The following is a 137,755-nucleotide window of genomic DNA, read 5'->3' on the forward strand; positions in this document are numbered from 1 at the left end:
GGCTGGGCGGGAGCAGACAGCTGTGGCCACAGCTGCAGCGGCACAAACATCCGCTGCCGAGGGGGCGGGGCGGGCCGCAGCTCCAGGACTGTCCGGTGAGCAGCGGGCCTGTGGGTCGCGACCCCTGGGAGGAGTGGCTTCAGAACCCGGTGACCAAAGATGGAAATTCTGGAATGAGTTGGGTTTGAGGGATGCAGCCCAGGTGCCTGGCAGTGGTACCCCAGCCTCGAGCAGTGCGGGGGGGCCCCGGGCGGCAGGCCCACCAGCCAACCGCTGCCCCGGCTCTGTGTGTGTACACGGTGTCCCGCCTACCGTCACTTCTCACCCCACCCTGCAGGCGGCGGGACGCGCCTCCCGCGTGGCCCCGAGGGCTGCCCTGCTCCCCACCCCGCCAGGCACCAGGCCTTTGCGGATCCACAGCTGCTCTTACGCCCTCTCTGCCCCCCTGTTCAGCCCCACCTCGTGCAAGATGCTCTCTCCACCTGGACCCCCGAGGCCCCCTCTGCGCCGGCTTCATTCCCACTGACCGCGTTCTCTGCGGCGGGGCTGAAAACACGGCCCCAAAGGTGTCCCCATCACGACCCCTGGACCCTAGGACGGTCACCACACACCACCAAAGGGCCCCTGCAGCTGTGATCAGGCAAAGGGTCCTGAGAGAGCAGGTTCCCCTGGGTGCTCCACGTGGCCCCGAGGAAGCCCCGGGTCCTGGTCCGAGGGAGGCAGGACCGCAGAGAATCTGTGACCACGGGAGTAACGGGTCGGGTGTAGGAGGGACGGCCGGAGAATCTGGAAGCTGAGAAAGGCTGTCCCCTCCTGAGGCGTGTTAGGTACTCACATTTAGGCTCGCCGTCCGGCTGGAACCGACGTCTGCCTGGGGCGTGAGAGAGCGGTCAGGTTTCGTTTTCTCATCCGGACACGTGGGCATCGGCTTGTCCCCTAAACCACTATTTAAAAGGTAGTTCTTGCCTCCTCCGTCACACACCGAGCTCCCATGCACGCGTGTGTATGTCCGTGTCTGGGCCACTGTGGTCCTAGCCTCCCTCCCCGTCTCTGCCCAATGCCCTCCAGCCTTCATGCCTTAGCTCTACGATCTCTGCTGTCATTTAGTGCAACGACAGCACCCACATCCCGCCCTTCCTGCAAGGGCGCCTCGCGGGTCTGAATTCTGCTTCCTGCATCTACTTTGGAATATGTTTATCATGCTCCACCTTGTGCAAATTTTGTCAGAATGGCATTGATCTATAGGTCATTTTTGAGAGTGGTGACATGTTTATGATATTCTGGGTTCCAACACATGAACGTGGGTATTCCCCCACTTACCTCAATTTTCATTCATTTCTCCAATAATGTTCTATAGCTTTTTTGTGTAGCTAGCTTATATTTGATATGATAAACAGTATCTTTTAACTATTTTTTATTTTCTAACTATTGCTGATACTATTTCTTCTTAATTTTTAATGACTTTTTTATACTAGCCTTATACCTGGCAACCTTCCAAAGTCCCTTGTTAGTTCTAATATTGTATCTACAGATTCTTTAGGATTTTCTACATAATCGGTCACATCATCTATGAGTAATGAGTTCTGTTTCTTCCTTTCCAATCTTAATACCTTTTACTTTTTCTTGCCTTATTGCACTGGCTAAAGCCTCTTGTGCAATGGCATGCAAAATTAGCAATAACAGACGTCTTAGTCTTGTTTCTGATCTCAAAAGGAACGTTTTCAACATCGCATTATTGAATAAAACATTTCACGTAGGGTTTTCATCATTACTCTTTATTGGCTTAAGGAAGTTTCCTTTTATCCGAGCTTGCTAAGCATTTTTATTATGCATGAATATCAAATTTTAACAGAAACCTTTCCTGCTTTTACCACAATGATTAATGATTTCCTCCTATGGTAAAACCCCTTGATATTGAAATATTCTAACTGCCTTGCATGACTGGATAAAACCTAATTTTACTCTGATATGTTATCCTTTTAAAATATTTTTGTAAGTATTTTGCTTGAGGTTTTGGTGTTCAGAAATGTGATAGGTCTATAATTTTCCTTTTTCCTAGTGCTTGCATTGGAGTTTGCTCCAGGACTCTCCTGACCTCATTGCTACAACGTGGGCAGTGTTTGTGCTATTTCGGTTCTCTGGGAGCGTTTGTGCAGGAAGGGAACGACTCCCCTCATAAACGGCAGGGGGGACAGTACATGCCCACCGCCAGCAGGCCCGGCTCCGTGCTGGGCCAAGAGGAGCCGCCTTAAATGAGAGTAAGTGCCCCGTGCGTCTGTGTGCATTTTATTCTGTATTTGGGTGACGCATCAGCGCGTTGCGTCATCCGAGGGCCGGGCCATGATCTGGCCTCCACCCGCAGGAAGTCGCCACCTCCGCCCGTGGTCCGTGTCACCCAGGACCAGAGGCGTTCTCTATGTTGGTGACTTGGAGCGGGCCTGCTCATGGATGGGACCCAAGTTGGCCATTATCTTGCCACTGTTTGCATTTAGAGCTGAACTGGGTCTGAAAATAGTTCTGGGAGCGGTGTTTGCTGAGGCTGGTATTGCGTGCGGCCAGCAGGGGGTCTGGGGCTCAGGACGGGCCCAGCTGAGGCAGAGGGGGCACGTTCGAGGCCCTGCTGGCTGGACTCCGTGGCCTACCATGGGACACACTGCCCCAGCTCCCCAGGGACAGGGCTGCCTGCTCGGGGAGGCTCCCACACCTCCTGGCCGGGGGGCTTCCTTGCCCTGCCCACTGTCAGACTGCCTGGGACTGTGAGCCCCTGAGGACAGGGCTGGTCTGGTCTGAGTCACCTTCACCTCCCTAGCTGTTGGCCTCTGTGCTTAGTGGCACTTTGAGTCTGAGCGACCTGCCACCTCATCTTAGGCAACCCCTGTGAAAGGGTTGTTTGACCCCCAAAGGGGTCGTGACCCACAGCTTGAGAACCGCTGACCTCGAGGCTTACCCAAGAGGCAGAGCAGCTGGCGCTGAAGTAGAAATAAGTCCATTAAAAACACACAGCTGAAACGCCAGAGCGACTGATAACTGTAGGGGGAAAGAGAAGGCAGGAGAAGTGGCCACAGGGTATGACGCGGCCCTGCTCTGAGCTGCCTTTCTGTGAACCCGCTCTCTCTGCATCTGGACGGGGTGTGGGAAGGGGGGGATGAGGAAGCAGAACCCCCCTCTGCCTCCGTGAGGGATGTCAGTAGATACTGACCACGCTGCAGAGCAAGCAGCAACAACACAAAAACTCGACTTCAGAACGCTGACGTCAGCGCCGAAAGGCTTGGTTTAACAAGTTAAACGGGAGCGGTTGTCGCTGCGGAGGGACAGCTGGGTGGAGGGGCGGGGGCTGCTGGTGCTCACAACCTGCGGGCGGAAGGGTGATTTAAACAGAGACGTAAAGCAAGTTTTTGTGTGAGCCGTGGGTAGGGAAGAGCTCAGAGTGTGGCCGGAGGGGCCCTGCCTGGCCTGAGAGGGGGAGGGCGCGGGAGGGGTGAGCGAGGGGACCTCGGAGCCCAGGTAGGTGAGGGGCTCCCCGCTCCACAGGGTGGCCCGCCTTCCCGCCTTCCCGCCTTCCCCTCTGGCTGAGTGCCCTGAGATGGGGGATGGGGGCTCAGAGCCACAGAGGCCACGCAGGGTGGGCCCAGGGACAGGGACATCTCGCCACCCTGGCCCACCTCCCCTAGGTCCTAACTGGGGAGCCCTGGCGCTCAGTGCTGAGAGCCCACCTGGCCACCCCCACCCCCACCCCCGCCTGCCGACCCCCCGCAGCGCTGGGCCCCCCGTCCTGCCTCTGCCAGCACATGTGGAGCTAACACGGATCTCTCCCCATTTGAAATACAGGGGAGTGAGGGCCAAGACTCATTTGTATCCTGAGAAAAAAGTACAGCGTTCTGGCCCCTCTGCCCCGTGTGGGAACAGACACACACCCCCGCCGCCCCGGGTGGGGGCCGGACGACACTCACAGGCCCGTCTGTCCCTCGGGCTTTGGGCTGGGTTCCTTCCCGTTACTGGCAGATCCTGCAGGTCTGACAACAGCTGGGAGAACTTTGCTTCCTCCCACGCGCCACGGCCAACACACAGGGCTCAGTTTGCCAGCGGCTGGGTCTGCCCAGGCAGCGACGTGGGGGCGGAGGGGTCTTGCGGGGGCTCCACGCAGGTCTCGTGCTGGGCATGTCACAGGCTCAGGCTCAGGCCTGCCTCCGCCACCCTCACAGTCAAACCCCTGCTGCCTGCGGGGTCTCCGCCCGACACACGGCAGTCCCACCTGAGCACAACACGCAGCTGCCACGACCTTTTCCCGAGTACCACGTGCAATCCACCAGTCAGTCCTGAAGGTGCTGCCTTCCACACCGCCCCAGCAGATCGAGAACCGTCTTACCCCCTGGGATGTCCAGCACCCCCGTCAGCGGCTGGGGCCCCGCGGGAGCTGCCGCCTGTCGCCCTGCCTCGCTGGCCGCCCTGGGCCCTGCCCATAGCACGTGTCTTTGTTCCCACTCCCCATTTCTCACGTGTGCATCTTCGCCTCCCATCGGGATGTCAGCACCATGGAGCAACCCCATCCCAGGACGGCACCCTGAGCAGAGCCGGAGCTTAATACACACAGGCAGGTGGAGGGACCGCACGCTCGGATTCATATACTGAACAGCTGCTGCTGGAAAAGGAGCAGAGCGGGCAGACGCAGGGCCGGGGACCAGCCTGAGGGGGTGCTCAAGATGGCTCCCTGGGGGTGTGGCTTGGTTAAGTTGGCCTGCCCGAGCCTATTCAGGGATGTGCAGGTCAAGGACATCCACAGGGGCTCGATAAGAGCACCTCATATTCCTGCTGATTGGGGCACAGATTTAAAGGAGCATTAGCAGGGGCCACTACGCCCCAGGGACCCAGTCCTTTGAGGCCCCCATCCAACAACTACTAACTGGACACCTGTCGCGCATGTGGGAGACCAGAGACCCAGAGAACCACAGAGCTGTGAGCCAGCCACGTCCTCCAACAACCAAGTCCATGGGACAGAATCAGAGTCTGGAGACGGGTGGGAGACGGAGAGTGAGGGCTGGCCTGGGGACTGCCCCCGGAATAGGAGCCGCTGGGAGGCCAGTGCGGGGAACAGTGTTGGAGGAGAGGGAACGGCCCGTGCGAGGGCTCTGCGCAGGAGTCCCGTGGCGCCTGTGTCCTCGGAGGGCCCGGGAGGATGGCGTCTGGCCCTTCGCACCGCTTAGTCAGGCCAGGCAGGGCCAGGGCTCTTTATTTATGGTGAAATTTTCCAGCACAGCGGCTCGTGTCCATGTCTCCGACAGCGGCCTGGCAGGCGTGCAGCTGAAATCCGCTTCATGTTTGGGTTTTGGTTTGTGTTTTTCTTTTTAAGGAGAAACAGCTGCAGGGCCAAGAGAGAATGGATGTTTTCAAGAAACTGCTGATACTACAGGTCCGTTTTCAAACTCAGGGCCAGGTCCCCAAACAGGGCCCTCCCACGGGCCTGGCCGCAGCGATCCCACGCACGGGGGGCTGAACTGCCCGCCAAGGGCCAGCAGCAGCTCTGCCCCCTCAGCCTCGGACCCGGGCCAGCATGACCGGTGCCACCCCTCGTGTCTCCAGGACATCACTCCCACCCCTCGAGGGCCTCAGACCAGTCTGCTCAGTGAGTGTGTCTCCCACTCACGCTCGGGAGCCCAGCCCCCCGGGCCGGTCTGAGTGTCCCCTGCGTGTGGGGCCTTTCCTCTGTGCCCCCAGAGGCTCAGGCTGCCGCATCCTCCTCACTGGGACCCCTTGCCATGGTGACAGCACCAGCAGCAGCAGGTGGCCCTCACTGCACACCTGACATGAGCTGGGCCCAGAGCCCCTGGAATGGGTGATGCGGCCCCATTTCACAGATGAGGAAACTGAGGCACCACATGCACATCACTGGCCTGAGCCCTGGAGTGGGGGCCAGCATGCGAGTTCCTTCCCTTCCCAGGTGTCGGGGTCCAGCTGGAAGCGGGAGCCAGTGGGGTTTGGGGAAGGGTGCCAGCCTGGAAGCTCGAGGAAGAAACAGCAGCCCCCGCCTTCCCCACCCCCGCCCCCACACGGGATTCAGGGCTGCTGGTGCCTCGAAGGTAACGCAGTGCGAGCAGGGGCCGCGTTGGGTCTCGGGGACAGAGACGGCTGGGCCTCCGCAGGGTCCAGTCTGAGGCGGCCGAGGGTGCGGCCGGGCTGGCTGGGCCCAGGCAGGGCCAGGGGCCACAGAGGAGGTCCACAGAGATGGGCACGTGAAGGGCCCCCAGGGCTGGTCTGAGGAGGGAGGGGAGCACAGTGGGGCCGCACCCGTGGGCAGGTGTGATGGACACTGGCTCAGAGGGGTGGGGAGGGAGGGGCTCCCGAGAGAGGAGCGCCGGGTGCCCCGGCAGGACAGGGTTCCAGGGCAAGGGTGACTCCTGGGGGTCTGGCTGGGGTCCCAAGGACCCGCCCGTCCCTGGGGAGGCGGGAGGGGAAGGGGCCAAGGCTTCCCGGCACCCGACCACAGCTACCGGTGGTGGGGAGGGGACACCGGCGGCTGGAACTGGGAGAACTGCCCCCATCCCTGGAATCCCCACGGTCTCTGGACACGTGTTGTCCCCTCAGGCAGGCGTGGGGAGGGGAGCCGGCGAAGGGGCTTTGAGGGACCCCATCGCTTTCTTAAAGCCTCCCCAGAAACCCTGTCCCCAATCATCTGCTCACACCTCACGGCCCAGAGAGGGCAGAGGGTATTTGTTGGCTGGGGTGGCCACGAGGGACCAGGCCACAGTGTCCCCCCTCCCGGTCCTGGGGGCAGGGGCTCCGACACACAGGCATGGGCCAGTGGCTCCTCCTGGGGCCTCCGTGCTCCGCGTGTAGGCGGCTGCCCTCTCCGTGTCCTCGCATGGCTGTCCCTGTGTCTGTCCTAGTCTCTGCTGATAAAGACCCCAGTCAGACTGGCGTGGGGCCCACCCATATGACCTCATTTTACCTCAGTCACCTCTTTAGAGACCAGATCACGCAGCTGCCTTCTGAGGTCCTGGGTGGGAGGACTTCAGCACAGGAGTCTAGAGGGACAGAGTTCAGCCCGCCACACACGGCCGTCCCAGCTGCAAGGGACGCTGGGGCACCAGGTGTCTCAGCGCCCGGCCCCAGCGCAGGGGAGAGGCGGGTAGGCGTGCTAAGATGCGCGTGCTGGGGGCAGGGGAGCCCTGGGCTGGGCGAGCCCCCGCCGGGGTCGGCAGAGCCCCCGCCGTGACTTGGGTTTGTGCTGAGACCCGGCCCGTCCGCGTGGCCGCGGGGCTGGAACTCTGTCTGTTGTTCCCATCTTTCTGAGAGCAGGCGCAGGCCCTCAGGCACAAAACATCCCTAGAAACATGGAGGTTTACTTAAAGCCACGGGAAGCACCCGGCCAGACCCGACTGCGGCAGGCGGATTGCTCCCCAGTTAAGACGAGTGGTGCCGTGGCAGCCACGGGCTGGGCCGGCCGTGAGGGGTGCGGGGCCGCAGGCCGGCCCGGGAGCCCAGCCCACGCTGCCGCTTCCCAGCCGCCGGCCCACGGCCGCCACTTAGCCTTTCGGGGTCAGATTCTCGGGTGTCAAACGGACGGCAGTTCGCTCCCCTCACACGGCTGCCCGCGGGCCCAACGAGATGGAAGGGGCAGTTCCAGCACGAACGACGTGCCCATTAAAAGGGGCCCCTCAGAGGCTCCCTGCAGCTCGGGGGTGAGGCGCATGCCCCCTTTTCTAGGCATGAAGACGGAGCCTCGAGAAGCCAAACCACCCCCAGCCCCCAATTTCTGGACCTGGAAATGGGGTCCTGTCCACACCCCTCCGGTGCTCAGAGGCTCTCTGGGCTACCTGGAAAAATAAGAGCCTGTCCGGATCGGCTGTGCATCCTGGGCAGCCTGGGTCACATCTGCCCGCGAGGCTCCAAGGTGACAGAGGTCGGGAGAGCGCTGGGGCTGCAGATGACTATAGCCCATGCCCTCCTGCGCAGATGCGAGGGCAAGGAGCATAACCCAAGGGCCAAAGGGAAACGCAGACCTGCCGGGAGCGAGAACCCGCCACCTGACCTTGAAAACCTGAGGGAAGGGCAGGCGCTCACCGGCTCCTCAGCCGGCCTCGCTGGTCGGCACGGCATGACCCGGGCAGACCCAGGCTGCGCTCGGGGACGGGCGCACTCGGAGGCCTTGCTGAGCAAACGCACCGCTTGGCTGAGCAGCCCCGGGATCGACCGACTGCGGGAACCACCAATTCAAGTAACACGCACACACCCTGGAGGCCAGGACGTTAAACTGACCCGACATTCAAATTATTATAAATTTTTTTCTTTGGAAACATTCGCTTGATGGAAACTCGCAGTTCCATCCAAGACAGTAATAAACCTGATTTTCTTGTCCTTAAGAATCTGAAACAATGCCACTCAAATGGTCTATGGCGCAAAGGGAGGAAGTCAGAATAGAACTGACCGCGTCACACAGGTAAAGAGCAGACCAGCGGCGGCCGCACGGGGCGGGCAGAGCACGGACAGCCGCCGGTGGCCCGAAGCAGCTGCTGACCAGAAAGCCCCGAGCTCCATCCCGTGCACAAAAACATGTGCAGAGTTCTGGTGACCCGCAGTCGAGGCTCCCGCGGGAAGACGCAGCCGTACAGGTTTTCTGCTCTTACAGGGGTTTGCCGGTCCTAGGAGACGTGGAGGGGCCCAGCCAGGACGGGCCAGGCCCGCTCCGGGCCCCGGCCACCGGCCAGTTAAGTGACGCGCAGAGGTGCATTTGTGACAAGAAATCCAGCAGTCGCCGGGGTCCTCGGAACCAGAATGTGAGGTCCGCGTCTTTGCCGATTCTCCGGGCCGGGTGGAACGTGGCCGGTCGGCTACAGCTTCGCCCGCAAACTCCCCACGGCGGGCTTGTGCACGGAGAACTCCGGCCACCAGGACGGCCGCTCCAGCACGTTGCTCCCCTGCAGGACGGCGGCCCAGAGGTTCTTGTAGAGCTGCAGAGAGTGAACACACATGCCGGTCACAGCGGGGCTCCCCCGGCAGCCGGGCAGCGCCCCCGCAAGCGCGTGTTAAACACGGGACGTTCTCGCCCGTCACTTTCTATGAGAACGTTAAGGTGACTGACATTTAATTTACGTAAATCTTTTTTTCCAGGAGAGAGCAAGCGGGGAAATGCACATATAAACAGCCCACCCGTCCTTCTCTGAGGAGACGCTGCCACCAAGCCATCGGGGGGCCTTGCCAGGTGGCCCCTGGGTGCCCTGAGCCTGCAGGCCTGGCGCACACTGTCCCCCTCTGCCTGCCCAGCCGACAGCTCAGAGGGCAGTCGTGAGGGTCACAGGCGGCTGACAGCTGGGTCCTCATCAGCTCCCAGCACAGCGAGGGCCCGGGTCATGAGCCCGGGGGAGGGGGGAGGTGAGCCCCCTACTGTCCAGGGGACAGGACAGGGGCCTGTTTAGTACCTGGCTGGTGTGGGCCCATCTCAGTTTAAGAAGCCAGTGTCCCTGCACCTGCAAAACGCACTCAGCGGTTTGGGCTCCGACACGCTGCCCTTCTCGGCCCCCAGAGACCCAGAGTCAGGCTTTTTCTCCAGGGTCTGGAACCTGAGGTTAGTTTTCCATGGTGAGCACATGTCTCATCTGGTGCTTTAGTGCTGGTCTCAAATCACCACCCACAGCCCCTGATTCAAACGTCAGTCCTTAGAGCTGGGAGAACAGGACACGGTATGAACTGCGCTGAGGGTGCGGCCCCACCATGGGGACGGCCCTCTGTCACCCACTGGCCCCTACTTGGTGGCCACAGGCCCCCTGCCTCCAGGACAGACACTCCCGTGTGCTCAGAGGTCCTCAGAAAACACCACTCCCAGGCCCCCGGACAGGCCACTGCTGCCTCTTCCTCAGATGCCCACCAACCTGGGGCCTGCTAAGCCCCCCTAACTCCCACTCCACTGCGGACTTATCACAGCCTCCTCTGTGGCCCCAGCCACACCAGGGGACCAAGGGTCACTCTTGGGCCTCCTCTCTGGACAGATGTCCACCCACACCCTGGCCCTGCCACTTCTTGGCAGGGCTGGTCTTGGGCTTCCCCCCAGCACACAGCATGAAACATGGGGAACCTTCTGTCCTTCCCACCTGGCAGCCACACCCAGATCTCAACTCTGAGTGTAGCCTGGAGAAGGCTGCCCCTCCCCGGATAAGGCTGTTACAATCGTGTAAAGTGATTGGATAAAGTATGGATCTCAGGGTCCCCTGAGGACAGGTAGAGGGCTCCTGTCCCCTCCCCATCACTGTCTCAGCAGACAGGACGTGGCCTCGGGGGTCGGGGTGGAGGCAGGACTCAATCCTGTTCCACTGCTGATGGCTGTGAGACTGCAGGCATGTCTCTGTGGTGACACAGGGACACCACATGTAGGCAGTGACAAGCTAGGAGGCACTGAGCAGACCCATGAGCATCACCCAGCACTGGCACCTCTGGGGGCAGAGAAAGTCAGTAGGGATATGTAGGCTCAGCAACGAGCTCTTTGGGGGTCACAGAGCAGGACAGAGCGGGGGCAGGAGCCTGGGGCATGTCACCGGAGAAGAGCGCCCTGAGAGGCAGCATCTGTCTGGAACCAAGTGAACTGAAGTGCTGGGGGCAGCGGGGGCAGCAGGTGCAAAGGCCCTGGGGTGAGGCCGGAGGCAGGAGGAGCGCTGCACAGTGACCTTGGAGAGCCAGCGTGCAGACTGGGCCATTTCAGTTCAGGGGACGCTGGTGGAGGGCTCAGTGAGAGAAGTGGCCTGATGACACCTGCTTTTTAAGAAGTCATTCTGGGGGATGGGCAAGAGCAGGGACCAAGGAGCCAAATGGGGCCACCAGGGCGTGCAGGTTCAAGGGCTGAGTGGCCCAGCGGACAGAGGGGCAGCGGAAAGACCGGCTGAAAGGGGCTGTGGGTGAGTGTGCAGGCGGCGGTGCCCCGGGGCCCGGCGCCATGTGTCACACCCCGGGAGGCCCGTGTCACCTACCCCACCCCACCCCGGCTTCTCAGAGGAAGGCTCAGGGGGATGAGACCACTCCAGCGTCCCCTGCCGCTTCCTCTACTGCTGCTGAGTGGGACGACTTCCGGCAGGTCATCCCTCTGGCTACCTGATCAGCCCCCCAAGTGGCCCCTTGAACCCGCAGCAGCCCAACAGCCCAGGGGGCAACGGGGCGGGGCCTTTACCTCGCCGTCAGCTCTGCCGATCGGGGAGTCCAGGATGAAGTCAGGGGGGGCAAGCACGTCCACCAGGGCCACTGCGTCATCTTTCAGCTGTCGGAAAACAAAGTCCACGCACTTAGCAACACCCGCATCTCCACGGCAACCAGGGAGGAACAGGGCCCTGGAGCTCGCTGCGCGGCCCACTTGCGCCGGAAACCCTGGCCCGCGGCTCTGGGCCCGGCTCCTGGCGTCCCAGCTGCCTCTGCGTAGCTGCACCATGTTGCCACCCAGACTCCCAACACTCTGAGTTTGTCAACACGGCAGGGCTGCTCGTAAGAGGGGTGTCACCGGCCCGGGCCTGAGCCTGGCCTGGGAGGGCAGCGGCCGTTCCGGGCAGGACAGCGGGCCCAGAGTGTCGCGGGACGGCGTTTCTGAGCACCTGGAAAAGCCCTCATGCGGCGCTCTCAGGCTCACAGCGGTTTTATGACCCTCCCGGTCTGCTGTACAAATTAATCTTCGGTATGGAATTTATGAAGACTCCCAAGAATTTTCTCGAAATGCAAAAACAGAGCTTTTTTCTCACAACACTTGTGAAATACCACAGCCCTGCTGAGCAGAGCACTGGGACGGGGCAGCCGGAACAGTGCCGACTGGAAGCAAGCGGTCAGCACAGAGCCGCAAAACGCACGACAGACAGGACAGCGCATCCACGGCTCACACGCGGCCCCCCCGCCCCCCCTCCCCGCCAATGCTCACTTGCCCCACAGCCCACACACCCCCTGGTGGCGCGGAGGGAGGCGGCGTGGGCTGTGCTGTTATCCCTGCGACCACAGGCTGGCCTCGGTCCGCCATGGAGGGCGTGGCGTGCCGGGGCGCCAGGGGGACGGTTGCTGTGACCACGGAGGCAGCCCCCCAGCGCGAGCCGCCGCGGAAGGTGCCGCGCTCCGCCGTGGGAGAGGCAAGCCCCGCGGCTGGAGCTGCCCCTCCCCAAGAGCAGGGAGCTGGCGCGGGTGCCCATGGGATGGACAGGACGGGCTCACAGCAGCCCCAGGGTCCCCGAGCGCACGAACCCCAAGAGCACTGATGGGGGAACTGAGCTGCACGGCTCTGTCCCGGGGGCGTCTGAGGGCCTGCTCCCGCCTCCCACCCCACGGGTGCAGCAGGGCCTCAGCCCAGCGGGCCACGCGGTGGCCACGGCACCGTCACGGGCTTACTTTAAGTTCATTAAAATGGAAGAAAACCCAGCCCCTCAGCCTCCTGCCAACACCCCGTGAGCAGTGACGGGCGGCCCAGGTGGCCCCAGAACACGCCTGTCCCTGCGCACGTTCTACCGGACAGAGCGTCACTAGGACGCTGTGGGGATCGGGGCTACTTGAGTTTTCTGGGACAAAAGTGAAAAAAAGAAGAAAGAAGTGAAAAACCGTGACACGAACTTACACGGAGGCTGAGCGACGGGAAGCGCTTGGGGGAGGGGCCGGTGAGCTGGGAACGCGGCGTTGGAGCTGACCGCGCACAGGTTCTGCGAGGCCCCCACCGTTACTCTTTCCCTGAGATCTCTGGCACCCGGGGTCTGTGCCCTTTCCTGCTTGGCTAACGGCTGCGCGCACACGAGAGGGCGGGGGGCAGGGGGGAGGGCGTGTCCCCATGCCGCAGCTACAGGCAACGGGGAGGTCACGGAGGCGCTCAAGGGCGGCCCCAGCTCACCTGCGCGCACAGCTCCAGGACGGCATCCTCTATCAGCTTCCCGGCTCGCTCTCCAGAACAGTAGCCTCCTGTAAGCACAGTGCCGGTCACCCCGGGGTCTGTGACCCCAAGTCCAAGCCCTGCCACGCGTAGCAATCATCCCGAAGCAGCTCTTCCAATCAGCAGCCCAAGCCCCGCTGAGCCGCGACCCCTGGGCAGGAACGCACAGCCTCACTGAGCGCACAAGAGGAGGTCACGGCCAGGACCCGGGACCTTGGCAGCAAAGGGCCACAGGAGGCAGGCAGGGCCCGGCCCAGCCAGGAGGCTGATGGTCTGCGTGGCGCCCAGGGCAGAGGGGCCCAGGCACGGCTGGCGGACTGGGTTCCTCCCGCAAAACAGAGGGGCGTGAATGGTGTCAGGAACCCGGGGTGGGCATGAGGGGACTGTGGGGCTGGGGGTCTGAGGGGCCTCGGGAGCAGCCAGGGGACTGGATGTGTGACCCTCTTCGCCCCCCACCTCTCGCTGGGCTCGGCTCCGGCATCCAACAGGCACGAGGAAGCGGCCCCGTACACCTGGGACGTGTTTGCTGCCGGGGCCGCTTTTGCTCGACTTTTGCTGTAAGAAGACTGTGTGGCCACTGGCCGTTCCCTGCGCACCCTCGCCGCTTCTGCGGGCAACAGTGGCCCCGAGGGGCACAGCAGGGGCTCTTGGTGAGGGGGAAGGGTGTGCACGCAGGACGTGACCGGGTGCACAGGGTACCCGTGGCACTAACATGCCAGCGTCAGTCAGGAAAAGCGCCTAAAACAGCTCCGTAGGGGAGGAAGCCAGAAGTAGGCTGAGGAACGCTGGCCGGCCCTGTTCCCACCAGCTCCCCAGGCATCACCTCCTCCAGGAAGCCCCCCTCAGTCCCCAAGCATTCCTAGGGGTGCCTACCCAGCCGCCCGGCCCTCCTGACGCCGCTCCACTCCCCTGTGTTCTCATTACGCACCCGGGCTCCCTGTCCCCCACAGGCTCCCTTGGCACCGACGTCACACACCACCAGGGACAGCAGTCTCCCGGGCTGGGTAGCGGGCAGCAGGTGCCCGTGGCAGGGGGCCTCACCTCGGTAGAGCAGAGCCATGTGCTGGCTCAGGGACCACAGGCCGTAGAGGGCGCTGAGCCGCCGGAGCGGGGCCCGCAGCGGGGGCGGCACGCTGGGCCGGTGCGTGTACTCGTGAAACCTGCGCACCACGGTGAGCTCCAGGAACGCCAGGGCCAGGGGCCGGCAGCAGTAAGCCTGGGAACACACAGCAGGGCCCCCGCCCACCGGTGAGCGGTGAGCGGCGCCGGGGACCCATGCACACAGCAGGCCCTCGGAGCTGGTGTTTGGAGCGAGCGCCCTGCCCACATCTCCAGGCCGGGGCAGCCCCACCCCAGCCGGCCCCCGCCCTCCGTGAGTCTCCACGCCAGAGCCCCCGACTCCTGACCGCCCACCCCCAAAGGCTTCCAGCCTCAGGAACCGATGTGATGGGCCGACCGGGATCCAGTATCACTCGCAGCTGCACCCCGACTGCTGAGGAGCTTCTAACAAGGTAGGGACACTGGAGGCAATACCTTCCCAACCATCCAAGTTCAGAGGTCACCCGTGCCATGCGGGGGGCAGAGCTGGGCCTGGGGTCAGCAGGCCCAGGGCTGGGGGCGGGGCCGGCCAGGGCGCAGGTGGGCGGGGGACCTGGGGCACTTCTCTCGCCCTGGATCTTCTCATCCACTCAAGACGACAGTGGACACATATGAGAACGTCCTCGTCTGTCTCCTGAGGCGCAGATGTGTCTGCAGGGCGTCCCCAGGACTCGGGACGGGCAGGCGCCAGCAGGAGTGGTAAGGCTGGAATTCAAGGCGGGGACACCTTGCTGCCCCCTTTGATAGTCCTCACTTTGAACACAGGACAGTGCCAGCCAGCCCCCGAATGGGACAGACACGCTTTTTTTTTAAGAACCACGAGGTGCGTCTGGCTGGCCTCCGTCAGCAGCGAGTGGCCGCTGTTACTGGCAGGAGCGAGCAGGTAAGGGAAGGTGAGTAAATGTCCCCACTGGGTCCAAGAGGCAGCACGTTTTGTATCTACCGCCCAGCAAGTCACCCGACAACAGCAGTTGCCGCCGGCCATCCACGGCGACAGAGTGGCCGCTGTTGCTGAGACACGGTCGGTCAGCCTGCACGTCCCTGGCCCCGGTTCATGGTCAGACCCCGCGCTGCCCCTCGGGCCGGGCAGGAACCGTGTCCCCGCTGGGGCCACTCGGTCAGCTCCATGGCCATGTGCCGGGCATCTGCGGCTGGCTCTGACTTTGTTTACAGCAGCGTTAGCGGTGCAGAAACGGTGAGCGTCTGCAGTCAGAGCTGGCAGTTTTCTGATCTCGTACAGCTTCCGAGTCTCCCGTCTTCCTCCCGCAGGCTCACTCCACACCAAGGTCACACAAACGTCGTCTGCGGCGCCCCTCCTGGGGGCCACTGCCGCTCAGGTGACCGACGGGGAGGGGCAGCGTCTCAGGACCTTGACCACCCAGTCCAGGGCTCTGAGCACCCGCGGCCGTCGGAAGGGACCACGTGTGTGCTCTTAACATGCTCCGCGACCAGTTCAGGCATGGGGCTGTCGCTTCCCCTTCCGGGCCTCACGGCCGCTCTCCTGTCCGCAGCCCTGGCCACTCCGGGGGCGGCACCTCACCTCGCGTGCTGGCCAGCTTCATGGCTCTCCCACGGGCCCCTCTGCCCTCTGCCACGCGACTCACTGAAACATGATGTCCCCAACGAGATCTCAAGGGGAGCTGCTCTCACACGGCGGGGCCACCCCTTGGGTTCCGTCCTCGGCATGAGCGGGCCAGGTGCCGCATGGCCAGCTGGCGCGGGGTGAGGCACAGCGGGGACAGGTTGACACAGCTTCCCGGGCAGCCCTCTGGGATAAGAATGTGGGGGTGCCCTTGGGCCCTCCCTCTCTGTGGCGTCTGGGTTTGGAACTCAGGGGTCTTCATTTCCATTTCAAGAACGACAATCCGACACGCAGGGAAAGGAGTGACGTGGGACAAGCTCATCCATGGCCACTGGGGTCCGAGTGACAGAGCCCGTGGTGCTCCCGGCCCGTCTCTCGCCTCCTTCGGTGGCCGTGGCGCCGACCTGGAGCGTCACTGGGCCTGGCCGTCACGGAACTCACTCCTTTCGGCCACAAGTTCAATTCTGGTTTAGTCACCCCGAGCCCGGCCTTTCCAGTCAGGACCCCATTCTGACTCCCCATCTGCCTCCCTCGCCCAAAAAGCAGGTCCCCAGGGACGCCACTGGCTCCGCGTCTGCCCGAGGGTGAGGCTGCCCCTCACAGCACAGGAGGCGGCGGCAGCGGAGACAGAGCCCCGCTAAGTGACTCCAAGGAGAGGGGGCACCAATGTTTTGTCCCGAACGGCCATCACTGCAGACACGTGGCAACGCGCGGGCCACTGCAGACCAAACCCTGGCATCGCGGGCGAGGTAGGCGGGGATCCAGGCCGGTGTCCCAACCTGTGTGTCTAAGGTCGCTGCAGCCAGAGCCAACTCCCCAGGAACCCCGCTCAGGCTGACGGCCGGGTCCTGCCAGGCTCTTTCACTGCGATGCCCACAGTCTCTTCTACACCCGGCAAGGTGGTGGGGGGCGAGGGGGGGGTGCCTCTGTCCCCACAGCAAACCAAGGTGCAGAGGTCAGGCAATGGCCCGAGGTCACAGGGGCTGCAGGGCTGGGGCCACGTCCGTCAGGACCCGGCAGCACAGGAATTCGGGGTGAATGATAAATAAAGCAATTTTAAAAATAAACACATACCTGGGAGTTGTTTCTTGCTTCAAAGTCACTGCTTCCTGATTTCTTCTCTTGATTTAGTTTTTGGTGACTCTCTCGGAGCAGGTAACAGACCAGCCACTCGTACGCCGCCAGGGGCACTTCAGACAGGAGACGGGAGAAGGTGTGACCATGGAGCACCTGACAGGGACCGGTGCCGAGTCCCTGAGGCTGTACCACTCGGGACAGACGGCACTGCGAGCGCCTTGCGTGCGTTGACGGGTGTGTGAGGTGGGTCTGGTTTACAGATGGGGAAACTGAGGCCCAGGGAGGGGCCTGCGCCGGGGCCCCCACCACGTGGTGGCTGGGCTGACACAGGCACGGCTGAGGGTGTTCCCTAGTCTGCGGGGAAGCCGCCCCCGGTTCCGCACTCTTGTTGCTACCGCAGAGGCCGCAGGGTCAGGACGCCCCATTCTGCGTGACCACCCCTCCCTCTTAGGACGGCTGCGCTCTGGCTGGCGTTCACAGGCTTAGGGTGGCTGAAAAGGGGCGGCCCCCTCACTGTTACCAGGGACCAGCAGGGACGTTGGGACAGCTTCCCGGCAGGGGGTGGGCAACGGTGAGAGGAAGGAGCGCCCACCCCGTCTGCATGGCAGCCCCGCCCTGGACCAGTGTCAGGAGCACAGCCCAAGGCCTCACCCCACACACGTCCCCCAACGAGCCCTCGGGGTTGAGGGCAGAGAGGATGCACCACGACGGGTGTAGACGGGCAGGGCGTGGGCTGGGGGAGACCCGGGGGAGACCCTGGAGGGCACACGGCCGCCTCGCCCTGCCCCGGGCTCCATGCCCAGCCCTGCGGGTCCTGCTCCCGTCCCGGCTCAGCCAGGGCAGACCCTCCACACGGCGCTGCCTACAGACCAGGCGCGTCCCAGACCCCGGGACCCTCGGAACCACTGCCCACCCATCCTGCTACCCCCCACTTCCGATGAGGACCCGGCCCAGGGAGGCCCCCAGACATTGAAGAGCAAGTGGGGGGAGAGGGGGCGGTGTCTGACTGGCCAGGTGGCCCTGAGTCTTTGCAGTTAAGTTGAGGGTCTTGAGACGAGGCCCCCTGAACTGGGGCGGGCCCTGGGCCCAGGGAGAGTGCCCCTCACAAGGGACGGGAGAGGAGACGCAGCACAGGGCGGCAGCCGGGGCAGCGGAGGCAGAGACTGGACAGACGCTGCCGGAGCCCAGGGCTGCCAGGAGCCTCCAGAAGGCAGGTGACGAGAAAGGACCTGCTCTGCGCCCAGAGGGGGCACAGCCCTGCCCACACCTTGGTTCTGGACTCGTTTCCAGCCCCGGCTGGTGGTGCTCGGTCCCGGCCACCCAGGGCGGGACACGCCAGGGGCCCAGGCGCTGCCCTGTGGGACGTCCCTGAGAGGCTGACGCTGGGAGCCCTGCTGACACCACAGCGCCCGCGGGACGTGCTCCGTCCTGGGGGCCCGGAGGCTCTGCTGCTTCCTGAGCTGTCCCAGCAGCTCGGACTGTCCCCAACGACACTCACTTTCCACGACTTAAGTACCAGCAACGAAGCCGAGACCTCGCCACCACCGAGGCCGGAAACCGCGGTGCCGATGCCCAGCAGGCCTGAGGGGGTGACCCACCGACCGGCCGTCACCCCGAGACCCTGCAGGCCCCGCCACGGACACCGCAGGCGCACCCTCTGTGCTCTGTGCTGTGAGTGTCAGGCGAGCGGGACACACAGGCTGCCGGGACGCTGTTTGTAGCCTCCTCTCTGAGCCGTTAGTTTTCAGAAGGAAACACAACAGGCCACGCCGCGTCCACGCGTCCATGTGGCAGGGAGGGACCCAGCGAGCACACAGCGGCATGGGCGTCCCGGGCCCTCTGTGGGAGCGAGAAGCCGCCGCTGGCCAGACCCGGGTGGGGAGCTGCCCCAGCCCAGAGCACGGCTCCTGCCCTTCCTGGTGCTGGTCACAAAGGGCCTCCTCAGGGCTCCCCCGGGCCCCTCTGAACCTCTCGGTGGCTCCTCCCTACGCTGGTGCCGCCTACACGGGTCTCCTTCCTCCGCGCACACCCCCGACCCGCCCACTCCCACCGGGCGCGCGGCTCCCGCCTGCTCCCCCACCTCCTGCACCGCCTCTGCCTGGGCTTCCGCCCCAGCTGCCCTCCCGAGGCAGCCTGGCTCTGGGCACACCTTCTAAAGCGGGGCCCTGACTTGGGGGCGCCCTGACTGCGGCCCGGACACCTGGCCCCCGCTCCATGGTGGGTGGACACACCGGTCCGGTGCCGCCTGCTGCCCACTCGCGCCCACACGCCCTGCGTGACCCGGTGCCACCCAAACGCGCTCCCCTCACCCTCTGAGACCAGCTCATGAGCCGGCTTCCTGGGGACGGCGACGTGCACCGCAGAGCTCACGCCGCACTCATGCCCCCGGGAGCGCTCCAGACAGTGGCCCCACCACACGGCGGCCCCCCAGGGAGAGCGCGGCGGGGCCAGGCCCCCACCAGGAGCAGCACGGGGCAGACCCCGTTCCCTTCCCGCCCATGACAGGGACACTGAGGCTCGGAGGCCACGCCACGCTGCAGGCAGCGCCGCTCCCAGCCCTACACTCACAAACACGTGGAGCCGCGTTATTTACTGTTCTTACGAATGCACCACTGCAGAGGCAGTGGGCCTCACGTCACTCCGTCACGGTGCAGGCCCTCACGTCACAGGGCCGTTCATAAAGCCATCCTCTGTGCACACGCGTGTGCGTAAATCAGGACGGAGCCGAGCCTGCCCCTCCCCCTCCAAATAACGGTTTCATTGCCTGAAGGGAAAACCTCCTGCCCCACCAAGCAGGCTTCGCTCAACGCTGGGAAGGCCCCGTGGCTCCGGCCCTACCGAGCTCGAGGGTCGTAAATCTTTTACACGATTTTCACCAAAGGCCCCGCTAAGCCCAGGGACGTGGGGCTGGATGACTGAATGCCCTGGAGATGGGGGGCGGGGGGGAGGCGGGGCTGGCCTCGGCCGCGCTCCCAGGAGAAGGTGCCAAGCCACTTCCGCCAAGTCAGCTTCAGTCGCAATTTTTCCCTCCAGAAAATGTTTTCACTCCGTTGGATCTTGCAAACATCAGGCCTCTCAGAGGAAAAACAGATGCCACCGCCCTGTGCTGCTGCGGACGCTGGTCTGCAGAGATGGCCTCTGCGCCCGGCAGCGGCGGGGACAGCGGGGGACATGAGGGCACAGCAGACGCACCAGCAGGCTGGTGGCCCTGGTCCACTGTCCATTTCACAACAGGGGTGGGGGGGTGGGGGGCGGGCCTCCCTGGAAGAGAACGTTCTGGTCGGGTTGACGTTACTCAACGGTTAGGTCATTCTCCGGGGCTTTCTGTGGTGGCGGGTGGCTGGGGAGGCCTGGAACCCTCAGAAACTGACCTTCCCAAGAGGCCCCGCGCTTGAAGGCAGGCAAGGCCCCGTCAGGTTAGGGGACATCAGAAAAGCTGTGACAAAGGCTGGTGCCCGTGAGGAACATGGCGATGGCTGGCTGAAGCTTCCCAGAGGACAGCGGGGACGCGGACAGCCACCTCGTTCTCCGCCTCTGTTTCCTCCCCAGGAGAGCCCACAACTGCTGACGCTACAACGTCACACCACTCTGTCCTTCGTGTAAAGGAGGGTGGCAGCTCCCTCTCCCAGAGGTCCCGGCAGCCCCGGGGGACACTCACACTGGGGCCTCCTGACGGCAGGGCAGGGCCCTCTCCCACACGTGCACTCAGCTGTAGGCCGTGACTGACCACGTGGTGACAAGTGCTGCCACATGTCGGCTCCCTCATCCTCACAGAAGCCCAGCGTTAGGAACATGAGGGCCCTGGGCTGCAGGCAAGGGAGCCGAGGCGGGGAGGGCAGGGGGCTCTCCCTGGCTCCCAAGGCTGGGGGCGGCCTGAGGGCGCCCGACGCCCCCTCGTGGCGGCAGGGCTGCTTGCCCGGCTTCTTGGGGTCCCACCGGGAGGGTCGGCTCTGCCCGTGGGCCAGGACCCCTTGCCAGCCCGCAGAGCACGTCCCTGAGGCCCGGGAAGTGGGTGCTGTGGGCAGTGAGAGAAGCAGGCTCCCTGAATGCTGACGGCCGGGTGGCACTGACGCTAATGGCGTTCCGGCCGTGGCCGAAAGCTGCTGTTTCTGACGTGGGGCTCAACAGAGGAGCAGCTGGGAGGTAGCTGCTTCCTTCAAAGCCACAGACTGGGGGTGGGGGGGACACAGAGAGGAGGCAGAGGCTCTGGCGGTCCTTCCGGGGGCGGGGATAGGGGCTCCGGTTTGTGCCGCGCTCCCCGTCCTGCCTCAGACGAGCCGCTGCCGCCCTGGGCCGAGGGGCCGTGTCGTGCTCAGGTGGCCCCTCAGCTCCCCCTCACACCCCAGCCCCTCCGTGCCAGGCCTGGTGGCTTGGCCTGGGCCCTCTCCATCACCGCAGCCGCCATCCTGCCAGGCCACCATCCTCTCCTGCCCCAGCCTGTTGCCTTCCCTCCACAGCGGACAACAACCCTGACCGGTCAGCTGCTCTCCGCTCAGGACCACCTCGTGGCTCCCACAAAGGCCACCTGCCCCCTGGGTGCCCCGCAGCCAGCCCGTCCTCCCCACTGAGACCTCAGCTGCAAGGCCACTTCCTCGGGAGCGCGTCCCGGCTGCCCGGCCCGTGCAGACCGCCTGCCTCTCTGACCAGGCCCAGGATGTACTTGCATGTAGCTGTCCCCAGGCCGGGGCGACGCTGGGTGAGTGAGCAGACACACAGATGCCCAGGGGCCTCCCAGGCACCGGACGCCTGCCCTGGTCAGACGGCGCCGACAGGGAGGGAGCATGTTTACCTGCAGAGTCCAAGCAGTCCTGGAGGCGGGCAGCCTCGAACCTCTGGCCGAGGATGGCGGGATAGGCTTCCAGAAAGTCCACGCTCTTCAGCGGGCTCTTGAAGCAGGTGCCACCTAGGAGCACACCAGTCACTCAGGAGACTCCGAGCAGAGCGTGTTGGGAGGCAGGGCTGGCCCTCCCACCGTCCCCCACCTCAGCAATCTTTGGAAGTTGGTCAATCATTATGTAATGACGCCTCCCTTCCTACAAACTCAGGGTCTGTCTTGAGAGAAGAGTTAATCCTGGGGGCGAGAACCCACGCCCTGTGTGAGTTCAGGGGCCACCAGGAGCTCAGTGGAGCCTCACCTGGGCCCCCACGTGCCGGATGGCCGAGCAGGGAGTTGCTCACCTGGGCCCCACGTGCCGGACAGCCGAGCAGGGGGTTGTTCACCTGGGCCCCACGTGCCGGACGGCCGAGCAGGGGGTTGCTCACCTGGGCCCCCACGTGCCAGCAGGCTGAGCAGGTAGTTGCTGGTCTGCTGTAGCAGAACATTGTTGTCCCCTTCATACGTGCAGTTTGGGTCGTTGTCATTTCTGAGGTCGCCCAGACGGTTCACTGCAATGAAGCCACACGCTTCCATCAGCCAGGCGTGTGCGTGAGAATGACTGGTCACCTCCTGTGAACACGACTCCTGGGCGCCGTGTGGCCAGAGAGGAACTGCTCCCCACCCTGCTCCACGCCCGGCCTGCCTGCCTGCTGAGCTGGGGGCCCCTAACCACGGTAAGCGGTGGCCCCTCTTCAAGGCTACCAGGGGTCACCCAGGGAGGGTGTCGGCCGAGCGCACCCAGAAACGTGCGGTCTCTGCACCCCGCCCTCGTGAGGTCCCCGGGTAGAACCTGCCCGCAGTGCGAGCGTCAGGGACAGACGCCCAGGGGAGCTGGGGACCTCCACCGTAACCGAACAAAGCCCTCCTTTTACACAAGGAGCCCAAACATCTGAAGAAAATGCTTGTTTGTCTCGTTTTCTCTCTTGCCAGGTAAGGGACCGGGTTCCTTGGCGTATGTTATAAGCTATGCTTTCCAGACCTCCCTCCAATGACCACGCTCCCCAAGTGTGACGCTGGGGGGCGGCGGGGGGTCTCGAACGCCCCAGGCTCACACACTGCTAGGCCTGCGGTCACCTGTGATAGCCACCCTCGTGGGTTTCCTGACGCCTGCGCCATTCCAGTTAGACCATGGAACGTGAAGCGCTGGGAGCGTCGTCAGAGAAGCACTATGACTGACATTCAACCTAGGGGCAGCCCCCCCCCCCCACCGGGCTGGGCTCCCGGTGTGAGCCCGGCGGGAGTACACGGAATGGCCCTGGAATCGGGCGTTTCTGTTGTCTGCAGCGCTGCAGGATTCAATTTCCGCACTCCAGACTATTTATAGCGTCTCCATGAGCTATAACAACAAACAGAAATGACAGAGAGCACTCCGCCAGGACAAAGCTGGGGGCCGCAGTCACCCACACGTCAGCAAGGGATGGGGGAGGGGGAGCCAAGGGCCACCCTGCCAGCCACCGTGCTTAAGTGACCGTGACGGACCCTCCCTGAGGGATGCAATTGTCCACGGGCCGCCGCCAGAACGCTCGGCGAGGGCCTGCCGTGCTTCTGGGGGCACAAGCTGCCCACTGGTGTTTGGAACCTGCACGTGGCCTTCTGAGCGTAACCAAGATTTTACCAAGCACTTACTTAAGGTCAGGACCCAGGAAGCCTGGCAGGTAAGCTGCACATAATAATGACGACTATAATAATTCAAGTAATAACAGCAAGTAAGAGCTACCAAGCACACCCTATGTGCCGGCACTGTGCGCTACGCCGTCCGTGTACTAACTCACGCCACCACCGCAAGGACCTCCGTGTGGACCGCTGTGCGCACCCCCATTTCACAGGTCAGAACACGGAGGCTTGGCGGGTCAGGGAGCCCATCCACGGTCACGCAGCTGGCAAGCGGCAGAGTCACCCGCCAGCTGCCCCCAAACAGCTGATGCCCCTAAACCTTATGTTCGTTTTCCTAAGTTTAAGAGCTTTTTATCAGAACAAAATTCGGCGCCAGTTTACTGCCAAGTCATTAGCCAGGAAGTCACCACCACTCAGATGAAGAGCTAATCCCACTCCGCTCTGGTTGTCAGTGGCCGCTCAGTCCCTCCACGCTCAGCACTGTCCCTGTCCCCATGTTCCCAGGAGTGTCAGGCAAGGGAAAGCGGGGAGCCTGGCCAGGGCAGGGGGTGGCAAACTTGCTGTGGAAAGGGCCCTGCCGAGACCACCGACTGCACAGAGGCAGTGTGAATCCGGCCACAGAAAACGCGTGAGCAGGGGGCATGGCCGTGTCCCAGTAAAACTTTGTCCGTAAAAACCAGGGGCAGCTGGTGTGGCCCACGGGCTGCAGTTTGCTGACCCCTGGTCTAGGGTCGAGAGGCAGGGGTAAGGCCAGGAAACCATCACGTGTGTCCCCAAACCTACTGGCCAGGTAGCCGTGTCCTCCGCACGCCTCCCGGCATTCCTGAATCCCCCGCTGGGCGGTCCACGAGGCCAGGGGCTTGCCGGCTGACGCCAAGGCGTGGATTTCGCGTCCGAGCTCTGCCTTGGGGGAGGAAACCCAAGGAGAAAGGTGAGAAGAGGCTCCGACACCAGAGGGGGTGGTCGGTTCCACCGCAGCACCAAAGGCACATGTCCCCTGAGGTCTAACCCAACACCCCCGGGGACTCCAGGAGAAAGCAGGATTAGCTTCAGCTAAGAACAGGCACCCTGCGGTGCACCCAGGCAGCATCACAGACGTGAGGATGCACGACCACGCTCCGCCTCGCAGGCAGGTTCCCGGGGCAAAGGCTGATGGCGGAAGCTGCCTGCGGGGACTTAAGAACTGCTTGATAGGATGTGCACAAACGTGACGCGGAACCATGCTGGTCAAAAGCAGGGTCAGACACAGCGTCAAGACCCTGCTGCCCAGAGGAGGGGGCCGGGCGGGGACCAGTCCTGACGTGGCCAAGGTCCGGTCCATCCGTTGGCTCTGCAAGGGTGCCCCTGCCAGCGTCCCTGGGGCTTGTACGTCCTATAGAGATCCTTTGCTTCGACTGGGTATTTAATAAAAACAATTCCGAGAAAGAGATGCACGCAGACTTGCTAAGTAAGCATTTTCCACTTCAAATGCAGGCGACGTTGGGCTGAGTTAAACCAGAGTTTCAGAAGGAACAAAGCGTGATTACACTTTGTAGTGTTATTAACAGGAGAACAGTTCCTGGGTCAGCTGGCAGAAGTCGCGGTGACTCATGCTGAGGGAAAAACACACTTAACCCCTGCCTTTGGGGGGGGGGGGAGCCCCCTGCAGACCCGGCTCAGCCCGGCGGCGCCGCCTGCTGGCCACGCGGCGCCATCACGGCCCGGACGCGGCAGGTGGGTGCAGAACGCCCGGCAGGGCCTGGTAGGGGGTTTTCCGGCCCCGCACTCCGCATCCGCGTGCACACGCGCTGTTGGCGGCTCACAGTTCACACCTGCCCAGGAGGCAGCGAGGTGGCTGCGGGGGGTCAGTTCGCACCCCGTCCACGCAGAAACTGGGAAGGCTCGTCTGGGCGGGTGAGCACAGCCGTTTCTGGCCCAGATCCCGGACTCACGTCCCCGTCAGCGGGACCCGGACCCCGGCGGGGTTGTTTACAGAAGGATCAGAGCCATGAAATCTGCCGAGGGGCTGGCCGTGCAGACGCTGCAAAGCCATCATGCTCTCCAAGGACAGGAGCCGCTGCACCCAGACGAGCGGGGAGCCGCGTCAGCACCCACAAAGGAACCAGAGTGTGGACACGCGCCACCCCGTGCGGGTCGGTGAGGCTCCGCGCGCCTGAGGGGCGGACGCGGGGCCAGACTGCGGGAGCCCCCAGCCCGCAGAGCTGGGCACTGGGGCCGCTTTGGAAGAGGCCGGTTGACATTGTGTAAACGTGGCAGAGGAAAGGGAGTCGTCCTCACCTGCCCAGCGCTGCGGTCGTCCCCGAGGAGGCCTTGCTGGAGCCGCACCAGGTCCAGGAAGAGCGACTTGGAAAAGTGGTCCAAGGCGTAGGCGGCTGCCAGGTACGGAAGCAGGCGCCATTGCTGAAGGGAACAGGACGCCTGTGTGAACGCCCCCCAGTGCTCATGGGGAGCCCCCCACTCACGGGGACCCTGCAGACCAGGAGGGGGGTGCGGGCCACGGGTAGGGAGCGATGGGAAGTCACCGCTCAGGGTCCCGCTTAACGAGCAAGGTCCCACGCGTCTCTGGTGCTTCCAGGAGCCTCAGCCAGTCCCTCCTCCGTCCCCGCCACCTCACTCTATGGCCTGTCCTACGGGCTCTCCCCTGCTGCGTCCCCACAGTGACACCTGGCACAGCGAGATCAGTCCACCCGGGAACTGGGGAAGACGGCCTGTTATGCCCAGAGCACGGGACTGGCTGGTGATACTTGGTGCTTCGGGAACTTGGGAGGGAAACAGGGAAACTGAGGCTCACGGAGAGCTGGGAGCGTGTCTCATTCACGCATGCACATCCAGTTGCATGGGTGGTGGGGGGTGTGTGTGTGTGTCCTGAAAAGACCTGGGATGCAGTCACCACCATCATATGTCATTACCAAATGTTAAGTGCCAACACTGTGCCATCTGCTTCTCAGATACTAATGTATTTAATCCCCACAGCCACCCGCCACCGATGCCCAGGCAGTCAGATGCGCGGGGACCTCAGGGCGGCCATGGGATTGGTGGGGGGCCGTGTGCGCCCCACAGGCACGAGGCACGGCACCTGGCTTTTCCTTAATGACGCTGGAGCAGGTTCGTAGCCACAGTACAAGAGCCCGCTGTAAGTGTTAAACTCCCTGAAGCTTCCGCTCAGATCCACCTCTGCTTCTGCGCAGCCTGGCCCGAGGCCCGGGCCAGTTAGTACTGACCTCCGACAGGAGTCACCTGCCTGGTCCTCAGTCCCCACTGTACGCGGGGAACCGTGGTGTGCGGACCAACCATGAGGTGCGTGTGGAAGGCTGTTTGCCGTGATAAAGCACACGGCCCCCTCCCCGGGTGACCACTGGCTGCCCCACGTCTGGGGACCTGCAGGACGAGTCCCTTCTGCTGCCCTCATGGAGCCGCACACCCGGCTGTGCTGGCCTTCTGGGAGCATTTCTCAGGATGGGGTGGGTGAGTCGGAGCCCGGACACGCAAGGCCACCTGCCGAAGCCTGCCGGGCCGCCTCAGGGGAGGGGTACGCACATCTGGGTCCCCAGAGCCTCACCAGGACACGCTCTCCTGGCTTCCTTGTTCGGGCCATTGTGCAGACTCCCACTAATTAAATCCACTTACTAACAGCCTTGCTGCCCACTGAGCGCGTGCACTCAGCTCCCAGAAAGCACACAGCAGCTGCCCGGGGAGGCCAACCTGCAGCTGGTACTCGAGGACTGGCACCTCCTCCCCATCGGGGGGTCCAAACTGACGCCGCGTGGCTGAGAAGCGAAGGGCTATGCACACGGCCAGCTTCAGGTTCGTGACGGACATGCCCACGATGCAGACCCGGCCGGCGGACAGGCTGCCCAGGGACGCCCCGAAGCGCTGCCTGTTGTTCTGCGGGGAGAAGCAACGAGGACCGTCAGCAGGTCCTCCGCCACCACTGCGGCCACATCACGGGGACAGGCACAAAGACGGGGCGCTTGTCCATCCTTTCAACACAGGCAAGTGACACCCGTGGCCCTTCCCCCAGGTGACCCCAGACACAGACCTCTAGACGCAGGAGGGCCCAGCGGCAGGGGTACAGGTGCCATTAGTGAACCGTCACGGGACAAATGGGGAGGCACCGTAAGGAACGGGGCCCAGCAGAGGGCGTCTACTAGCTGCCCACCCGAGGCGCAGGTCGGGGCGACCCCAGACAGACAGCCCACTGCTGGAGCCCACGTTCGTTTGTAAAATGTCTCCCTTTGGCCCCATCCCCCTGAATCCCTTTCCCCAAATGACACCGTTTTAGAGGGTGTGACATCCATCTGTGTTCTGTATGTTCTTTTAAAATGGGTAACTGCCTGGTGGGCACCGATTTTCAATCTTTGCTTACAAACCCAGAGCACCGGCACCACAGGCCCTAGCGGCCGTGGGCACGCCTCCCCCAGAGCCTCCCCCTCCCCCCGCCCCTTCCACCGTCTCTCCTGGGCTTGTTTCCTTATGATTTGCGCTTTGTCCCCCAAATTGTGGCTCCTGCAGTATTTGTCTGGTAGCCTTCGCAAACTCAGCCAGCTGAAGAACGTGACAGTCTCACACACAGATGACAGTCCAGCTGGATTTAAAACGGGCCTGAGTCCTCTTCCTCTATGGTGAGGGCCATCGCTGCCCTGCCTGTGTCCCCACTGACCGCTGATGGAGCCAAGCCATGTCTCGCCCTGAAGTTCCTACACTTCCCGTGGGCCACGGCTGCTCTCCTCTGCGGCTCCCTTCACTGGGTTTCCCTCTTTCCCTAATTTAGACATTTAGCGTCACTGTTTCCCCAAACTTGCTCTTTTCCACTTTCTCCCGTCCCCTCCAGCCGCCTCTGGGGTGCCCCTGGCTCAGGATGTCCCAGCTGCCAACTCAGCCCCCCGCCCCATTTATCCCACTGAGGAATCGATGACATTTTCCCGTGAACGTATCATTAACGAATCTTTACATGGCGGTCTCCGTTTTTAGGACGCCCTGTGTCACATCGCTGTTTCTGTCCTGATCGCTAGGCGACCTCGCCAGGCTGTGTCCGTGCCCAGCGGCAAGGCCTGCGGTCCAGGCGGGGACCCGGAAGGGATAGGCACGGGGGACGCACTGTCCAGGCCGTGAGCTCAGGACTTGCCCGGGAGGGCGGTTGGTGTCTCCGACGGGGCTGTGTCCTGAGAGGGCCCGAGGTCACACCGCCACGTGTCTACCCATCAGTGCACTCAGGGGGCCCCGGGCCCTGGACACCAGACAACACCGTCACCCTCATTTGTGGACCAAGTAACCTGTCACCTTTGGGGAAACTCCACAGGGCACAGCACTGGTGGGGGGCTCCCTAAGCAACCCCAAGGGCTGGCGGGCCAGTGTGGGGGAGCAGAGGCCAGCGTCTGTGGTCACACCGGGGACCCCAGCACCCACTCCCTTGCTGGTGGCACTGGAATCCAAATGTAGCGAGGCCCGCCGTGGGCCAGCCTACTCCCGGGGCCAATTTCCTCAGGGGCGCAGGGGAGCTTCGCCACCTGGGCACACCTCACCTTAAAGGGGGTGACGTAGGTGCCCGCAGGGGTGACGTCTCCAGTCCGGTTCAGGAGGTCCTGGCGCGGGATCCTGACCTTGTGGAACATGGCAAACCTGTGGGGACACGCGGGGCCCCAATCAGACTGCACCCGGCCCTGGCTTCCCTCTGCTGCTCCCGACGCCCAGTCAGAGGGCGTGAAGGACAGCGTGCGAGGTGACAGAGCCCCAGAGGCAGAGCAAACAGGGGAGAGGACACCAGGAGACGGGCAGTTTCAACACGACTTTCTGTCCAAAAAAGCAGGTTTAAAAACAGCAGGCGTGTGCGGCACGTTCCGTGCGGAACCCGACAGCTGTGCTTCCGTGTTGACCGGGGCCAGGCCGCGGGGCCGCCACGTGAACTCCCACAGCACAGGCCACTCGGCGGGGACAAGGGCCACTCGGCGGGGACATAGGCCACTCCATCGGGACAAAGGCCACTCGGCGGGGACAAAGGCCACTCCACCGGGACAAAGGCCACTCGACGGGGACAAAGGCCACTCAGCGGGGACAAGGGCCCCTCCATGGGGACAAAGGCCACTCCACCGGGACAAAGGCCACTTGGTGGGGACAAAGGCCACTCCGCAGGGACAAAGGCCACTCGACGGGGACAAAGGCCACTCAGCGGGGACAAGGGCCCCTCCATGGGGACAAAGGCCACTCCACCGGGACAAAGGCCACTTGGTGGGGACAAAGGCCACTCCGCAGGGACAAAGGCCACTCGGCGGGGACAAAGGCCACTCATCAGGGACAAAGGCCACTCCGCGGGGACAAAGGCCCCTCCATGGGGACAAAGGCCACTCGGCAGGGACAAAGGCCACTCGGCCGGGACAAAGGCCACTCGGTGGGGACAAAGGCCACTCGCCAGGGACAAAGGCCACTTAGCAGGGACAAAGGCCACTCCACAGGGACAAAGGCCACTCCACCAGGACAAAGGCCACTTAGCAGGGACAAAGGCCACTCGCCAGGGACAAAGGCCACTCAGCGGGGACAAGGGCCCCTCCATGGGGACAAAGGCCACTCCACCGGCACAAAGGCCACTTGGTGGGGACAAAGGCCACTCGGCGGGGACAAAGGCCACTCATGGGGACAAAGGCCACTTAGCAGGGACAAAGGCCACTCGCGGGGACAAAGGCCACTCCACAGGGACAAAGGCCACTCCACCAGGACAAAGGCCACTTAGCAGGGACAAAGGCCACTCGCCAGGGACAAAGGCCACTCAGCGGGGACAAGGGCCCCTCCATGGGGACACAGGCCACTCGGCCAGGACATAGGCCACTCAGCGGGGACATAGGCCACTCAGCGGGGACAAAAGCCACTCGGCCGGGACAAAGGCCACTCGCGGGGACAAAGGCCACTCACAGGGACAAAGGCCACTCCGCAGCACAGCGCGTGAGGCCTCTCTCTGCCCTCACACTGAGGCTCCCACCAGAACCTACCCCATGTGGCCCAGCCGGCAGAGCGAGGCTCTGACACTCGGGTCAGGCCCGTGCCCGGCCCTAAGGTCAGCGGCAGCTTCCTCTGCACGTGGAGAAGGAAGGGCTCGCTGGCTTCACTGTGACCTAACCTAAGATGTGCATGGCTATCGGGCCAGGAAACATGTCCCCTCACGTCTAGGGTCAACACTCCATGCACAGTGCAGAGTCCCACACCACCCTGACGACACCCCCCGTCCCCGCAGTCACCCGCTGACCCGGGACCACCTCCGCTCATGTGGACTGTCCCTCTGTCCCTTCACTAACCCACAGACTCCACTGTGAGCACCAGCAACACCTCCCCGGCCCATGTCTGCTCCGCCTGGCCCCCCTCACCACCACCCTACCCAGAGCCCGGCCAGCAGCCCTCCCAGGCCCCCACCCTGCTGTGCGGTGTCCCCTTGTTCTCTGCAGACCCCACCCCTCCAGCTCGCCCTGTGCGCAGAGCAGAGGCCTCGCCAAACTGCCCCCCAGGATGTCCCGCCCTGCACGAGACCTTGGTTCCTAAGCCGGGGATGCTAACCCCATAAAAACCACAGTAAAGCCCTCGGAGGGGCCAGCCTCCTGCCCCCGCCTGCAGTGGGTTGTGCCCGTGTGTCACCTCAAACAGGCCAGGCTCTCTCCTCCAGGAGTCCTGTGGGGGCACCGCTAGAGGGTGGCACATTCTGCAGGGACCACCCCCCACCCATGTTCCTTTCCTGACACTGCTTCCCATTGGCAGTTTCTGGGGTCTTAGTCGCCCTTTATAATGGGGCCATGGTGCCTGGAACCTTCCAGACTTACTGAGTGCCATGGGATGAGCCAGCCATGGGGGAGACTCAAAATCTGGGTCTGGGGACAGACCTGGGGACAAGGCGCATGGCTCCTTCCTGCACCCCCAGGAAAAGAAGAGACCTCAGCTGGCACAGAGTGGGCTAGGGGAGCCCCCTCCCCAATTCCTCAGGAAGTGACAAGGAGACCTGCAGGTGGGGAGCTCCATGGGCTGCCAGGCCCCTCTGCAGGTGGTCCTCCCGAGGGTGACATGAAGGTCACTGGCAGACCGAGTCCTCGGCAGGCCCAGCAGGCACATTGGGACCCTGCATGGGGGCGAGCCGCGGCCTCAGGGCCTTTGCTCCGGCTGGCCGTGTGGAGGTCGTAGGCCCCAGAAGGCCCACCAGGCTGTCTGACCCGATACCCTGGTTTATAGGAGCACCCAGACCCGGTGCCAGCTCCCCCAGTGTGCCCCGCTGGCCACCGGAGGCCGAGGAAGGCTTCTTCCGGTATGATTCTGTAAACTCCAAGTGCCCTTTGTTAGAGGTGGAAACCTGTCACCTTTGTGCCACACAGGGATGGGACAGGTCTGAACATGGCTGCTGAGAACACGATGTCACAGCTCTTGTTTGGGCGCCTGGACACCACAGACACTGCCCCAGGCGCAGGGGCACACGTGTGTGACGTGGGGGTGGCACGGGGAGGATGTGTGTGCTGGGAGCTTCTGGACCCTGGGGGACACCGCCGGCCACTTTCTGGGCAGAATCCTGGGGCTGAGGGCCCCGCCTCACCTCAGTCCCCGCCCGAGAGCGCTCTGAGGCCCGTCCCAGGTTTGGGGGTCGAGGTCTTGATTTTGCTTTCATTTTTGCCTAAATGTATCCATAAAATCTGTGTTTGCCACTGATTTCTAAGGGCATCCCACGTCCTCGGAAGTTCCCGTGAAGTGACGAAATCTAACCAGTGTTTTCAGGATGAATGATCTCAGACAAAACAGAGAGACAGAAACCCACTCGATTCTAACACCGATGGTCGGGGTAGAGGGCGCAGGCGTGCGGGCCCAGAACCCTCCCCCACCCCCCGGGGTTTCCTGTCCCACTGCCTCGCGCCGTCTGCTCGGAAAGTCACTGAACCTTTGAAGGCGCAGGGACCAGGCATGGCCACTCCCACCGGCTCCTCCGCGGGGCACGGTGTCACGCTGCTGTGGCAGACCTGCTCTCGGGGCCCGCAGGGCGGTCCCTGCACCACCCACGGCCAGGCTAGAGTCTCAGGTGTGACGCAGGGCGCCCGCTGCACGCATCCTGGGCACCACCTCCAAGAGACAGTGTTCAGTCTCCAGAAACATGCGTCTGTTGGTGGCCCCCAAGATGTTCCAGAACAACATTCAAGATTCTGACTTGTTAAACCTAACGAACAGTGAACGGAGACGCTTCCCACGAGATGTGACCCGTCTATTCCTGTGCAGCTGGGGGGGGGGGGGGACGGGCGCCACCAGCCGGGGCCTGAGGCGACGCCTGACCAGGCCCGACTTGCACACGCAGGCCCTTCCAACGAAGGGGGTCCCAACACCCGTATTTCCCGAGTCCCAGGCTGGAACGCACGGGTGTCCTGAAAGGACGCCAACTTACAGAGTCCAGGGCAGGACAGCGGCTGCCATTCCCACTTCCTGCACAGTTCCCCTGACGAGGCCCGCCCACGACCAGAGCCATCGCCTCAGTCACCCCACGCGGCGTCACCCCCTGGCTGAGAGCTGAGAACGCAGGGCCGCCAGCCTGTCCGTGCCAGGGCCCCACACCCCCCACACCCCCCACACCCCCCACAGAATAGCAACATAAGGGAACTGCCGGCCAGGGAGGCGCAGGACGCGAGCAGGTGCTCCCTAGAAGGGTCCTGTGTTTGCTCTCGCTTCGGAGCAACATCCTCTGTTTTCTCCCCAAACTAACTGCGTGGAATCCATGGCTCCCAGCCCCCTGCGGCACGGTCTGCGGGCACAGAGACACGAGATGCACCCCCTGCAGCCAGCTCCCCCTTTTGTGGGAAGGACAGGGAAAGGTGTTTTCTCCATGCTCAGCACCCTGGGGATCCCCGGGTTCGGCTTCTCTCCCCAGAGCGGGCTTGTCTTCTGCTTTGTACTCGAAGTGACCAGGGTGAGGACAGCCAGTGTGCTCACACGACCGGCCCCGGGCTCCCTGTCCTCTGCTTGCTGCACGGCAGCAGGTGTCTGAACATTCACCGCACACAGAGCAAGGTACGTGGCTCAGGGACACCAGGCTTGCTTCCTCCTGGTTCTAAACTGGCTCACGGGAACGAGGGTGTGACCCCCTCGGCCAGGCTCTCTGGGAGACAGCGTGCTGCGTCCGCATGTCTGTGGGGGAAGCAGACGCACAGCAGCCAGCCAGGAATACTCCTGTGCGCAGGCGGGACCGTCAGGCGCGTGGCAGTGGGCTGGCATCATGCCCACGTCATGGGTGAGGAAACGGGCCAAGGCAGAGCTCGAGGTGGGCACAGGATTTGAATCCACATCCTCCTGGTCCCCAAGTTCAGCCTGGGCTCTCACATCAGCTCAGGATGTCAAGCCCCCTACGACAGGCTCTCCCGCACCCCATGTCACCAGCTGGGCCCCTCACCGGCCGCAGCCCTGGTATCTACACTGCGCTGCCCGACTCCCGCCCCCGCGATCGGGGTGCACATGTGCGGGTCCGGGAGGTCGCTGATGGGGACCACGTCGGGGGGAGGCGGGGCCTGGTCTGAGGCTCCAGCAGGCTGCAGCTGGCAGCCCTGGCCGTGTTCATGCTCGGGGCCTTTGTACCTCCTGGCATTGGAGCTGACGCAGCAGACGGCGCTTCACGACACAGCTCCAGCGTGGAGGTGAGGAACGTGTCCCCGCCACGGTTACCTGGCTCCACGGGAATGCAGGTGGGGGGCAGTGCTCAGCGGCCGTGCGGCCTCGGACACGGACAAATCTAAGCCCCGAGCAGCAGCCCCAGGGACCGAGCCCACGGAGAAGTGTACTCACCCGTTGTCCAGGCCGTTCTGCCCCAGCTTCTGCCCCACGTCGCCCACCATCACCCCAGGCATGGGGAGGAGGGTCTTCGGGTCCCGAATCTGTGCGAACAACAGAACACAACAAACAGCAACTGCCCTGAGCGCACAGAACTCCAGGTGAATTTGTTCAAACCCCAGGGGCCAAGCATGGGCTTCCGCTCATGCAGCTGCTGAAGGGGTAACCCGCGTCCCCCAGAAATGGGCCTCACTCGGAGGCGGGGTCCTTGCAGATGACCGAGGGAAGGACCTTGAGCTGTGACCACCCGGGATGACCCAGGAAGTTCCCAAAGCCCATGACAAGTGTCCCAGGGGAGCCCGAGAGGACAGGACGTGGAGAGAAGAGGGAGGCAGAGACTGACGTGACACGGCCGCAGCCCAGGACCTCGGGCAGGAGCCTGAGGCTGGACAGGGGGCGGGAGAGGACTGCCCCCCCCAGACCCTCCAGCAGCAGTGTGGCCCCGCGCACGCCTGGGCCTGGACATGCGGCCCCCGCGCTGCCAGGCGACCACCTCTGCAGCGTGAGCCCAGCCTCAGCGTTGGTTTTGCTACAGCAGGCGCAGGAAAGCGAACCCGGGAACCGGTCAGCACGTGCGCCGGAAGGCAGAGGACGGCCCGTCCCTGCATCAGGCGCAGGGCCCCTGCTGGCTTCAGTAAAGTGACAAGGGGACTGCGCACTGTTGCTGCAGGAGAAACAGCCTGAGGGTGCTTTGGGGAGCCTCTGCTCCCCTAAAAGGAGCCTCCAGCAAACAGACTTCCCTAGGAAAGGACAGACAGAGCGAGCAGGGGGCTGCTCACTCCGTGAGCGCGGTGCTGAAGACAAGGACTTTCATTCTAGAGGGCCTGGGGGTGGCGTGAGGGCCGACGGGGAGGGGGCGCCAGAGAGGACACGGCTGAGCGGCCGGGTGGTGGGCACACAGCCCCGAGCCATGGGGTCGTTCACCTTAAAACTGTGTGTCAGCCCCGGCTGCTGTGGCTCAGCAGACTGAGCCCCGGCCTGAGAACCAAAGGGTCGCCGGTTCGATTCCCAGTCAGGGCACAGGCCTGGGCTGCGGGCCAGGTCCCCAGTTGGGGACACACGAGAGGCAACCACACAGTGATGTTTCTCTCTTTCTTCCTCCCTTCCCCTCTCTCTGAATATACATTTTAAAAAATCTTTAAAAACAAATCAATAAATAATAAAATAAAATTGTATGTTGTATGACTTTCACCTCAATTAAAAAGAAAACATGATTTTCTTCTGCTATGAGAAACCTCCCCCCCCAGAAGGTCTTAAAGTACGAAATGCCAGGAGAAGCTGGGGCGGGGCTTCATGCGGGACCCCGTCCGCCCAGACAGGGAGGCCTGGAAGAGCTTCTGGAAGCCTCGGGTGTGAAGACGCTGCAGCAGCCTGGGGCGCGGGCCCCACCGGGGAGGCGGGGAGCCTTGCACGGCCATCAGTCCCAAGTGCCACCCCCTTGGGCAGTAACCTTCCTGTCAGCGACGCAAGAATGGGCTCCGCCTGTGCCCCCAGCCAGACTCCACGTCAGAATCCCAGGAGCACCCCGAGAGGGCGGTCCAGGCTTGCGCCATGTCTGGGACGATGCCCATGCGGCCACTGGGACGGAGAGTCCTCCCTCCAGCTGGTGGGCCCGGGGCTTCTCAGCACTGGCACCGATATCAGGCTGGACCGTCCCTTCTCGGGCGGGCGGGGCCGTCCAGGGGGCCGTAGGACGCTTACTGTACCCCTGCCTACTCGCTGGACGCGGAGCGCCCCACCCCCGGGGGACGAGCGTGTCCCTGGACCCGTCCCGGCGCAGCAGCCCACCTGCACGGTGAAGGGGTGCGGGCCGTGGCACTGGCCCCCCGGCGTGTACAGCTGCGCGAACACCACCGCGTGCGTCGCGGTCTTGCCCATGTTGCCGACCCAGAATTTGGCGGCTTCAAAGTCGGGGGAATGGAGGATGAATTCCTGCGTGGGGAAGGAAGTCACGGTCAGCAGCTCAAACGCCTGGGGGTTCCTCTTCCTTGGACACATTCTCCACTCAGATTCTTGGAGGCGAGAGTAAGAACCAACTGGAGGTTTTCGTTCCTGGTAGGCACGTGGCACTGTTTTTACACAGAGCATATTCCCGGGCCTTATGACGTAAAAAAGAACCCTCCTACGGAAAATGATACCTGGTGCATCAAACAATATAATATGTGCAGGACCTGCGCGACGGGCCGGGCCCCGTGTCACTCCCCCCGTGCCCTCGTGGACCCCCAAACCACGAGGTTTCCGGGAGGGACAGGTGTGGCCTCCCAGCCTCCGCCTCCTGAGCCCCACTTGTCAGCGCAAGGGCTCAGTGTGCACCGTGCAAGCTCATGTGTGTGAGGACGGGGCTTGGGGTCTGATGACTTTTTCACTCATGGCTGCACATCTGTTCTTGGGCTCAAAGCCCAGAGAACAAGGGGACGGGGGCACCCACCTCGGTGGTGGGGTCGTAGTGGGCGGTCGTCCGGATGGCCTTGGTGTTAGTGCCGTGACTTACTTCGGTCAGAGCAAAACATCCAAAGATCTAACGTGGAAGCAAACACAAAGTCAGGCAGCGGAGGCTCTTTCCCGTGTTCCCGGAAGGGCCCTGCCACGGCCTTTCCTTTGAGCTCTAAGGGCCCTTCAACCACCACGAAAGCCCCAAATCTCCTTTTCCTATCTGACCAACTAGTGGTCTCCTGGGTCCCGTGGCTGTGCCGGATGCCACGCCACCCAGACGCACTGCCAGTGGCCCCACTAAGTCAGCACAGCGGCCAGAGCTGCTCCTGGGCAGCAGGAGGAAAGGGGAGACTTTTGCTTTGATCAGAAAAAGCTAAATTCAGTCCGTGCTGGGATCCGCAGACCCGTGTCTATGAAGAGTAGCATGGACTGCTTGGGAGCAGCCGAAGAACACCATTCGGCAAGGTGACACCCCCGGGCCCCCGCCTGCAGTCTGCCCTCCCCACAAAGCTCGGGAGGGCAGGGCTCACTGCCAGTGGAAACTTACCTCCATGCTGAAGATCTTTGGAATATATTTCAAATGTCTTTCTGAACCAGAGTTGTAAATCGCTGATCCAAAGACCTGAAAAATAGGACATCATCCCATAAACGGGTGGAAGGTAATGAGTGCTGCCATCCAAGGACACGTCATCTGTGACAGGCAGGTGAACACTGTCACCCTCCCCCCGCTCGCCCCACTCTCCCCACTGCGGCCCCGACCGTTGACAGCAGCTCTGAGAGGCAATGGCACCAACACACAGGGCTGCTGGCACGGGGGACCTGGGTCCTGTCCCCGGCAGTTTACGTAAGTTCGACAGAATCACCTGGCACATCCTGAGGCTCCGTGAAGAACACGGGACAGGACGGGCATGAAGGGGGTGCACACAGGCAAAGGGGGTCCACTCCGTCAGACACAAGTGGACAGACCACGGTTTTGCCTAGGTTTTTGTTTGTTTGTTTTCAGGGGTATTTTTTTGGGGGGGGGTGGGGGGGTCAGGCGGGTATAAAGCCAAAAAGTCCCAAAGCTCCCCTTCTTACGGGGCTTTGGCTTCCACAGCGCTGTCTTTTCTCGAGGTCTCATGTGCCCCAACTCGCCCAGATAAGGAAAAAAATGGACTTCTCGCTAAAAACCACAAGATCTACCCACACACTTTAATCTCAACTTGTTTCCTACATCATTTTTAGAAATCTCTTTCAACAAGCAGGTCCCCAAACACACAAGTCGCCAGAAAACCTTAAAAGCAAGGAAACACTAACACCCGCAGGACCACCGAGGCAAGGGTCTAAGCGTGTGCTGCACACAAGCTGCTGCGGCGGAGCGCGCGGCCGGGGCAGCGGGCCCTCCTCTCCCGCCGCCTACTCACAAACGCGTGCAGGAAGGCCTTGGTGGCCAGGGACCAGTCGTACATGCCCAGACAGTTCACCAGCGCCAGGATCTTGAGTGGGCTCTGCACGACGTCGTCCGCCTGGAGGAAGCCGAACTCGAAGACCCGCTTGCAGCGCAGAAAGTTCAGCTCGCGGTACCGCTCCACCGAGAGGTCGCGTCCGCGGGGACGGGCGAAGAGGGGGTCGTTCTCCAAAGCTGAGAAGATGGTTTTCTGGAAATGCAGGGGCCAGGGAAACAGCGGTTTAGGGAAAAGGACGGAATCTCAGCCCGCTCTCGCTTATCCTGGTTCCCTCAAGGCTGCGGGCTACATGGCGCACACAGGCTGGCCTAGAAACACCAGGACAGAGACAAAAGTCCCTCCCAGCTGAGGCTTCGGGAGCTTTCGCAGTCTGGACGCCTCGACAATTCCCAGAGGCTCCGCCACCCTGGGGTGCGAAGAGGAGTCAGGCCTGCGCTGCGCCCAGGTACAGCGCGCCTTACGGAGGCGGACATGAGGCGCAGGGAAGCCGCGCGGCTGCCAGCGCACGGAGCCCCATCTTTGCCGACGAACTGAGGTGCCTACCAGCCCCCTCGGTGGGCCGGCGCGGCCTCACCTTAAGGCGCAGAATGTCCTCGCCTTCCAGGAACAGCGCCAGCTCCTTCCAGCTGAAGGACGCGCGGGCGCGGTACGCGTGGAGGGGCCCCCTGGGGAAATCGGGGAACAGAGCGTCTTCGCTTCCTTCCGGAGTGGGCGCCATCGCTTGATGTCAACCTGCACAAAATGTAGAACCCGAGTGGCCGTGCTTCGGTCTGACTGCCCACACCATCCGCGGGCAGCTGTAGAAGCGCGATGTGTCACAAACAGGAGAGCAACGGACTCGAAAGGGGCGTGAAGAGAGAATGCCCCCACTCAGAGCTAATGTTCATTTCCCCCAAACCGAAGGCGAGGGGAGCGCCCCTCGTTTTCACTCCTGAACAAAGGAGAAAAGAAGACCGAGGAGGCAAGCAGATGTCTGGGCCGGGAGCACGGCAGCGACGAGGTGAAGCAGCCCGTGGTCTCCATGCGCCGAGGGTTCCCAAATCCGCGCTCACGCGGCAGTTCCGCCCCGCCCCTCTCCCGTCCTGGAGGTCCTCAAACTCTGAATGTTCAACACTGAACTCACCTCGGCCCCCCCGACCCAGCCTGCCCTGCAGGTCCAGCTCTACCTTGCCAGTGGCCCAAGGGTGCTGGAGCTGTAAACCTGGGTGTCATCCTGGAACTGCCCTCTCCCCATGCCCCGAAGCCCCTGCTCCCCTGAATGCCTACTGAATCTTTCATTTCTCTCCGCTCCTATCAAATCTTGTATAACAACCTCCGGCTCTTGAGCAATCCCTGTGTGCAAATGGGTGTCTCAGTGGTGTGGCAACCTGTCAGAGTGAGGTCAGCTGCCCAAGGTCATACAGCTGTTACCAGGCACATCCGACCCCAAGTCCCATGACCCCAAGCAATCAGTAAGTCCCCTAAGGCCGCATGCCACCCGAGGTCACCGACAGTGCTGTTGCAAGGAAGGACTGTGAATCCTGAGCTTATGAGCTGGGTCAAGTCTCTTGTTCAGTTAGCAAGTCACTTCGCCTCGTTGTGCCCGCGCGGTGATGACAACGCGGTAATGCTACTCGAGTATCTAGGACACCAGGTCCTCCAATAACTCGCCTCCTTCGGGGTTGTTTCATTATAAGGTGGCCGAGAGGTGCAGAAACGTCACCCTGGTTTACAGCAGCTAGGCTGTGGTAAACCCGGGTTCCTTCTGCTTCCTTTTGCTTAAGGCAGAACCTACCAGCGACCAGCGACCTCCAGTGAGAACGCACTGTGCTCAGCCCCTGGGCTGTTGCAGTTAGCAGGAGGCACGTAGCGGTCCCCAGCGCGGAACGTGGCTTTCACACCGTCATTGTGCCTCCAGCTGCCTCCAGCCAGCTGTCCTCTCTGCAGCGTAAGTGCTTAACTCCAAAGCGCGGGTCTGATCTCCCTCGCTCTCGGGGACAGCCGTCCCGTGCCCTCGGCGGACTATGTCCGAATTCCTCAAAAGGTCTCGCAGGTTTACCCTCCGGGCCGCCAGCCCTTGCCTCCCGTGCACCCCTTAATTCCGCGATGGCAGGGTGTGCGCAGACCCCCGCGAGTGCCCCAGGGCCTTTGCGCATGCCACCCCCTCCCCGCGCCCCCTCCCCCCTCGGCAGACGTGGGGCTCGACCTTCGGATCTCGCCAGTCACTCCTGTTCGTCGGGTTCCAACCGCCCGGCACACACAGCAAACTCTCGATAAACGTCCTTGGGACGCGGTAGCCCTACTAGGGAAAGCGGAGCGCGCGCAGCTGCGAACGCGGCCCGGCCGTCCTAACCGCACCGCCTCTCGGCCACCGTCCGACCCTGACGTCATCGCGCCGCGCTGCCCGCCTTCGTCGCCCGGGAAACGCAGAACGCTTCGGAGCGCCCTACCTGCAGCAGCCGCCCATCCCGTGCACCGGGGAGGGGAACCCTTGCCCGGGCGCTCCCTGGCGCTCTTCCCAGGGGCCCCGCTGCACCAGAATCGCTGGAACGTGTGTCTGACGGAGCTACGGAATCAGAACCCCTAGGCCGGGGCTTGGCCTTTCCAAGTTGCTAAGCGCGCGGAAGTGCTCCGTGAAGTTAGAGAACCAGGGAGGGAGCTCCGCGGGCCACGAGGGTGTCCGCAGTGGAACCGACGCCGGCTGCTCGAGAACCCATCCTCTCCTTGCGTGTCTCTCTGCCTCTCACACTGCCCACTTCTCATTCCCGCGTTTGGGGTCGGCTCCATATTCAAACACAGGCGCCCAAAGCCTGGTCTGTCTCTGTTTGGGGGCATCCTATGAAATGTACCGAGATAGTCGGCTGGACCTGGCAACTTGCCATATAAAGAAGGAACGGTCAGACGGTTTCCATTTAAAGGGGACTGCAAGATGGGCAGTGCAGTCACGGGGAAGCGGGGGTTCAGTTCAACTTCAGACACCCGTCAAGTTTCAGATGTTGGCGGGACATCCCGATGGAGACATTCGGCTGATATTTGGGCGTTCTCTACCCCTGTCCTACTTTGAAATGCCTTCTCTTTCATTCCATGACATTTTTCTTCACAGTTGCGACCCTTATTCCAAGCAGACTTATAATTAGGGGTATCAGTGGGACATCCTGTTGCAAAGCAGAAGAAAGTGACTGATGGACAAACCAAGGCCCTGAACGAACCCTCCTGAGCTTTCAGAATTGATCCCCCATCTGGGCAGTGTTTCCAGCCAGGGGTCCTCCTGACACAAATGTGACTGGCCCCAACAACGTCTGCAGTTTCAGGCTAAGAGGGGGTGTTGAGTGGACGTGTCTCTTGCTGCAGGTCTGTGCTGTGCTGGTCTGCAGAGCATGGGTACAGGGGGTAAGGACTTTGATATGTCTTGCTGGGTGTCGGGGGCATAATTCAACCCCCCTATACTGTCCAAATAGGTTTAGTCTAGTCGAGACAGCTAAAGGATCAATACTTACTTACAAATCTTGCTGGTTGTCGTTTGTGTCCATGGGCTATGCATATATTTGGGTTGACCAAAAAGTTAGTTTTTTTTTTTTTTTCCGTACGATGGCTCTAGTAGCGTTAAATGTCTTTAACTTCATTTGAAACAATTTTGTTAGATTGTATTGTGACAGCTCTCATACCAGTGTGAATTTCCATGTAGCAATTTTAATATGTAAGATGGAAGAAAAGCAACATTTTAGGCATATTATACTTTATTATTTCAAGGAAGGTAAAAACGCAACTGAAATGCCAAAAAAAAAAAAAAAGGTCTGTGTCGTGTGTGGGGAAGGTGCTGTGACCGATGGAACGTGTCAGAAGTGGTTTGCGGAGTTTCGTGCTGGAGATTGCTCGTTGGAAAATGCTCCACAGCTGGGTAGACCAGTTGAAGCTGCTAGCGATCAAATTGAGACATTAATTGAGAACAATCCATGTTATACCACATGGGAGACAGGAGACATACTCAAAATATCCGATTCAATAAAGTTACTGGTGAAAATGAAACATTTGTCTTTCATTTTACAGACTTTTTGGCCAACCCAATATGTTCTTTTGCTAATCTCTTGGCTGTGGTAACATCACTACAGTTTACCACAGCCAAGAGCAATGTTTCATCAGGGGATTAGCAACTTACAGGAAAGGCTTCATTGACCAGGGGACTGGTGTTAGACTGGGCATTTTTGCTTATCTTAGTTCATCTCAGGGTGCAAAGTGCTTTTGTTTTTTCATTTGGCTTGGTATGGCATGTCCCTCAGCAACAAGACAAGGTGTCCGCTCTGACTTTTCCTCCCCGTGTCCTGGCGCTGACTGATGTCATCTTGTTCCTCCCTGTGTCCTGGCACTGCAGCATGTCACCCAGGCGTAGCAGAGAGCGAGAAATCACTGAAGAGTCACCTGGAGGCTTACGACGACTTGGACTGCGAGGCCATAAGTTCAGAGGCCTATGTTCTGGGGCAGGTGGAAGTTTCTATATGGGCTGATATTCTTGCTGGAAACCCACCCGCTGAACTAAACACATTTCACCTGCCTCTTGGCTGCCCCCTCCAACGTCCCACACAACCTGGCGCTGCCTCCCTTTCTACCTCATTTCTCCTGCCTCTCGCCCGCTCAGCTCCTGCCACAGGGGTCTTCTTGTTCTTGGAACTTACGAAGCTCATTCTCTCATTCCCACCCCAGGCTTTGCTCTAGGTGGCCCCTCTGCTTTGAATGCTCATTCCCTATCATCTCCTAATTAAGAAATCAGCTTTTCCTCTCTGGGTTAATTGGCCATGAGTGGTAGCGGGTGAGAGCTCTCCCTCCAGGCCCTCCCAATCTTAATTTAAATGAGGTTTCTGTTTATGAATCTTTGCGAATACACTGATGCCGCTAGGGAACCGAATGCTAAATTCATTTCATTTCAACTAGTGCCCATTTAAATTAAAATAGTCACATGAGGCTGGTGATTACTGTATTGGACAGTGCAGCTCCAGAGAGATCCAAGTTGGGACGCCCAAAACCAGCACGTGCAAGGCCCCAGGTATGGAAAGGGGTTGAAAAGCGATACAGTCTAATATACAAACAGCTCTATGCCACCTACCACGCCCTGCAGGCAACAGAGACTGTTCCGGGCAGCTCTGCTGTGATGGTGCGGACCACCTCTTCATCCGGGGTGGAAACAGGCTCTTTGCAGAGGGGACAAAGAAGCACAAGGAGAAGGCCACGTGGACCACGGAGGCAGAGATTGAATTATATGGCCACAAGCCAAGGAGAGCTACTGATTGATTGCAACCCCGAGAAGGTGAGAGGCAAGGAGATTCTCCCTCAGAGCCTTCAGAACAGCAAAGAAGTAACTTTCTGTTGTTTTAAGCCGCCAGTTTGTGGTAATTTATGGCAGCCCTAGAAAACTCATAGGCAGCATAAAAATCAACTACGTGATCAAAGGCTGAAAGGGCCAGAGCGAGGCGTGTCTCCGAGGTTCTATCACTCGTTTATCTTAATTCCAGGTGGCTTTTCTCTCTGATAAATCACATGATTTGAGTTAGTTTTCACTTCCCTGACTCTGACAGACACCGTCTAGGGATCGGGGAAACCCCAACTGAGGGGCTAATTAATATACAAAAAGAACGACGAATCTTTGATGTTTTCGTTGCATCACGAGCTTCTGCAGACTGTGCCGGTGGTGTTGGCGTCAGCTGGCAGCGCCCACCCTTCCCCGCCGCAGGTGCAAGCTGACGTGACACCCCCAGGGCTGTGCTGGGGCGCAGGAACGCACGCCGTGGCTCTCCCACACAGGAAAGAGAAGGACGAGCTTCCACAAGAGGCGTCATCTTGAACATTCCCCAGCTCGGGCGCCTTGACCTTGACGATCACCAATACTGGAGACAATCCGATGTCGGATGCCGGGCTGATCCTTATTTCATCAACGCGCCACCTCCAGGGCTCTCCAAAGCTCAGCTCTGATCACGTTTCTATGAGGCACCAACACCCCTGGAATGGATCGACTGCTCCCCGACCCCCAGCAGAAAGCAAAGGTTAAATTCCGCAGCCGTGAGCCCGCAGTGCAATCCAAGGAGGGAAGGGCGTGGGGCCTGGCCCCGCCCCTCTCACCTCCGGCCCCGGCGCCCCGCCCCCGCGACACCACGCGCCCCGCCCCTCTCACCTCCGGCCCCGGCGCTCCGCCCCCACGACACCGCGCGCCCCGCCCCTCTCACCTCCGGCCCCGGCGCTCCGCCCCCACGCAACCCGCCGTATTGCGTCATCGCGCCGCGCCGCGCCGCCGCAGGCTCCCGGCGCTGGCCGACCATGGCGGTGGTGGGCCGGGCCGCCGTGCGGGATCCGGGGGCGCTGCTCCCGGGCGGCTTCTGGGCGGCGATGGCTGTGTGGCTGGAGAGGCCGCAGGTGGCCAACAGGCGGCTGTGTGGCGTCCGCCTGGAGGCCCGTCGGAATGCTGCCCTGCCCCGGACCGAGCTGGAGGGGCGGACCGCGGCGGGATGCGGGTCCGAGGAGGGCCCGGGACCCGGTCGGCGTTCCCTCGCGGGCGACCCGGGACCCAGGCCGAACGCAGGCCCCGAGGAGTCGCAGGGCCGGCGCCACCAAGGCGAGGACAGGGGGCAAGCAGCCGCAGCGCCTCTGCTCGCAGGGGCCCCGCGCCAGCCCGGCGAGGCTGGAGGCGGGGAGGGCGACTTCTCCGCCTCGGATCTGGATTCTCTCTGGGCCGATTTCTCCCGAGGCCTTGTCGGCGACCGTCGGGAGCTGCTGGCCTTCCTTAGAGGCTCAGGGGCGGGACTGCAGCCGGAGACTCAGCACGAACTCGATCTGGTTCTCAGAACCGTCATCCCGAAGAGGAGCCCGCACTGCCCGCTTGCTGCTCCGAGGAGAGACATGGTCGTGCGAGGTAAGAGTACTTCTGATCCCGGGAGGTGCCAGGTACCCCAAACCGGACGCGAGTTAAAGGGCAAGGACGGGTTTTAGTAAATAATACCCCTGCCACGGGGAGACGAGTCCCGATCGCTCCGGACTCTTCGTTTTGTGACCAAGCGTTTTCAGGGGAGAATGAGGGGGGGGGGAGTGGAGTGGGGGTCGGCGCGCGTGACACCCATCGGGGTTTGTTAGCTGGTGCGTCTGGGAGGTGGGCTCCCGCCCGCCCACCGAGGGGAGGAGCAGGGCCCCAGCCCCAGGCGTGGGCTGGAGGAGGCCATTCTTTTGTCTTGAATTTTCTCGCGGGGGGCGCAGGGTCGTCCTACGGATGGAGCCCTTGGGCCGTTAGAAACCGCGTTAGCTTTCGTTCCAGTGTTCACGGGCCAGCGTTGGCTTTGGCCTGGAAGAGAATCGTTGTCAGAGAACGCGGTGAAGTCCAAAAGCTCTCGTTGCCCTTCAGGTCAGTGAAAAGGCCCCCAAGGCACCCGTCGTGCCAGTCCCTTCGCGAGGTCCTAGGGAGGCTGCAGAGTGTTCACTGGTCTTTGAGGGGTGCAGACGTGTTACCGCAGTACAGAGGGTGGGTCAGTGCTGGGGGCGGCGTCTGCCTCCAGCTGGAGGAGGGTCTCCGCTTCCAGGGCTCGTGTGCCTAGATGGAACCCACCCGTGTGCACCATCGCCCAGGGTCCGATCCTGACCCGCAGCCGCGAAGCCCTCTTGCACGGGACACGGCGTGGTCACGGGTTCCGGGTATTGGGGCGAAGACCCCGGGGGGAGGCTGTTCTGTCTGCCCAGGCACCAGTGCTGAAGTGCTGGTGGTGTGGACCCCGCTCCCCGTGCCGTGTGCCTCTGGGGACCTGGGAGGCCTCCGGGAGGCCCTCTCCGGCCCCGCCGTGCCCGGGCGGCGTAGGAGGCCTTGCAGCCCGTGTGAGCCGCGTTCTCGGACTGGCTTCGCTGAGCGGGGGCGGCGTTCAGCTTCCTTTTCTTAGTGCGTGTGGCCCCTGAGAAGGGAGAGGCTAGGGAGGGCTTCTGCGGGCCCGCTGGGCCCCAATTAAAAAACAGACAAACACCAGAGCCTCGCAGCCGTTCCTGCACAGGGGCCGCTCAGCCAGCGGCACCTCGGGGAGCAGCTCACGGGGCGGCTCCCTGCACGGAGCTGCGGCCCCCCCGCCAGCAACCCCCCAACAGACCCTCCTGGAGTCCTGCTCCCGCCATGACTGAGGCTTTCCCCGCCCAGTCAGGGCTGCGCCGCTCTGACCAATGAGAGTGAACGTGTTCTGACCAGTCAGGACAGGCGCCGTGCCTTGTGAACCAATCAAACTATGAGGATTTGGAGTCCTCGTTTGCATGAGGACAGACCAATCAGGGGCCAGGGGCGGGGCCTTGTGTCCATATAAGCCGGCTCCCCGGCGCAGAGTGCGCGCTGTCGGTGGGCGTATGCGGGCTGCACGTGCGATGCGCGTGAGGGGGAGCGGACCGCACGTGGGCTGTTATGCTCTGGATGACGTTTCCTTCTTCCCCAAACCGGCGATTCCCGTGCGGGTGAGTTGGCGCCAAGGACTATCAGCTGGCCTGGTGTTGGTGCTCATGGGCCGGGAGTGCCTGGTGCGGTCTAGGCTCAGGGCGCAGCCGCCGAGCGGGTATCGGCCTGTCTGTCCCGGGCCTTGTAAGTAGGGCCGGGCAGCCCCGGGGGCAGACGGTATGAGACCGCTGATTCATACTAGTTTTAATACCGAGTTAAGCGTTCGTTCACCTGTCACCCGTATCTCTTTCCAGACGTCCTCAGCGGGACTGTAACTTTTTTACCTTTGGAAGAAGACGACAAAGGGAATTTAAAGGTTAAGATGAGCAACGTGTATCAAATCCAGCTCCGTCGCGGCGGCGAAGAATGGTGAGAGCTAGGGAATTGACCCCGCTTTCGCGGTCCTGTTGTTTCCTTAGGTAGCGCAAGGCTCTGGGCCCTCGGAGAGCTGAAGGGACTCCCCTGTGGACAGTTAGGGTCTGTGGGGATGCGCCTTCTAGTGTTTTCACAGCATGCTTTTGTTCCAGCTGGTGCCTGCTCTTTGGTCAGTACATTCCACGGAGCACTTGGTTTTAGCAGTGAACTCGAGCACGCTCAAGTGCATTCTTTCTTTGGTACTTTCAGAACGTGGCCGTGGAGACGTAAGTGTAAGCTGTGAAATTGTCAGTGGAGGCCCGTGTGATTTTAAACACAGTGGGTGTTTAATAATGCTTATTACGGAAGTCACAGTTTAATACGTTCCCTTAGTTCTGCACGGTGTTTCGGCCTGTACAGAAAGCCAAAGCTTGGTTTATCTCCACTTCAGGTTTTTTTGTTTGTTTTTTTAATGAAAAAGAGAAAGGGTAAATCCACTGATCCCTGGTGGTTTCCTGAGCACCACAGCCAGTCTGTACTACTTTCTAGTAGACAAGTTCGCTGAGGTTGTTCTAGAACATGCTTTGCTCCTGGTTCTGTAGAAGGCAAAGGGTGCAGAGGAGGAGCTTGGTTTGGGGTCAGATACTGGGGTTTCCCTACTGGCCATGTGACCTTGGGGCCATAGTAGCCTCTGTGGCCCTGTGTCTCCCCACCTGTGAAACAGGTTTCTTAATGAGGCTTCTGAGAAGGGCCTGGGCTTCACAGTGGGAGCTGAGACGCTTGCAGGGAAGACTTCGGGGCTGCACAGGGGACCTGGTCTGTCCTGCGGCCCTTTCTCCTCAGCATGCTCGCATGGGCCAGCGGGGAGTGAGCAGACCCCAAGGCTGTCCCTTTGGGGAGCGCCCTACATGCTGGGCCTGGGGGCAGTGGCAAGCAAGGGTCTAGGACCAGCTGGTGCTGAGTACCCATGCAGAGAAGTGAGAGGTACAGTGGGTCTGTGTTCCCATGTCCCCTCATTAGCAAAGGTAGTGTCGTGCCAGCATGGAGTAGGGGGAGGCCTGAGTGGATGAGGGCGCAGTGCTGGCCCCTCTGGGGGCACCCAGGGAAGGTGTGAGGCTGGGGAAGAGTGGGGGAGGCCCAGAGAGGTGCACCAGCCTGAGCAGAGAGCTCCCGAAGTGAAGGGACTGGCAGGGTGAGCACCTAGCGTCCTCGTCCTTCCCAGGCTTCTCCTGCATGGTGGCCGCCCAGAGTGCGTGTCCATGGAGAGTCAGCGTCCCTTATGGGAGCGGGTTGTGTCCCTCTGATGCACATGGTGACAAAAGCCTGACAGTCATTGCTCTTGTCCCCGTGCCTGTCCAGCTCTGCCACTTTCACCCGGCCATCTGGGCTGCTGCCTGTGCTGAGGGGCCCCCACCGCATGCCGCCTCCTTCACGGGAGCCCAGGAGGCTCCGTTCTCTCCCCTCTGCTCCTTGGGCGCAGCCTTGAGAGTGTGCTGTGGTCTGGCCTGCTGGCTGTGGACGCCTGCCCAGGGTCAGGTGTGCCGAGAGCTGGGCAGAGCAGCGACAGCCCAGGCAGCCGCACCGTGTTCTGGTGCCCAGACGCACTGCCCGTGCCAGGGACCTGGACCCTGCCGGGGTGGCGGGTGTGTCCCCAGCTCTGGCTGAGCACTCGGCTCTCTGGCCAGTAAATACTTGGTGAAGCAAGAAACTCCTATTTCAGTTGCACGTGTGAAAGTGTATCAAGGGCAGAAATGTTAGGAAAGGCCACGGACACCTGAGAGCCTGGCTGATGAGTGGGTGAAGGCAAAGGCAAGGAGCTTGGGTATTTAGAATCTGTCTGGTGGGCTCCAGGGGGTGTGGAATGCATTTGAGTGATATTTGCAGGAGACGGAGTCTTTCTGGTTTTAAAACGTCTTTATTAGGTGAAACTTCTGTAACATGTTTCCGGTCTTATGTTTTGGGTGAAATTTTATAACTGTCTTCTCTCTCCTTTAGGTAGGTAAAATGTATAATTTAAAAACAAGAATTGAAACCAGCTCTGCTTACTCATGTTTCTCTTATTTTTAAAGGTTCATATCTGTTTTGATTTTCTGTCCAGAAAGATGGCATTCGGACGGAATTATTTATCCCAAACCTAGCTGGCTCGGGCATGAGCTGCCAGCCAAGCTGGCCAGGTGGTCCGTGGAGAGCAGGAGCAGCGGGCTTAAAAGCACCCTGTCCCTCGTCCCTGTCCTGCGGTACAGCCGGGCCTACCAGGAGCTCAAGGAGAAGTACAAAGGCATGGTCAAGGTAATTCCGGGAGGCCGCGTGAGCGAGCCGCGCAGGTGGGGCTGGAGTGCCTGCAGGTGCGGGCGCCGAGTCAGCGTGGGCCCGTGTGGCGCTTGGGCCGACTCGGGGTGCGAGCCAGACCATCCACGGCTGCGCGGAACAGACTCGCTAATGTTTTCCCCAGGAGAACAGAAGGGAAATACTTGATCTAAAGTAATTGAACGTTACATTAGTTACTAAACTACCATAGTTCTTTGGTACGGACTTAAAGGTATTTTAAGAAAATATATGAGAAGCTGAAGTACAAAAGTGTACGCTGATGAAGTGGTAAATTTTACGGTGCGTCCTAACTTCTAAGGTGTAGAGAGACGGCAAGAGCAGACGCGGGCATGTCGCACCAGCTTAAGCAGCGGAGCGTGACGTAGCGCAGTGGGACCTCCTCTTCACTCTCTCCAGTTCCCATCCCCCTCCCTCCGCGAAGTGGCCGTGGTGGTTCATTGCCGTGTATTTTGTCAGTCACCTGTTGCTGTGTAACAGGGCACCCAGAAGTCACGGGCTTGGGACAGGAACCCGTCCTGCTGAGACCTATGTAGGTCCCGGGGCCGGCCGACCTGGGCTTCCCTTCTCTCCCTGCCCCAGCCGAGTGGGCCTTTGTTACCTCGTTACCTGCTCAGTACCTTCTAACGGGGACTTGGACATTCTTCCAGCTTTGAACATTGCCCCGAGCGAGATGGGTGTCTGAGCTGCCCGACGCGCTCTGACGGGAGCCGGCCACTGGCCCTCCTACTGTCCGCTTCCGTGTGCGCGGCGTCCGTGTCGGCAGTGAGACCCTGCGCTGGCATGGCCAGTGGCTCAGGTCCCAAAGCACCTGCCGGTCGTCCTGGGCGGCAGTCAGGGCTTTATTACTGCTTTACGGACAGGGGGACGGGGACAGAGCAGCTAAGTGACACTGAGGAGTGACAGCCAGTCAGTGAAGGCCAGGGCGCGGGCACACTGGCCTCCGACCCTGTTCCTTTGCGCCCGTCCACCCCCATGTCTTGTTCGTCGTCCTCACCCAGGTGAGTGACCAGGCCAGCATGGCTGGGTGTCTTCCCGTGATGTCTGGTTGCCCTGTCGCAGGGCCTGATACACGCTGTCTGGAGTGCAGTCTTGCCTCGGGTCGCATTGCCCTGAACGGGCGCTGCTGCTCCCAGACGCGGTCACAGTTCCATGTGTCCCTACAGGTCTCTCCTGCAAGGGACAGCTCGTGAGTGTCTGCCGTTGGAATGAGTTTATTTTTTCTAAACTTATGCATGATAGTCCAGTTTGACACGTGCCTCGTGGTGGTACTTACGTATTGGGACGTGGTCAGAGATGGAGAACAGTGGGGACACTCTTCAATGTTTTAGGTGTGGCCTGAGGTGACTGATCCTGAAAAGTTTGTCTATGAAGACGTGGCCATCGCTACCTACCTGCTGGTAAGAAGGGATCCTCATCCAAGCTTACGTGGAGTTGGGGGGAGGCGGCTGCTGGGATATGCCCCCAGTGGTGAGGGTGTTCAGCAAACCCACGACTTGGGGTGTTCTGCTCCTGAGGGCTGAGGTTGGTCACACATACAGTGGTTTTCAGCCTCGCACAGTGTTGTACTGGTGGGTACGGGGCAGCCTGACTGTAAGAGTGGAAGCAGAACCAGTACTTCCATAATTACCAGGTGGCACAGAGATGCGGGCTGGCGTCCGGGAGCCCTGGCTGGGGATCGTCTGCCGAGGACAGGCCTTCCAGCCCTGGCATTCGAGGTCCTGGCCATGGTCATTCCTTAGACAGCTTGCTCTCCCGCTACGTTTGGACCTGCCCTTTAACTCGCTAGTCTTGAATTTATCTGTGAAATGCTTTGACTAGGCAGTTTCTCTTTCAACTGTAATTCCTTAGTCTTTTCAGTAATAGTGTGAGTTTGATTATTAATATGTACAAAACTGGAAGAACATAGAGAAAGCAAAGCTGCTGCCCAGAGATGACCCCTTTAACGTGGACTCTTGTGGAAGAAGGCCCCGCTGCCCCCTGTAGCGTCAGACAACTAGGGCTGATTTACGCCCCCCACCCCACCCCCCCAGCCCCTGCCACCTGTGCGTCACCTCCACGGAAGCCCAGGGCCTCAGAGCAGCCTCCCCATCTGCTCTGAGAGCTGGACCTGGTGTCCCACGTGGGCCCGTGTCTGAGATACTCGGGGTTGGAGTGAACGCCACGCCGACTGCTTTGCTTTGTCCTCCTAGGTCTTGTGGGAAGAGGAGCGAGCCGCGCAGGGAGTGACCACTAAGCAGTCCTTCGTGGACTTGGGGTGCGGCAACGGGCTTCTGGTGCACATCCTGAGCAGCGAGGGGGTGAGGCCTGGCTCACGGCCCTTCCCAGCACCTTCCCTGGAGGACCTTCGCGTCCGGCACGAGGGTCCCAGAACCCTCTCTGCAGGGGCGATCTGGGTGCGGGGTCGGTCAGTGTGGTGGCTGGCGGTAGCCTCTGTTGCTCTGCAGAAGGACGCTTGTCAAACGGAGGGGAGACAGCAAGCATATCATTAGCCTAGGAGAGGCGGTCCCAGGGACGTGCGTGTGTGCCTAGAAAATGACAGGCGTCCCTGGCTTCAGTGGCCCTTGCGTTTTGCTATTAAAAGTTTTCTTTGGGAACCCCACCGTTTCAGGGTGTTGGACGGGGAAGAAAGGGTAAGGTGGGTTTTGGCCCAGAGGAGCATCGGTTCTGGCTCAGAGGACATGTGCCACCGCGTAGGACGGCCACGCCCACTTTGGCTGCCATTGTGTGGTCAGGGAAGCGGAGGCAGTGAGCGCGCAGAGCAGCACCGGGCCCGACACCCACCCGCGGCTCCTGCCACCGTCTCGGCCTCCCGGCGAGTCCAGGGCCCTGGACAGTTACCGGCTCTCCCGGCGCAGCCAGCGGGGGCTCAGCAGCTTCACGCTTAACGGGGGCAGCGGGATTTGAAGCCCAGTGGTGGTGACCCCAAGGCTGATTCTCTCTCTCTCACACACACACACACACCCCACCCCCTGTACCGTAGCCTCTGACTTATGGGTCAGACGTGTTTGTCCTCGCTGTGAGGCCTGGGAGGGGCTCGTCAGTGTCCTGCTCGCATTGCATCGTAGAGAACAGTTTGTCACGGCTGTAAGCAGGCTGTCTGGCTGTGAGCACATTCGGCAGTGACCTGGAAGCGGGGCGGTGGGGTCGTGAAGTGAACCCGCTTGGCCTGGGTCGCTGTGTGTGCGGGGTGAGAAGCCACCCAGGAGGACATGGCTCGTCTTGGTTGCCGAGCCGGGAGAGGGCCCTGCGGCATTCTGGGGCCGGCTCCCTTTGCAGGCTGTTTCCTGGGGCTCCAGCCCACAGACGTTCTACCCCCCTTGACTCCAGTTCCTCTTGGTGAGAGCCCGTAACAGCCGTGAGCAGAGGCTGCTGCAGGCCTCCTGCGCTTGACGCTGGCGGCTGTGCCTGCCGACTCCAGTCTGTCCTCGCTCATTTATTAGGGTGCCCTGAACCTAACCCCTGTTCTCTGAACTTACTCCAGCACCCGGGCAGAGGCATTGACGTCCGAAGAAGGAAGATCTGGGATCTGTATGGGCCCCAGACTCGCCTGGAGGTACGGGCTCAATTTTGTTTGCTCTTCTCGCGGGTCTCCCCTCGTACCTGCTGTTTCACGTGTGCGTGTGTATGTGAAGGCCAACCAGCTGCTGAGCACCCCGTTCGCGTTAGACTCAGTGACCTGAAGTTCAGGGAGAGGATGAACCTCAGACGTTCCCAAGCCCCTTGTTAGATTGGAGAGAGGATGCTGGCCCCGGGACCAGAAGGGAGTCTCCTCCATGAGGTCGTCTGTGGATTGTGGGTGCTGCCCAGGGGGTGGAGGGCAGGTTGGTGAGGAGCCAGGTGCGGGAGGATAAGGTGCATCTGGGCTGGGCTGGGCCACTGTGTGCTCTGGGCTGTCTGACAGCCGGGTCTCAGCCCATGACCCTGGGCTTCAGTGTACCCGGGTCACTCCAGCCTCACTGAGAGCCGCTTGTGCTGGTACCTGTCAGCGGCTGCTGCCTCGGCAGTGACCTGCGGCAGGTCTGCTGTCACATGTTCACGGGTGTCAGTCTCCGGTTGAGGCCTCCACGCCAGCGGGGGGCATGAGCAGCGGGGTCCACGCCCTCAACTCTGGGCGCTGTGTGCACGGCTGCCCTGCCACCAACTTCCCGTGCCCAGAGTATCTCAGGACTCATGTCCTGGCGTTTGCGTGCCCGCGTGCAAAGGGGACGCAGGTGCCCCTCTGCCAGGAGCAGAATGCTGACTTGAGACATGGAAAGGACGTCAAAGATACAGCCGTAAGCTCGGTCAGCCGTGGACCACACATGCAACCGCGGTCTCATAGGGTCCTGTCATCTGGTGACGTCATAGCCGGGTGACGTCACAGCGCACTGCTGCCTGTGGCGCTGCTGGTCCTGGGACGGCCCCGCACATGTTCAGTGCAGCAGGGGCGCTCGGTCCGGGTCCTGAGCAGCGGCTGCTGGTTTATGCGTCACTGCGCTGCTCAGTGTTCTCGGGCCTGCGCTGCACCCAGAAGAGAGGTGCCGCCCACGGGAGGCATGTCACGTGGGGAGCAACCTCACAGCGCATGTTCACCGCGTCCCCTGACGACACTGTCCTCTCTTGTGCTGTGCGGCTGGGAGTCCGGGAGCAGAGGCTGTGCCGTCGCGGGGTGTGGAGGCGCTCTGGTGCCCATGACGGTGACCCGCCCAAGGACGTGGCACCCAGAGCACATTCCCGTCCTGAGTGGCGCCTAACCGTCCGTGAAAGGAGCGGGAAGAGCAAAGGGAGCCTGGGCCCTCTGCCCGCTGCTGCGGTGACCCTTTTCTCTCAGCCCCCTGCGTGAGCCCCCCGTTCTTTGGACCCAGGTCTCAGCCATGTTTCCTCTGTTTTCTCTGCCTCCCTTTCCCCCAGCGGCTGCGGAGGGTGCTGCAGAGATCTAAGGTTGAGGGGAAGCTCGTTGCAGCTGCCGGCCGCTCAGGCCTCGCTTGTGTGGCTGCCGTGTGTTTGTGCTCTGCCCGGGGTCCGAGGACTTGCGTGTGCTACTGTGCTCCCACATCACAGTAACTGAAGACGTTCTTACACCCCTGGGTCGGAAGGAAGGCTGTTTGCACAGACTGACGTCCGAGCGGAGGCTGCGGCTGTGCGCTCAGACCGCACGGTCTCCCACGGCTCGCGGGGCCGGGCAGCACTAAAGGAGTAACGTGGTTGAGTTCAGGATTCCTGTGTCTGCGAGCCGAGAGCGAAATCATCTCTGAGAGGGTCAGCCCTTAGTTCAGTTGTGACCCCAGAGCAGAGCTGCCTGGCGTGGGGAGCACTGGGCAGGGGGTGTATTTCAGGTCCCCAGCAGCCTGCCTCCAACTTCGGGGTGGACTGGGGTCTGACCCGGGGCGCTCTTTCTCCCTGTGCCTGGGCCTCGCTCAGTGCCAGGGGAGTCCTGCTTATTTTCGTGTTATGTGTGGAGGTGGAAACCGATCGCGGTTTTGCGGCGCCTTCTGCTTTGTGAGGACGTGGCCAGAAGCAAGTGTGCGTCTGTTGGCGAGTACCCGGGGCTCTGGCGCCCGTAGGTGGGCACCTCCAGGAACGGGCACCGTCTGGGCGTTCACAGGCAAATGGGATGCAGCTTCGCTTGATCTTTCAAAAACCTCATCTGCTTACGCGCAGGAGACTTAAGAAAGCACACCTGTGTTTGGTAACAGCGTTGTGAGGCCCAGAGTCCTAATTTTCTTAGGGAAGCTGATTATGAAGCAGGATTAGTGTGGTTTGCTGTCCTCAGAACAGCAGCGGAAACTGAAGCAGGTGGGCCTTGTTGTCTAGCCTGCTGTTGGCAAGGTAACTGTTACAGTAACTGCTGAGTGTCAATGAGGTTTTTATTGCAGTTGTTCAGAGACAAGTAGGCAGATTTAAATCTAGAGTGAAAGGGAATAAAAAGCTAGAACGGGTGGGAATAAAGAATGAATAATAGCCCCGGCTGGTGCGGCTCAGTGGACTGAGCACCGGCCTGCAAACTAAAGCGTCGCTGGTTCGATTCCCAGTCAGGGCACAGGCCTGGGTTGAGGGCCAGGTCCCCAGGTGGGGGGTGAGAGGCAGCCACACAGTGATGTTTCTCTGTTATCCCCTCTCTAAAAATTTAAAAAAAAAAAAAAGTCGTAGCAAAGGCTTGTTTTTCCTGCTTTGGAATCACACACGTAGCAGCTGAGCACCACTGTTGCCAGCACGGTAACGGGCACGTAACTAGACGTGCACAAGCTCATCTAAGAAGCAGAACTGCTGTAGGCTTTACAGCCTGCTTTTAGTAGCTGTGTCAACAGGTTGTGTCTTGCGCGCCCCCAACTGGGGACCTGGGCCCTGACTGGGAATCAAACCCGTGACCCTTTGGTTCACAAGCCGGTGCTCAATCCTCTGAGCCCCACCAGCCAGGGCAACAGATGTGCTTTTGAGACCGTTGATTTCAGTAATTAATAATTTATTATTTAGCAGAAAGGCCAGTGTTTAGAGTCCTTAAATCATAAAAGCAAACCTGCAAGCTGAGCTTCAGAAGTCCTCAGTGGTGAACGCGCCTGTGCAGTGGGCTGTCACAGAGGGAACGGGATAGCGAGGTCGTACACGTGCCCCTGCCCCTCATCAGCTCGGCCCGTGGCTCTGTCCTCAGCCCCCTTACGGCCGTCTCTGCAAAGGGGAACCCTTCACACACAGCACCTGTTTATGTTTTTGTAAAGCAGCTCGTTTTTTAATCATCCGAAGGGGATGAGCTCTTAGAGAATAGAGAAGCGTTGTCAGTTTCCCTGGTGCGATGCTAGGAGTGGCCAGTCCCCGTGCCTTCAGGGCCGGCGGCAGGCAGGTGCAGCCCCGACCTCGCTGCGGGCCGGCTCCGCCCTCCCGGGAGCCCGGAGCAGCGCACAGCTGTGCAGGGCTCTGCCCTCCCGCGCCCCTCACCAAGCCCCCAGCCTAGTTTCTGTGCTGCCTTTCAGGAAGGTGCAATCACACCCAGTGATCAGACCCTCTTCCCTGACGCCGACTGGGTCATCGGCAACCACTCCGATGAGCTCACGCCGTGGATACCTGTCATTGCGGCCAGGTGAGTGGAGGCGGTGGCAGCGTGAGTGGCTGGGGATGCCTGGTGCCGCCACCTCGCCGTACAGAACGGTGGTCACCGGTGGCGTGTGGCAACAAGCACTTGGAACGTAGCATGTTCACGTGGCTGAGATGATAATGTATTGACTGTTGGGTTAGATTGAAAATCCTACCTATTTTACAGTTTGTCACGGGTCCCAGAAAAACTGTTAGGTGTGCGGTTCACATTACATTTCTGCTGGACCATGCTGATCGAAACCACGCTACTTCTGCAGTATTTATACCCGGCGGGGAAAGACGTGTTTTTGTTGTTGGAAGGTTATGGTTGTTTGCTGGTTTATTTTAGGGGAGGGTTTGATTTAAAAGGAAAACCCTGTCCCTATAAAGACACTTGGCCGCAGGACTTGTTCCTCAGGGGTCCTCTTGGCCTGTCGGGACGGCTCACGCCCGTTTGTCAGAGGGGACCTTGCTCGAGGCCCTGGTCACGCAGCTGCCCTGAATCATTTTCTTGCCAAGTGTTTTTTTTTTTTTACCAGGTTTCTTGTGGCCTTTTCCAGCTCTGGCGGGCTCACGCCAGTCAGGAGTTGGTCTTTGCTTGCTCCGTGCCTGCCTCAGCCTGGGCCTCACGGCTGCACCAACTCTCAGACCTCTCCATGGAGGTGACGGGCCGGGCCGTGATGGGAAACCAGTCAGCTGTGTGTTCGATTGGAAAGATACGCTGTGCTGCGTTGTTTCTAGAATTAAGTTGGGGAAGGCTGTGATTCACTTTATACAAAACGAAACGAGCCAACAGCAGACCACATCCCCACATGGCTGTCTGCTGAACTTTCTGTAACCAAGGCTCTGGTTTCTGTACTTGTTGGTGTTTTTGAAGGTCTTCCTACCACTGCCGCTTCTTCGTCCTTCCCTGCTGCTTCTTTGACTTCGCTGGAAAGTACCGCCGGAGGCAGAGTGCGAAGACTCAGTACCGAGAATACCTGGACTTCATCCAGGAGGTCGGGGAGACCTGTGGCTTCCGCGTGGAGGAGGACTGCCTCCGGATCCCCTCCACCAAGAGGGTGGGTCCCGCCCTGGGGGTTCTCGCTGGGCGGTGTGGTGGCGTTCAGTGCAAAGCTCAGGGTCATGTCACAGCACCACAGACGACACTGACGTTGGAACACATGGGGTTCCGGAGGGCACCTGTGCTGACCTCACCACCCTGGGCATTGATGGCGTTTGAAGGGCTTCTTGCATGCAGCCCCATCTTTCTCCAGGCAGCTCTGTAGGAACCCTCACCAGGTCCTTATTTCCTTCTAGAATCTGTCACTAGCCCTGGGGACCTCCCCAGAGCAGGTGTCAGCTTGATCTGGGTATTATTGTCTGACTCATTGGATTTTTAAAAATTGGCTGAAATTAAAGGCTGTTTCAGAAGTTGAGAGCGATTTTAAGTGTTCTCATTAAAAGGCATTCGTCAAGACTACCTGCAATGTGATTGGCCGGGCACCCTCCCTGTGGCCCCGCCAGGTGGTCAGGGCAGGGGCCTTGCTGCTCAGTCACATGGAGGTTTTCCGTGGGACTCGGCCTGCGGGTGGGGTGTTTGCACAGAGTGGACGGCTGGTGCCCCAGGCGCGCTTGCTCCCCATACAGTGACATCATCCGCCCCAGGCCACGCATGCTGCCCTGGCGGAGCTGGAGCACTGAGAGGCAGCTCTGACCTAGTCACGCTCCTCCTGTCCTCGCGCGCCTGTCACCTGGCTCTGTGGTTCCTGCCCCAGGAGGCAGTGCAGAGGCGCTGGGCTGGGCTGGCATGTCCCTGGGCGGCCTTGCCACGTGTGGAGGAGGGTGGGGCCGTGTGGGTGGAGCTCCCCTGTGGTCCTAAGCCTGGAGGTATCGCACGCCTTCCCTTGCTCTGGTGAGGCTGAGAGACGGTTCGTTCTCTTGTCGCCCCTGGAGAGCTCTTAGGGTGACCCTCAGGGTCTGCATGGGGTGGCGGGCAGGTCAGTGATGGCGACTAGTGAGCGCACGTTTGCTCGCTCTGCGCAAGTCTGGGCAGTGAGCGTCCTGCGGGCTTTTGCTGTTTACTGTTAACCCATTGGTGCGGGTGCCGGTTTTTAAAGTAAGGGTTGGTTTCGTGACCGTAGCCAAGCTTTTGTGTAACTTGTGCTCCAGAGCAGGATTCCTGGGGAAGCTGCGTGTTGTGGGAGCCTGACTCTGCCCTCTTACCTACAGGCTTGCCTCATTGGGAAATCCAGAACGTACCCGCCCGCCGCCGAAGGCTCCATCGACGCGCAGAGGACCCAGTACATCAGCAGCCGGAGGGACTGCCCTGGAAGTGCCCCTGCCCCAGCCCGGGCTGTTGGGGGCAGCCTCGCCCGCTGCCCGGATGGTCACGCCGGGGGAGCCCTGGACGCTGGGGCAGCAGGGCGCTGGCTGCCCGGGTTTCACCCGAGAGAAAAAGCTGAGCGTGTGCGGAACTGTGCCGCCCTCCCTCGCGACTTCGTTGACCAAGTGGTTTTGCAAGTGGCAGACCTGTTGCTGGGTGGCAAGCAGTTAAACCCAGGAGGTCCTCCCAGCAGGAGTGCGGAGACCTGGCGTCGAGGAGGTAACAGCAGCAGGCCCCAGGGCACAGGCGGGGTCTCCATCTCCCACAAATCTGATTTAGAAGTGGGTGATGGATTCAGTTAAATATACATTAAGGAGCCAGTGATAACGTGCACTGCTACAAGCTCCTTCTGACGTTCCCAAGTGTTCCCGTGGACGGACGGGACGCGGGCTGCCCGCCGGGGGAGGCCGGGGCAGAGGGGTAGCACTGGGAGCGTCCGGAACCTGTACAGACCGTGGGGTCTCCGGGTCTGTAGGCCCACCGAGCAGAACGCAGCTTACTGGGCGTCGGAAGGGTGCCCTGTCCCCTGGAGCGGATGGTGAGAGTTCATCATTCTCCAAAGGCCCCCAAATGCCAGTCAGACGTGAGAAAAGGGAAAACGTCCCTGATTGTTCTCACGGGCGGGGCGCCGCGCTGACATCAGTGGTGCCCCAGGGTGCGGGTCCAAGGATGTGTCCCGAAGCTCTTGCTGAAGCTGGTCCGTGCGGTTGGGGGCCCCGCGACCCTGGGAAGGAGCCGGTTCCCTGCTGCCGCTCCTCTGCCCGCGGGAACGCGGCCCGCCGCCAGGGGGCACCGTGAGGCCGCCGTCCGGCCCAGCCAGAGCCTGGTCTTCCTTGGCCAGGACAGTGGTTCTGCTCAAGTTCGTCTTCGCCCCCTCCCGTCTCGTGTCCTTGCAATGTGGCAGCGCCATCAAGCACGTCCCCTTTTCCAGGAGTCACCAGCCCTTTAATTGTCTGCTCAGGGGAGCCTCTAGGGGCCCCGCGGCAGCCCTGGCCCTCTGCGTGACCGCAGGCAGCCCGAGGGGCCGTGGGGTATTCCGTGGGTTGGCCCCCCACCTCTGAGGTGGAGCCAGAGTTGAAGGCAAACTGGGTGGGGGCTCCTAGCGGGCCCAGGCCTTCGGGTGCGGCTGATAACATGGAGTCTAACCTTTCACCCCAGGCAGCCCTTTGGGATGCCAGTCTGTGCCTGGGGCGCAGTGCCTTCCTCCTGAGCAAGGGTGGGCCCTTTCCCAGTTCAGGGGCAGAGGGCGGGGGCTCTGGGTATCATTGCTTGTGGGGCGCCCCCCCCCCCCCCCCCCGCACATATTGGGAAGGTGACGTGCTGTCTGTGGAATCGTGCCCCAGTGGGGCACAGCTGTGGCCCTGGCCTCCCGGCCTCCGGATCCCACCCACAGGAGGTCTTCCCCTGCTTGGTCCCTGGAATTAGGAACCAGCTGCCCAGGCAGGGGACGTTCCACGTTTCTGAGCCCCATGTGACATGAGAGCGGGTCTGTCCCTCGGCCCGGGGTCTCCCCTCTGCATGGCACGGCTGAGGGGATACAGGGTGGGAGCTGGCGGTCCCTGCTCTGACCGTTGGGCCCAGACAGGTGGAAGGGTGGGTAACGGAGGTGGCAGTGGAGCTGCAAGTGAGCGGGGGCGCACGGCCAGCCCCCCGTTTGCCCTTAGGCTCCTGCTTGCCCTCAGCGAGCGGCTCTGGGGCAGCTGAGAGGTGGACCTTGAGGGTCGGTACGTGCGGCACCTGCTGTGAGGGAGCCGCAGGCCCTTCGTGTCTGGGAGGCGGTTGGCTCCGCCTGCTCAGCTGCGGGTCCCGGGCCTCGGGGTGGCCCTGCCCACACAGGCCTGCGGCGCGGCGGGGGCTGGGGCACGAGGGACTCAGCGTGCGTGGGGGTTTGCGTTCGCAGACCTGGGTGGGTTTTGTCTGTTAGGTTCGTAACGGCCTGTTTGTTTCTGGGGGAAACCCCGTTTTCCACAGAGAGCCGCTCCTTGGCGGAGGTGGCCCGCGAGCTGGACAGGGAGAGCCTGCGCCGGCTGAAGCGCGAGTGCGGCGGCCTGCAGACGCTGCTCCGGAACAGCCACCAGGTGTTCCACGGTGAGCGCCCCGCCTCGGCTCCGCGCGCGTGGGGTGTGGCCTGCCGCCTGTCCCCTCCCCCAGGGCCCCGGCCCCTCACCCATCCCTGCCCCGGCCTTGCTGGCGGCGGCCCCGCTGTGTCTCCCCGACAGCACCACCCAGTCCTGCCCGACCGGGGCCCCCAGGGCCCACAGGTGCTTCCGTCCCGTGTCCTGCACTTGTCGGTCCCCACGCCATCCAGACTGGGAGCCCCCTGTGGGCAGGGCAGGGCGCCCAGGGCATGCGCACCTGCCTTCTCCTCCTGAGGTGCCCCCTGTGGGCAGGGACTGGGAGCCCCCTGTGGGCAGGGCAGGGCGCCCAGGGCATGCGCACCTGCCTTCTCCTCCTGAGGTGCCCCCTGTGGGCAGGGCTTCCACTGTGTGCGCTCGGTACCAGAGGGTGCTCGCCACGGTGACAGCCTCTCTGTCCCCATGCCCGGGACATGGCTGGGAGGCTGCACACCACATGGTGGGTCCCGTCCTGCACAGCAGCACCGGTGCCTCAGGTGGGGTCCATGTGGGGAAGGAGGGCACTGGGGGCCTTCCCTGAGTGAGGGGGGCCAGTCTGGAAACACAGAGGACTGAAGTTTGCCCCAAGAGTGCTGGCGCGTGCCAGGCCCAGCCCTTGTGGTATGTGCGTGTGCTGGCCCAGAGGTCTCCTCTGGGGCTGTGGGCTGTTCCCTGAGCCCCAGGATTAGGGCTGATCGCCCACCCCACCTTTGTGCTCCTCTGAGTAGGGTGGTGGGGCCATGGCTGATGGAGGCGCGTTTGTCACCTCCTGTAGTCTGTAAACTCCTAAAGGAAAGAGTTGAGTCCTGCTCCTATGTCTGCACGTGAAAGCTGCGTGGGCACACTGGCACTCTTCCCCCCTCCCCCCGGGGCATGCCTGCACTCTCCCCCCTCCTCCCTCCCCCCTGGGGCACACCTGCATCTCCCCCCTGCCCCCTGTGTGCACGTGAGAGCTGAGCGTGCAGGCCTGCAGTGCCTTTGGGTGGCCTGGTCCCCCCCCCCCCCACTTACCCCGGGAACAAAACTTGGTTTTCATTTAAACCTGAATGCACTCTGATAAATGCTGCTGCTCCTGTGGCGGCAAGCCTCAGAGTCCACGTCTGGCATCGTCACGGGAGGGCCCGCCCCCACCGGCGTGGAGAAGTTCGGGGGTGGCCCTGCTGGCCTGGAAGCCCCTGCCCCGCTGTGTGTGTCACAAGCCTCGGTCGGCAAAGGCTCTGCCACAGGGCCTGCTGCTCGTTTTTCCCGACACGCCCTTCTGTGTGGTTTCATGAGCCTAGTATCTTTTTTTCCATTACAAATAAGCGTGCTTCTGACTGCTCTTCTGTGCAGTTTACATGGGGGTTGGGGGTGGCACATTTGTTTCTGGAAACGCTTCTGAGTAAGAGGCCAGGGAGTGGAGCTCCCAGTAAGCAGCCTGCTTGGTCATGTGAAAGCTATGCTCAGAGCCGGGGCATCTGCGTGTGAGGGCTGTGGCTGGGCCACTGGCTGGGCTCCAGTCCTACGTACGCGGGAGAGGAAATACACCTTGGAGGCCTGCGGCCGGCGTGAGGGTGGCCCCTGCCCCTCGGCCGGGCATGCGTGGTCAGTACGCAGTCAAGACGGTCTGGCTGGGAGCGCCGGAGCCAGCACTGAGTGGTCTGCACACATGGTGGTCTCAGCTGTTGCACTCATGGCCTTGATCAAAGATGCCCATGCAGCTCATCGGTCAGTGACTTGCCCAAGGTCCCCCAAAAGGTGGGGTCAGGCCGGCAACCCAGGTGTGTAAGGACCAAACCTGAGCTCCTGAGCACGAGACACCTCCCGGGGAGTGGTCTGCAGGGACCTTCTGGAAGGGTCGTCAGCAGCTCTGACCGAGGACACTTAGGTTAAGGTAATAGCGTCAGTGGTCGGAAACTGGCAGAGACGGCCCGCAGAGTCCGCGAGCTCTCAGGCCCCGGACGCGTCGGGAGGAAGGGATGCCTGTGTGGCGTGTGCGTGGTTCCTGTAACTCCATTTTAGGGCAGGGCCGGGCCATGTCTTCACATGGGAGAGGGGGTGTAGCCCGGCCTGTGAGCTGGCTACAGACTGCCTGGCACGTGCCCCCCAGGAAGGGGCGGGGTGTAAGGGGGGGACGGCAGAGTGCTAGCCTGTCCCGGAGTGTGGGCCGCGTCCCGGCGTCCCGGCCTCAGGGCCTCAGGGCCTCAGGGCCTCTCCCCAGGCCTCAGAGAGCCGGGCTGGGCCCCTTTGCTCTGACCCTGCGGTTCTGCTCCCGAGCTGGCTGGGTGCCGCCTCCGCTGCCTGTGCAGGCCTGGCCTCCGCAGGGCACCTGGGGCCCCCGTGTTTCTTGTGCACCTGTCCAGGCTGTCTGGGGCTCCTCCCCTTTTTGAGGTGCACGCCCCAGGAGTCGGGAGTCTTGCCTTCCGCGCACCATCGAAGGGGTCTGGGCTCCCCATGGGCGGGGCATGTCCCTCTGCACTGTACCAGGAGGTGCTGCTGGGGACACAGCCACAGTGACCCGAGCTCCCGGAGGAGGGAGGCGAGGTGGCGTCCTGGGGAGAGCAGCAGCGGGCTCCGCGGGCTGGGCCCCAAGAGGCTGACTCCCTCGTGGTTTCCGCGCCGCGCATGCCTCTGCGGCTCCGTCCTCTGGGTCCAAGGGAAAGGATTTAATAAACGTCACCCTGCAGAGAGGGTCTCGTTGCCAGAACCCGAGGTGGTCTGAGAGCAAAGTCGGGCTTTCGTTCCCGCGCCCGGTTCATTCAACGAGCCCCTTCCTCTCCCGAGCCTCCTCGTCTCCAGGTGGCTTTACAGCTTCCGGGGGAAACTGGGACGTGCTTGGTGACTTTGGCCTCGTTTCAGGTGGCAGTGGTGGCACTCAGGAAACGGCTAAGTGCAGGCTCATGAGGGCATCTCGGCGACGGGGCGACAGCTCAGGGACAGCCCGAGGGGCCTGCTTAGCTGCCAGGGCCACAGCCCCTCCCCTCCAGCTACACAGGTCCCCCCCACCGTTGCCCCCACTGCTGCCCACTGACGGGGCTGTGACCCTCACCCTCGTTTACCTTTAGGGCTTGGGGGCCCCACAACCTGTCCTAAAGAATCAAAGCCAGTTGGTGGCACTCACACCAGATCTCCCGTGTCCTTGGCCTGTCTTCCCACAAGTCTGTCCCCACGTGGCCCCAGGCACAGGGCCTGTGTGTGTGTGTGCACCCCACCCCCATCACCGCCTGCCATCTCAGCCCCTCACCCCAAGGGGCCCGGGCCGGCTGGGGTCGGCGGGACGTGGGCTCGTGCCACGGCCTCCCCGCCCTTGGTGGGCTGAGGACGCGCAGGCTAACCCTCTGGCTGTCTCTGTTCTGAACGCAGTTGTGAACGGCAGAGTCCGCCTCCGTGACTGGCGGGAAGAGGCAGCGCGGGAGGCCACGCAGCCAGAAGCCACGCGCAGACTGTTCTCCGAGGCCTTCAAAACCCGCATCTGCTGGTTCTTCACGCACCACCCCGACGGCTGCGCCCTGCCGTCGGCCCGCTGCCCGTTCGCCCATGGGCCTGGGGAGCTGCGGCCGGCCCCCGACCCCAGGAACAAGGGGAAGCGGAGGCAGGTTCTGTGAGCTGCGGGAGCCCCACGGGAAAGCCTGTGCGGCTCCTGAGCTCCCGGCTTTGGCGCCGCTGTGCTCACACCGTTTCCTCCTGCCTCCCTTCAGTGCTGCCCGGGCACCGTGGTCCATGGGGACAGAACGTGGGCCCTGGCCAGGAGGAGCTCGGGAGGCTGCAGTCCCTCACACCCCACCCCACTGGGTCTGGACGTGCTCTAAATGCGGAAACTCTAATACGTGCAGCGTCTTACCAGGGAGCGTGAGCGTCCTATAGCTCAGGAGAGACAGGAAGTGCTGACCGCCGGACCAGTGTCGCTGTGTGCGGAGGGCAGGGCTACCCGGAAGTACAGGGCACGACCCCCCTCCCTGGTGCCCCGCGCCGTCTCTCCCCTCATGAACGCGGCTCCTCTGGAGTCCAGGGAAGACGTCCCGTGCGTTCTCGTTTAAAGTTACGTTTACAGCCTCACACGTCACCCCCTCCTGTCCCTGGGACGTATCCCGGCGGCCTCTCCGTGGCGCGGCGTTCTCGGCTTGCGCCTGATGAACGAGCATCGTCGATCTCTTCTCTGCGAGGCCTCGGCTCGCTGCGGCGCCGTCCCGGCACCCCCGCCCCTGCCCAGCCTCGCAGTGACGGACGCGCCGCCCGCCTGTGTGGCCCCCGCGAGTCTGACGTGGGCCCGTGAGCTCCCCACGGGTGGCTGGGGTGGGCTGCGTGGGGCAGCAGGCTCCTGGTAGCTCTGAAGTCACCGGTGCCCTGTCCTCCGGCCCCACTGCTGCTGCTGCTGCTGCTGCGAAGTTAGTCGTGGCTTTTATTGGGCCCCTCTGTGCGGCCTGTGCTTTTCCTCGGGCCGGTTCTAGAGGTTTTCTCGTCTTTGGTGATCAGCGGTTCTGTATGAGGTGCGTGAACTGGTTTTCTGTGTCCTTACGTTCCTGGGGTTTGCTGCACCTTGTAAGTCCCTGGGGTTCTGTTTTTGATCCAATTTGGAAAAAGCTAAGAGTCTATAAAAATGTTTTTCTGTTCCATTCTCTCTCCTCCTAAAACTTGTTATGTGTGTGATTTTTTTAATCATTTTTTGTGTGTACCTCAGTTTAGATTGTCTTGATTTGCTTCTCGCTTCATTGGTCCTTTTTCTATTGCATCTAATCTGTGACTCATTGGTACGTTTTTATAACTTTAGATATTATAGTTTTCATTTCTAGGGTTTCTAATTTTTTTGTTTTTTTACAAATAATTTCTTCTGGAGTTTTCTCTCTTCAGCCATTATCCATCAGGGTTAAAGGCCTTTTCTTGCAGGTCCAGCATTTGGGTCATCTTTGAGTCTGTTTCTACTGACTGTTATTTCTCTTGACCGAGAGCCACATTTTCTTGTTCCTTCCTGTGATGAGATGCTGTTGTTCCCTGGTGGTGGTTTGTGCTGGAAATTGTAGATGATACGTGTAGAGATTTTAAATTCTCTGTCTTCCCGTGAAGAGAGCTGAGTTTCATTAGGGCTCGTTTACTTATCAGTGAATCACTTTGATTTGGTGGAGGCTCGGCATTGAGCATTGACAAGGCAGATCTGTTTGTTTTGCCCTAATTCCAGTTTCTCACTCCATGTCCCTGCAGCCCTAGGACAGGTCCCTCGAAGTTGGGCCTTTCTGGGGGTTCACAGGAGCCAAGGTTCTCCCCAGGCCTCCTGACGTGACAGGACATGAATTTCAGACTGTGTCCCTGCTGTGGCCTGTGGCTGCAGCTCTGCCGAGCTGTCCTCTGGCTGCTGTCCTGGGCCCGTGGACTCAGCCTGCTCCTGTGCACGTCAGGCGTTGGGGAGGTCCCAGCGAGGGGGACCCAAGGGAGGCACTCCGGATCCGTGTGTGAACTCCCGGGGTCCTCAGCTGTCATCGTCCAGGCCTGCACTGTCCAGTGTGGGAGTCACTGGTCCCTGGCCACTTAGAATGGGGCTGTTGCCACTGAGGAATGGAAGTTTTAGTTTTCTGTCATTGCAACTTAAACAGCCACACGTGGCTGGCGGCTGGCACAGCAGAGGGAGAGCTCCAGACCTTTGCTGCTCAGAGTACGAGCCTCGCCAGGAGCTGGTTAGAAAGGCGGGGTCCTGGGGCCGCCCGGGCCTGCCAGTCACCACCGCGGAGACGGGCCCCGCGGCCGAGTTTCAGTGGGCTGCCTCCGAGCCCAGCCGCCTCCCGTGCCCTGCGCGGCCGGGCCTTTTCACAGGCCTGCCCTTTCTGTGGAGGACACTTCTCTGCCTTTGCTTCCTGTTCTTCACATGCAGATGCACCCAGCTCCCTGGGAAGCCTCTTGCCCTGGCCCCTTGGCTGAACTGTGAGGATAGCCCAGGCCTGAGGACCTGACCCCAGGGAACCAGACCACGCGCCGGACTCGCTCACGGGGCAGCCTGAACAGGAGCCGGGGGCTGTGGAGTTCCCGAGGGGGGACGGGTTGTGCCGGGGCCGTGTACCCACTGCTTGGAAGTGGCCGTGCCCTCTCCCGCCCCACGAGTGCGGCCCTGGGGCTGGCTGGTCACCACGGTGGAGGGTTAGCTGGCGCTTCTGCAGCCTGACTCTCTCACATGAGACGCTGGGTGCAGACCTCGGCTTCCTTCGGGGTGGCGGGGCGGCAGGACTGGCAGGCGCGTGGAGGTCTCAGGTTGGGGTGGGAGAGGAGCAGGAAGCTCGCCTGCCCTCCACTGCTGGGCTGTCGCCTCAGCCCGCACGAGCATGTCCTTGTCACTCGCTTTCTGCTGACGGGAAGTCAGAGGCGTGGAGGCAGCCCCAGGGCTCTGGCTCGGGTGCTGTCCCTCCCGGGGCGGGTGCTTCGCCAGGAGACCCAAGTGCTGTTCCGGGGGCCTCGGGACCTGGAGGCGCAGGGCCGTCCCCGTGGGACACCGTGGAGAGGACCCAGGTTGCAGTTTCCAATGGTGGGGGTGGGAGCAGCGGAAGGAGCTGCTCCCAGGCCCTCGGTGCCCCAGAGAGTCTGCCGAGCAGCAGGTCCGCACCGCTGAGGCGGAGCAGAGCCAGCGGCGTCTCAGCCCGGGCACCGCTCGGCCCGCTGCACGCGTGGCGCCAGCTTCACCTGACTTAACCCCGGGCCTGGGCTCCGGGCGGTCCTGGGATCCCTCTGTGAGCCCCCGTCCCCTCTGCCCAGGGCTGCGTGCACACTTCCTCTGCAGTCGCCTCCCGCTGCCGCCTCCAGCCGGGGCCCAGCCTGGAGCCTGGAGCCGTTTCTTGGCAGCAGTGAAACCTCAGCTCAGCTCCCTCGTGCACCAAAGGAAAACACTGCGTGGCTCGCCCAGCTGGCCCAGGGCCCTGCTGCTGCGGGGTGGGGGCCTCATCCGTGTCCCCTCCCTCCCAGACCCCCCTGGCACCAGTCCACCCACGTCCTGGCCAGAGCCTGGGGGGCGGGGGCTGGCACATTCCCCACAATCCCACCCCCAGCCCGGACCCCGCCGCCTGTGAGGCATGCGTGGACCCCACTTTCCCAGGAGCGCCACCTGCTGGGGGCTCAGCACTGTTCTCCCTGCTGCCCTCGTCCATGTGGTCACCACGGAGTGACTGCGTGCTGTCACCCCTGACCGGGCCAGGCTGCGCAGCTTGCCACCAGGAGCTTGAACTGGGAAGGACATGTCTGCTCGGGCTGGACTGCTGGTGAGACCTGGCCCGTGTGGCAGCCGTAGGCTCTGTGTGACTGTCCAGGGCACAGGCCGGGCGCCCAAGAGGAGGGCCTGGGCCTGGGTGGTCCCTGCACCCTGGGACAGCACTTCTGCCCCCAGCCCCTCGCCCTCCGCATTCTGGCTGCAGCTAAAGTCGGTTCCTGCGACTCGCACCCAAATGCAGTGTATCCTCAGGGTGTGTGAGGCCCTAGCCCACTCCACCCACAACCCAGGGGCTCCGGGGCCAGACTGAGCCAAGTGTCCCCGTCTGCACAGACTCTTCCACTCCCCTTGCACCTCATGCCCTCATGCCCCTGGGAGCTGGGGGTGTGGACTTGACCCCCAGTCTGTAGCTTGGGGTCTGCTGTTTGCATGGTTCCGAGGCAGCCCCGGGGCCCGTGTTCGGGGCTGTGGGGCAGGAAGGTGACGTCTCAGCTGTGCCCATGTAGCACGCATCTAGGGACTTGCCTGAGTATGTAGCACGCATCTAGGGACTTGCCTGAGTCCTTGGGCCTCCGGTCTCTTTTGGGGCCTGGCTCCTGGCAGGGCCCAGCCAACCACCCCTGAGCATGTGACAGAGAACAGTTGGGGTTTCCATGGAAACTAGAAAACAAGACAGAGAAATCAGAGTTTATAATCCAAACTTGAAGCTGTAAATGTAACTCTAGCCCTTAGCGCTTAGGTTTCCTCCGTGGTCCTGAGGACCCCTCCCGCCTACCCCCCCAAAGGAGCTGGAGAAGCTGGAGCCTCTGCTCCTTGTGGATGCCCCAGGCGTTTCTCTGCAGACGGGATGGCTGAGGGAAGCAGCTGCTGACTGCCGGGTGGGCTGCCCCGGGCAAGGGACCTGAGAACACCGGACAGGCATCGGTGATTTCTGTCCGCAGCCTGCGGGGTGCAGGTGGCTAGGGTCCCTTTCCAAGCAGAGCCGGGGAGGGGGGTTCCAGCCTTGGGATTTACTGAAGGTGCTTAGAATGGGTGCGTGCTGCCACGTGGGCCCCGGGTACCTTGCTGTGCTCTGGTTGGGGGGAGCACCCCCACCCCCAGGGCGGCATGACTGAGGGCAGTGTTTCCCCGAGGGCGCCTGTGAGGTGGCCAGCACCCGGCTGCTGGGGGAGGGTGTGCTGGCCACCCAGAGAGCCTGGTCAGGACACCAGGAGCCTCCTCCGCAGGGCACGTCTGTCCCATTCCACAGTTGGCGAGGCCGAGGCCCCGAGCGCAGTTGACGGCAGAGTCGGGCCTGCGTGTCTGGCACCTCCCTGTGCTCAGCGAGCACCCCTCCTCTCCGGCTCAGGTCTGCCTCCCGGACAGTGACTGGGCCCCTGACCCTCGCTCCTGCACACTCACCTGCGGGCCTGCCAGGGGCTCTGGGCAGCCAGCGTCTTCCCGGTCCCTGTCTCCTCCCACCACGGGACTCGGTGGGTGCCAGCAGCCCACACCTTTGTCACGGGGACCAGCTCCCCTCAGCGGGATGCCCTTTGGCCTGTCTGACCCCTGGGGGTGGTGGAGCAACAAGTGTTTTAGAAGAAAACGGGACAGTGTTTCCATGGCTTTGGAGGGGGCAACAGGACTCGCACGCCAGTCCTGAGAGCCGTTGTAAGTCGCACAGTTACAGAAGGAAGGACGTCAGCCCATCAGAAACCAACGTCATAAGAAGCGACCAGCGGGGCACAGGGGATCCTAGCAGCGCACGTAAGCGGACCGTCCGAATCCAGAACACGAGGAGCCACAGCAGACACTCGTTTCTCGTCTGGAGTGGGTTTGTGCTTAAGGGCCCGATACACGTTTGGGGAGAATGGATGCACCTGTGGAGAACAGTATCTACCACCCACCCTCGCCCGTCCCTCCCTCCTTCCAGCGGGAGTTGCTGAGCCCTTGGCAGCCCCGTGCCAGGTGCTGTGTTAGCCCGGCTGGGGCCCCCAGGGACATCTGCGGCAGTGTGACCCGCGACGGTCCCCTGCAGTGCGCAGGCTGGGCCCTGAGAAGCCTGGCCTCCCTCCCAGCTGATGCTCAAGCCTGGGCGAGGGATCGGAGCTGAAGCAGCCCCTGCTCAGTCCATCACCTCCAGGGGAGGAGGGGCTTCAGCTGCCGAGTGCGGGGCTGGGTGCCCGGCAGCTGCAGTGACAGCAGCCCTCAGTGCACCTCCGGCTGGCGGCCACCTCGGGCCCAGGGTGGGGGTAGGCACCGCAGGGGTGCCTAATGGGCTGCCAGCTGGGGAGTGACTACCCGTGTTAGGAAGTGGCAGGAAGCCACATGGCTGGGGAAGCGGGGAGAGGCCTCCAGCAGACCAGGCCCTTGTCCAGGTTTCCTGGGGCAATGGTTCATCTAGAAATTGACCTAAAAGTTCTCGTATCTCCCATGGCAATTATGGGATGTCCAGACCAGACCCTGATGAGGTTATCTGTCCCCCTACCCATAGCTCCTAGCGCCAGGGAGCAGGAAGAGGAAGAGGAAGCTGGGCCACATGCAAGGGGAGTACGGGGTCTCCTGGGTTTATGGGATGGTGGCAGTAATGTCCTTGTCACCAACCTGCTGTGTGAGGCTGGGGAGGCTGACCCTCTTCTGGGCCTCTGAGCACTGCACAGAGGCCAGGGGCTCCGAGTCCCTCGGCGCTGGCAGCATGTTGGGGTCCCGTGCCTCTTGGAGTCTGCTTTCAGGTCAGGGGGCCATGGCCGGGGGAGGGGTGTGCAGGGAGGACACAGGCTCTGGGGTCAGAAGCTCAGGCCTTGCCACGAACTCCCGTCACTGGGTCAGACCGTCCTGCCTGCACAGGTGAGTGCCCGGGGCAGCACCTCCGGGCTTTGCAGGGAAGGACAGGGAGTGTGGCAGGGGGCTGGGGTGAGGCCCTGCACAGTCTGTACCTCTGGGACGAGCAGCAGTGTGTGCAGCCCCTGCTGAGGGGGTCCTCTCCAGACAGCCCCGTAAGTCATGCCAGCTGGAGCCCAGTCCCTCTGACAGTTTGGCACCCACAGCTGCTTCACTGCACAGGCTCCTAGAGGGTCCACACCCCCCGTGGTGGCCCAAGCTCAAGGCCACGTCAGCAGCAGGCCCTTGGCTGGGAGGCAGCTCTGTCTTTCCAGCTTCCACGAGGCACGCGCTCTTGGCCCGCTGGGTGGGAGGGCGGGTGCTGGGGGAGCTGCTCTCCTCGGGCAGAGGAGGAAAAAGTGACTTCCAAGAACGGAGTTGGATTCAGGAATCTCTGCCTTGAAAATGCCTTCTGGACGCTGTGCCCACCGAGCCACTGATTCTGCCCCCTGGCTTCAGCCTGGGGCCAGGGGCTGGTACAAGGGGTGGGGGGGAAGTGCAAGGAGGAAGTGTTAGGGGTTCCAGCGAGAATGTGAAGTCCCTGCCGGAAAGGCCAGTTCAGCACGTGGTTGGAAGAGTTTACTGTTTTGTGTGAGGCCTGGGTAGGGCAGAGCCTGCTGGCACCATCAGTGTCAGGAGCGAGAAGACAGGGCTGCAGGCACTGTGAGTCACAGGGAAACCGCACGCCAGCGAAGTTGGTAGCTCGGCTCTCCTGGTGGGTCCCTGGAACGACGAGCCCTGCTCGGGAGGAGAACCTGACCGCCCTGTATCTATTAGAGAAACGGGTTAGTGCCTGAAAACCTCCCTGTAAAGAAAATTCTGGCCCACGTGATTTCACTGGAAATTTTTACCAAAAAGTCTACCAATTGTACCCAAATTCTCCTGGAAAATAGAAGAGGAAGAAACATTTCTCAACCCATTCTACGAGGCCAGTGTCACCAACACCAAAACCAGACAAAGGCCTGACGAGGAAGGAGACCACAGACCGATCCCTCAATCCCTCGTGGGACCTTACGTGCAAAACTCGTAGTACGTTATTAGCTAACTGAATCCAATAATATAGAAATACGACAATTGTTATAGTCTGAGGCAGATTTATCCCGGAAGGCAAAGCTGGTTTCACGTTTAAGGAGCAATCAGTGTAATTTGTCACATTAAGAAGCTAAAATCAAGCCCTGGCTGGTGTGGCCCGGTGGACTGAGCACCGGCCTGCAAACCAAAGGGTCGCCGGTTTCATCCCCCGTCGGGACGGGCCTGGGTTGTGGGCCGGGTCCCCAGTTTCTCGCCCTCTCTTCCTCCCTCCTTCCCCTTCTGTCTAGAAATAAGTGAACTTTTTTAAAAACTAAAAATGACAAAAACTACATGATCCTCTCAACAGAGCGCCCCCCCTCCCCCCATGAGGAAGCTTTGACAAAACCCAGTGTCTACTTTTGATAAACAGTTGCAGCAACATCAGCACCAAAGGGACTTCTCTGGCGGGTGAAGGACACCTGCCAGCCCGCTGTCACATCACACTCGGTGGCAGAGACCGAATGCCTCGAAGAACAGGACAGAGGCCGCCCCGCTGTCCAGCATCCTGCTGGGCCGCAGGCAGGGGAAGGCAGCCACTGGCAGTGACCGAGCGGAGCTGTCCTGACTCACGCACAGCCGGGCCATCTGCAGAAAGCCTGATGGGAGCTACAGAGAGGCGGCTGGACTTCCGTGCGTGCTGACGACAGCTCGGCCCCTCTCGGTGGGACGAGGCGGCAGCATGCGTCCCCCTCACCCCTGCCCTCTGAGGGCCTTGCTGGGCCCCTTGCTCCGCGGCCGCCTTCCCCACGTGGGGCGCGCCCTGCCCGCTCCTCATGTGCAGTGTGGCTGGCTGCTCCTGTGAGGCTGCCTGTGGGGTGACGGTGGCTTGTGGCCGGGGGGTGGCCGGCATCAGGACACCATTAACCGCTGCACAGCCGAGCCGCGTCCTCCCGAGTCCAGCCCTCCTGCGAGCTGAGTCACAAAGCCGAGGGTCTGTTGCCATTGCCATCTGCCCTGTTTGTCAGTTGGCTCCAATCTTGGGCAGGCAAAGAAGAGGAGTAAGGAAGACGTCCTCACGGTGTCCCTGTGGGCGGGCACTGCTACGTCCCTCACTTCGCAGACAAGGAAACAGACACACAGGTCTGAGCGGATGGATGGGTGGATGGAAGGGCAGCAGGCCACCGAAGCCCGGGCCCCTCGCCACGAGCTACCCTGCCTTTGGCAGGAAGAGCGGGTTTGCCCACAGGGCAGAGAATGGGGCACTACCTGGCAGCGTCCTGGACATGCAGAGCGGAGGGGACAGACCCCCCTGGGGCTGCCAGCAGCTGTCCTGTGCCCTGTCCCTGTGACTGGCGGGGATAGCCCCCCAGTTCTGTCAGCTGCTCTCAGCAATGGGGACGTGGGTGGCACCTCGATGTGGAGAACAGGGCCAGCCACCTGTCCCCTCCCGCCCTGCTCCCCCCCCCCCGCCCCCCAGGGCTGGGCACGGGAAGGGTAAGGAAGTCCTGCTGAAGGGTCTGGTGGGCTTGGACCATTTCATTTCCCTTTTTGACCTGCAGTGCAGGAGAGGAATCAGAGACCTGGATCCCATCTTGAACCTGCTCGCCTGTGTCCCTGGGGGGTGACAGGCCTCGGATCCCCAGCGCCCCCCCTGCCCCCCGACTGCTGTCCCCACCCCTGGCTCACTCAGGGCTGGAGAGCGCTCTGAGAAGCTGGCCAGCGTTGGCGCCTCGGAGGGGAGGCAGCCCGGGCTGAGTTTCCACCGTGAAGAGAGCGCTCCAGGAGGGCTGGGCCGCCACGTCCGGGCTGGGGCCCGTTCCCAGCCACGTCCGGGCTGCTGGCTCTCTGCACAATGTCCTTCCCCTTCTCCCAGGCCAGGGGCACGTCCTCTGATGGTCCCTGCTGTGAGGCTACGTTCTACTCAGCAAACACACTCCCCCCACCGCAGGGTAGACTCGGCTCCTACCCCAGGGAACTCCGTCCAGTGGGGAGCAGACAGAAGAGAGGTCGTAACCCGCATTGCAGCGATCGTAATGACCACTCATGAGTCCTGATGTGCAGGAAGCTTAAGGGTCACCTTATTTAACCCTGGTTTTATAGACAAGAAACTCAGAGAAGGCAAGGGAACCACCCAAAAGCACACAACTAGAAGAGAAGCAGGGGTCTAACCTGCGAGGACCAAGCACACTTTGTCGGACTGCATGGCCGTGTGTTTCCTGCTGTGATGGGAGCCCAGAGGAGCCGCCCATCGCAGGCCTGGTCTCAGAGCAGCCGGCCCAGGAGCAGTGAGGGCACGGCTGGGTATTGAGGGATGAGTAGGAGTTGGCCGTGGGAGGTTCCAAGTCAGATAACTGGCCTTGGCTTCCCTGTGTCATTCCATGGGGCAAGGGCAGGCACTCTGACAGGTAGGGCTGGAATGACTGCTTATCCATACGGCCAACGAAAACGTCAGAGTGCGCTCCTACACCACACACAAAGCAGCGTCTGGGTGGATTAGAGGCCCGAGTGTGAGCGAAACCTGCGTTCTGATGTTCTGGGTCACAGTGGCTCCTTAAGCAGGACACAAAATGTCCAAGCCACACAGGAAAGCGCTCGTATGCCCCACAGGACGCGCGGTGCCAGCAGACTCAGGAGGAGGCTCGCAGCTGGCATCGGCCCCCAGAGGAAGGACTGGGGCCCAGGACTCGTGCATGCGCCCGGAGCTCAGTAAGCAGCAGGACTTCCTGCTCTCAGTCACTTGCTCACCCTCTGCTTTGCTCCTGCGTTTCACTCACATCTACTCCCGACCTTTGGGTCTCCTGTGGGGTTCCAAGGGACGGGGCTGCCTGGGACCTGGTGCTTGGCCCGAGGGCTCCTTGCTGGGATCCAGACAGTCCAGAGTGGAGCGGCCCCTGTCGGTGCTATTTGGCGCCATTTAAACCATGGGAGCTGTCCTCGAAACACCTGTCACAGGCCCACAGCAAGTGCAGAAACCAAGAGCAAGTGTTTGGAGACTTTTATAGCATCTCCCAAGCACCTAGACACACCAGCTCACGTGGTGAATCCCATGTGATGCAGGCCACACACTGTCACCCACAGCAGGACGACGTCTTGGCCTGGGGTAGATGGTTCTCCCCTACAGACAGTTTGACAAGTGCTGACCAAAGGAGCTCTGCCTCAGGGGCAGGGGTGGTCAGGAGGGCTTCCTGGGGGAGGCGTTTCCCAAGGTGACATGAACCTCAGAACCATCTCCATGGAGGCCCCTGGTGTGGATGGAGCCTGTCCATGCAGCCTCCACAGGCCTCCCTGTGAGCCAGATGAGCTGCTGGACCCTGGGAGAGGCCAAGGGCAGCGGAGAAAGCAGGCAGAAGGAAGATGCATTTCAGGGCAGGCTCAAGAATGTGCTGACCAGAAAATAGTTCCGGGAGAGTTCAATGGAGCATCTTGTGGAATCTCAAATATGCCCAGTTTCGGAGGAAAGAAAGTTTGCGCTCCCGCCTGGGAGGCCAGGGAGGCCCGAGGTCGGCCAGTCCAGGCTCGGCTCCCACAGGCCAGGGACTGGCTCCAGGGCCGGAAGTCAGCGGTGGAGGGAGCTGCTCAGGGTGCAGGTGTGGGCGCAGGAGGTGGGGCTGCACCCAGGCTCACGGCAGGAAACGAGGGACAACCCGGCTCTGCCCCTCATTCCTGGGGCGGGGCCGCAGTGGGGGACACTGGGACCCCCAGTAGGCGCCTGCAGGAGTCTGCTGCCTGGATGTAGGGACCACAGCCCAGCTCCTCTTAGCCTGTCCTCAAGATGCCTGGTCGATTATGCACCAGGAGGGGCACGGGGCCAGTCTGCACCTCAGCGCCAGGGCGCGTCTCTGAGACGGGTCCCTGCAGAGAACCTCTTCCTGCACGCAGGTCGGCAGAACGGCCTCTTGGCGACCACGACAGGGGGCCCGGTTCCGGTTCAGTGCGCACGGCCTAGTAGGAACCGTGAAATGTGACGATCTCATCCCCAGGCTGGAAACTAGGTGCCTCCTATTCCTGTATCTTTGTATTTTGTTTCCAGTTTTGTAGCCAAGGAAACTGAGGCTCGGAGACATGTGCGGGGGAGCCGGGGCTGACGCCTCCACGCGCTGAGCTCCTTCCCAACGCCTCCATCCGACGTGCGCTCCGGGTCAGGGCGGTTGTCCTGCAGCGCCTGGGCGGGGGGACCGTGGGTGTGGGAGGCAGGGGCGCCAGCCTGCCACCGCCAGGGCCCAGACGGTGCTCCCCAAGCGCGGCTTTCACCTGCACGGCCCCCCACGCAGGCGAAGGGCGCCCGCGAAAGGGTGGAGAGGGCTCGTCACCACCAAGTCCCGTGCTGGGGTACACGCTGTTACTGAAACAAAACACGAACAGTGACCATCTCCCGCCTTTGCTTACTCTGGCGCGTCCCAGGGTGTCCTTCCGCACCCAGGTTTAAAAATGTTTTGTTCTTAACTCTAATACACTTGGCTGCTTCGGTTACCCTCAGGAGGGGGCCTTCCTGCGTCTCCAGCATGTGAATGCTCATGCGCGTGTGTAGGTCTGCGTCAGCACGTCACAAGCCGGTGCCCAGCACCCCTCCCCCACCCCCGCCGCCAGGAACCTGCTCTGCATCCCCACAGTCTGTCTCTTCCAGAACATCAGGGAAAGGACGCGGGAACTGCTGCGACAGCAACCGGGAAGAGGGGGTCCTTCCTCACGGCAGCCGGGGTCAGCGGCCGTCCCTTTTCAGCGCTGGGTGGTGGGCTGCGGCCTGGTCGCGCGGATGTAGCCCCGTTCCTTTATCTGTTCAGCCAGGGGAGGCCATTGGAGTCCTTTCAAGTTTCTGTCTCTTGCTAAATTCAGGGCGTTTTCAGCCATTATTTCTTCAGGTTTTTTCCTGCACCTCCCTCTTCCCCACTTTCTGGGAACTCAGTGACTCAAACGTTAGATCTTCTCTTATGTCCCCACTGGTCTAGGACACGTTCATTTTTCGTTATTTTCTAAATTGCAGTTTTTATTGAGATACAATCCACATAACTTAAAAGTTACCATTTAAAGCCTGCAATTCAGTGGTGTCTAGGACAGTCCCAGTGCCAGGCACCCGTCACCATTATGCGAATCCAGAACACTTCAGTCATCCCGAAAGGTAACCCCACACCTGCCAGCAGTCACCCCCGGGCCCCCACCCCCACCCCCAGCCCCCGCAGCCCTGTCTGCTTGGGCCTGTATCGATTTGCCTGTTGCGGCGGCTCATGGAGATGAACTCACGCTGCGCGTGGCCTCTGTGACCGGCTTCTCTCAAGTGGCCTCACGTGCTCAAGGCCCAGCCACGGGGGAGCAGGCAGCGGCACGTGGCTCTTTTGTGGCCGAGGGACATGCCACATAAGGTGGCACCGCCCTGACACTAGCCCATTCGTTCACGGATGGTTGTCCGGGCTGTTCCCGCTCTGGGTTGTTGTTAGTCATGTGGCTGTGAGCACCTGTGTACAAGGTTTTGCGTGAACCTGTGTTTTCCAGCCTCTTAAACTCAACTGTATACCCAGGAGTGGACTTCCTGGGTCCTGCAGTCACTGTGTTGTTAACCTTTTGAGGGACGGCCACACTTTTCCCCCAGGGGCGCATTCCCACCCGCAGCACACCAGGGCGCCCTCTCTCCGCGTCCTTACTCCTGGTTCCGACTCCAGCCTCCTCGGGCGTCCCCGTGGGCTGGATGTGCATTTCTCTGACGGTCGGTGACGCTGAGCATGTCTTCATGTACCTGCGGAGCTCATTTGTCCGTTCGTAATGGGATTATTTGTCTTTTTATTGTTGTATTCTAGACACTACACCCTCATCACATAGATGATTTGCAAATATTTCACCTCATTCTGGGTGTGGTCTTGGCACTTTCTTGAGCATGTTCTTTGCAGCAAAAGCATTTCATTTCGTTGAAGTCCTATTTATCTGTTTTTTCTTCTATGGTTTATGCTTTTGACTTCATATAGTGGAAGCTGTGGCCAAATCTAAATTCATAGAATCTTACACCTTTGTTTCCTTCTAAGTTTTATAGCTTTGGCACTTACATTGAGGTAGGTCTCTGAGTGTATTTTTGCGTTGGTTTTTGTATCTGGTGTGAGGTGAGGGTCCAAATGGGTTGCTTGTCTGCCTGCGCTCAGTCAAGAGGCCCTGCGCGCTCTGTTGAGTGGATTGTGCCTTTCCCCACCGTGGTCTTGGTTACGGTCAGTCGGCCGTAATCGTGTGTGTGCTTTTCTGGATTCTCAGTTCTTCTCCATGGGTCATGTGTTGCTCCCCCTCCCCGGACCACGCCATCTTCATGACTCTAGCTTTGCAGTAAGTTTAGGGTCAGGAAGTGTCCGTCCTCCATCTTTGTTCCCCTTTCTCAAGGTGGTTTTGCTCTCTGGGCAAACCACCTCACATGTGTTTTAGGGTCCGGGTGCCCGCTTCTGCCCGACAGGCCGCTGGAGCTTTGGTAGGTATTGTGCTGGGGCCGCAGACAGTGGGGGTAGGGGTCACAACCTGCCGACAGGTCGCGTCTCACAGTCTGTGAACATAAGGTGTGTTGTCATTTATTTGGGTCTTTACTTTCAACACTATTTTGTAGTTTTTGGAGTACAAGCCTTGTGTTTCTCTGGTTAAATTTATTTTTCAGAATTTTGTTTGTTTTGATGCTCTTGTGAAATTTTCTTAATTCCACCTTGGGATTGGCCGTGGCTGGTGTCTGAGAACACAGCTCATTTTTGTATGTGGGTCTTGTATCCTACAACTACTATCGGCACTAGTAGAATTGGGGGAAATTTTTTTTTTTTTTTAGATTTTATTTATTTGGTTTTTTGGGGGGGAGGGAGAAAGAGAGGGAGAGAAACATCAATGTGAGAGCGAAACACCGATTGGTTGCTTCTTGTATGCCCCCAACTGGGGACCTGGCTGCAACCCAGGCCTGTGCCCTGACCGGGAATCAAACCAGTGAGTTTTTGGTTTGTAGGCTGGTTGGTGCTCAATCCACTGAGCCACAGCAGCCAGAGCTGTTGAGTACATTTATCATAATAAAGTGTTGGATTTTGCGATCATTTTAAAATCTCTTGTTCATATGGAATAATTTCCGTTGCTCTATCTTCAAGTTCACTCACTCATTCTTCTGTCCCTTCTGCCACTGAGTCCCTGTGATAAGCCGATTTTACTGTATTTTTCAGTTCTAAGTTTATTGTTTGTCCTCCTTTCTATCTCCTGTTTCTTTGCCTAGATTTCCCATCATTCTGTTCATTCCAATAGTGTTCACCCTTTCTTCCTGGGTTATTTTTATATCACTTGCTGGAAAGATGTCACAGACCATTCCAACCTCTGAGTCACCCTGGCGTTGACCTCGGAGGGTGGTCTGTTCCCACACAAGTCGAGATTTTCCTGGTTCCCTATATGCTGAATAATTCAGGACTGTACCCTGGACATTTGGAATATTAGATTTGAGACTCTCAGTCTTGTTTAAATCCTATGCAGACTATTTTTGTCTGAGCTGGCAATGAACCCACGGGGTCCAGTCCGCAAGTTTCCACCAGCCCTCTGTGGACTGTGGTTTTCACATCGGTTCCATTTCCAAGTCTCTGCAGTGATTTGTCCGGTGTGTGCGCCAGCCAGTGGCCAGCCTAGGAGCTGAGAGGGGTCGGCCCTTGGCTGCGTGCTTACTGTCTCGGTTTCCTGTTCGTGGTCAGATCCGCACACTTGGGGCCCGGGGTGAGCCTGGGCTTCAGAAACAATGTTATGAGGTTGGGTTCCAAGCTCCTTGTTTACGATGTCTCTGGGATGTCCCGGTTCTCGGGGCTCCCTCGTCAGTCTCTGGCGGAAAGGCTAAGGCTCTGGTTAGCCTGGTTGGCGGCATGGTCCCTGGGACTGTGCCCAAGTCAGGGCCAGGCTATGGGAGGACAGGAAACAAAAGCTACCAGGTGTGTTCCATCCTCCTGGGACTTCGGGTCCCCTGCTAGAGAGGAAGGCTGGGGCACCCGAGGGCTCCTGCTGCCCGGTCTCTAGTGCCGACCTGGTTCGAAGCAATCCAGCCAAGGTTCAGCCCGGGGGCAGGGACGGCGAGCGCGTTCAGCACCCCGGACAGCGCCGCGGGCGGTGAGGTGTGCGGCGGCATCTGCCCGGGCCGCTCCCAGCTCCGCGGCGCCGCGAGCTCGGCCAGGCCATCGGGGCCCCGCGCTTGGCGCCGCTCCGCGTGCCGCTCCGGACCCTGCCCACCGGCCCTGCATCTCCGAGACTCCGCGGGCGCTTCCCCTGCCCGCTCCTGGCGCCGCGCCATGCGCTCTCCCCGCCGCATCACCTGCCAGGCCGTCGGCTCCTGGGCCCCTTCCTGGCTTCCTACGCAACGCTGAGCAAGCGGTGGTTTCCCGCTGCGCTACGCCCAGCGCCTGGGACCGCGCGACGCCCGCCTGCTGCTGGCCTGCGTGTGGGGACACTCGTTGGCCCTCCTGCTGGTCTAGCTTGCCTGGTCAAAGCGCAGCTACAGCGCGCCTTCGCGTCCCGCTCACTGCGCCTGCACCTGAGCCCGAGCGCGCGCGTCTCCCCGCCTTCCCCGCAGCTCTCCACACCGCGGGCGGGGGGCTCCACGGCGCCACTCCCCGTGCTGTTTCACATCCTTCAAGGTGCTGTGGCTGGCGCGTGCCACTGCTGGCACATCGACGATGTCTCCATGCAGGCACTCCTGCTGCTCCGGGACCTGGACCCCAGGGACCTGGCCCCTGACCCCGCCTAGCGCCAGGCCACACTCATGGAGGTGAACGCCATGGCCCGGCCCCCTGGTCTGCCTGTCACGCACCCTGGGCCATAACTCATACTGCTGATGGAATAAGGGTGACAGCCACAAAACAGGGAGCAGAGGTCACTGGCCCCCAGCCCCTTGCCTTCCTCACACACACCAGCAGGCTGGGGGGTGGCTGTGTGCTGTCCTTACGCAGGGCAGCGTCACCTTCACCTCCACCAAGTCCACAGGAGAATCTGAGAACACATCCCAGGTCTGAGACTGTTTCCGGGGATGATCCCAGGAGTTTCTAAGCACAGCAGAGCTCAGCCTTCTCGAGGCGGGACCCTCGGGAGGCACAGCTCGTCCTGGGTGCGTGAACCCCATGGGTTGATTGGCAGCCGCTCAGAACCTCATCCACATGCCTGGCCGTGACTCTGGTGCAGTTATGTGTACACTGAGAGGCGACTCCTCCTGAACCCAGGCCAGCTGGGCCACTCAAGGCGTGACTCCACAGTGCCCCGCACTGGACCTGAGGCTCAGAGAGGCTGCACAGAGCTGCTCCGCCTGGGAGTGCCTGGAGGTCAGCATGCTCTGCCCCACGGCTGGTCATCGTGGCCCGGGGCTGGGCGCACAGGGCACGCCTGCATCCGTCGGTCTCGTTTCGGTTTACTAGGGAGGACCGTAGCCTTTTCTGGTGAAGAACATGTGGGCTCAGCTCCCCTCCCCCAAGGCCATGCTGGGCCTCTTGATGACCGTCCTGAGATGACCAAGACAGTCAGAACTCCAGGCAGAGCCGAGTGTCCGGGGGACAGCGGCCAGGAAGGTGGGGGCCCCCCTCCCCAACTCAGCCACTCTGTTCAGCGCTTGTCCTCGGTCGGGGGGGGGGGGGCGGCGCGCACTACCATTGTTGCCAGAGGGGCCCAGGGGATGTTTCTGGGGATGTGTGTGCCTCTGTTGCATCCCTACTTCAAGGAAAGGGTGGTGCCCAGTAGTGCCGGGCCCTCCCCCAGGGGAGCTGAGGGAAGGACGGAGATCAGATGAACAAGTGCTCACCTTCCCTCTCGGTCCTGCTCATTGCTGACGTCCTCTGCAGCTGGCCAGCCCCTCAACACAGGGTGGGCTGCGGGATCCGGTCCCCCTTGGATCCTGCTGAGCACCCTCCCACCCCCGACACTGGCCCCTGCCTGTGGTCCAGGGAGAGAGGAACCACATGCACAGCAGCCAGTCCTTGGTGGCCAAGGCTTTAGGGACAGTTTATAGCCTGGGGAAGCCAGCCTGGCAAATCCTTTCCAGCTAACTGGGTGCCGTTAGGCCACTGTGGGCTGACTCTTTAGCGCCCCCCCCACCCCCCCGGCAGGACACAGGAAGTGCCTCTGAGCCACGAGGTGCAACTCAAATACAATAAATTATTGTTAGGAATAATAACTACACACATGTGGTAGGAAGCAGTTGTTAGAGAGTTTAAAAAAGCAAAGCACAAACACCCCAGGCAGGGCCACGAAGGCGTCATTCCAGCCCTGGGCCGTGGATCACAGGTGTGCGGCTGGATGACGTCATCCCCTGGCTCCGGGGGGCACGCGGACCCTGGGTGCCCCAGGGCTCGCACAGGAGAGCTTGGTCTCACTGTCCGGAAGCCCAGAGCCAGGCTGCAAACCCTCCCCCCTGGGGTGGGAGAGGCACACGAGCCGGCCAGGCGGGCCCAGAGTGGACACGGCCTTGCCCGTGAAAATGCACTCTCACAGCCTTGATCCATTTGAGGGAATGCGTGTACCCATCCCGTGGACAGTGCCACCGTTGGAAAGTGGCAACCCTTTTTAGAGGTGGTGCCTTCTCTGAAGCCCCCATGGAATTTTCTAGAAGACCACTCAGACACGGCTGCCCCAGGGGAGAGCTGTCAGTTGTATCTGTGCTGGGCATTCTAGAACACTCTGCCAGCTGACGTGACTCACGCATGGTGCTCTTCACCTTGGGCCTGCGATCCTCTTTAAGTTGAAAGATACTTTTCACGGGAACTGAAATGTATTACAAAGCAGTGAGTGTCCAAGGACTTCGTGACCCAATAAGCAGTTTTGTGAAAGCGTCTTCCGTTTCTCTGCACAGGGGAAAATGCTGACGTTGCATTAGCCTGAAGCCCGCTGTGAACTGCCAGGAAGGCGAGGCCCCTTCCCAGCTTCCAGGATGACCCGGACTAGACCCTGCCTCCCCCCCACATCGCCCGTGTGCAGGGATTGCCCTCGGCTCTGCTGGGAGCTTCCTGCTTCCTCTGTCCGGCCGGCAGCGCCCGGCACGGCGCCCCTCCGTCTCAGAGGCCCCGAGACCCTGAAGGGTGGGAAGCCCTCACTCCTGCGGCTTCCTTGTTGGCAACTCCAGGCCAGGGCTGCATATCATGAAGGTGTCTCTTCAGTGCCCAGCAGGGGTGGTGCCAGCCTGCGGTCAGAGAGCCTGTGGAGACTCAAACGTGGTCTCTGCTCTTGCCGTGAAGGTGCAGCTGGTCCAGCAGCGGCATGGCAGGCTCACCGCCCCGGCCCCGAGCACTCGCGGACTCAGGCTCTGGTCCCTCTGCTGGGTCACCTGCTCCATCCTGACCTCGCAGGCCTGGCTGTGGGCTGTCCCCGTCCTTCTTGGCCCACTATCTGGTGGGCTGGCGGGAGGGGGCCGGAGGCTCGGTGGGACGGGGAGCACCCCCGCACCTCTCACTCTCGGGAAGGGTTAACCGCCTGCAGCTGGCCCCTGACAAACAAGGGCCGGGTGGCTCCCTTGGCCACGCAGCCTGGGGTGGGAAGCTGCTCCTGCCGACTTCCCTGGGGAGGAAACAGGTTGGTCCTAGAGGCGGTTACCAAACTCTTCTCGCGGAGTCTTTCAAATTAACAACAGCTGCGCAGACCCCTTTCCATCAAATCTAAAATGCCAACAGCTTAAAGTAATATCATTATTGTGTGTACCACTCAGAAAAATGAACCCAAAAAAGCTGTCATTGGAGGCGTAAAGCCAGCCACCCAAGGGTGGCAGGCTCAGAGCTGGACCTGCCTGCAGGAGGGGATAGCAAGGAGACTCGCCCGCCCCCACCCTGGTACATGGCCTCCCGGCGCAGGCCAGAAGCCTGGGCCCCGGGAGATTGGCTGGGACGGGCCCGGAGTTTCTGGAGGGACGAGCTGGAGTCCAGGTGGACAGAGGACAGCGAGGAGCAGCAGGTGCCCAGGCCCAAAGGTGCTGAGGTGGCAACTGGAGGCGATGATGTGGGGCCACGGGGGGTCGGAGCCCTGTCCCTGCATTGACTCCCCAGCCTCTGGGCTGAGTGGCATCCGGCTCTGGGTCCTGCCTCCAGCTCCTGCTCAGCTGGTAGAGAGGCCCATGAAGGCACGTGGCTCCTAGACCGTCAGGCCGCTGGGACATTCTGGGCCATGGACCGCAGTGTCTGGCCAGCGCTGTCCCCAGGCCTCAGGGCGTGAGCGCATGGACGCGCACGCCGGCTGCGGGAAGCGGCAGCAGGCAGATGTGTGCTCATCTGGATGGCGGTCTTCCCCTGTCGAGCTCCATGGAGGGGGTGTCAAAGACTTTGGCTAAACCCCCAAAGCAGTCCTGGCCCTGGGGGGATGGAGGGGGCTCTGGAAAGACAGTGAGCTGGGGTCCCCTTTTCTCCTACCTTGGTGCCAATGGCCCTGGGCCTCCCTCCTCCCAGGCCCCTCCGGCCTCCTGTCCAGGTGGCTCTGGTGACATGGGCATGGGGGAAGGGAGGCACGTGGGAAGGGGCCCTCCCACTCCCCCAGGTGTGGGCAGGCCCCTGTGGAGGCAGGGGTGTCTGCATGGGCTCTCTGGGCCCCTCCGTATGGCCCCCGTTGTCTGCAGGGAGGAGGGCTGGAGAAGGGGAGACTCACCCCAGGGAGCCCTGTGCCACCACTGGACCAGCCATGGCCGGCACATTTCTCTGAGGACCGGGGTGCCAGGGTCCCGCTGGGGCCCCACCAGGAGGGGCTTCTCCCTGGCGCTCACTGGGCCAGTCACCCATGGCCACGGAGGAGCCACCTGCCCTTCCAGGGCCCTAACATCCCCACAGACCCTTCCGGGGCACCCACACCTGGATGGGGTGGGGAGGTGGGGCACTCCCTCGCCCCCTTCACTGAAAAAGGCCCAGAGCTGGGTGACTCGGCCTGGCTCACAGCCAGCGGGGGACAGAGGTCCCCTAGTCCTGTCCCGGAATCAGGACCTTTAGGCAGGATCAGCCGGGGCTTTGGAGGTCAGCTTCTAGTCGGCGCAGGTGGGAGACTGGCAATGGCCCCCGGGGGCGGGACGATCCGCAGAAAGGCTGCGCCGGTGCGGCCCCCGCCCCCTCCGCCCCGCGGGGTTCTGGCGCCTTGCTGAAACCCGACTCCGCTCGTGGGGGGCGGGAGCCGAGTGTGCTGCGCCCCGGTCAGGCTCCAGTGCCACATCACGGCGCCGCCGCCCGCCGCCCACCATGCTGCTGCCGCTGCTGCTGCTCCACGCCACGCTGGCCGCCGCCGCCGCCTGGCCCGGGTGCGAGCCGGCCTGGGACCCTGCGGGTAAGGCCGGACGTGCGCCCTGGGAGAGCGCAGCACCCGGGGCGGGGAACACCCCCCACCGCGTGACCCACCGCCCGGGATAACGTCCCCAAGTGGGCGCCCTGCGGGGCTGCGCTGGTCGTCTGCCGGGGACAGCACCGGCTCTCTGAGCACCTGGCGGCTGGGACCCCAGGGCGGAGTGCACAACAGCTGGGGACAGTGGGGGGACACTGTGCCCGGACGCGGGGTCCTTCTCCGGTCAGGCCACAGCAGGCGGGGCGCCCACAGGCGGGTCTGCGGAGCAGGGAGGCAGGACTTTGCAGGGGGGCCCGCCCGAATCTGAGCCCTGACCCCTCCTCCCCACCCGGCTGTGATGTGGACAACAGTCTCCGGAAGGAAATGGGCACACAGGGCCCGGGAGGGGGTGCCCCCCCCCGCAAGGGAGCGCTGGGAAGGGGGTGGGGGCTTCTGGAGGGCTGGGAGGGAGGGCTCAGGCACCCTCCAGGGCTGTGTGTCCGCCTGCAGGGCCTCACCTGAGAGCGTGGGGTGTGCGGGAGTTTGGGGTCCTGGCCACACCTCCCACCCCGGAGTGGGCCTCAGTCTCCCCTCTTCTTCAGAGCTGGGGTCACATCTAGTCCACCCCGCAGGGTCTTTATCAGCAGCAGACATCTTCGCCCCGGGGGGGGGTGCCCTGGGGACAGGGTTCGAGCGTGTCAGATTCACTCTCTCCAGGCCAGGGGTGGGGGTTACCTGAGACCTTGCGCACCTGCCAGCCCCTCACGTGTGTGCGTGGGGTCTTCCCCTCCCCTCCTTTCTGCAGAAAGGCCCAGGCCCGGCAGGGTGTGCGGGCGCATGGCGTGTGTGTGCGCGCGTATGTGTGCGCGCGTGTGTGTGCGGGCACATCCACACGTATGTGCAGGTGCGTGTGCGGGATGCAGGTGGAATGGGCACAGTGTCATGGGTGGACGGACCGCCCTTGGACCTCTGACACCCTAGGACAAGTCTAGAGTCAGGCTGGTCAGGGTCCTCCTCCTCCTCCTCCTCCTCCTCTCCTCCTCCGGGGAGCAGTGCAGGCCCCTCCCCCCCCTCCTCACGGGGTCAGTAACTGTTCCTAGAATAAACCCCTCCTCCAGACCCACCCCCTTGTCAGTGCGGACTAGGGAAGCCGACCCCCCTTCCCAGACCGCGGGTGGGCGTGGGCGAGGCTGCGCAGCGGGAGTCCGGCGGCCTTGTCCAAGGACTGCACCCGCCCCCACCCTCACCCCCCCCCCCCCGGGACTCAGAGCCAGCCCCGACCCTGCTTCCCGCTCTGCCTGGCGAAGGTCTGCCCGTCTTCCCGGGGAGCCTGGGGCTGCGGAGGCTTTCCTGCCCCTCGGGGCGGGTCTGGGTTCCGATTCTGACTGCTCCGCGCAGCTGTGCGGCCTCGGGCAGGTGCTTGCCTGCTCTGACCTCACGCAGGTTTCCCACGTGTTAGAGGAGGCGGGGCCCAGGACGCGTAGCCCATCTGGGGCGTCAGACCAGCCTTAGCCGGAGAAATGCTGACACCTTGTGGCCGAGGTGCGCACGGGCCCGCGTGGACGACCCGCCGCAGGCTCCCCTGCGTTTCCGGCAGCGCACCCCTGACGGCCCGGCTTTCTCCTTGCAGGTGGCTGCCGCAGGCCCTCGGGCGCGGACAGCGGTACGTATGGCCGAGGGCCGCCCCTCCCCCACTCTATCAAAGCGTCTTAAAGAGCTGAAGGCGCGCGAATAACGCGACCCAGTAATCAAAGCCACGCTGCTTCTTAAGCACCTAGAAACGAGGCACGACGGACAAGGAAGGAATCCCGCAGCCTGCGCCCCAGCCAGGCCCCGCTCCTGCCCGGCCGTCGCTCCCCTGCCCCCACCCCCGCTCCTCTGTCCCTCTCGCTGCCCCCCACCGCCCCGCAGGTGGGCTGCACACGCTCGGGCCCCTGAGGTGCGGGCACTGAGCACTCTTCGCCCCCATATCTCTGGGCTCAGCTCTGTGTCAGCTGAGACTGGGCTGGGCTGGCCCCTTCCCCCTCCCGGTGGGGCCCACATTTCCTCCTCAGTAAACCAAGGGTGGGGGTGCTGACCTCGCGGATGGTCTGGAAGGTCACGTGTGTCTGAAGGGCTCAGACAGACATTTCTTCACGTCTCCTGCTGCCAGCCTGGGCACATGCTATCTCCCGAGTTGAAGGACTAGACTTCATTTTTTTAAAAAGCAGGATTATAGTCCCCCAATATGACAGTCGGGGACACGCCCTGGAGTGCCAAACCCTCGGCAAGGCGGGCTCCCCGGCCCCCGTTTCACAGATGCGGGAGCTGAGACCCAGCGCGGCCCGCCCGGCTCACCCCGAGCGGGCTGTTGCCTGGTCAGCGTCAGGCTCCTTCCCTGCTCCCCCCACCGCCCGGCTTCCTCCGAAGCAGCCCTTGGCCAGGCCTCTCCCCAGCCGGACTGCAGGGGCCCCTCGCTGTGGGCCCCGGCCGGGGTGGGTCTGCTGGGGCCCAGCGGCCTCAGTCAGCGTCTGACAGTGTGGGACCCCCGGGTCCCCGTGGGAAGGCCTGACCTGGTGCCCCCTCCTCCGCAGCCACGTGCGTGGCCCTGCAGCTCAGGACCTGCGGCGACGTGGCCTACAACCAGACCGCCTTCCCCACCCCGCTGGAGCACCGGACCCCGGCGGCGCTGGAGTCCAGCTCCGAGTACACGCTGCTCAGCGTCCTGCACCACCTGCTGGAGGGCCAGTGCAACCCGGACCTGCGGCTGCTGGGCTGCGCCGTGCTGGCGCCGCGGTGCGAGGGCGGCCGGGCGCGCAGGCCCTGCCGGCACGTCTGCGAGGCCCTGCGCGGGGCCTGCCAGGCGGCCTTCGACGGCATCGACATGGCCTGGCCCTACTTCCTGGACTGCGGCCGCTACTTCGGGGGCCCGGAGGAAGGCTGCTATGACCCCCTGGAGAAGCTGAGAGGTAAGCGCGGGCCCGCGGGGCTCTGGGCTCCTGGTGCTGAGCAGCCGGGTGCCCGGGGGGCCCAGCGGGCAAAGTGGCACAGCTGGGGCTGGTGCAGAGGCCCAGGAGCAGGTGCATGCGGGGGCGCAGGTGTGGGACGGGCATGGCCGGCTGGGCGGCTGGTGGCCTTGACTGCAGCCCCTCCAGGGTGCTGCGGTCTCCAGGCCGAGCCCCGGGCTGCTGTGGGGAAGGCACCTGAAAGCTCGCACACGGAAGACACTGCCAAGCAGCCAGACCCATAAAAGCGGGGTCCGTGGGGCCTGGTGGGCTCAAGGCAGCCGCGAGAGGGACTGCAGACAGATGGACTTTGGTGCCCTTTGTTTCCTCGTGTGGACACACCAGCAGAGGTGAAGCGGGCCGCCCTGCGTCATGGTGAGGAAGTCCTGGAGGGCTTCTGGGCAGTGGTGCTGAGGGGAGAGAGGTAGCAAAGCTCTGCATGGGGCTGGGCCAAATGTGTCTCCACACCTTCAACCCCACCCACGCCTGCGGGGCTCCCTGCTGGGCTTCCCGGAGCAGGGCAGCAGGAGGGGCTCTGTGGGCGCCCCCCACTCCAGGCGACAGAGCCGTCCCAGCAGCCCAGCTAACAGCTTCCCACCGTGGTGACCGTTCTCTCTGTGCTGTCCCAGGCAGACGCCACTCATCACATGTGGCCACTGAGCTTGGAATGCGGCTAGTGCGGCCAAAGCTCTAAGTTTTTATTTGATTTGATTTTAATAAATTTAAGCGTAAGTATGAGCAGCCACGTGTGGCCAGTGTGTGACGCTGGGCAGCCCAGGACAAAATCTGCTTCTGGCCTGTTGTGTCCTCACGCCACCAAACTAGCTGTGAGGGTCACATGATCTGGGGCCGAGTGCCGCGTGTGGGGGTCACAGTGACCCTGACTGTCTGTCACACCCCATTGTCCAGGTGACACAGGGGCCCTGGGGTGGCAGATGGCATGGGTAGGAACCAGGCTGATGGGTGGACAGACCCGTCCAGTCACCGAACAGCTGCCCAGCACCTGCTGTGTGCTCGGCTCCTGCTGGGACGCCGCGGACGATGGATGGGACGGCAAGGACATGGCGGTGGGGCCGTGTTCTCCGGGTGCTGCTGTGCAGAGGGCAGCACTGTGCATGCTCAGAGGCAGGGGACAGGCGGGGGTGGGGGAGGTGGGCCGGGGCAGGGACGCTGAAGAAGGGAGCCAGACGCTGCGTGGGCCAGGCCTGCCCGCCCGCCCTGGGAAAGCCTGTGGACTTGGATTAAAAGAGATTATTTTGGGCAATTCCACCACCAAATTGCTGGTTCTGTCTGTGTTCTCCCTCCCTGAAAATATTTTGAGCAGAATCAAAACTACAAGGCAAGTGAGACCCTTCGGGGAAAGCAGTAACTGTTAGGGCTGCCCCGGGACCAGCCTCCAGGGGCCTATGCGGGCCCTGCAGAGGCTCCCGGGCATGGCGAGGGAGCAGGGTGCCTGCTCTTGTGAGAAGGGGGAGAGCCAGCCGGCTGGGGTTCCCTGGCCTGGAAGCCCAGGAATTCCTCCTACGGAAACTTTTAGAAGTCTGTGGAAAGAGACCCTTCTGCCCCCTGCGCCTACGCCTGCACCTCCCCCGCCTCCCCCGCCTGTCCCCGGGCACGCTCACTGCCCTGCTGGTCTGAGCAGCAGCAGACATCCCGAGTCCTCAAGTGGCGGTGTGTGGGCGGGACGGAGCCTTTCGGAGCTGCTGTAGACTCACCCAGGGGGGTGGACACTCTCTCCATCTGGATGCTGAGTAAATGAGGCAGGTAGGGACCCTGAGCACCTGGTCAGAGCAGGTGGGGGGCTTGGGCACCTGGTCAGAGCAGGTAGGGACCCTGGGCACCTGGTCAGAGCAGGTGGGGGCCTTGGGCACCTGGTCAGAGCAGGTAGGGCCCATGGGCATCTGATCAGAGCAGGTAGAGGCCCATGGGCACCTGGTCAGAGCAGGTAGGGGCCATGGGCACCTGGTCAGAGCAGGTAGGGGCCCTGGGCACCTGGTCAGAGCAGGTAGGGGCCCATGGGCATCTGGTCAGAGCAGGTAGGGGCCCTGGGCACCTGGTCAGAGCAGGTAGGGTCCCTGGGCACCTGGTCAGAGCAGGTAGGGGCCCTGGGCACCTGGTCAGAGCAGGTAGGGGCCCTGGGCACCTGGTCAGAGCAGGTAGGGGCTCATGGGCACCTGGTTAGAGCAGGTAGGGGCCCATGGACACAGGGTCACAGCAGGTGCTCCTAGGAAACAGAAACAGTCAGGAGGCCGCACGCCAAAGGGCAGTTTTCTTCGGGCTGAGGGGTCTGTAGGTCTGGCTTTTCCTCCATATTCTATTGTTCTATTAAAAAACATTTTCCGAAGTAGTTACACACTAGTTTTATTCACAGTAACTTTAGAAAATGTGTTGCGTTAAACACCTGTTGGGTGCTGTTATTAGCTGTGGACATCAAGTATTATAGAGGGATTTTTAAAATATTTTACTTATTTTTAGAGAGAGGGGAAGGGAGGGAGAAAGAGAGGGAGAGAACCATCCATGTGTGGTTGCCTCTCATGTGACCCCAACGGGGGAACCAGCCAGCAACCCAGGCCTGTGCCCTGACTGGGAATCGAACCAGTGACCTTTTGGTTCACAGGCCGGTGCTCAGTCCACTGAGCCACACCAGCCTGGGATAGAGGGATTTTTAATTTAAAACATGAACCGATTGGTCAAAGTGCGTTGGGGGTTGAGGTGTGAGGGTGTTGGGGTGGTCAGGGTCCCAGGCAGTCCTGGGGGCGCAGGCGTGGGCAGGCGGAGCAGCCGTCGGTGGGTAGGCGGCAGGCAGGCCGAGGCTGACCCCCGCACCCCACCCTTCCCCCAGGAGGCCTGGACATGGAGGACGCACCCCCCTCGGGCCTGCCGTCGACCTTCATTGACTTCACCCACCACTCCTATGCCCAAATGGTGCGCGTGCTGAAGCGGACGGCAGCCCGCTGCCCCCACCTCGCCAAGACCTACAGCATCGGCCGCAGCTTCGACGGCAAGGAGCTGCTGGTCATAGAGTTCTCAGTGCGCCCCGGCCAGCACGAGCTGAGTAAGCCTCCGTCACCGTCAGGCGCCCCAGTGAGGGGCCTGGGCGTCACCAGCTTCTGGGACAGGACTCTGGGCCTGCTTAGCCTCAGGGTGCACGGCCGGGGTCCCCCAATGTTTGGGGGACAGGGTGGGGACAGAGGCTTCAGGGCTCTGCTTGGTGCACGGTGGTGTGCGGCCGCATCCCGCAGGCCGCGTGGAACCACTTAGCGACATCCCTGGGAGTCACAGGGGCTGTGGGAAGGAGGGCACAGTCCTGGGAATGGGGACTGCATGTCATGTGGGCGTGTGGGCCCAGTGCTTCCACGGGGAACACATAACTGCTCCGTGCGCTTTGTCCTGGCGCCCGGACCCCAGGCAGGTGCGTGCGGCGCCCAGTCCTGGCCCCCGTAAGCTGCACAGTGAACGTGATGCCGCAGGGTGTGTGAACAGAGCCCTTTTTCCATTTGAAAAATCTCACGTCCATTGTAACGCGCATCAGGCTTAGTGGTCCTGGTCTGGGATGAGGGAGAGCTGCATGCCAACGCCACGTTTTATTGTCCCCTTAGAACTTGTTCTTCCAGGGCAAAGTCAGACTGCTGTGGTCACAGCTCACGCACGACCCATTGCGACTGAGACAGGGCCGCTCGGGTGCCAAGAAAAATGGCTGTGGGGCTGAATTTCAGGGGCAGGCTGGTGGGCCTGGGCCAGGCTGGGGGCTGGCTCAAGAGCAGGAGGACCCAGCAAAGACCCCGCCCCTGGCTGGGCAGCCTGCCTCCTGTGTAGCCAGGTGACTCTGACCCCCCTCTGGGGCGCCGCAGGAGCATCCAAGCCAGGGGCCTCCTCTGGGCCTCTTCCGGGATGGCCGGCCTTGTCCCTCAGGCCATCTGTGCCCATGACCTTGTGAGTCAGCTGGGACCCACCGAGAAGCAGACCCGATTCAGCCCCTGGTCCTTGTGAGCTACAGGGAAATACAGCCATCTTAGCAGAGCAGCTCCGGCCTCTTCGCTGGGCTGGACACCCTCAGCCCGGCCCTCATCCACCTGGCTTGAACAGCACTGACAGGGATCAGAGGCCATGCAGCCCCTCAGCCTCCAAGGCCTGCCCTGCCTCCCACCCCTCCGGCTTGTGGCGGGCTTGGGCTAAAGACAGGCTCTGCCGAGTTCGGGTGGGGCTGCAGCTCCGGAACGTGGGGGCGAGGGGTGCCCCGTGTGCAGAGGGCCCAGGACTGTGGCTGCCTGGAAGGCTGCAGGGTCCTTCACACCCTCCAAACCTGGGGGGTGAGGGCTTGCTCCCTCAGCTGCAAGTCCTTGGGCCACACACAGCCAGGGAGGGAGACACCTTTCAGATGCGTAATGTGATTATCAGCGAGAAGTGACTTGTCCAGAAGTCCCACCCATCCACCCATCCCTCCATCTATTCATACATCCATTCATTCATCCACGCTCCCTTCCTTCCTCCCTCCCTCCCTCCCTCCCTCCCTTCCTTCTTCCCATCTTTCCATTCATTTATTCACTCACTGGCTGCCTGTCTTCCCATCGAAGCACCAGTGTACTGTAACGTATCCCACAGACTGAAGCGTGGTGCCACATGATACTAATTAATGCCCTCGATTAGCGATGCTAAATGTAGCGCATGAGCGCAGCAGAAGTGACGACCTCAATGAGTCCTCATCAGCCAAGCAGATACTGGGGCCCAAACAAGTATGATTAGGTCCCAGACCATCTGGCCACCCCTGCCGAGGGGGCCCTCAGGCTGTGAAGAGCCCGGGGATCTAAGACGACCCCCAGGTCACCATGTGTCCCCCCAGTGGAGCCCGAGGTGAAACTCATCGGCAACATCCATGGCAACGAGGTGGCGGGACGGGAGATGCTCATATACCTGGCCCAGTACCTGTGCTCTGAGTACCTGCTGGGCAACCCCCGCATCCAGCGCCTGCTCAATGCCACCCGCATCCACCTGCTGCCCTCCATGAACCCCGACGGCTACGAGGTGGCGGCCGCCGAGGTGAGCGCCCGGGCGGCCCGGCGAGGGCTGTGCCTCAGCACCCCATTCATTCACTCACACTCACTCGTTCACTAGCCCTCAGGGCGGGTCCGTGTGCGCCCCCACCTGGGGGACGAGAACCCAGCAGGCAGCAACCCTGCCCTGAGCGCTGCTGGGCCAGACAGGGGCAGGTGCTGGTCATTCTGTGGGGTGTCACAAAGGTGATGCACGCTCGGGGGAAACGGAGGACAAGGAAGGGGGTCAAGAGAGGGCGAGCGCGCGGGCTGGAGTCGGAAGCTGTCTGACCTGCAGGAGGTGGGGAACAGTGTGTAACAGCCGGGGGGCACTCCAGCCAGGGCCAGGCCTGAGTCGGAGGGTCAGCAAGGAGGCTGGGCGGGAGGAGCCGGACAGATAGTAGAGGAGACGCAAGGTGTACACGCTCCCAAGTTCATCACATACAGCCAGAGAAGCCACGGCCCTGGCCGACTCTCAGGCCGGCCCTGCGGCCGCCCTCCAGGATCAGGGCGGGCGTGCTGACCCTCAGCTGGGGGCGGCCCATGTTTCAGGGTGCCGGCTACAACGGGTGGACAAGCGGAAGGCAGAACGCGCAGAACCTGGACCTGAACCGCAACTTCCCCGACCTGACCTCCGAGTTCTACCGCCTGCACTCATCCCGCGGCATGCGCACCGACCACATCGCCATCCCACAGCACTACTGGTGGGGTAAGGTAGGAGCCGCCCCCCCAGCTCCGCCTCCACCCGAGGGGTCCCTCGGTGTGGTCCCTCCCCAGCACAGGAAGCCTGGCAGTTAAAGCCTCCCCTCTGAGGACAGCTCCTCACTGGGTGTTGGTGGCTTTCAGGGGGCATGTGTTGGAAGCCCCCAGAGCCTGGCAGGTGCTCTGGGGCAGGTGCCCAGGAGGGCTGCCTGGAGGAAGTGACATCCCTAAGAAGTAGGAGGATTGGCGTGGGTGAGAACCCTGTAGTGTTGAGCCCAGGCCTAAAGGCTGGGCCGTGGCGGGGTGGTCAGCGGGGCCGTGCCCTGTGCTGACGACGGTCTCCTCCCACTGGGCAGGTGGCCCCGGAGACAAAGGCAATAATGAAGTGGATGCGGACCGTCCCCTTCGTGCTGTCAGCCAGCCTCCACGGGGGAGACCTGGTGGTGTCCTACCCCTTCGACTTCTCCCAGCACCCCCACGAGGAGAAGATGTTTTCTCCCACGCCTGATGAGAAGGTGAGCGGAGGGCGCCGGGCGAGGCGGGCATGCGGCGGGTGCAGGGGCAGCTGCGCTGTGGGTGATGTCCGTGGGGTCGGCCTCGTGTGGGTCCTTTCTGAGCCCAGTCACTGAACCGTTAGGCTCCTAGGCCCAGCTCCAAAGCACCCCCCACCCCCCAAGGAAGCCTTCAGCCCAGCGGGGAGCAGCCCCTCCCTCCTCTGGCTGCTGCCCCCCTTTCCTCAGGGTCCCTCTCTGGGGGCCTCTGGGGTGGGGACTGGCCCCCGGCCCTGCCCCCAGGCCACCGGCGGCTTCCCGGCCACGGGGAGGGCGGTTCCGGGAGACGCCGGCGGGGGGCGGTGCTGCAGCGTGCACGACAGGCGCCGGCTCCCGGGAGCAGCTGCAGGGGGCCGGCTCGGGATCCCCAGGCCTCCCCTTCCCTCCCGGGTCCTGCCTGCGGTGATGACCGGACCTTCTCCAGCCCCTCTCCCCCGAGGCCCCCGGCCCTGGCTGGGTCCCTGCCCGGGCCTGGGACTGGAGCCCACGCAGGCTGGTCTGGGCAGGGTGGGAGCGCATGCCTGTCCCCTCTGGGGACGGAACCCGGAGGCCGCCTCCTTCCCTCCTGACTCACCTGCTCGCCTGCTGGCTCAGCCCCTCCTGCGCTCCCTCATGAGCTCGGGGGCTCACTCTGCAGCCCGCTAGGCCTCGGGGGGCAGGGGGACAGGTGCTGTGCTCAGAGCTCAGTAGTGCCCCAGGCAGGGGTGGCTGGGTGGCGGTCAGAGCAGTCCTGTGGCCCCTGGGCAGAAGGAGCCCTGGGCTCTGGGCTCAGCATCTCTGAGTCTCAGAGGCAGACGCGGGAAGATGTCCCCAGGGGCGGGGTGGGGGGGAATGTGCGCCTCAAAGGGTCCCAGCAGAGCCAGAAAACCGAGGGTCTTCCCCACCAGCCGCGCGTCAGCAGCCAGCGCCCCTGAGCCGCGTAGCCAGTGGGGATGTGTGAGAGCCAGGGTCCCAGGAGAGGCGCCGGGAGTGTCCCAAGTCATCTCCAAGCTTCCATGGCACCCCGTGGATTAGAGCCAGCACCTCAGGGCGGCATTCGGGGCCCCAGCCCCCGCTCCTCCCCACCTGTCCCCCACACCTGCCTGCCCCACAGGGAATCCACTCCTGTGCTGGGCTCCAGCCCCGCGCTGCCCACCAAGGCCTCCGGACCCAGCCCACGCCCAGTGGGAGCGAGCTCAGTTTATCGAGGACCCCACATGGCAGGAGCTGGGCAGGGAGGTCTTCTGCATGGCCTGGGTCTTTGCTTTTCCTACCCGGGCCCACCCATGCCTGGCTCCAGGTGCACCCACGTGCCCACCGCAGGTGCCCTGAGCTAAGCCCTGCACATGCTATGGCCCCTGCATGGACACCGTTCCCCTCTCTTACCTGTGTTGCAGGTGTCCTTTGGGGAGACCCCTGTCACAGGGGCCCCTCCGCTGCCCCCAGCTCTGAGGGCAGACTGCAAAGCACTTCTTCTGGTCTCCTTTCCAGATGTTCAAGTTGCTGGCGAGAGCCTACGCTGACGTCCACCCCATGATGATGGACAGGTCAGAGAACAGGTGTGGGGGCAACTTCCTGCAGAGGGGCAGCATCATCAACGGCGCGGACTGGTACAGCTTCACGGGAGGTGCGCCCCCCGGGGTCTGGGGGAGGGTGGGCGGGGCCTGAAGGGGGTGAGGCCTGGCAGAGGGTGGGGCGGGGCCTGTTAGTGGGAGGGGCCTGGCAGAGCTCGGGGGCGGGGCCTGGCAGAGGGTGGGGCGGGGCCTGGAAGGGGAGGAGCCTGGCAGGGGAATGGTGGGGCAGGGGGTGCCCTTGCGACTCCTGTAGCAACTGTTTCTGGGAGCTCGATTCTGGACCCTCAGAGAGCAGGGAAGATACTCCCGGGTTGGGAGACGCGCTCAGGGGAGGGGGATAGGTTGTTCTGAAGCCAGGTCACTCCCCCGCCAGCAGACCTTCTGTGCCGTGCGCCCCCCAGCACGGGTGGCCGTTCCCAGGGGCAGGGCAGCCTCCCTTTTCCAGGGCTCCGAGTCTCAGTCATGACCCTATTATCAGGGTCTCCCAGGGAAGCCTGGGCCAGGGCCAGAGGGGCGGGAGCAGCGGACATGTGGCCCCACTGTGGGCCTGAGTGTTAAGCCAATAACAGCAGGCCGGGTACTGAGGGTCCAAGGTGGCCCTGACTTACTGAGGCGGCGGGTGTCCCAGTGGCTCCTGGCGCAGGGCTGCCGCATCAGACCGGACTCAGATGACCATCAATGGTCACAGCTTCTGCTGAACAGGAAGCTCCAAAGGCAGGGGGTGCTGAAGTGGGTGGGGGCAGCGGTCAGTCTGAGCTGTGGGGAGCCACTTCGTTGGCCTCTGTCCTGTCTGCGAGGCCATGTCCCCCCTAGAGATGGAGGAGACAGGCCCTCCGCCGCAGGCTGTTCCCAGGACCGCCCAGGTAAGTGACCAGTGGCTCAGCCACAAGCTCAGCTGCTCACTGGAAGCCAGCTCGGGGCTCACCCACTGAGGGATGGATGGCCAGGCACCGAACAGCCTGGGTTCTCAGCGCAGCTCGGCCCCTTCCCGGTGGGCCCGAACCGCGGGCCACAGCCTGCTCGCCTGTGGAGCAGGGACGGTGGCACCGGCCCCGGCACCTGCGAGGCGCTGGACACTGGCGGGCCGCGCTGAGCTGCGCCCTGTGCTGCAGGCATGTCCGACTTCAACTACCTGCACAGCAACTGCTTCGAGATCACGGTGGAGCTGGGCTGCGTGAAGTTCCCCCCCGAGGAGGCCCTCTACACACTCTGGCAGCACAACAAGGAGCCGCTCCTGAACTTCGTGGAGACGGTGAGCCAGACAGCCTCGCTCTGGCCCGGCGGGGGCCCCGGGGACAAGGGGCGGCCGCTGGTGGGGCTCCGTGTGTGCTCACGCAGTGACATTTCACTCGTTAGTTAAGCACCTGCTTGTTCACAACCGAAGCCTCCCTGGCCTCCACCCACAGGTCCTGCCCCAGGGGCGGGGGGTGGGCCACAGAGGGACATATGCCACAGTCTCAGAGCCTCAAGGGGCACAACTGAACAAAGAGAGAGTCAGGGGCTGGGGCAGCCCAGCCCCCAGAGGCCATGGTGGCTTCCTGGAGGAGGCAGTACCTGTCTGTGTCTTGAAGGAATAGGGGAGGTGGCGGGACAAGGGGAGATCGGGCAGGGGCGGTGGGTGCAGGTCCCGGCGGTTGTAGGAATGCGGTGGGCACTGGGCAGACTGAGGCCTGGGGACGTGGCTCTGGGCAGCAGGATATCTGCATGGCCTGCGGCCTTGGGCACACCTGCCCCTTGGGTAGGATGGCACAGACTGGTATGGCAGTGAGAGGGGCACCTGCTGAGGTCACGCAGAAATAGCTGGGTGGGCAGTGAGTGGGGGCCTCAGAGAACATGTCTAAAACAACCGCTCTCTGGGCTTCAAGACCCAAGTCTTGGGTGACGGAGCAGGGGCTAGAATGCCAGCTGTCCGACCAGCCACCTCTCCCAGCCCCGCCCCCTGCCTCAGTGTCCCCAGCATGGCTCACAGTCGAGGGATGTCACAAGGCTCTGAATAAGGTCATGTGCATGAGAGGGGCGCAAGAAGCCAAAATGAAAGTAATGGCTTTGTAGAAGCCTCTGCTACCTTTTTTCCAAACATTTAAAAAAAATCACACGAAGTGCACACTGGCACTTTCTCTCCTAGAAGGAGGCTCCAGGGAAGTGGGTCACTCAGGGCGGGCCACGAGGGGGCTGTGAGTGTGCAGTGCTTTACAGTTGCCCCCCTCCTGCTCCGTCCCCCCACCCCCCATCCACCGCACACGCATATGACATCGAATCCCAACATCAGTCCTGGGCACTAGACAGGCTGCTGCCTTGTATAGGCGGGGGGGCAGGTGCCAGGGAAGGACGGCGCTGGTCTGGGGCCGCTGGGCCAGGTGCAGGCTCCTGTTCCTGGCTCTCAGGGCTGTGAGGCAGCCAGCGCAGGGGACAGGGGGCGATGGGACTGTCTGTTGTCACCCAGGGACTGCCTAGAGCTCGAACTCAGGCCTGCTGCCCCAAACCCCAGTGCTGCCCACAACCTCCCTCCTTTCTAGAAAGATTAGGAACCTTCCTCCAGGCGAGGGCCAGGCAGAGCCTCCCGGTCAGCAGCTGTAGCAACGGGAGAAAAGCAGAGACAATCACTGGACGTCATTAGTGCTGGAGCTGCTGCTTTATGGCCACGCCAGCGACCTCTGGCTGTGCGGGCGGCCATCATTCAATCAGGGCTGCAGGCCAGAGCCCGCGCTCATTTCATTTTACGGCTGTCTGCGGAAAATGAGTTTTAAGGAGCCTTAAATGGAGCTGGGATTGCTCTGAGGATATTGCATGTGAAGTCTGGGGATATGAAGATTTAATAGCAGCGCGATTCTGCGGAAGGCTGGGCAGCACACGGCCGGGCGTGGCTGCCCCCGAGGCTGACCCCTCAGGAGAGCCGGGCTGGGCCTTTTGATAAGGATCGAGCCTGTCGTGGCCCATTGAGGCCCTGTTCACAGTGATCCTGACCAGGCCTTGGGTGGGTGTCTCCATCTCCCCGGGGAAGGGTACGGGGGGAGGGGTTACTCACCATCTCTCCTTCCTGCCAGAGAGCTCCCCATCCTGGTTCTGCAGGAAGATGACTCCTCAGCCTGAGAGCAGGGATGGAATAAAATCTAGCCAGTGCACGCTGACATTAAATGAGGCCCTACTATGTGACCTCTGCTCTCAGGCTTGGGGGAGGCGGGCACTCAGTGACATTACAGTGAGGTCAGGGCTGGGAGAGTGGACGCTCCGGACCATGAGACCCCAGAGGAGGCCCTTGATATGGCTAGTCATCAGGGAGGGCTTCCTGGAGGAAGAGGAGTATGAGCTATGTCTTGAAAGGGAGAGGAACTAGCTAGGTATTGGGGCCACACTCAAGGCAGATGGCACAGCTTCCCGGGAGAGACCAACCTCACTGCGCTCAGTCCCCTCCAGCCCCGTCGTCCTGGCCTCACCTGATGTGACCTGTGTCCCCAAGTTGTTCTTGGCCCGATAGGGCAGGAGCAGTTTGGCTTGTTCGTTGCTGACTTTCTTAGGAGAAGAACTGTGAGCAGGATGAGGCTGTTCTGGGAGGAGCTTTGCTCAGGAGAGTGCAGCGTCCCTGTCCAGCCCTTGGCCATGTGCAGGAGCCGCGGGCACGTGCTCAGGACGGTGCCTAAGCGGGTGGCGCAGGTCCCACGTCCCCGCTCCGGCACCCGCCGCCTGTGTTACTATGTAGTGTTATTCTACAGCAACACCCGGCAGGCCACATGACCCTGCTTTATAGGTGGGGCCGCCACACTGGAGATGTGAGGTGGTTTGCCCACAGTCTGAGAGCAGGTTGGTACCACGCCGGGACTGGCACCAGGGCCCAGAAACCCGGCCCGTGTCCTCCCGGTGGCCCATACTGCCGGCAGGACCTCGCCTCAGAGGGAACCCAGCCCGGGCTCTGCTTACAAAGGCAGGGCCCTGAGGTGTGTCAGAAGGTGGACACCGGGGCTTTCTGCTCAGGGCTCACTGCCTGGGAGACATCAGTCCGACCTTCTAGCCGGACTGGGGCTATTCACAAGCCCGCGACGGAGCGGCCTGCCGCGGAGATGGGCTGGCCGGTCACCCTCATTTCACGGATGAGGAAACCGAGGCCCAGGGAGGGGAGCAGCCTGCTCAGGAAGGCGAAGTGAGGGGTGGGCTCAGCCATGCGGAGACTCCAGGCTCCACGGGGAGACGGCCGGGTGGCTGTCCGGTCTCCCTGGAGGACACGCCCCACATCCACGCCCCCCTCTCTGGCCCCGTCAGGTGCACCGCGGTATCAAGGGCGTGGTCATGGACAGGTTTGGCAAGCCAGTTAAGAACGCCCGCATCTCAGTCAAGGGGATTCGCCATGACATCACCACAGGTGCGCACCTGCCGGGGCCGCGTCCCGGTCCCCGGCTCCCACAAGTGCCCCCAGTGGCCCCACGCTCCTCCAGGCACCGTGACTCCCCCTCTGCCCATGTGCTTGGTGAGGGAGGGCGGGCACCTGGGGTCTGTGTCCGCATCTGGCCCGGGGAGACCACGCTTAGGCCCTGGCTGCCAGTGACAGGGACGTGGACCCCAGGTTTGTCAAGAAATACCTCTGCTGGGAAAAGCCACCTTCTCAAAAGTCACAGGAGGCAGCTGCCTGTGGTCCACGAGCCCCTCTGTTCACATCCCAGGGTTCATGTCCCACTGATAGACTGGCGTGTCGTGTGTGGGCTCCTGGTGCCCTTGGGCATTTCACAACGGGTTTGAACATTTTGATACGTTGTGATGTGAGTTTACCTGGTCCAGACGGGGTGGGATGGCTAACGGTGGGTTGGGGATAGAGGCTGCGGTCTGTGAAGGCTTCAGAGAGGAGGTGCTGCCCAAGCAGGGCTTTGAGGGATGAATAGGAGTTGCATAGAGGGAGGAGGTGGGAAGGACATTCCAGGTCATTACACAGGGGAGTAAATTTGGGGTCTGTCTGCCCTCCAGGCTGATGCCCCCTCTCACTCCCGTTACCCATCACCTCCAGGTGGACTCTGAGCCCAAGCCTAGGGGTCACTTAATTCTATTTGTCACCAGCCCCAGATGGTGACTACTGGAGACTGCTACCCCCAGGGTCCCACATCGTCATTGCTCAAGCTCCTGGCTACTCCAAGGTCATCAAGAAAGTCACCATCCCCATCCGGATGAAGAGGGCCGGCCGCGTGGACTTTATTCTCCAGCCTCTGGGGACTGGACCCAAGAAATTCTTCCAGGGCCCTCGGAGAAGCAGACCTGGGCTCCGAGACCCCCTGGGGGGTGCCAGCCTGCACGGGGAGCCTGAGGAGCCAGGCCAGGAGCCCCTCGGGGCACGGAGGCAGCCGGGCACTGGCGGGAGCAAGCCCTGGTGGTGGTCCTACTTCACGTCACTGAGCTCGGACAAGCCGCGCTGGCTGCTCAGGTACTAGGTTCCTCTGCCTGTGGGCCATGCGCAGGCCCTGCTGCCACTGGCCCGGGCTCCTGGCTCTTGATTTCATCTTCCAAAGACATCCCATAAAGCCCTTTCCGTTTTATTAAAGTGTTTTTATTCACGTCTGTGTCTGAGGCACCTGCTGGGGGAAGAATTGGACCCTGGTGGAGAGAGGCCACCCTGGCCGCCACTAACAGGGCTGCCACTCAAGCTCACCTGTGTGCGTGTGGTCCCCAAAGCAAGGGGTCCCTCCGCTTTACAGATGGGAAGACCGAGGCTTGCCCAGGGCCACCCACAGAGAGGGCGGTGCCGGGCTGAGCAGGAGCCGAGCCTCTGGGCCCTGCGGCTGAAAGCTTTGTGCCTGGGAGCGTGTGGAGGTGGGAGGCAGAGGTGAAAGGCCGGGGTGCCTGGCTGGGAGGAGGGTGGTGGACAGCAGGTGATCCCCCAGGGTCAAGGCCTTGAGGGTGGGGGAGCTAGCAGGAAACTCGGGCCGTACCATCTCCCGAGGGTCATGCTTAGAGACTCCAGGCTTCGCAGCACCTGGACTCCAGGAGGGGTCCCCGGCCCCGAGAGGCGAGGTGCGTGTCCCTGCGCAGGGTGGGGCGGGGGCATCCCTCCCAGTGAACTAGGGCAAGGTTTTCTTTAAGGGGGGGAGGCAGGCGGGTCTGCGACCATGGTTCTGATTCACATTCAGAATCACTTCAACCCTTTCCTGCCCTGAGAACCTGGCTTTCAACAACGCCAGGAATGACAGGGTCAGTGATTCTTGTAGTGACTTCTCTGCTGGGTCTCGCAGCGGCTTTAGGAGGATGATGCCGGCAGCAGCCCCCCTAGGGTGCGGGCCGAGAGCTGGCCCAGGGCCTTCCCTTCCCTTTCCTTCCCTTCCTTCCCTTTCCTTTCCTTTCTTTTTCTTTTCTTTTCATCTTTGCAGTTTCTTTTCCCTGGGATACAACCCATGAAGGATACAAGGGCAGATGATTTGCTTCAGCGGATCCTGGCAGCCAAGAACACCCACAGCTGCGCCGGCAGCAAACTCCCCAGCCAGGCCCACAGGCAGGGGCTGCGTCCAGGGAGGGGTGCAGCAGGATGGCGGGGTGGGGGGGCTGCTGGGGACGGGCCACCGCTGGAAAGGCGCAGTAGGAAGGCAGAGAGTCAAGCGAGCGTGAGCAACGTCTGCAGGGAGCCCCGTGAGGCGCAAACCCAAAGCCGCTCAGCCCCTGGGGGAGAGGAGAGGCTGGAGTCTCGGGGCTCGGACGTGGGGTCTGGGAGACGAAGGGAGGGAATCAGGGGCCACCAAGAAGAAATCACAAAGAAAACGAGGCTGGAGGACAGACCCCGCAGTCCCACATGCAAATATTCAGGGGAAAAGAACGCTTAATAGGAAGAAGTGTGTGAGCTACTGATACTCACGTCTGCCGCCGGCTCTCGCGGGCGTCCCGCCGGGACTGGTACAGGGAGGCACACAGCCAGGCGCAGTCTGACAGAATGTCTGAACAAGAAGGGAGAAGCAAGGCGCGACGAGCTTCGGGGACTCTTCACGTGTTACCGTGAAGCCGGAGGGGACACACTGACGCCCACAAAGTGCTCGGAGCGAAGGGCTCATGCGGCCCCTGGGCCCCCATGAGTGATCATCGTAACTGACGGGGATCATCGCGGTGCTGGGCTCTGCTCAGCGTGCCTGACACACGTGAGCTTAATGTCCCGCTCTCCGATGGCCGGGCGTTAGGACGGTCCCTGTCTGACAGGCACAGAGCATTTCAGTAACTGATCTGCAGTCCCCGCCAGGGCTGGGGCCGGCGTCCAGCGCCAGGATGGGTCTGCACCCTTTGCCCCCCTCAGATACATTTCATGGGCCACAGAGACAGAAGGAGGTTCCAGATTTGCAAAGATCAAGGGAGCACATGGCCCCGAAGCTCATCTGAGCACGGGACCACCGACGTTGGCCGCAGACCCCGTGGAAGGGGCTGGAGCAGGGTCTGCCCGCTGCGCTCCCTGCGAGGCCGAAGGAGGTGGCGGAGCTGTGGGGACCCGGAGCAAGGAGCCTTGAGAACGTTATCCCCGGGCTGATTCAGGAGCCGTCCTGCTCTCCCCCAGGGGGGCCAGGCATGGCGGGGGTAGGGGTCCCAGGGGGGCGGGGAGCGTGAGCCGGAGGTAGGGAGAGGGGCTGTGACCCTGGTGGGGGCGAGAGCCAGGGTCACTCACAGATGTCACCAGGGGAGAGGGCAGGTGGCCAGCCTCCAAGCAGCAGCAGAAATGATCAACAGGCGAAGGAAAAACACTTCAAAGGGAAAAAAAAATGAGCACAAAGGAACAGGGAGGGAATAAGACGCAGACCCCTGGCCTGGGCATGGGTCGCGTCTGCTGCCAAAGTTCAGAGACCACCAATTGGGTTTTAAAAACCAGACAGTGTATGTGTTTTAAAGAAGCATCACATTGAAGGCAAGTGATCAGGCGCGCTGGAACGGAAAGGGGTGTCGGAGAGATTCCGAGGAGGGTGGATGGAAGGGAAGCGAGGCTTCTCCTGAGCACAGGGAAAGTGGGGCCGAAGCCCCAAACGTCACGGGGAAGGAAAGACCCTCCAAAGAATTGAAAGAACCATGTATGAATCGATAAAACAATAAACCTGTATTGTACACTAATCAACTGAGCAGCTAACTACATCAAGCCAAGTTATTTAAAAATACAAGAAGGATGGACAACAGGCAGAATTCTGATAGGAATGGCAATCTTCAGAATCAGACGGCTCTAGGAGACGATCCATAAATAAATCAGCTTTTAGAAAAATGGAATCACGTAAGCAGCAAACTCAATTTAATAGCTGTATACGAATCATTTCCTTTCTCAGAGGGGATCCATTCCTTCCAAGACCCCCTGAGCATTTCTGTAAGTGGATGGTGCACTTAGTTTAAAAAAAAAAAAACAAAACACAAGAAATATTTTAAAGATTGAAAATTTCTCTAGCCATGTTCTAAAACAGTCGGAAATAATAAATAAAAACTTAATACCCCCTCCCCAGAAGAACACAACAGCAGCTTTACCACTTGGAAAAATAAGAAACGCTCCTAAAGCAGATGTTGTCCCAGAGAAAAGGTTTAGCGGCGCGGCAGAGTGACAGGCCAACGAGGAAGGTCACTCCTGGCACCGGGGCAGCTGTCCAGGGGCGCCCTCAGCCATGCGGTCCCCCAGCCTTGACCTCATCACTCCTGCTTGCATTCTATTGGCCAGAACCCAATCACATGGTCATGCCTAGGTCAAGTTGTAGGTTTTATCCTGGTGGGACTGTGCCCATTGCAGCAGAAAAAGAGGAGAATGGGGTGTGAAAGCCAACCAGGCTCTGTGCCCCCTCCTTGGAGTGGAAAGGAAATGAAGGCTGACATTAGCTGCGCCACGGAGAGACCAGGCAAAGGAAGGTCCTCCGTGGGAGCGCGTGAAAGCTGGCACGTGGGACAGAGCAAAGCCTCAGGGACCCTCATTACAGAAGAGGAAAGTCTGAGCGTAAAGGAATGAGCTCATCACCTTAAGAAAGTTATTTTTTTAATATAAGAAGAAAATGGTAGAGGAAGAAGATCATAGAGAGCAAACAGGCCCAAACTGTGCAAAGAATTAATAAGCCCCAGAGCTGGTTCTTTACAAAGACCAACAGAACAGACAAATCTCTTAGGAACACAATGAAGAAATAACCAGAGTGAAAGGGATGTGACTGAAAACGAGGAAAGAGACATAAATAAAACACCGGAAGACTCTAAAGAAAACGTCACATCACGCGGTGGCGGCCAAGGTGAAGGAAGACCCGGAAGAAGAGACATGTATGAAGTAGGTAAAGATAAATCACAAACATTAGCCGAGGAAGAAGTAGGTAACGTGACCAGGTCGCGCTCCACAGAGCGATGGGGCCGTGGCTGGAACGGGCTGGGGGTGCGCGGGGTGGCTGCCCCCCGGGGTGGGACTGGGGGTGCGATGTTCTGGAATTAGGGATCCGTGACGATCGCACCCCTCTGCGAAGGGCTAAAACCCCGCAACCGGTACACTGTAAAATGGTGAAAATGGTGAGTTTTATGTTATGTGAATTTTACCTCAAATCTTTAAAAAGGACCGAGAGGAGGCTCTTTGGAAGGAGCACACGGAGGCAACGTGAGGACAGCAGGTGGCAGTTCTGCTGGGGCCCCGGGACTGCGAGAAGCCTCGCACCGGGGGAGGGTCCAGGGCACCCCCAGAGCTGCGGGGGCTGCTCACCCCACTTCCCCGGGCTCCCCCACCCACGTCCGGGCTCCACGTTGCCTGGGAGCTCACGGGGTGGGACCAGCGTCTGACCCCAGGTCCTCGTGGGAGGCTGGAGGGGGGGCCGCCGGTGGCCCTGGGACAGGCACGGAGAGCGAACACGTGAGCAGTGGGGAAGCAGGAGGACAGCTGACGCGGGTCTGGGCAGCGTGGAAGCCACGCAGACTCGGCAAGGACGGGCCTGGGGAGGGGCGGGCTGTGGCGGGGCTGAGGGTGCGCTGGGGGGCCGGCCTGCTCTCCCAGCCTGCCTGCGAGGCCCTGAGGGGGGCCTCTCTGGGGGAGGGGGCGAGGTCAGAGCCTGTGCTTGTTGCCCAGAGGGGACTGACTCCGGACCAAGGATTCCCGAGGGCTCCCTGCCTTGGGCTCCTGTCCCAGACCCTGGACCAGGGGGAGAGAGCTCCAGGGTTGGGAGAGGGGCTGGCAGGGCCGTGGTCCCTGCTGAGGCGGCAGGAGGTGGCCGTGAGCCTGGGGACGGCTGGAGAACGGTGAAAATGGCTGTCAGGGCCAGGATTGGACAGTGAGCACTGGAGGGGGACGCCTGTCGCCTCCCCGTCTCTGTTTGGTGAGAGTAAGGGGAGGGGAGGCTGAGTCACGCCCAGACATGGACCGGGGGTGGGGGTGGGGGTGGCCTGCAGCACAAGACCAGCGTCTCGGCGCTGTGGGGGTGCACGTCCTTGCGTGGTCCCACAGCCCTGGGGTGAGGCACTCTAGAATCCTAGCCTCTTGATTGGCAGCGACCTTGGGGGTCTTGTGGGCAAGTAGAGTCTCCTCTCCAGCATCCCGGGTCCCCCGTCTTCCCTTCCCGCCTTCAGGGGTGGGAGGACCCGCCCCTCACAGGGAAGATACGGCCGTTGTGAGAAAGCACTTCCTTCACGGGACCCATGTCTCCCCACACGGGGCTCCCCGCTGCCCTCTGAGGCCGCATGGGCCACAGCCTGTCTCTTTCCCACCCCAGGCAGCTCTGTGGGCTGACAGTGCTCCTCTCTCTAAATGTCGCACCCCTCTTCCCAGGTGGGCAGCAGGCAGGGGCCCCCCAGGCATTAAACCGTAAACCACTCAATGACTTTATGACGGTCGTTTTTCTCCCTTCCATTTTCATATACAAATCTAATCTTTTGAGAACCGACTCCCTCTTAACTCACGTATTATGGGCTTTCATCAATAATAACATACGATCAATTACTCAAATATAATTGATTAGTCGAGAGAACCTGATTTCCCCATCTTTGCTAGGGTCTGATTGGACGTGAAGCGCAGCAGTGGCCGCGGGATGGGGACCTGGCCCTCGGCTGTGGACTATCTTTACCTTTTAGCTGAGATTAAATTTGTACACAATTTTCTAATGTCAGCTTAAGAAAAATCTAAAGGGGCACTTTGTGGCCCAGCCCCGCCGATGACACCATCCCAGGGTGCGATAAGCAGCCGGGAGGTGGCCCAGTGGCCCAGACCACCTCCTGAGTGGGCTCTGAGCTCTGTTCATCTTTATTTAGCCGCACAGATAATTTTTTGTCATCAGAAAGTTGCGTTCCATAAATCCAATATTGCCCAATCCAATAAAGGGAATCGGAGCCGGTTTCAGCCAGTCTGCACCTCTCTCAGCTGAAAGAAACCCATGACGTTTTCCAAGATGGCAGCGCATCAGCCACCCCCCCCCCCCCCGGCTCACCTACGGCCTCCGTGTGCGGGGGGCGCCCGGGATGCCAGCACCAGCCTGGGCCCCGCCTGCCTCCCCCCTCCCTGCTCCCAACGGGCAGAGCGACCCCCTCGGCCACGGGAGCGGCTGGCAGTGAACAGGACCACGGCCCGCAGGGTCACTGGGGCTCCCATGGCTGGTGTTTCCAGCGGCCTCTTCTTTCCCGGTGGGAGGACCGGGGACCACAATGGACTGCAGTGTGGGAGTGCAGGGGGCATTGCAGGCCAGCAGTGAATAGACGCGGGGTCCCAGGAAGCCCTGCCCCATCCCCCCAGACCCAGTGTGGCTCTGTGTCCTCCGCTCAGCCCTTCACCGTCACCCTGACCCCTCCGCTGCCGCAGGACAGCACTGACACCATGCTCTTCGGTCATTTCCAGGGCGGTACTGTCCTGGCCTCCTCTCTGTTCCCACAATCGGGGGCCGGGAGGCTGCAGCTTCAGTGAAAAGCCTTCCTTCCTCCTTGGTCTTCCTCGCCTCCCATCCTCCATGTTGAGGGTTTGCTGTATTCCAAGCAAGCGAGTCAGCCCCTTCTTGTTCCGTGGAGACCAGATCCTGCTGTGGGCTGCTGTGGGGCCCCAGAAAGCTGTGTTGACGTCCTAACCCCAGACACCTGTGGCTGTGACCTTCTGGGTCTTCGAAGATGTCGTCAAGTCACGATGAGGTCCTGCTGGAGGAGGAGGGCCCTGGTCCAATGGCTGGTGGCCTAAGACCAGGACAAGACGCAGGCGCACAGGGAGAGGCCAGTGACGACAGAAGCAGGTGGCGCAAGTGTCTCTAGGCCACGGGAGCCCAGGCCGGCGGGCTGCGCTGGCAGCAGGAGGCGGCGTGTGCGGGGGGGACCCTCCCCGGAGCTCGCAGGCAGAGGCGGCCCTGCCCACACCTATAGACGTGGAGCCCCGGGCCTCCAGGACGAGAGGATGGATTTTCGTTGTTCGAAGGCGCTGTTCCAGCCGCCGCCGGGGACTCAGACAGACCCCCTCCAAAGACCGGCCGTCCTCTGACGCTTCTGCTGACGTGGACGGTGCGAGGGAAGACACTCTCAGGAGCGACAGAGCATCACGTGTGTCCCCGGGAGGCGGTCATCCTGGGAGACGGGCGGAGGAAGAAAATCCCCGGGCGTCCTGAGCCCAGCGGCGGGCCCCGGCGCAGTGGGACGTACGTAATTTGTTTGCTTTGCAATTCTCTCCCTTCGGTGGAGACAAATTGGTTTGTACGTGGAAATGGGCTGTCACCGGGGGGCGGCTGCCTTGTTAGAGGACAAGACGGCTGGGGTTAAGAAAGGGCTGCTCTGGCGCAGCCGGCGGGGGTGGGGACGTGCCCGTCACCCCCCTCGGAGGACCGACCAGCTGCTGAGGCCTCCGGCCCCCGGCCCGTGCCCTGGCGAGGCCCTTGCTGGGCACCTGTGAGCCGGGTGTCTCCTCGGGGACGAGACGCAGATGCGGGCCCGGCCCGGCTGTGGCCTCCTGAGCGCAGACACGGGAGGTGTTCGGGGAGTGCCGCGGTTGCAATAGGGCAAGAGCAGGGCGTCCTTTGACAGACAGAAGATGGTTTAAGAAACCCTGCAAACCCAAATTCCAACAAGAGGGGACGGCAGGTCCATGCAGCGTGACCGTCTGTCTGCGCCCCTCTGCCGGCCGCGGCCACTCGTCCACCATCCCTGCAGCCCCGCCAGGCGGCCAGCGACTCTCCCGGTCGGACGGTCTCCGCGCTGCAGTGCGGGGTGCGTGCTCACAGCCACTGGGTGCCAGGGAGGCACCTCTCGTCAGTTCCGGGGAGGTGACAGGGCCCAAGGGCTTAGGAGGCCACGCCGAGGCGGCTTTGGCCCTTGTCCCTGAGGGGCACGGGATGGGGCGTTCATTCTGTGTGTCTCTACTTCCTGTGCGTTTTCAAGTTTCTAGGTGGACACTATTCTAGGTCCAATGGGGACTAGTGACTGAGATCCGAGCCCGGGGGCCTGGGCTGAAGACCTGCGGGGGGAGGGGGGACCTGAGGGAGGGCCGGACCTCCTGCTGGCTCCGGTGTCACCACGTGATGTCGGAGCATCTGTTCCTGGCAAAGGGAGACCCCCACCTGGCCTCAGGCTTTCTCGGTGACCCTTAACGTGGGAAAGAGCGCAGACTGGGTGGGCCTCCAGGCGCTGCCCCAGCCCCCTCCCCTCCGGGGTCACCTGCAGCAGGTGCTTGCGTTCTCTGGGTCTCAGGTTACTCACCCACCAAATTGGCTTTGTACCCATTCCAGCAAACGGCACGCACACAGTGGGTCCTCAGAAACGAGCAATGGCTGTCAGCTGGGGGCTCAGGGGCATTCCCACCCACGTGGGGCAGGTGTGGCTTCACACCACGCGCAGCCCCGGGAAAACGCGCCACACCTGGGCAGGCCTTGTTAGCGTTCGGTTTTCCTTTAACACGAGTTTCTAACTGAGGCCCAGGTGCCCACTGAGAAGATTCATGGGCTGTTTAAAAAGCAAAATTCCATCCCATATCCCAAAATCCCCGAGTGAGCTTAGAGAGGTACCATCATAAAGCGGGACAGAATAATAAACGCAGAGACCTGGGCAGGGAAGTACGAACAGAAAAATACGGTGGAGCCGGAGGTGAGGAGGCCACTCAGAGGTCAGCCAGGAGCACCCCCACAAGCTCGGGGGGCGCTGGCCATTCAAGCCTGGACTTCCGAACAGAGGTGGACATGGGCCTGTCACCTGACCCGCCACCCAGAGCGGGGACACTGCGTCCTCCTGCTCGGGCCTGCAGAAAACCGGTAAAAGGGAGAGTGAGGGTTAATTACTGCGTTGGGCAAACGCTTACTGAGGACCTACTGTGTGCCGGTGCAGCTCTGGCCCGGCCCGCACGCAGCACAGCCTGTGGCGGGCGGGCTCCCTGGACGCCCGATGGAGCCCCGGAGGCAGGCAGGACCCAGACTGCCGGGCCGTCCCCAGTGACTGAAGCAGAGAAGTCTCACCCCGGAACCGGGGTCAGCTCACGTTGCCAGAATTAATCAGTAAGATAAACAGACCCCGGGGCGCGGCTCAGAGTCCCCAGGCCGGGGTCAGGGGGCTGCTCCTCGGGTGTGAGAAAGACTGAGCGAGGGCCAGCGCTCCGGCCGCGCTGGGGGGAGGGGCGGCTGGCCTGGACTCAGCACTTGGGACGGCGAGGACTGGCCGGCAGCTGCTCTCGGCTGCCCGAGCGCATCAGCGTCAGCCCCGCGCCGGCCCCGGGGCCCCGCTGCTCCAGCCCCACCGAGGTTTCGGGGGAGGGAGGGCCGGTGCTGCGGGTGGAGGGGCTGGTGGTGGGGCGGGAGGGGTTCGAGGTGCCACCTCCCCGACAGGCGGCCCCCCACCCCTGTGACGGGGAGCTCATTACGTCACAGGGCATGTTGGAGGACACGGACCCTCCGTGACAACCTGCCCCTTTGAGAGGCCCCTTCCCTCCTGTGCTCGGAGCCTCAGGCCTCTGCTGTGCCCGGGGGGTGGGGGCGGTCCAGACCGGTGTTAGTTGGGGCCCTTGGTCAAGCCACGCAGCCTTGGGGTCCTGCTTCCTGGCCCAGGGCGGGAGGAGTGGTGGGGTCCTACATTCCGGGCAGGTGGCAGGAAGGGACTCCCCACCTTGTAGGAAGCCATGATCCCAGCTGGGAGGCCCTTCACGACGCGCGCCGGTCCCCGAGGCCAAGGACCAACCAGCATCAATGCCCCCCCACTCCCTCCCCCCCTCCTCCCCCTCTCCCTTCCGCAGGGGCTCGCTGAGCACCTCCCGGGCACCGCTGTTCTAGAAGCTGATGTCACAGCAGTGATCACACGACGTGGACACCAAACCAAGGGGGCAGCCCAGCCCCTGCAGGGGGACAGGCCTCACAGGGACGCAGGGTCCTGCACCGGAATCTGACTGCCGGGCTTAGAAGGAATGGGGAGACTGAGGCCCAGCGGGGAGGGGGAGGGGGAGGAGGAGGCTGGAAAGGGACTCCTTCCTGCGGCTCAGCTGTGGTTTCGGACGCTGACCCAGACCGGTACGATAGCCCACGGGTGTTGGTTTAAGACAACGCGTCTGGGGCAGTGGCTGCATCGGCCGGGGTGTGTGGGGGGAGCTAGGACAAGACACCGTGCGTTTTCCTGCCACTCCTCACGTGGTTCCTGGCCTCTAGGACCGTCGCCTTCTGGTGAGCTCCTACACGTCCTTCCAAGCCCCACCTGAGCAGCCCCGCCCCGGCCAGGCTCTTGGTGTCCCGCTGACGGCTGCGTCCTTGCTGTGCACACAGTGTTGGTAGCGTGCTCCATGGCGCTGCGGCCACTTCCGTGAGCGTGCGGCCTCCTCTCCTCGCACCTCACAGCCCGGGGTAGGGGGTGGGGGGCGCTGCGTCTCCTCGCTTCCCGGGGACAGGCCTGCGGCTCCGTGCCTGCTGAGTGAACTCGGCTGAAGTGGTCAATTGATCCAAGGAGCCCGTCCCTCCCCACGGAGACCCCCGAGTGGGTCTGCTCTGGGTAATGAGCATTTACGCAGGACAGGTTTATGGCGGCTCGGGGAAGATTTATTGATGACTCAGTGATCAGCACAGACTCGTGTCTGCCATGTAAACACGGCGTTGGGAAATGCAGGCGGCTCTCCAGGGGAAGGTCTGCTGAGGGTGGGAGGGGGCAGATGCCTGGGGGGCAGAGCCCACAATGTGCAGGGGACGGAGGAGCGCCTGGCAAAGGCTGCTCTGACCTCAGGGCCTCTTCGCAGACCCGGTTCCTCTCTCTACATGAGGAGGTTGGTCCAGACGGTCCCTGATGTCCCCAGGATGCTACGATTCGATTGTGATGGCAAGTCCTTTGCAAGAGACTGAAAACGCCGCCCCAGCAGCTGCCCCTCCACCAGGGGGTGACCTTGTGCACCTGGGGGAGGGTGGGGCTCTGCATGTCGAGCCTTCAGAGTGGGGATGTGCCGGTCAAGTCCATGCCCAGGCCCACGCATGCCCCGCCCACCACCCATGCAGAAGCTGCAGCTGGGTCTCTGCAAAAGAGGCAGGCCAGCGGCAGGCCCCTGAATCCGGCCGGGAGAGAACCCCGCCTGCCCGAGGCCAGGCTCACGCCACCGGGAGGCCTGGTGAGCTGGAGGGGGCCCTGGGCAGGGGTCATGCGTCATGGGCCCAAGGTGGGGAAACCGAGGTGTGGGAGTCAGACACCCACCCCAGGTTCCCTGAAGGTCAGGCGCCTCACCCAGTGTGCCTGCCCGTTGCACCACAGGGCCTTCTGTGCTGTCCCTGCCGCCAGCCTAAAATAGCTCATGGGGAGGGTCTCGCTGCATCGGGAGGGTGAGTGCTTCACCCCCTACATCCCGGGACCACGGCCGTGGGCCTCCCTGAGCTTGGTTCTCTCCCACCTACTGCAGACCAAGCAGGAGACCCTAGCGGAGCTCTACCCCGTGGTGTTCTCTATGACCACACGGGGCTAGGGGGTCCCTGGTGGGGGTGGGGACCACTTCATTACAGTTTACAATGAAAAGGGCCTCAAGCCTCTCCTTATTACACATCAGGCGAGCCCCTGGCAGAGGGCGGCATGTCGCGATGATTGCTCACTGAGGCCGCCTGGGAGGCCACGAGTGTCAGGGGAGAGTTTGGGGAGCATAGAGAGGAAGGTTCCAGCCTTGCCTCTCATGGCACCAGGAAGCACCCGTGTTCCCAAGGGTCCCCCTCACGGTTGCTGGGGTTGGCATGAGCCCTTCACTCCCCAGGTGGCCCCGGTCCCCAGCCTCACGCCCAGTCCCATCAGGCACCCGCGCCTGACACCCTCCGAGACCAGCCTGCTGAGACGTGGGCGCAGGTGGCCTTCCTGCGTCTCCAGAACCTCCCCAGCTCCCAGGCTGCCCTCCCTCCTGCAGGGTGGGGGGCATCAGCGCGGGGAGGCCAGGACCGCTAGAACTCAGATCCCAGCGTCACTGACCCACAGCGGGATGACCAGGGGAAGACCCTAAGCCACCCCGGCCTCACTCATTCATTCCTTCCTTCACTATTCATTCAGTATTTACCGTGTGCGCGCGCGTGTGCGTGTGTGTGTGTGTGTGTGAGAGAGAGAGAGAGACCTTGCGTCCGGCCCTGGGCCTGGAAACAACCATGCACCTGCCCTCCTGGGCCGGCCCTGGTCCATTTGCCTCATTCTGCACCAATAGCGCCTTTCCCCCCAAGTGCAGACGTAACTCCCAGACCGCAGAGTGCACCCGTGTAAAGTGTGCAGTCCAGCAGCATTAGCGTATTCGGAGGAACCCTGCCACCGTCAGTCAGCTTTCGGGCACTCAGATCATCTCCCCAAAAGAAACCCCAAGCCCGTCAGCGGCCCCTCCACACCCCCCCCCAGCCGCTGCCAAGCCCAGTCTACGTTCTGCTCCGGCCAGGTGTGTCTGGCTCCTCTCCCGTGGGGCCTGGTGTCTGAGGCTCGCCCAGGTGGTCGCGCGCATCAGCACGCCCTGCCCTTCCCCTTCATGGCTGAGTGACAGTCCACGGTGTGGGTGGGCCGCACTGCGTTCCCGCTTTGTCTGCTGCTGAGCAATCAGGTGGCATCCCCCTGTTGGCTGCCGTGAACAACGTCACTGTGAACGTTCATACACAGCTTTTTGTTCTCAGTTTTCTGGGGTGCAGAACCGGGAGTGGAATTGCTGGGAGCAAGGTTTGAGGTGCCATGACTACATTTCCTGCTGGCTGGTCGGGGGGCCCCTCTCTGTGCTGTCACTGCTGCGCATCTGAGCTGTCAGATGTCCACTTTTCCATAACATCGAGAATCAGCTTAGCCTTCACACATGTGCACACACGTGTGCACATGCCTACACACAGACATGCACACACGACACGGTGAGGATGGCACTGAATCTGCTGATTGATCTGGGGTGAACTGACACCTTTAGGCTCCCGCCTTTGTCCCCGCGGACAGGGGCTGCTCCCCCACCTGTGCGGCTCTCCGTCACGTCTGTGAGCAGCGCTCCCCCACAGGGGCCGGCTTAGCTTCTTTGACTAACGGCCACATGTTCTGTATTTGCTGTGGCAGAAATTAGATTGTTTGGACTTTGTTGCTGGCTCAAGGTCATGAGTCTTTAAAAACATATTGACCTAGTATTCAGAAACCTTGCTAATCTCTTCTTAATTCTGATCATTTGTGTATAGCTTATTTGGGGCTTTCTCCAGAAATGATGACAGCTTGAATTCCCGCTCCCTACCTGCATATCTTCCGTTACTTTTTCTCACCTTACTGAACGGGCTGGAGGGTCCTACCCGCGCTGGCTGAGCCTCCACCTCGTTCCTGACACAGCAAGAACGTGCTCAGCAGCCCCTCCGCCCACTGTCTACCTGGAATCATAGGCAGATACTCACACTGGTTAAGGAAATTCTCTCGACCCCGTGTGCCGGGTTGGTTTTCAATGTGGGAAGAGCGCTCACAAACCTTTGTACATATCATTCTTTCACTACGCCCTGAGCAGGGGGTGCCTTCTCCTCACTTTCTCGATGAGGCGTGGGGGGTGGGGGGGCTGCCCAGGTCCCGCCTACAGCTGAGGGGGTGGCAGGATCCCGTCGTCGGTGACCCCCACGCTGGTCTGCCTTCCCACGGCCAGAAGCTGCCCCCTGGAAATCACAAGCAGCGTGAATTGCAGCAAAGCCCAGAACATGGTTCTCAGAAACATGAAGCCAGCCGGCCTTCACCGAGACCACGGGCGAGACAGAGCGAGGGGCCACGCACACTGAGGAGCGGGGAGCGGGGGGAGAGGGCGTGTGACACCCCAACACCGTGGGGGCCACGAAGGACGACGTGGGGCTGTGAACAATGGTGGAGGAATGTATTTGAAAACATTGGAACGAACAGATTTCTTTTTCCCGAAAAATGTGTTTCAAGTTTTACTTAAGGGGAGACAGAAAACCTACAGCCATGGGAACGCCTCGTGGGCCCAGGCCGTGGAAAGGCGCCGTCCACACACCTTCACACAGCAGAGAGCATCTACACATCCGCACAGACCCCCCACCACGTGTGAGCCGGTCCGTCCTGACAGCTGCAGCTGGTACAGAGCAGACACGGGCAGTCACGTTCACCCACACGCATGTAAATCTTACAAGGAGCAGGAGCACAGTCAGCTCAGCAGATTACGAGGTAAATCCGTCACGAGCAAGCAAGTTTTAGTTTAGAAATATACATTTGTTTCTGCAAAAGCTAGACCCATGCCTCCCATCGAAGTTCTAGGAAAATCAAAAATGTTCCTGCGGAAAACAAACTTATTGGAAGAAACCACCGAAGGCCAGCTCAGGCGTCAGGGCAAGGAAACGCTGGGTCCAGACCCAGAGGACACCCCATGGAGGAGGGGGGTGGATGGAATCAGCCCTCAGTTCCGCTGACGGGGGCAGAGCCACCGGCGCGGAGATAAAGACCAGGCAGCACACAGAAGCCTCCTGCACATGCCTGTCAGAAAGAACATGAATGTCCAGGGCATGTGCCTTCCGGTCGTGACTCCATGAGGAACAAGGCCAACAGCCCAATAAAAAATGGACAAAAGATATGAAGAGAAGAGGAGATCTGAGTGACCGGTTAACAGACAGAGAGATAGATGTCCAGGCATCTGTTAGGTCAGCTCCTCCAGCAACGTCCTGGCACCTGCCATCTGGGAATCGCCCGGAGAGGCTGAACACACGCACCTGGGGACCCAGGGGCATCTGGGGACATGGAGGTCACAGGTGGGGGCTGGTGCGGAAAACTGGGGACAGTTGACATGCCCGCCGTATGGGATGGGTAAGTAAAGTGGGGGGTTAGCCATACAATAAGCTGCCCAGAGCAGCCAGATTCCATTGTCACAGACCTGCTTAAGTGTGTCCCCAACCCTATAGGCTGTTTTCAAATGCCTGCGATGCAGACCGGAAAGGTGAGCACAGGAGAAGCGACATTTAGAACAGGTGTGGCCTTGGGGGCAGAGAGCGAACGTGGTTTCTTTCCTTTATTTCAGTGAAGGCAAATAAAAATGATAAAATGGGAGCACTTGTGGATTCTTGGGGTTGGAAACGTGGGGGGGATTTTCCCTCTGTGCTTTTCCGTGTGTTAGAATGTTTTAGAAGCTACAGGGGACAAAGGACCTGAGGGCCACCGAGAGCGGAGGGGGGGGGGAGGAGCCAATGGCTGCTGGTGGAGGCGCCGGGACTCCCCTCACCCTCCTGGAGCCAGGACTCACCCGGCCGCCTGCTGGGGGGTTCTGCGTGGTTTCTGGTATTGATCAGAGTCACTCTGTGGCCACAGCAGTAGCCACAATCAGGACAGCCATGACTGGCAGGAGCCGGGCAGGGTACGTGGGGAACACAGGGGACAGGGTGGGGACAGGAGCCGGGGAGTCTGCTCAGGCCCAGTTGCACCTCAGAGTGACTGGGTGACGCCAGGCAGGTCATGTGGCCTTTCTAATGCACATGCTGCCAAGGAGGATCTGGCTAGCCTCTAAGGACAATTCTGAGGGCCCTGGGTGTCCCCATCACCCCATCGCACAAGCGTCACTGGGAAGGCGAGGGAGACCTGCTGAGAAGGAGCATCTGCTTGGGGTCTTGAGGGACGAGCAGGAGTCTACGAGCTGGAGGAAGAAGGGCCCGCTGCCCGAGGGAAGAGCACGGACACAGGCGCAGAGCCGGGAAGGGCCTGGCCAGCCTGGGCGTCACAAACGGCCGTGTCGGCTTCAGCCCCCCTCCACGGGCTCCCCACTCTCCCACCTGTGACTTTGACGCCTGTGACTTCCAGTGAGAACAAAACTTCCCAGAAGCCGTACTCGGGCTGCACCACCCAAAAGGAGGGGAGACACCCCGGAGCGTGCAAACCCTCTGAACCCTGCACGGCCGTCACTTCAGGCTCCCACACGGGAAAGACAGAGCAACCTGCTGCACAGAGATATCCGGCGCGGCCGGCGGCAGCAAACGAGCGCTGCCTCCTCCTCCATTACCCTCCTGGAGCCAATCAATATCACAACAGCCGAAGTCTAGACGCATAAATGTCCGAGGATTTAACAAGAGGCGGTTAGAGCAGAAAAAACATTTAAATGGCAATTGTGGGGTCTGATGTGCCTCAAAGTAGCTTCCGAGGATTTATGGGAGCTGAAGACGGTTTAACTAGACCTGCAGCCCGGCCCGGCGGCCGGCGGGGGGCATCGGGCTTTCTCCTCCCTGACGGGGGTCGTGGCGAGGGGGGAGTCCGCTTGGGGCTCGCGTCCGCCTCGGCCGGGCTGCGGGTCACAGGGGCGAGAACTCTGGCCCCACGCGCTGGATCACAGCCGAGGGCGGCTGCAGTCCTATCCGCACAGCGGCCGCCCCTCCCCCACTGCCTGTTTAATGTAACAGCCGCTGCAGGTGCTGCGTGACCAGCACGTTCCAGGCACACACCCCGCCTCACGTGATCGTCCCAGCAACCCACCAGGTGGGACTGACCTTTGTGGGGAAGGAAGGGGAGGAAGAGGCTTTGCCGAAAGTCACGGCTGGGTTGGCACCAAACCCCTGTCCGCAGCAGCCGGCGACACCCAGCTGAAGCGCAGCGGCCCACACGGGGAGGTCTGACTGTCCCCAGGGAGGGAGGGCGGTGACCTCCCAGGAGGACCCATCTCCAGCGTCCTCCGGCTGCCCACTGGCGGTTTAGCGCCATCGGCGGTGCTGGTGCTCCTTAGCTGTTGGCGAAGAGTCAGGCCCGGCCGGTTCCCACCGCGCTTCCCGAGGGCCCGTAACTCCCCTTCAGCCTTCAGACGGCAGCAGCGGCTCAGGCCTCCATGGACTGCAGGCCGCCTCCCCTCCCGCCAGCCCCGCGGCTGATCGGTGCTTTCCTTCAGGGAGGCCTCGTCCTGAGCAACAGTGACGCTTCTGGGACCTACGGGTGGGGTCTGTGGCTGGGCCCCGGCATCTCTTTTCAAGGCGCTAAGACAGAGGCCGGCAGGTCTCCCTGCGGCGCAGAGCCTGGTACGAGGCCAGCGCACCCATGACACGCTCCTTGCTGCTCCCGGGGCCCCGCGCTCATGCGCAAGCAGCAGCCCCGATGACGGCGGCCACCGTCGTGAGTGTGTCCCGGCGCTGCCTGTTCCCTCACTGGATCAGGGAGCCCCCAGGGCCGGCATGGCACCAGCCACACTGCCTGGTATACAGTACGCGCTCAATAAATGCTTCCTGTGCGGTGAGTAAGTGGGTTTTTCTGTCTCGGAAGTTGAAGGACACCCCTGTGGCGGTGTAACCATCTAGATGTCTGGAGAAAGCCCCCCAGCTCAGAAACACGTGCAATGCCGGAGGAGCCGAGTACGAATTACAGACCTGCTTTATACGTTTCCTGCAAAATCTCTGCCGGGGCACTTCTGTCTCAGTGAGTGGAGAGAAAAGAGGGGCCCTTGCTGGCTGGACGCGGGGAGAACCGTGAATCAGGACAGAGCACCAGCACGAGGCAGGGCTCACCTGGGAGACGGCTGCCCCTGCAGGGGCCTCAGGGATGGGCTTGGAGGGCCCCGTGTAACCCGGGGTGAGAAACAAGGGCTCAAGCAGGGTCCTGGGTCGGGACAGAGCCACGCACACAGGCCAGCACTTCTGAGATGGGACCACAGGAAGCACCATGACGCTCTGAAGTCAGGCCGCTATGCGTCCCCTCCACCAGAAAACAGGAAGGGGTGTCGGGCTTAGAGGTGCTCGGGCGCTGCTGACACCAGCTGCTAGGCAGAGGGGACAGCAAATCTGTCCAGGGGACACATTCAGACCCAGGCCCCAGAAATGTTCTGCGTAGCAAGTTACAATTAATGTAAAATTACAGCGAAAAGAAAGGCTGAGGAAAAGTCTCAGGAGCAAACACCTGCAGAGCCAGATGCAGACAGGACAGCTGTGGTCTCACCAGGGCAGGGACGAGCGGGTTTCACCTCTGTAAAGAATTCCGGGGTGGGGGTCGCCTGACCAACGAGAAGAAGTTACCAACGCTGACCAGACTCACTCCAGATTGGAAAATGAAATTCCAGAAATGGAAAATGTCATAACTAAAATTAAAAAAGCGAATGAAGCAGGAGAGATGGGACAGCTAAAGAGAGAGAGAGTGGCAGGCAAGAGACACGGAGAAACCACTCAGAACGGAGCACAGAGGGACAGAAGGCCTGAGAAAGGGGTCGAGAAGTAAGTGGGACAGTGTCTGACAGTGTCCAGAGGACAGGCTGGAGAGAGCGAGGGACCAGAGGTCCCGGACGTCACTAGGTGAGTTCAGCGGTCAGACTGAAAGATAAAGATAAGATGGGATTTAAAAAATCTGCGTGCTGTTCCTGAAAGACACACTTGGGAGGGGAGAGAAGGCCTGCAAGGAAAACAGCGAGCAAAGCCCCCGGGAAATCACTCACCCAAAGAGCAGGTGCAGCTGTAATAAAAGCAGCGGGTAGACTTAACGGAAAAGCGCTGCTGCAGATAAGGAGTCACTGAGTGGAGGTAAACATTCCAATTGGATCGTCATTCTAAACTTGCTTACACCTAATACTGACTGCAAAATATGTAAAGCAAACTCGTGAACTACACAGGGAGAAAAGAACAAATCCTATCCTAGCGCAACATTTAAGACACATTTTGCAGTGACTGACAGAGAAAGCGGACAAGAAGTTCATAATGGTACAGCCCATTTTAATGACACAATTAATACACTTAACCTAATAAACATGTAGGGAAAAACTACACCTGACAACTGGAAAATTCACAGTTTTCAAATGCCATGGGACATGGACTTAAAAAATTAAAAAACTAGGCATAAATAGAGCAATCCTCGACACATTTCAAAGGACGTCTCAAAGAGACCACTCTCTTCAAACAGGATGCAGTGAATTACCATCAATAAAACATCGCCCACGTGGCACGTGAAAATGCACAGGTGATTAGCGTAGGTCGAACAGCATCATTATGAAAATAAGAAACTACTGCAAAGAATGACCACGGCAATACTCCGTGTCAGCCTCTGGAGAGAGTGGCTGAAGTGGTATCGTTCAAAAAATGACAGGGTTAACATCTTATATTAGAAAAGAATCTAGTTTAAAATTGATTATCTGAGCGTCAGAGTCAACACCAGGACTACCAAGTAACCCCAAAGAAAATAAATCACAAAGATAAGAATGTAACAATAACAAAAGACAATTATGAGCAACTTTATAACACTGAATAGAAAAAGGTAAGTGAACTGGCCAGATTTCTAGAAAGATATGAAATGCTCAACCTGATTCAAGAAGACACAGAAAATAGAAACAGTAAGGAAACTCAGGGGAGTGGAGGTGGGGGTGGGGGGGCCCGGCAGGCCTCACTGAGAGGGGAGCGAGCCATGCAGGTGACTGGGGCAGTTCCAAGCGGAGAGGGCAGGTGGTGCAAAGGCCCTGGGGTGAGCCCCACACAGCTCCCAGGAGCCCCAGCAGGCCAGGGTGGCTGCTCTGAGTGATGGAGGTGAGGGTGGGGGGTGGGGTCATCTTTCACTGCACCTGGAGGACTTTGGAAGAAATGCAAGAACCACTGTCCTTTAAATTACACAGGTTCCTGGTTTCATGCCACCCCTCCCCCACCACAATCCCCTGCTCCCCAGGGAGGTGGGGACTCTTGGGATCCTGGGGACCAGAGCCCGAAAGGACATCAGACATCGTGCAGGCCCCGCCCTGCTGGACAGATGGGCTATGAGCCCCCCCACCCCAATCCCAGCCACATGCGGGAGCAGGGGTGTGCTGTGGGACGGGGCGGAGACCTGCTGTCGCTCCTGCGGCTCACACTCTCGGAGGAGAGGCGCCACCTTGTTCCAGGAACAACCTGTCCGCCATTGATCTTGAGGGCGACGCGGAGGACTCCGCAGTTCCCCATTGGGCTCCCACCTGGGCCATTCCCGCCCTGCTCGGAGCCCTTCTGGGTACCCTCATCCGGCCCACCAGAAGCAGAAGATGTTTGCTTAAATTTAGAAGCTTTTCTGGGAAGAGAGGGCCCGCGTGACAGTCAGGGATGATGAAAGGAACACCCCTCCAGACCCACCCGGCCATCTGTGGCCGCGAAGAGGGGGGAGGGCGCGCCGCGGCTTTCTCTGCCGGCTCCTCCGCGGTGCGCGCCCCATGCAGTGAAGCACAGAGCCAGCGGTCTGTCCCCTTCACGGTGACGAGGTGAGGTGACTGTGATTGTGCCCATTCTGTGATTTAAAACCCCAATCAGAGCTGCTGAGGGACGGGGAAGGATCCCACCCTGCCCTGGCTCAAGCCCCTTTGTGGCCTCTCCTCTCCTCTCCCCAAGACAGGTTATTTCCCCTGGTGACGGTCTCAGAGTCAAGGTCAAGGCTTTGGTCCGCACCCGGCTTCAGACCTCGGTCTGTCGCTGGAGGGAGCGGCGAGGGGGCGGCCCAAGGACGGGAGGGGATACCCCGCCGCGCCCCAGCGCAGCGGGCGCACGAGTGCGCGCTTCGCGGATTCCCCGGGGCCGATCTGCCTGCGCACTCGCTCTGCGCCTTTAGAAAGGTCAGGTCTGAAGCCGAGCCTCCTGCCCTCCCCTGTCCCTAAGTGTTCTTCTCGGGGTGCAGGAGCCACTGCCTGGAGCTGGGGTGGGTCCTGCTTTCCTTGTCTTCAGCGGCCAGGGACTAAATTGCCCTCCCCAGCCGATCCGGCCTCCCGGGGCATCTCCCCACCCGGCCAGGCCGAGGTGGGTGACCCCTGCCAGGTGACCCCACACCCTCCAGGGAAAGGGCGCGCAGGGCCGACACCTCCCTGGACCCCGGGAGACTGACTCAGCGAGACCTGGAAGGGCGTGCCCGACCCGCAGGCCCGGCGGCTTCCGCGTGGCGGGGCAGTGAGAGCCCCGGGCTGCGCACTGGGCGCTGTCCGAGGTGCTGACCGCAGGCGCCGGCGGCTCCTCGGCCCCGAAAGGCTCCTGAGGCCCAGAGGGCGGCTCAATCTCTGCCCCACCCAGCCCTGCAGCCTCACCCAGCTCCCGCTGACACCCGGCACTCGCTGTCCGCCGCTCAGTCACCGGCACTCACTGTCGCCAGGTACAGTGTCATCCAGGGTGGAAACTAAAGGAGTAGATGAAACTTTTTCCGCCTTCAAAGAGCTCACAGGCACGAAAACCCATGTTGGATAGGACAGAAGGGCTCAGGGCCCTGAGGGGGGTACCCAGGAAGTGGCATGTCCAGTGTCCAGACCGCTGGTCATTCTTTTCACTAAAAACATGGCCAGACCCCTACTGCTCACCAGGCAAGGCCCCCCACAGAGGCTGCTGAAAAGCCAGAGGTTGGTGTTACCAGTTGTCACCTGTATGTGTGAAAAAACTGAATTTCAATGCCCACTCTCAGGTCAAAGGCCCGGTGCCGCCCCCAGCTGTGTGGGGCCCAGGAGCCTCAGTCTCTCCGTCCGTCCGTGGAGCACAAATACATGAACTTGCTCTGGCTGCCTCGGAGGCCTGTAGGAAGGTCAAGTCTGATCAGACCTCAGGAGCAGCTGGGAGACTGTGTGGCCCTCCATGAGGACTGGCAGTGTTGGGTCGGAACCGAAATCTTACCTACCCGGTAACTGTAACCAAATATATTGAGCATGTACAATACTTTATAGCATGACTTTTTTCTGCCCCCTCGTCCAGACTATCGGGCCTGGTCGCTCCTGTCCCCCATAAACCTCAGGCCCCTTCTGTAGGAACCCTCGCTGAGACGTGCGGGGTCCACGGCGAAGACCCGCACCTTTCTGAGAGCAGCGGCCCCACCCGCCATGCTGGGGTTTGCGTCCGGACGGTGGCCACTGCACGCTGACGCGCCCACCCTCCCAGAGCAAGAGGCGAAGCCCTTGTCCTGCCCGCCCGCCCACAGGCCCCTCTCCCTTCGCCCTGAGGAGCCGCGCCCCCTGAAGTCGCTCACACGGCTGGGCCCCCTCTGGGAAGCAAGCCCTCCCACAAGTTCACTGGGCTGCGTGCGAAGCCAGACACGAGCCCGGCACCCTGGGGGTTCTCGGCCAATCTCTGTGCGTTGGCTTAATTGCTAGAAGCCTGTTTCGCCTGATACAGTAAATATCATTACAGTAAAAGGGCTCTCGTTTTGGCTTAAAGAAAGATTTTCTCAAGCTGGCTGACAGTTCGGGGAACATACGGGCAAGAATAGGACCGTGGTGCCAGGGCGCGCCGTGCACCCAGCTCGTGCGTTCCCTTGGGCGCAGGAGAGCCAGGGTCGGGAGCCCTGTCCCCTCTGGGCAATGTCTTGTGGTGTCTCGGAGATCTGAGGCTGCTGGGGGGAAGGCTCCCTCAGCTCTGCTTCATTCCCGTGAAATCCCGTGGGGCCACGGAGAGCCGCTTCTCCAAATAACCCTACAGCGCACCGAGCGGTTTGCCCCCCTTCGCTGGACAGACCTGTGTCCGGGTCGTGGCTCTATGTGGCCCCTGAGCCCAGTTTGTTCAGAACATTGAGATAATAATAATAATAGCGGGCGTGAAAGGCGGTGATACAATTTAATGCGGTAATTTCTGTCAGGTACCTATTAGGGGCTCAGCTGAAGAGCCCGTGGAGGGGAGATTCAGAAAAGAAGAAAATGGAGGATAGTTTTAGAATCTCCTAAAATACTCCGTGAATCAAGATAGCAACGCCCAGATCTCTGGACACCATCTATCAGGAAGCGGTGACAGGATGCCCCCCCCATGAGCTCCAGCATGCGAGTGGGAGGGAACGAACCCCAAGACCCTCATCCTCTCAGCATCTGTGGGGGGGACACTGAGAGCACGGCCGGGCAGAGCGTCAGCAGGGCCTGCGGTACGAGGGGGGACCACTTGAGGACAGCTGTGGACTTGAGAACAGCTGCTGAGCTGGGTGGGCTCACCTCTCTCCCATTCACCATCGTCTGGAGCATTTGCAGGTGCTGGGGAAGGCTGGACCCTGACACGCCACCCAGGACAGAGCCTCCCGTGGGGGAGAAACTGCCAGGAAAGGAGACCCAGGCAGATGGCAGGGGAGGGGACCACAGCAGGACCGCCCAGCCAGCGCCAGGCATGTGGTGACAGGTCATGAGAAGAGCCACGAGGTCTGTTAGAGTCGGGAACTAGGAGCCCTGTCTTGACCTCCCCGCCCCACTCCTAAAACCTCAGACGTCCTAATTCCACATAAAGATGAGTGTTGAGCCCTGGCTGGTGTGGCTCAGTGGACTGAGTGCCAGCCTGCGAACTGAAAGGTCGCTGGTTCGATTCCCAGTCAGGGCACAGGCCTGGGTAGTGGGCCAGGTCCCCAGGTGGGGGTGCATGAGAGGCGGCCACACATTGGTATTTAAAAAAGGAAAGGAAAGGAAAGAAAAAATGAGCTTTGAAATGTAATAATAAATTGTATACGGTTATTATAAGAAGGGTGTGTGGAGACAGCCTGACACCCTTACATACAATGGGAGCAAACATTCCCACAAAACATGCAGATGCGATACTTCCCAACCAGCTAAGAGACATGAAGACAAGGGTAGAAGAAATGAAAGAACACAAATCAAAATTGGAAACGCCAGTTGCGAGGGCCCAGGATGCAGCCGGGAACAATCCACACGGCAGAGGCAGCCTTCAAACTAGAGGGGACGGTTTTTGAAATCAAAGTCATGAAGAAACATGCAAAGGATTTTAGAGAAAGAAACAGTGACTCAGCACCTGCAGATGAAATCCCATGTCCATTAGTCACGGTTTCCGAAGAAGAAACCACAGCAAAGGACCAGGGGAACTGCAAAAAAAGTCATTCGATAAAACTTTTGAAATTAAGAAAAATGACTTGCAATTATACTTAAAGGACATACCACGGGCCTTGAAGCGGACCCGAAGGGACTCACCCTGAGACGTCCTTGGCTGTGACACTGGGCTTGAAAGAGAAGCGGCCTTGGGTATCCAGGGAAAAGCAGCAAGTCACTTGTGAGAAAAAGAAAAGACACATTGTCATTGGACGTTCCAACAGTCTTGCTTTATGTTGACAGACAGCGAAGTCCCGTGATGAGGATTTTCGAGGGAAGAACATGTGATCCAAGGATCCTGTGCACGGTTAACTGACCTTCGAGTCCAAAGAGGCAGACGATTATTACCACCCTGCGGAACCTCGGGGTGTCCTGTCCCCACGCACTTTCTCAGGAACTGAGTAGAGAGTTGGTCCATGGAAGTGACCAGAGAGAAACCAGTGTAAGGGCGGGTGGTGGCACACGTGTGCCTTAGCACCTACAAGGGAGTGATGACCATGAACAAGAGAGAGGGCCTGTAATGGCCCCGCGGCCTGCAAGGACAGCACACGGCCCCGGGAGGGAGGGGACCTGTGGACGCCGCCAGGCCTGGGAATAAAAGGACATTCCTTCAAACCAGATTCTGGGGGAGAGCGGCTCCCCTCCACCCAGAAAAGGGACATGGGAGGTGCAGGGTAGTTTCAGGATCGATTTTCAGAGGGACCCCACGAGTAGTAGCTGAAAGCCGGGTCTGAGTGCGTTACGTCACAGTGGGGCCATCGGAGCCCAATGCGACAGCCACAGCGCCTTGGAAATGCCAAGGGACGTAGAAAACGTAAGAAAAAACACAGAGCAGATAGAACAGACCACGCGGCGAATGCCTGCTTGTATAACAAACGTGCTCCTATAGATATAACGCTGCCAACGGGACGGAACTGGGCCCCACGCGGGGGTGACGGTGGGCGTATATTTATGAGTGAAGAAAGGCGCTTGGGGCAAGTGCGTGTGCTATGCTGCCATTTACCTAAGAGGGACGAGCGATGGGCATTTACACGGTCACGCATGTGCTCATCGCACACGCACACGTGTGCCCGTCCCTGCTTACACTGACACAGGCAGACGAGGACGCCGTCCTGGCAGACAACGGGAACCAAACGATGATCGCTGGGGCAGGGAGGCCTGAGAATCGAGGGGACAGGGGTTGAAAGCAGGTTTACATACGCACGGCAATTACATTGCAAAAGACGCTCCCCCAAATGACAAAGAGAGGGACACGGATACAGCTAACCACGTATCGGGTGGGTGGCAGGGCCACACAGAGAGGACCTGCCCAGCGGGCGTTAAAGCCCAGTAATTGAGCCACGCACCTCGAGTGGGACGCACGTCTGTCTGTCCGGGCCGCTCTAACTGGGTGCCGGGGGCTGGGGGCTTGTCCACAACAGAAATCTGCTTCTCAGATTCCAAAGGCGGCAAGTCCACAGTCAGTCTCCAGTGGGTCGGGTGCCTGGTGAGGACCGCGTCCCAGCTCGCGCACGTGTGGCAGGGAGGAGGGTGCTGCCTGGGCTCTCCGTCAGCAGCGGTGCCAATGGATTTGATGCCCCTGAACTCAACGCGTAGAAATGGTCACTTTGCAAACACCCATCCCCAGGGGCGTGGAGGGTCCTGGGTCTCTCTGGTATGTCCTTCGTCACCTTGACACGGTCCTCACCAGCACGCTGGACAAGATGCTCCAGACGTGCGCTGCGTGGTTCCCGCCCCCGACCTGGAATCTGCCGGGCCTTGAGGGACCCTGGCTTCTCCAGGGGTAGGAGAGCAGCAGCTGGGCTGCTACCATCTCTGTCCTGATGGGGCAGGGAGGGACCGCAGGTACAGCCCGGGAGAGAGGGCTGGGGAGGGGAGAGCTTGCGAGGTTGGACCCTGGGTCCCAGGGCCCCGGGCGCAGGCCCCTGGAGCACTGGCCTAGCTGTGCTCCCTCCTCCGATCCCAGCGGGGGCTCCCTATGGGCCAAATACCACGGGGAGGCACGTCCCGGCTGTGGCATGGATGCGACCCTCCAGGCCAGCGCCTGGGGGCAGGAGAGGATGAGGAGCGAACAGAAGCTCTCAGAGGCTGAGACAGAAGTCCACCTGGAGAGGGGCTCGGGCCAACGACCTGTGTGTCACTCCACGGCGAAAGACTTATGAATAAAGAGAGGGCAGAAAGGGAAGCCTCCTGCGGCAGGAAGCAGCCGTCTGGGGAGCGAGGAGATGCTGGGAGGCCACCGGGGCCAGGACGGCCTGGGAGGGCTCAGGCGCTGGGCTGTGCGCTCCTGCCCCAGACTCCGCGCCGGCTCAGTCTCCTCCTCCCCAGAGGGCTGCGCTCGGTGACAGGAACCTCATGCTGACGGCTGTTCATCAGGGACCTCGGTCTCTGGGATTCCCGATCTGGATCGGAGAATGCAGGCAGGGGCCCCATGAAAGGCCTGTGGCCGAAGCCACCTGGGATCCGAGAAACGAACCCCTTCCCCTCCGCTGGGAAGTGCCCTCCAGCAGGCGCATTTGAGGGTTCGGGGCGCGGACATTTGAAAAACATTTCAAGACATCTAAAGAGCTGGGAGGACACGTGGCTTTGCTTAGGGCCTGACCGAGCTGTCTTTCTTGTGGGATTCGGCCCTTCTCTCGCGGAGCGCAAGGAGCCGGGAGGGGAAAATGAAAAACAAAGTTTTAAAGAATCATCGCAGCTTCTTTCCTTTCTTGCGCGTCTCCTTCTCTTTCAAGTTGACAGAGGAGAGCTTTGCCCCTCCCAGATTTCTTGCAAATGTGCAGCAGAGCGTCCTCGCCGTCCCGGGGCCCACATTTGCTTCTGATTTGCTCCAGGAGCGTGATGACAAGCGGCCCTGGCCGATAATGGACGAGGCCGGGCTCCGCAAGGGTGCAGCCCTGGCCCGGCCATCAGTCTTGCGGCCGCAGCTATCAGGCAGCCGCCAGGGGTCTGCAGAGCCACAGCCAGGGCGGGGTGCGGGGGGTGCAGGGAGATGGGGGTGGGGGTGGGGTGGAGCGGGGCGCAGTGGCAAACCTCGTGCTGGCCCTGGGCTGAGGGAAGACGATCAACCACGCAGCCAGATCGGGGGTCACTGCAAGGGTCAGTGACCCCAGGGCTCTGACACCCATGTGGAGGACCTCGGTGGCATTTAAACAAACGACAAGATGGTGGCAAGCCAGCGGAAGGAGTGTCTCGAGCCCGGGCAGGGGGCAGGGCGGCACGGCGGGGGGAGCCGGGCAGTGGTCCACACCGCTCTGTCTGCCCCAGGAGGTCAACAGGTCTGACATCCATGCTTTGAAACCAGAGGCAGAAGACATCCCTCTACAATGGTCTGCAGGCAGGCTTCATTGTGAGGGGGATATACAACACAATTTTATTTATAAGAAAATATAAATATCACTGTATACAGAAACAGTGCTATACAGACAAAATGGCTATGAAGTGTCTGGAATAACAAATTTATAAATGCCCCCCCCCCCCCCCCGGGCTCCCGACATAGAACTTAGGTCTGCAATGAAGAGAAATCATTAGCCTGGAAGAATGAACACGCCCCGTGACTGGCAGACCCCGGACCCAACTCCGCTCCTCCCCACAGGCCTTGGCTATGAAACTCAGTTGTTTTATTTTAAAATTTTTTATTTATTGATTTGAGAGACAGAGAGAGAGAGAGAGAGAGGAAGGGAGAGAGAGAGAGACATCAATTTGTTGTTCCACTTATAGATTGAGTCTTGCATCTGCCCTGACTGGGGATCGAACCTGCAACATTGGTGTATCGGGACGACACTCTAACCAACTGGGCTACCCGGCCAGAGCCCTCAGTTGTACTTCCCACTGTGGCCCTGGTCAGTCCTGTGACTTTCCTGTGACAAAAGGATGCAGCAGAAATGACACTGTGTCAGTTCCAGGTGTCAGCCTTCAGAGCCATGAGCCGCCCCCACTGGTTCCAGTGGCCTCCCCGTGCTGGAGGACCAGAGCCACCTGGGACAGAGTGGGTCCCCTGGCGGTCTCCACTGAGGCTGAGCAGGGTGGCAGAGCTCCCCAGGCTGCCTCGGGGAACACAAGCGCCACTGAGTCTGGGCTGGTTTGTTACGCAGCTGCAGCTGACTACCTAGAGCCCCGCTCCTTCTTCCTCCCCTCTCACTGGCCCAGCCAGACTGTGGGTCCCTTTGGGTTCCATTCTGCACAGGCACCCTTCTCCCTCAAGGATACCCCGACTCTAACCCACCCTGACCACTGCAGGACATGCAGCCGCATCCAGAAACAGCCTCAGATGTCCCCAAACGGTGCCGGCTTTGGAGGCCCGCGTCCCGGCGGCTGGGGCCAGGGCCCCGTTTCCTGATAGGGGGGGGCGGGCGCTCCCCAGCACCTGCTCTGCAGAGGTTCAGTGTGGACACGCTTGCTGTGCGCACAGTGCTGGGCGCGGCGGGGCCCGTGCCGGAGGCGGCGGAACGTGGGCTCAGGGCGCAGGGCCGGCCCCTCCGCACAGGGGCGTCCTCTGGGCTTGGCCGGATCTTCCCTCCCTCCAGGAGTGAGCAGAGAGACACTGCCAAGTGCAAATTTGATAACCAGACGCCGTGCTGGGGCCCGTGGACAGCTCAGCCCGCTTTGATCCTGGCCTGTCTGGGCCGGCGCACTCTCGTTGCCCAGGGTCTGTTTTCCATTTTGACTTCATCTGCTCCCTCCTTTATGAAAGATCAGTTTTCAGGCCTCGGCCGACGGAGCAATGGGCGTGAAGGAAAGGCATGCCCTCCTCCCCCCTCTGTGCTCTCTGTGGGGTCCCCCACTCACGAGGCCCCCCGAGCTAACACGGCGTCCTGGGAGTCACGTGAAAGAAAGGAAATGTTCTTTGGGATGGAGACAAAGGTGCAGGAGGACGGAAGAAGTTCCCAGGGGGCTGTGCGGGCCGTCAGCCCTGTTCCCGCAGCCGCGGCCAGCAGGACGGTGTGTGGAAGGTCCTGAGGCCCGGGCTCCGTGAGGCCACGGAGAGGTTTGGCAGAGCAGCAGATGGAAATTCTGAGGGTGGGCATTAACCTGATGAAGGGCGAGGATCTTGACCTTGATGATTGCCCAGGGAAGGTCTGTTGAACAGATCCATGGACGAGTAGATGGATGGGTGGATGGATGGACAGACAAACGGACAGACCGGTGGAGGGGTGGATGGATGGATGAATGGATGGATAGAAGGATGGATGCGTGGATTGGGTGGATGGTTGGGTGGGTGGGTGGGTGGCTTCCACTTTACTTCGGTTCTAAAAAGTGGGGTAAGTTGTCTTCACCTACATGAAGCAATAACCCTTGTCCCCCTTCTCTTCCAGGGTCAGACAAAGTAATGATCTGACAGACATGTGGGAGGACCGCGTGGTGTCATGAGAAGGAACGGGAACTTGGAGTCAGACTGGGAATTTTGGCCACACTGCGTTCTCTCTGTAGGAAGTCCCCGGGGTGACAGTTTGTGGGTTTGGGCCCCGTCTCCCTTGCTTGCTTCTGTACTCGCCGCCTCGCTATGACCTGAATGTTTGCGAACCCCCAAAATTCAGACGTTAAAGCTGGAGCCTGACTCAGAGCCCTGTGCCACCTGCCTTCTCGATGGGAGAGCCGAGGTGAAGAGGCTCACACCCAGAAAGGCCCTGTGGTTGCCCTGCTCTGAGCGATGCCAGGACCTCCTGGCCACGCCCAGCCCGTCCCTTCCTGAACCCCCGCAGGGACAATGACCCAGCTCCTGTGCTGGTCCTGGGGGGAGGGGAAGACAGCGCAGAGCCGTGATGTTCGGGGACCAGGCCCCCAAGTGCCACGGCAGCACCGCCAGGGTGGGGGCAGGGTCGGACAGAGTGGGGGACTGAGATGCTGACAGCCAGGAGAAGGGGGTGTAGGCGGGGAGTCAGGGCAGAGGTGGCTTGTTGAAGGGGAACCAGGATTTAGAACTCAGGGACTTCTCACCTGCCTGGGGGGATGGAGTGCGGGGCTTGGGGTGGGAGGCTGGGGAGAGCCAGGGAGAAGGGGAGATGGTGGAGAAGGGGGTGATGGAGGAGGGGAGAGGGCTGAGGCAGGGTGCAGTGGAGGTGGGAGCAGTTCCCAGTATCCCATGCCACAGAAAGGCCCAACGAAACACTGACTGAATGTCACCACGGCCAGCCACACTGAGCTCAGACGCTGGCGGCAGAGGGACGGAGCTCCCAGGAGGCGTGGCCACTGGGGCCGGGATGGAAGCAGCCCGCCTCCCCTGTATCTCTCATTCCAGGGCTCCCACAAAGGTGCAGACACCACGGAGCGACGCCAGCAGGGGAGGAAGAGCCACCCGTGACAGCGGGGCTGCTCCAAGCCGCATGTGGGCACCCCGAGGCCCCTTGCTCCCCTGAGCCCCCACTGGCCCCTCTCATAGGGTGCGGGGGGCCCCATCAGAGCATGAGAGGACCCTGTGAGGCCCGAGACACTGCCCTGGCCTTCAGTGAGAACGGGCGGGAGGAGGCGAGAGGAACCCTGGCAAGGGTCAGGGCTGTGGGTGTCCTCCGGTCGGGTCAGTCTGGGACAGCAGTGTCCTCTCCCCAGGCGCCACAGCCCCGCCCCCGGGGAGCAGCATCTCTCCTGGACTTGGCCTAAGGCCTGCTCAATCAGGAGACACAGGCAGGGGACATGTGACAAAGGGAAGGGAGCCGTTCGTTCTGGAAAGGAGTCCCTGCCGTGGGGGCGCAGAAGCGGCCATAGCGACCCTCGTCCGGTAGCGCAGAACCGCGTTCTCATCCCTGCGGACAGTGTTTTCCGATAGTGTTGCCACGGGCCCAGCCCAGAGCTGACTGCGCCCTTCGGACACTCCCGGATTGAGGCGTAAAGCCTGCCAGGCGGCTCCCCCGGGGGGCAGCCCCCAGTCCGATGAAAGGGGGCCGGGCTGGCCTCTCTGCTGTCACTGGTGGGGTTGGGCGGGAGATGCTGGCAGCCGCGGCCGAGGGGACACACCGCAAGCCTGTGCCACGGGTCTCCTCCGCCCGCTGCCTGTCCCCGCGCCCCTCCTGTCTCCCTCGCCTCCGTCCCTTCACCTAATGCCATGTGTGGCGTGTGTCTGCAGGACACACACACACACACACACACACACACGGAGACAGCAGCAGCAAGAAAGCATGAGAGGAAAAACGGGGCTTTTGTGGGAGATTTCTTCCATTTGTCTGTATTTTCAAGATCCCCTGCCAGAGCACCTGTAGAGGTTTTGTCGGGCACCTGCCCCGGCCTCTGGGCTGCACTCCTCCATGTGGCCACTATGTGTCCCCCCGACCCCCGCGGGGCCGCTCCGTTCTCCGAGTCCGTCCCACGTGGTAAGGAGAGGCTCTCACGTTGATCCACTGTCATCCTTGCTCGTCAAATCTTCCCAGGCTTTGCTTTCAACGCGTTCTATAATTTTATAATTGAAACACATCGACAACAGGAAAGTTCCCTGAGTTATGAGATTGAACTCTGTCTCTTCCTTCTCCTGCTTTTCCTCCCTCTCTTCCTCTTCCTCTTCCTCCTCCTCGAGGGTTCGTGGATGCTCAGACTGCTGCCGCCTGCATTTCCCAAAGGCCGGTGTTTGGGATGGGAAGGGACTCTGGGTGCGACCTGGGGTCGGGATGGCCTGGTGAAGGGTGGCCAGGGTGTTCTCGAGGGACGCGCTCTGAGGCAGAAGCCTGCTGGTCTCCCGGATTGAGCGTCGGCCTGCGAACCAAGTGTCACTGGTTCGATTCCCAGTCAGGGCAGGTGCCTGGGTTGCAGGTCAGGTCCCCAGTTGGGGGCGCGAGTGAGAGGCAACCACACAGTGATGTTTCTCTCCCTCTCTTTCTCCTTTCCCCTCTCTCTAAAAACAAATAAATAAAAATAAAATAAAATAAAGTAACCTTGTTAAAGAATAAATTAATAAAAAATCTTAACAAGGTCTTGAATTAAAAAAAAACTAAGAGGCGTGCTGGGAGAACTCAGGTGTTACAGAGTTTACTGTAATCGATGCGAGGCCTAAGTGATTAAAGCTGGAACTGAAGAGTTTAGCCTTAATGGCCAGGTTTAAGTGACTCGTGCACATGGAAAGTTCTTATTCCAAAATCGTGTAACTTTTGAATAAAGACTCCTTTCTTTTATCATGAAAAGAGACAGAGACAGAGATTTAACTTACTTCCCCATTCCGGGAGCTCCTCACATTTTCCTGAGCACACACCTCGGGGAGAGGGGGCTTTTCCTCGGAAGGCGCTGGGCTGGGGTCCGGGTCCGCAGGTGTCTGACCAGCTGAGGGGCCTCGGGAGCCCCTCTCCCCACCCTGACTCCTCAAGGGCGCACCCAGACAGCAGGCAGGCCCCCCCCAGGCCCACCCCAGCCCTGCCCTCTGGTTCACCCTGAAAGCATTCCCTGAGGTGCACGAAGAGGTGCCTTGGCAGCGGGCTGAGATTTCAGGATTTCAGGGCATGGCTCCTGTCAAGGACAAAGCCAAGCCAGCACACCGGCCAGCGTCGTTGCAGAAGAGCGGCTACTTACTCATGCTTTAACAGGAAAGGTTTGCTACCAAATGTTCGGCTGATTGTGTGTATGTCCGTGTGCAAGCGTGTGCACACGTGCGCGCTGCAGGGAGCGGGGTAAGACACAGACGGTGAGCTCGCCAGGCGCGTGAGCCGTGCAGGAGCAAGGCAGCGGGCTGGTGTCGGGGGCGTAGGCCAGACCGGCCCTCCGTGGGCCTGGCCGGGGGCGGAGCTGGGCCACAGTGACCTTCGTCTAAGGCCTCGGAGCCGGTGTGTGACCTTCAGCTAATCTCCGGACGAGGCAGAGGTACAGCGGGCCGCGGTCACTGGGTGGTCAAGGGCCGCGGGAGAGGAACGGGGAAGGCTTAGGAGCTCCATTTGCAGGGCCGGGGCTCACGATCCCTGGAGTCCTGCACGGGGTGACTGGTGGCTGGACGGGTTGTTGGTTCAGGGAAGGGGTGGAGGCTGGGTCTAATCACGAGACTCTTGTTGGGACTTGTGCTGTTGCTGAAGGGGAGATCTGGGGGCTCCATGCGGATGGGGCGGTGCTGCATGTTAGAGCAGTCCCCGTGTGCTATGGGACAGCATTGCCAATGTCAGGCACCGTCCAGGTGCACTTGAAGTGACAGTTCTTTGTCAAGTGCAGTGCTGTGGCAATAAGTCAAGCGCAGGAAGCGGTCCCCAACGCGTGCTTGTCCCGACAGAGCTGTGTCCCGGGCGCCCACCAGGACTGAAGTCCACACGGCCTTTGGGGCCACTGGCTCTGGCTCGCGGTCTTTTGAAGTGTATTATTATGCACACAAATGACTCTACTCCTCGCGGGAAGACCTTTTTATGGCGATGCACCTAGCTTTGTCACGAATCTTACCCTGAAGGCTATCCTGTCTGATACAGACGGCCCACGTTCCGTTACTGCCGTTCTCAGAGGCCGCGTTCTGTACAAAGTGGGAGTCGCCGCGATCCCGTCGGCGGGGTCTGTCAGCGCCTCTGCCCGGCGGGCTCAGGTGACAGTGAGCGACTTTTAGCAATCCAGTCTCCTTAAATGGAACCTCTGTCCGTGGTTTCTTTAGAAACAATGCTATTGCCCATTTAATGCGCATCAACACAGTCTCTGTGGGGGAGACAGAGGAGCTCGTGTGCCTCTCTTCACTGTGATGGGCCCTCTATGGCGGTGGGCAGAACCGAACCCACGGTGTCTCTGAGCAGGCTGTGCACATTTTTTCCGTATCCTTCTCTTTCAGATGTGTCTTTTCGCTGTAGCATGTATGTTGGGCTGTGGTCTGCCAACCTTTGTCTCCGGCGTTTTAGTCAATTCACATGTAATGTAACTGTTGTGCTATCTCTACCCAGCATCTTCACGTGTTTCCTGTTTGACCCAAGCATCTTTCTTTCCTCTGCTTTATTGCCTTGTTTTAGACGAATCCTGAATTTCAGGGCCATTTGCTCCCTCCCCTGGCTAAGTAGCTATCTGATGACTGGTTATCCTAGAAATCAAAGACATTCTTGATTTATTAAGGTCAAATACAGACCAGTGCACTTACCACTCCCCAGTCAACACTGGGGACACGCTCAGAGAACATGTGGCCTCTGGGCATCCTTTTCCTGCCTTGTGTGTCCCTTTCAACTCACCATGTATGTGACCACGCCGAGTGTGTGTGTGGTGGACAGGCATTGAGACTTCCTCTCCGTTCGTTTCTGTTCTCCTCTGTCTGAAGATCTCCCTTTAGCATTTCCTTTGGTTCAGGTCAGCTGACAGCGGAACCCCGCGGATCTGGGTTGTTAGGACAGGGGCCCGTCTCCCTCACTGGGCAGGACGGGGTGCTCAGCACAGACTCTGGAGCTGCCGGTTTGGGCCTTCATCCCTCTTAGATGATGGCGTTTTGCTGAGAAGTCACCTGGCCGACTTCCCGTTGTCCCTCGGAAGATACTGTGTGTCCTTTCTCTGGCTTGTCCTCTGTCGTGTTCCTCTGCCTTGTCTGTCAGGGATTCTGCTGTGTGTGGATCTCTTTGTGTTTATCCCCCTTGGGATTCTTAGAGATTTCTGAGTAAGTAGTTGGGGCTTTTTCCCAGTTTTGGGAAACCCCCAGCCATCATTTCTTCCAGGCTTGCTCCTTCTCTTTCTCTTCCCCAGCCTGGAATCTCAGCTCGTTTGTTTGGCCTTTTTTCCCTTTTGTCTGCAGTGTCAGTCCTTCCTGCCCGCCTTGCCTCTGCCTGGATGTTTCATGCTTCCCCGAGCCGACAAGTCATTGGCCCTTCCTTCCGCTCTGCCCGCTGGGCGGGTGAGTCCATCACCTGAGCTCTCAAGTTAGTGGTTAGACTCGAGTTCTTCAAATTCCATTGAATACTCCTTACAGATTCCCGTCCTGCCGCTGATTCTCTTAACACACTGACCGCGGTTACGTGACAGAGCGAGTCCGTAGCTGCTACCTCCAGGCCACCCGGGAGTCTGCTCCTATCGCCTGTTTTCTCCCTGGACTCCGCCTCTCCCTTTGCTCGGTAGCTTTGACGTGACCGTGACGCACCGTGACGAGCACGTTGCAGAGGTTCTGGAGGCTGTTCCGTTCCTCCAGAGAGGGTTCGCGTCGCCCTCCAGTAGGTGAGCGGACTGGGAGGCAGATGCCTTTCGCCCAGCCGGGGAGCGGGCTCGCGGAGGCCGGGTTTCAGTCTTTGCAAGCCCTGCTTTCCCCGGAGGTTCAGCCCCGCGTCAGCGTTCCCAGCGGGGAACCCGAGCTGTTCTCTGGGCCCCCGGCTCTTCAGGGGCCCTTGAACATGACATGTCACCCCTTTAGGACTGTGATGCTGACATGCCACTCAGACTGTCAGCAGCCATCTTCTGGGTTTGGTTCCTTCCAGCAGCTTAAAGATTTAGCAAAAGCCTCAGAGGGAAAACTGCCAGCTGCTCGGTGTCTGTGTGTCCCTCTTGCCGTCCCACGTCCCCGTGGCCTGGGAGAGGCTGATGCCTCCAACACAGTTTCAAAATTGTTTTTCTAGGGGTCCTTGTGGCGTCGGTCTATTGCAAACGTCTCTGTCATCGTCAGAGCCGGAGGCCTGTAGGGCAGACTGCAGGGGCCGGACGGGGTGAGGGGGAGCAGGGAGGGCTGCTGCTGGGGACCGGGGCCTAAGAGATGGGGCAGACGCCAGACCAGGAGGCACAGAACAGGGGTGGGGCCACAGGGCTGGCTACCGACTAGACAGAGGTGGCAGGAGTCCAGGAAGGGTGTGGGAGGGGGCCTGTGGGGCAGGTGACCCCATCCAGGGGGTCTGGAGGAGCAGCAGGACTGCGGGGCTGGGAGGAGAGGGCCGAGCTCCACTTTAGACTTGAATTTGCAGGGCCAGGGGCCACGCAGATGCAAGTGGCCAGGAGACAGCTGGGACGTGCCGAGACATCTAGGGGGAAAGGGGGGGTCCCGAACGAGTGGGGAGAGGAGAGGAGCAGGGTGGGGAGGGGACCGAGGAACTGCCCTGTAAGGGGAAGGAGGAGGTGGTGGCAGGAGCTGGCAGGGGCCGGGGCCCAGGACGGGGTGGTGTTTCAGGAAAGGACGAGAGGAGAGCATTTCCACAGGGCGGAGGGTCCACAGAGCAGTCGAGCAGAGGGCTCTCCTAAGATGGGGACTGACGTCCCGCTGGTGACCTTGGTGCAGACGGGTGGGGACAAGGGCCAGGCGCCGGTTAGCACGGTGCTGAGGGGGTTGGCAGGGCAGCCTGGGATTGCCGCGGCTGCCCCAAGCCCCGTTCACCAGGACACGGTACCGAGAAGGCAGCGGTGACGTCACAGAGCGCTGGCCTGGAGGCCCCGGGAGGCCCCCTGGGACCCGCAGACTGTCTCCTGAAGGCAGGAGGAAGCCGGCCAGCACCAGGACCCTGAGAGGGAGGCAGCAGACGTGGGGCAAGCCTTGTCAGATTTCAAGGGCCCGCTTCAAAGCACTGAAGGGCTTGGGGATCAGCAGGCCAGGGGCTGGGGAGTGCGGGGGGGTCGGGGCCTCCTCCCAGGAGAGCTGCTTTGGCCTGTGGTTGGGAGGTGCTTCAAGGCCAAGGGGGAGTGCCCACACCTGCGTGGCTGGGGGTGGGACAGACCAGGTACCTGAGGTCTAGGGACTCCTGGCCCACCTGTCACTGGCCCCTGTGGGAGGTAAGGGGCTGACCTGCCCTCTCCAGGCCCTGGCTTTCTTCTCTATGTCCTTGCCGTGGGGATGGCCAAGCTCCCAGGGGGTGCCAGGTGTGGACATGCAGCCTCTGCCAGGGCCGCGCACATGCGTGGAGTGCCGCCGCCACCGCACGCACAGCGTGCAAGGGTCTTGAAGAAATCAAGGAGAGGGCTCCCAGGGAGGAGCGGGGGGGTGCGCGCGTTCAGGGCTTTCTCTCTGTCTCTCTCTCTCTCACACACACACACAGAGGCATGCATGACTACACACATGCACACACACACAGAGGCACGTATGACTACACACATGCACACAACACACAGAGGCATGCACAACTGCACACGTGCACACAACACACAGAGGCATGCCTGATTACACACGTGCACACAACACACAGAGAGGCATGCGTGGCTGCATACGTGCACACAACACACACAGCATGTGCGTGCATGCATACGCACACATCTGGACATGTGCACAAACATTCGCGCCCATGTATGTGCACATGTGTGCACGCACGTGCACACACCTACATGTTCATCCATGGAGGAACCTCCTTTCATCACAGAGACCAAGGACCATGCAAATCTCCACTC

The 137,755-nt window shown here is 61.2% G+C and overlaps 3 protein-coding genes across 4 annotated transcripts; 2 read left to right on the top strand and 1 right to left on the bottom strand.

The window, feature by feature from the left end:
* Window positions 1-8,265: 8,265 nt before the first annotated feature.
* On the bottom strand, window positions 8,266-40,165 carry ACOX3 (acyl-CoA oxidase 3, pristanoyl). Its single transcript, XM_090267129.1, has 18 exons — window positions 40,003-40,165; window positions 38,392-38,549; window positions 37,776-38,009; window positions 36,920-36,994; window positions 36,368-36,457; window positions 35,728-35,871; window positions 33,895-33,983; window positions 28,638-28,734; window positions 26,818-27,000; window positions 25,393-25,515; window positions 23,899-24,019; window positions 21,888-22,010; window positions 21,415-21,528; window positions 16,623-16,738; window positions 13,910-14,084; window positions 12,830-12,897; window positions 11,150-11,236; window positions 8,266-8,945 (listed from the first exon to the last, which is right to left on the bottom strand). Exons 2-18 carry the CDS (start codon window positions 38,533-38,535, stop codon window positions 8,826-8,828), a joined length of 2,103 nt encoding a protein of 700 aa, XP_090123255.1. The 5' UTR covers window positions 38,536-38,549; window positions 40,003-40,165; the 3' UTR covers window positions 8,266-8,825.
* Window positions 40,166-44,077: 3,912 nt separating this feature from the next.
* Window positions 44,078-64,791, top strand: TRMT44 (tRNA methyltransferase 44 homolog). 2 transcript variants are annotated; one of them, XM_090267130.1, is made up of 11 exons: window positions 44,078-44,691; window positions 46,488-46,602; window positions 48,657-48,876; window positions 50,244-50,312; window positions 51,105-51,212; window positions 52,397-52,468; window positions 55,863-55,969; window positions 56,840-57,023; window positions 58,174-58,546; window positions 60,299-60,415; window positions 63,784-64,791. In XM_090267130.1, the coding sequence occupies exons 1-11, from the start codon at window positions 44,100-44,102 to the stop codon at window positions 64,023-64,025; spliced, it is 2,199 nt and encodes a 732-aa protein (XP_090123256.1). In that variant the 5' UTR covers window positions 44,078-44,099; the 3' UTR covers window positions 64,026-64,791. The 2 variants fall into 2 exon arrangements, with proteins under 2 accessions (XP_090123256.1, XP_090123258.1); XM_090267132.1 differs by lacking the exons at window positions 55,863-55,969; window positions 56,840-57,023.
* A 19,824-nt stretch (window positions 64,792-84,615) lies between these two features.
* CPZ (carboxypeptidase Z) lies at window positions 84,616-101,054 on the top strand. The gene is made up of 11 exons (XM_090268223.1): window positions 84,616-84,709; window positions 86,334-86,366; window positions 87,277-87,651; window positions 90,530-90,742; window positions 92,528-92,724; window positions 93,270-93,431; window positions 93,776-93,934; window positions 95,441-95,576; window positions 96,636-96,775; window positions 99,778-99,877; window positions 100,564-101,054. The coding sequence occupies exons 1-11, from the start codon at window positions 84,625-84,627 to the stop codon at window positions 100,929-100,931; spliced, it is 1,968 nt and encodes a 655-aa protein (XP_090124349.1). The 5' UTR covers window positions 84,616-84,624; the 3' UTR covers window positions 100,932-101,054.
* The last annotated feature ends 36,701 nt before the right edge of the window (window positions 101,055-137,755 follow it).

This window comes from Furipterus horrens, unplaced genomic scaffold (assembly GCF_987537825.1).
Source record: "Furipterus horrens unplaced genomic scaffold, mFurHor1.1.pri manual_scaffold_2, whole genome shotgun sequence".
Taxonomy (NCBI): domain Eukaryota; kingdom Metazoa; phylum Chordata; class Mammalia; order Chiroptera; family Furipteridae; genus Furipterus; species Furipterus horrens.

Bases quoted from the DNA above. Each gene is read 5' to 3' on its own strand.
- ACOX3 (XM_090267129.1), bottom strand. From the start codon at position 38,535: ATGGCGCCCACTCCGGAAGGAAGCGAAGACGCTCTGTTCCCCGATTTC. The intron at 36,458-36,919 runs GTAAGTTTCCAC...CTTCCACGTTAG, and splicing joins CAAAGATCTTCAGCATGGAG to ATCTTTGGATGTTTTGCTCT. The intron at 33,984-35,727 runs GTGGGCTGCTGC...TTGTTCGCACAG, and splicing joins CGCACCCCTTCACCGTGCAG to ATTCGGGACCCGAAGACCCT.
- TRMT44 (XM_090267130.1), top strand. From the start codon at position 44,100: ATGGCGGTGGTGGGCCGGGCCGCCGTGCGGGATCCGGGGGCGCTGCTC. The intron at 44,692-46,487 runs GTAAGAGTACTT...ATCTCTTTCCAG, and splicing joins GAGAGACATGGTCGTGCGAG to ACGTCCTCAGCGGGACTGTA. The intron at 55,970-56,839 runs GTGAGTGGAGGC...GTGTTTTTGAAG, and splicing joins ATACCTGTCATTGCGGCCAG to GTCTTCCTACCACTGCCGCT.
- CPZ (XM_090268223.1), top strand. From the start codon at position 84,625: ATGCTGCTGCCGCTGCTGCTGCTCCACGCCACGCTGGCCGCCGCCGCC. The intron at 86,367-87,276 runs GTACGTATGGCC...CCTCCTCCGCAG, and splicing joins GCCCTCGGGCGCGGACAGCG to CCACGTGCGTGGCCCTGCAG. The intron at 96,776-99,777 runs GTGAGCCAGACA...TGGCCCCGTCAG, and splicing joins TCCTGAACTTCGTGGAGACG to GTGCACCGCGGTATCAAGGG.